The 143,023-nt window shown below is 45.0% G+C and overlaps 4 protein-coding genes across 10 annotated transcripts; all 4 read right to left on the reverse strand.

Annotated features, from left to right (window-relative positions):
* Positions 1–282: 282 nt before the first annotated feature.
* Positions 283–26,459, reverse strand: FBLIM1 (filamin binding LIM protein 1). 4 transcript variants are annotated; one of them, XM_033921204.1, is made up of 8 exons: positions 26,397–26,459; positions 22,904–23,156; positions 18,271–18,473; positions 17,028–17,151; positions 16,260–16,429; positions 11,670–11,848; positions 4,734–4,851; positions 283–2,798 (listed from the first exon to the last, which is right to left on the reverse strand). In XM_033921204.1, exons 2-8 carry the CDS (start codon positions 23,139–23,141, stop codon positions 2,685–2,687), a joined length of 1,146 nt encoding a protein of 381 aa, XP_033777095.1. In that variant the 5' UTR covers positions 23,142–23,156; positions 26,397–26,459; the 3' UTR covers positions 283–2,684. The 4 variants fall into 4 exon arrangements, with proteins under 4 accessions (XP_033777095.1, XP_033777096.1, XP_033777093.1 ...); XM_033921205.1 differs by lacking the exon at positions 26,397–26,459 and adding an exon at positions 23,618–23,740 and having other exon boundaries at positions 17,028–17,148; XM_033921202.1 differs by lacking the exon at positions 26,397–26,459 and adding an exon at positions 23,618–23,740.
* Positions 26,460–28,349: 1,890 nt separating this feature from the next.
* TMEM82 (transmembrane protein 82) lies at positions 28,350–35,666 on the reverse strand. Of its 3 annotated transcripts, none has more exons than XM_033921208.1 (7): positions 35,124–35,666; positions 34,942–35,014; positions 34,118–34,292; positions 32,667–33,075; positions 31,062–31,249; positions 30,636–30,759; positions 28,350–29,811 (listed from the first exon to the last, which is right to left on the reverse strand). In XM_033921208.1, exons 1-6 carry the CDS (start codon positions 35,206–35,208, stop codon positions 30,667–30,669), a joined length of 1,023 nt encoding a protein of 340 aa, XP_033777099.1. In that variant the 5' UTR covers positions 35,209–35,666; the 3' UTR covers positions 28,350–29,811; positions 30,636–30,666. The 3 variants fall into 3 exon arrangements, with proteins under 3 accessions (XP_033777099.1, XP_033777098.1, XP_033777097.1); XM_033921207.1 differs by having other exon boundaries at positions 30,636–30,762; XM_033921206.1 differs by lacking the exon at positions 30,636–30,759 and having other exon boundaries at positions 35,124–35,612.
* A 5,276-nt stretch (positions 35,667–40,942) lies between these two features.
* Positions 40,943–69,876, reverse strand: SLC25A34 (solute carrier family 25 member 34). Its single transcript, XM_033922734.1, has 5 exons — positions 69,440–69,876; positions 61,690–61,755; positions 53,973–54,125; positions 47,510–47,644; positions 40,943–43,735 (listed from the first exon to the last, which is right to left on the reverse strand). Exons 1-5 carry the CDS (start codon positions 69,830–69,832, stop codon positions 43,553–43,555), a joined length of 930 nt encoding a protein of 309 aa, XP_033778625.1. The 5' UTR covers positions 69,833–69,876; the 3' UTR covers positions 40,943–43,552.
* Positions 69,877–74,563: 4,687 nt separating this feature from the next.
* Positions 74,564–143,018, reverse strand: PLEKHM2 (pleckstrin homology and RUN domain containing M2). 2 transcript variants are annotated; one of them, XM_033921918.1, is made up of 20 exons: positions 142,871–143,018; positions 118,696–118,802; positions 113,318–113,427; positions 110,708–110,807; positions 110,333–110,420; positions 110,028–110,214; positions 106,716–106,775; positions 98,691–98,925; positions 96,527–97,258; positions 94,368–94,437; positions 91,929–92,019; positions 91,381–91,445; positions 90,402–90,490; positions 89,649–89,781; positions 88,528–88,715; positions 84,849–84,914; positions 80,658–80,817; positions 77,824–78,003; positions 76,959–77,075; positions 74,564–76,694 (listed from the first exon to the last, which is right to left on the reverse strand). In XM_033921918.1, exons 1-20 carry the CDS (start codon positions 142,928–142,930, stop codon positions 76,557–76,559), a joined length of 2,976 nt encoding a protein of 991 aa, XP_033777809.1. In that variant the 5' UTR covers positions 142,931–143,018; the 3' UTR covers positions 74,564–76,556. The 2 variants fall into 2 exon arrangements, with proteins under 2 accessions (XP_033777809.1, XP_033777810.1); XM_033921919.1 differs by lacking the exon at positions 106,716–106,775.
* Between the last annotated feature and the right edge of the window lie 5 nt (positions 143,019–143,023).

Here is a 143,023-nt window from a genome sequence, read left to right on the forward strand (position 1 = left end):
GTGGGTTTGAACCCACAACCTTATTATTAGGCAAATCACTTAACCCTCTAATGCCTCATGTACAACAAAGTTAGTTTGTGAGCCCACTACGGTCAGTGAAAGTTCCTGCATGTAATAAATGTAAACCACTTTGGTTGTACCATAGAAAGGTGGTATATCAGTTCCTTTATAAAGATATAGGAGAGATGCTGAACAGGACAAATAGGGATGCAGAGGGAAGGAAGATGGATGGTGAACATGGAGAAAGAAGAATTGTCGAAAAACAAAACAGAAAAGCAGAGACCAGAGTGAATCTGACTTTACTAATTGGGATATTTAAGCGTTTGGAAATGTACATCTTTGATAGTTTGCAGTTCAGTTTTTATGTCTAAATGTATTTATTGATTATCAAAGTGCAATAAAACATACCAAACCGTTTTCCTTTATAGAGGCACCATAGTATCCCATCCCCCTCAACACAATATATGGGCACACAAAGAAAATCAAATCATTTCACAAATTCAATAGTCGGCTTCGAGCATATGGAGTAAAGTCCATCCAAAAATGTTCCCAAAACGCCGTTCTGAGGGCGTAAACTGCCTGCGTTGCAAAGAAGCATCCACTATCATCCGTGATCTCCACTGACCATATGTTGGCTCATTGGACAGCCACTTGGTCAAAATGGTCTTCTTTCCCATCAACATCGCTCTGGCTACAAATGCAGACAAACCTTTTGGCTTAGGTTGTGTTATATTGTAAAATCCCAAATAGCGCTCTGGGAGTTGGAATCCATCGTCTACCCCACAGAGATGATGAGTCCAAAACTGAGTAACAAGAGGACAGGCCCAGAACATATGTCCCAATGATGCATTGGCTTGAGTCGGTTTCCAGACTATTTTGTTTGTCTTCATATATCTGCTACTGATTTGTGGTTCCTTATTTCATATTTGTTGAGGGTCTAGATCTCATAGCAGCCCTGTTTGTTCAGTTTTGGGTGTTTTAGGACCTGGTGTAATATTTCCATGTCATAGATAAGGTTGTTGCTCCTCGAGACCTTTTGTGGTATGGTAAGGTTCCGAATGTATTTTAGCATAAATTAATAAATAGAGTTTTGCAGTAGGAAAATTGTGTATTGACCTTACTGAGATTACATCAAAACATTAATTGGAGTTTGTTATCACATCAGGCAGGGTTTTACAACATTTTGCAGGATCTGATGTGTGTTGAGGTGTTTGGGTTTGTTTGTTTTTTAAGCAGACATGTCTGATCAGGTTCAAAGTATGAAACGCTGCCTCTTGAGGAGTCTTTAAATACAGATGAACTGCCGATCCCACCCTTTCCGCTGTGGACTTCCTGTTTCTGAAGGGTGAAACTGGCAAAGCCAATAGCAGTGAAACCTGAAGAGTAGCTGTTTCAGTGGTTGGCAGGAGGCTGAGGAAGTTGTGCCACTGGACCAGGGCTGCCATCCACAGACCCATTGGTGGTATGTATCTTTCTCTCATACGTATTCATTGGGGAGACACTGGAAGTCTGGCTTGCTTTGGGAAGTTCTCGTAGAGCGGCACTCGTCAAACTTTCTGTGGCTGTGACCCTATTATCATGGTCATTGGCCATAGAAAGAACTTGGCCCCCAGAGACACAAGCTGATGACAGGCCACAACCCTGAGGTTACTTTGGGAAGCCCTTTCTTACAGGCTGCCTCGGACATGTTTAGCAGAACCAGCAAGCAGCTTCGTTGTGGCAACCTTAATGTAATGGAAAATCCCCCATTTTTCTCTCACGAGAGAGTTAGTAAGAACCTTGAAAGTTGGAGCAGAAATTAAGCAATGTTTAACATCAGTGATTTATAAAGTGCTTTTAACCAAAGCACACTCATAGCAGTAAAGATAATACAAGATCATATGTACAAGGTACGAGTTATAAACTAGTGTACAAAGTCTTTACAGATAGGTGTAAACAGTATTTGAAGCAGACAAGTCACAAAGACCTTTTTATTCTAACCTGGTAGTTTCTAGCTGCTCCAGCACACGTGAAACCAGTGAGATTTGGTGCAATTGTCCAGGGAGTTCTTCCCCTAAGGCTATTTGTATCCTCCCTGCTGCAAAATACCTACTGTAGATTGGTCACTGCAGCGATGGCCTTGATCCAGGGGTTTTGAGCTAGAGTTCTTTCTAGAACTCAGGAATCACAGGATCGTAAAGAAGTCACTAGGTGTCACTCTTACACAATGGGCACAATTTCCCCTTATACCCCTCCTCTCCCCAGCTAGAACTCCTTCTAGAGCCTGGGACCTGAATGCAGTCACTAGGTGTCACTCTTAATCAATGAGCACAAATTTCTCTCCCTCCCCCACCCCTGTTCCCCCGGGAACTGTGAACCTCCACCGTCAAGCCAGGGAGCAGAAACCCAAGTGAGGGATTGAACGATGATCTACAACACTGAGCCACCAGGTCAGCTCTATCGATCTGTTCTTTTCAGATTAAAGATGGTTCTACTTCTTAGAGCGATTCATTTTTCCAGCAAGTGTGAGGCATGGTTGCTTTAAATTATGAAGTTTTTTTAAGCATCTTTAGCCGATTCATAATTTGTTGAGCTCCTGGAACTAAAAGATCACATGGATACATTTCAGTGAAGTCAGCTAGTGAGATGGAGCTGCAGTTTGGAGTAAAAGGGACGAGTGAGTGAACAGGCTTCCTCGGAGTCCCTTAGCAAGAAGAATCCACAGTCCATGCTAGGTGGCAGGACTTGCAGAGGATGTGGTTGTCCAGGGGGTAGCACCCCTTTTCTGTAGGCTCAATGGAGAGGGGGATCTTGCACTTCTGCAAAGGATACAGAATGAGGTCAATGGAACAAGTTCCTATGGTTCACTGAGTTTTGAATATGTGCAGATGGTGTTGACACTATCTGTTATCTCTCTCCTCTCTTCCTCCTTCCTCTGTTTTGTCAACTTCTATTAAGCCAAAAAAAGGCACCAGGGAGGGGAAAGCCTGCCATTTTGAACTGGCGGCCCTTGGGGCAGGAGGGACCAAGCTTCACTCCTGCTCCTGTCAAAGGTATGGGGGGAGGGTCGCATCTGGTGACAGGAGGGAGTAGGCATCCCTCCTGCCGATTTTCGCTGGCACAGAGAGGGGGTTGGTCTCCGGTGCCAGTTTGTTGAGAGGATGTCAGGGAAGGCTGTCATCGGCGGGGAGGGGGCTTTTTTCTTTATTTTTTTAAAATGAGACAGACATTGTGTGTGTGTAACATATGCATAACGTCTGTGTCCATAAAAAAAAAAGAAAAGAAAAAAAATCTGAGTGGTAGGAAGCTGCTTCGGGGCTTCCTTTGCCAGCTCTGCGCATGTGTGAGAGTCACTCTCACAGCGATTCATCAGCAGGATCAGACGGGGATTAGGACAAACCTCTGCTCAAATCATTTACATTCAAGTTTTTTTGTGCATCAATAGCTCTTTTGGAATCGGCCAAAAATTGGATCGGAGCGGACCCATGTGGTCTTACCAACCATGCTTAGTGCATCTAGCTCCGAGTCTATGTCGCTTCATCCAGTAATGCAATTTGAGCTCTGCAGGGCCTGTTTTTACTGAAGCCCGTCTGCCCCATTCATTTCATTGGCATCTTATATTTGTGGCAGTTTTCCTGAGGTCTTTAGGAAGACACAAAGGAAACAAATTCTTGATCTTCATTTTTTGTTTTACATTCTAGAACGGGGTGGTGGAACAAGGGCCGCAATCCAGCCTGGTTTTCAGGATTCCCCCAATTAATATGCATGAGAGCTATTTGCATGCACTGCCTGCATTGTATACAAATATGTCTCATGCATATTCATTTAAATTCAATACAAAAAAAGCTATACAAACCATTGCACCATATACCTTAAAAACATTCAATTACATAACATATTTCATAAACTCCAAAACAGTACACGTGAAGCCCTCCCAGACTACCCTAGTTATCACAAAATGTCATCAAAAGTTCATCCAATATATGAAATACTGTCCAATCAGCAGATCAAATAAAATGGCTTCATCACTGTGCCAACTCGCAGTTTCCTTGTCTTTCAATCCGTTGTTAACTCTTCACCATATTACACCGAGTCTGATCACAAATGAGCAGTTGGATGAACTTTTGATGACATTTTGAGATAACTAGGGTAGACTGGGAGGGCTTCACGTGTACCGTTTTGGTGTGAATGTTTAAAAACCGCAAATATGGATTTTAGTGGGGGAGACAGGAGAGAGCAGCCGGAGCGCCGGCGAGTGAAGGAAATCACTCGCGATATGCTCTGACCGCCTCTTCCTGCACTAAAGGTGGGCCTCACCAATCAGGAGCTGCATGTCAAAGCTCTCTCCTGCCTCTCCTGCCCGATCATTCGCAGTCGGAAAATACCGTGAATGACCGGGACCGCGAATGTCCGGGGGAGCACTGTATGGTACAATAAAAAATGATTAATAAATGCATATATTGATTATATTATTTAATGGTTTGTATAGCACTTTTTGTATTGACTTTTTGTAAATTAACCAGAGCTATTGAAAGTATTTTATAAGTCCCGATGGTTGTCGTGTATTGGTCATCATGAAAACCCAACTGGATTGCGGCCCTCTTTCCCCACCCCTGGTCTACAACTTCTCCTCCACCCCCAGCTCCCCAATCTTTGTATAACTGATACTGCTGTATTTCCATCAATCCCATGAGAGACAGTCAATAGCAATTCATTTCCTGATACTATAGAATATACTAGTAACATCCACCTACCTCACATCGATAACAGTTTTCATGGAAACTTTGCCCTAAGCATTCGATTTTGTAGAAGTTATTCCCATCCACAGGGATAATAGGATTGTGGCAGACACTACACACTGAGGCATATTTCCTGGAAGAAATGGGAACCAGAACATAACATAATAACCAGGAATTGCAATTTATTTACCTATCCTAGGATCATTGGCTGTAGATACAGGTCTTTTTTGGATAGGATGCTAGCATTTCAAGCAAGTAAACAACAGTCCTGGTTGGGCAATTATATTAACGGAACCAAAAGAACATAAAAGATGCCGCTGCCTGGCTGGCCCAGAACATCCTCTCCGACGTCAGAATTGACGTCGGAAAGAAGACTTCGTGTCGGCTTTAGCAGTAGCAGCAGGGCGGTAAGATAGCAGCCGACCCGGGGAAAGGAAGGAGGGAGGCTTTTTTTTGCGCGGCAGGGAGGGAAGGAGGTAAGCAGGCAAGCAGGCTGGCTTTGGCCAGGGAGGGAGGGAGAGAGGTAGGCAGGCTGACTTCAGGGGTGGGGGTGGGACAAAGTGTGGAAGGCAGTGAGAGGGACATGGGAAGGAGGCACCGGGGGCACTAAGGACATAGGAAGAAAGAGGGAGGGAATAGAAAGGGACAATTGTTGGGCCTGAGTGCAGAAAGAAAGAAATGAAAGAAAGGATACACAGACAGAAGGAAACGCAACCAGAGACTCATGAAATCACCAGACAGCAAAGGTAGGAAAAATGATTTTATTTTCAATTTAGTGATGAAAACGTGTCAGTTTTGAGAATTTATATCTGCTGTCTATATTTTGCACTATATTTGTCTATAGTTACTGAGGTGACTGAGCTCGCGGAGATGGAGCAGAAACGGGGTTTTTAAATTTTTGTCCTAGTAGTTTGCCAGTCCACAAAATAATTCTTTTATTTCTGCCGGTCCACGGGGGTAAAAAGGTTGAAAAACACTGCTTTAGATAACAAGTTGTACTTTTATTCTCAACACTTTATACTTTGCTGATTGTCCAGTTTCTCTTTTGTGTAAACCGCCTAGAAGTCGTTTGATTGTTGGTGGTATAGAAGAATAAAGTTATTATTATTATAATGCGACTTCCACCGGAGGGAAGCTACTGTGATGCCTGAACTAGGTGCGAGAGGTTAGGGAAGAGACTCAGCCTTTTGCAAATGACACGTATGCTGCCTTAGGAGGAATAGGAGGAAACACGGGGGCAAGAAAACATTGAAGCTTTCGTGGACTCGCGTGACCTCACTAACATTTGGTCATTTTACTATTGTTTGCTGTTAACAAAATTAAGTTTTATTTGAATCTCTTTATTCAATGCTACGAAAAGTAGAAATCTCAGTATAGCATGGATTGATTATAAGACAGCCTTTGACAACATCCCACATTTCTGGATAATAAATTGCCTTGAAATAGAAACTTGATGGCAGATAAAGGCCAAATGGCCCATCCGCAGCATCCACTATCTCCTCTCCCTATTGGCTAAGGCTCTTAACATTTGCATCTCCTCTTCCTATTGGCTAAGGGTCTTCACACCTGCATTGTGAGGTCATAGAGCTTTATGGTTATAGAAACATGATGGCCGATAAAGGCCAAATGGCCCATCCGCAGCATCCACTATCTCCTCCTCTTCCTATTGGCTAAGGCTCTTAACATTTGCATCTCCTCTTCCTATAGGCTAAGGCTCTTCACAGTTGCATTGTGAGGTCATAGAGCTTTATGGTTATAGAAACATGATGGTAGATAAAGGCCAAATGGCCCATCCAGTCTGTCCATCCACAGCATCCACTATCTTCTCCTCTCCCTATTGGCTAAGGCTCTTAACATTTGCATCTCCTCTTCCTATAGGCTAAGGCTCTTCACAGCTGCATTGTGAGGTCATAGAGCTTTATGGTTATAGAAACATGATGGTAGATAAAGGCCAAATGGCCCATCCAGTCTGCCCATCCGCAGTAATCTCATCCACTGGAAGCAGTTCCTGCAGGGTTTTTCTTTGGAATGTATGAACTTCTCACCACCTACCCTGCCAGGGTCCTTTAAGAAGACCAAGTACCACCCTCCTTTCTAGAATTCAGCACAGCTGCAGAAGAAGGCTCACTTTGACACATACATAGGCCTTAAGGGTCCGAAGCCAAGGGATCTACTGTTGCATGAGCATGGCGACCTCCAAATGCAGCTGCCAGTGCGAGAGCAAAGGCTGCGTTGAATTCATGAGGACTCAAGAGGACTTGCTGCATTCTGCCAGTTAACTGTATGTTTTGAAATTGGGACTGAGAGGCGGGTGAAACCCCACCCCCACCTCTGATCCATGCATATTAATAAAGTGTTTATTGCTTGTGATTTTTAGGTTGTAGTCTGACATAATTGAAGTCCTTCAGTGGGTGCTGAAAAGTTCTCAGCCCATCTAACCAACGTCATAAATTCAGAGTGTTATTTTGCCACTGTAGCTAAAAAGAGTGTCATCTTATTTCATTAAGTAACAAAATTATATGTTTTTTGACATTGTTTCAGATCATTGAATGAACCATATCCGCATCATTCTCTTCTTGGTTGGGGTGAGAGCTTTTCAGCACCCCCTTGTATTTATTTTTTTCATTAAAAAAAAAATACATTTTTTGCACCACTTAAAAGCTTGAACATTCTGGGGGCAAGATTTCAAGATGTGATTGTTGTTGTCACAAACACTCCTCAGAGCGGAGTTGGGAAGTGACAAAACTGCTCTGATCCATTAAGCTTGGCCAACAGATTGCCAAGTGCCAGGAAACTGGATCTAGGGAACACTAGAATGGTCAGATTACAGAGGTGTCAGTTCCAAGTGATTTCTCAGTGAATTGTATAGACCAGGGGTGTCAAACTCAAATCACATAGGGGGCTGAAATCTAAAACACAGGCTAAGTCACGGGCCAGATTTTTTAGTAAGATACTTACCCCCTCCTTTGCTGACACACAGCGTGGGCCCCAGCGCCAGCATCGGATCAATCGCCGCCAGCGCCAAAACCCACAATGCACGCCAGCAAAGGAGGGGGGTTAGTCTTAGTAGAAGTATAGGGATGCAATCTCTCCAACCCCACGCCGACTACAAAATAAATAAAAAAAGACTTTTCATCTCTTTTAGGACCGAGTTCACGCTTGCTGTCTAACACCAGCTCTGGCAGGATACATATATCAAATCTGACGTATTGTAATCACAAAACAAAAAATAAAATTATTTTTTCTACCTTTTGTTGTCTGGTCATTTTGCTTTTGGTCTAAGTTTCTCTTTCTGATTTTGTCCGTCTTCTCGTTCTCTTTCCATTGTCTGCTGTCCATTTTTTTCTCCTCTTCTCTCTTGCTCCAGTCCCTGTCTCCAACATATTGATTTTTTCCTTTCAACTTTTCTCCTTTTTTCTTTTCTGCCTCTGTCCACTCAAATCTTGCCCTTTCTCATCCTTCTTTTTAAATTTTCAGCTACCTATCAATTTTCCATCTTCTCTTATTCTGTAGCTCTCCCATTTCCCATCTCACTCCTTTCCTCCTATTTCCTTCTATCTCTCCTCCTCTCTCCTCTTGGTCTAACATTTTGCTCCGTCTCTTTTCTGTTGTTCTTTTTCCCTCCCCCCTTGATGCTGAACAATGAGATGGAAGGGGGAAAAAAAGAGATGTTGCATTTCTCTCTCCCTTCCACCCCCAGGCCTAACATTTCTCCCTTCCTTCCATCTCCAGATACAACTTCTCTCCCTTTCTCTTCCCAACTACCCCCTATCCCATCTCTCCCCCTGTCTGCCTGCCTGCATCCCTCCCTCCCCCCAGGTCCACCATTTCTCCCTTTCTCTTCCCAACGGTTCTCCCTTCAACTATCTTTTTCCCTCTTCCTCCACACTACTCCAGGTCCAATCTCTCTCCCTTCATCTCGCTCCCTCACAGCCCAGGTTGCCTTTTCCTCCAGCACTGGACCCTCTCTCTTCACAGCCCGGCATATCTTTCCCTCCAACGCTGGTCCAATGTCGCCGCCAAGGAATCTGCCGGCCTCAGCAACTCGGCAGTTTTGTATGTGGTTCCCCCTTCTCCTTTTCACCTGCCACGGTCTGTCTCCAATAATGCACAACTTGCTGTTTCCACCCAGATGGACCGCGGTAGATGGAAGGCAGGAGGGGGAGCCATGGACAACACTGCTGAATTGCTGCCCAATCTGGCAGACTTCCCAGTGTGATGGCGATGTCGGACCAGTGTGGGAGGGAGGACACGCTGGGCTATGAGAAGGGGAATTCAGGAGCATTGCCGCGGGCCACATAAAAAGGCCAGGTGGGCCTTGTGTTTGACACATGTGGTGTAGAGACAGACAAGATCTTTGCTATGTCTGACCATGTGTTTTGTCATACTGTGCTCCTCCCTAAGGAAGCCCCTGATTGGCTCAGATGCCTCAGGCCCCTCCCAAGGGAGGAGCCTGAAGTGCCTGAGCCAATCAGGGCCTTAAGCCCCTACCTGTGTATCAGATGATGCACCAGGGCATGGCCTAAGGCTGTCATTGCCACGCAGGAGGCCAGAGGAGCAGGAAGGACTGAGCACCTCTCCTGCTTCCAACTTTTCAAGGTACCGTGAGTGGAAGGGGGCGTCCGCTAGCAGGAGGGAGTAGGCATCCCTCCTTCTGTTTGTTTTGGGGGTGGGGGGTGGAGGAAGGCGCGTCGATGGCAGGAGGGAGTCGGCATCCCTCCTGCCTTGTTTTGGGGGTGGGGGGTGGAGGAAGGCGCGCCGATGGCAGGAGGGAGTCGGCATCCCTCCTGCCTTGTTTTGGGGGTGGGGGGTGAAGGAAGGCGCGCCGATGGCAGGAGGGAGTCGGCATCCCTCCTGCCTTGTTTTGGGGGTGGGGGTGGAGGAAGGCGCGCCGATGGCAGGAGGGAGTCGGCATCCCTCCTGCCTTGTTTTGGGGGTGGGGGGGGAGGAAGGCGCGCCGATGGCAGGAGGGAGTCTGCATTCTTCCTGCCGTTTTTTAAGCGGTGGGGGTAGGAATGGATCCCTGACAGCAGTGACAGCTTCTCCTGTCCCCGACTCTGCCCCGACTCAATGCAAACTTAATAATGAATCAATCGCTGTTGGAAAATCGGCCAACAGTGATTGAGTCGCTATTGTTAGTGAATCTAGGCCTTAGATACCACCTTTTTGTAATTTTACAACCACACTCAAAGCAGTTTATATACAGGTACTTCAAGCATTTTCCCCGTCTGTCCCATGGGGCTCACGATCTATCTAATGTACCAGGGGATTAAGTGACTTGCCCAGGGTCACAAAGAGCAGTGTGGGTTTGAACCCACAATCTCAGGGTGCTGAGGATGTAGCTCTAATCACTGTGTCATCCTTCCAGGGAAAATATCCTACTACTGAAAAAAGCATGAGCTAAATATTTTTTAAAATTCTATGCATTCACTGGGACACAATACGCTGGGGTTCAGGGACCTTGAACTGATCAGGAAGAGCAATTGCAATGCTCTTTTATGAGACCAAAATGGTTAACTTCCTAATCACAATCCTCATTCTGAATCAGAAAAGGTGACTCATCCCTTCTTGATGCTTTGCAAAGCTGGTCTAATGTGATTCTAGGGATGTTTGTCATAAGAGAATCCTCAGGGGATCACAACACTGCTGCAGAGCTATTTCGGTACTAGAGAAGCAGTGATGGAAGTAAAGAACTGTTTTAAAGAGAGCTAATAAGGCAATCAGGGCTCCCATGTCCATTTGAAACCCTCCGTGTTTTTGTCAAAAGCTGTGCTCTTGGGCTGGAATATACGTAAGGTTTACAACGTAGGTAAAAGATTGGATTCTGACCATTTTGATATTTTCTAGGCGGGGGCGTCATGTTGGTGGGAGCGCACCCCCTCTTCCCCCATACTGCCTCGAGCAACAACTTCAGCGTGTTCCTTGTGAACGAGTCAGCTCTCTCGCCGACGTCACTTCTGGGTGCTGCGCAAAGGAAGCGACATCGGAGGGAGAGCCGCCAGGGTTGCGAGGAGCATGCTGACGTTGTTTCTCATGGCACGGGAGGGGGCAGAGATGAGGGCGGGGAGGGGCACCTCCACTCCAGGTGCCTCTCGTCCTTGTTATGCCCCTCAACCCCGAGGCAGATTTTGAAACATGATCTCATTTCAGGAGGCGACTTTTATGGCGGTCGCAGCCAGTACGATACGTGAGCAATGAGTTGCTGATACATTTATGAAGAGGTTTTTTTTTAAAAATGCGCTTGGATCGATGAAGAACCTGCTGTCAGTTCTTTATTTTTATTTCTTTAGCGGGGTTAGCGTGTCGGACATTTCATCATGCGCTAATCCCCGCAGCCGGCTAAAAAACTAACGCCTGCTCAATCTAAGCATTTTACAGTTAAAAAAATTAAAAAGTTAAAATGAGGGGGTGGCGCCATGGGTCCAGATTGTACTATTGTATGTTTAAATATATTTATTGATTTTTAAATCATATAATCAAGAATTATCTTGTACAGAAAGCAAATTAGCAATTCCACATAGAGCAAGAAACATTCCAATAATATTTAAATCATGTATAAATCAAAATGCTCAAGTCCTCAAATTTGGATCCAAGATTTCTTAGCGAGAACAAAAGAAAAGAATTGAACAGAATGTACACTCTTTCATTTAAAGTTAGCTAGAGGGCTGATTGCTGGGATTAATCAATCATCTTAGAGCTTATGATTTTTCTGCCTCCAATCGGGAGAGCGCTAAAAAAGAAGTCAACTGATTAGGCTCAAAGAAAACATATTTAACTGATCGGTGATGCACTATACACTTACAAGGATGTCGTAAATAGAAAGTAGATTGTACTATTGTATAATCTGGTAACCCTACACATGGGGATCTCAAATGCCAACGGGCGGGAACAGTCTGAAAACAGGTCATTGCTATTATAAACCATTGTAAGGCAGCCAGAAGCACCTGGTACCTGTAATAGTCCTGTGTACAGTAGACCTCATTCTGGTCATCCACAGCAAATCTCTCGTCTGCTATCCTGCGGTGGCACACCACGCAGGTGAAGCAGCCCGGGTGATACCCGCTTCCCATGGCACGGACTATCTTCTCAAGGATAACCTCCTGACAGCTGGCACATTTCTCTAGCGTGGCCTAAGGAGAGGGAGCAAGAGATGGTAAATGTGAGTCACTCAGGTCCAACTTACCAAATAAAGGCCCCCCTTCATCAGGTGTTTAGTGCAGGCCAGCGCGGTAAATGCTCCAACGCTCATAGGAATTGAATGAGCGTCAAAGCATTTCCTGTGGCGGCAACAGGAACGCTGCTTGATAAAAGGGGGCCAAATGTATTTACTGCAGAGAGAAAATGACTGTGGGAAGCTCGGCCTGTTTCTGAGGACAGTGTCTCCAAATGGGTTAGTATTGGTTCTGTTTTGGGGGAGGAGGCAGGGGAAGTTAACCAAAAAAAACCCACTGTTTTTATTATATGGCAACTGAAAGGGGATGGGGGAGGGGGATTTGTGTGGCAAGCTCAGAAAATCAGGGCCAGAAAGAAAATACGCAGGAAACTGCAGAGCTCTTGATCACTCGATTACAGGACAACCAGGAAAGCCCTGATCAAATCCCAAATTACTGTTCCTTATGACCCTGAGCAAGTCACTTAATCCCTCTACAAAATTCCGAGTGGTGGAGAACGGGTACAAGTGGATGGATTTTTTTACTCCATCAAGATTTACAAAGACTAGGGGACACTCAATGAAGCCAATAGGAGGAAATATGTTTTCACTCTGGAATGTACTGCCAGAGGTTGTGGCGAGAGTGGTTAATGTAGCTGGTTTTGAAAAAGGTTTGGCCAAGATCCTGGAGGAAAAGTCCAAAGTCTGCTGTTGACACAGACATGGGGATTCCAGGTGGCCTGCTGCTACGTGTGACTTGGATTGGCCTCTGTGAAGACGGGCTACTGGACTAGATGGACCTTTGATCTGATCCAGTAAGGCTCTTCTTATGCTCTCCGTTGCCTCAGATTGTGAGCCCTCTGGGAACCCTACTGAGAAAGGTGTCATCTAAATAGAAATAACGACCTCGGAGAGAACCTTTAAAGGAGGCAGATGGAGATCAAGATTCTGTAGAAGGACACGGACGCCTCGGGATTGTTTTTAAACAGAAGCTTGAAAAGAAAGAGTAATTTATTGATTATTGACATTTGATCATTCACTTATTGTCCAAAAGGAGCCCCAAAATTAACAAAACAAATCAATCCCTCTACCCCACCCTATAGTACAGCAATTCTGACACTCATAAGCCTCCCCCAATTTTCCAAACCAACCACAGCTGCCCTACAGGGTCCTCAGCTAGGCTGTTTCCTTTGGCGTTGTTAGAGAGAGCCGGAAAGTAAGGAGAAAACTGTTTACATTTGCTGCATTTAATACTAAGGATAAAACTGTTTCTGAGTTTGACCAATAGAAGATGGAGCAGAGTCGTGTCCCAGACCTAACTAGATCCACAGAGCCAACACGGCTGTTTCTGAAGACCTGACATAATTAGGCCACTGGCCTAATAACCATGGCCCCGCCCACAGGCCTGCCCAGTTCTACCCAGCCCCGCCCCATTCCCTCAACCTGTTCTCATGCTCGGAATCGTGATGCCCTCCTGATGTGGTCCCGAGCTGGAAGCTTTTCAAAACCCAAAGTGCCAGGTTTTTGAAAAGCCATCCAGATGCCCGGACATGCCCTCTATAAAGAGAACATGTCCGAGTAAATCTGGACGTCTAGTAACCCTAGAAATAATACAGGAATAATATTACTTATGTGGTAAGGAAGGACTATTCATGTGGCACATTATGATTGTTGTATGGTAATCAAAAATATAACATCTGATAAGTGAACAGCAAGAATGGCAAGAGCAGTATAATCTAACTAAACTAAACTAAACCTTAGGTTTATATACCGCACCATCTCCACAGTCGTAGAGCTCGGCACGGTTTACAGGAATTGAGATGAAAAAGGAACTTCGAGGAAAGAAGAGGGTTTGGAGGACTAAGATATCAAAGGACTAGGTAAATGAGGTAAATGCCACACAATCATCAGAGAGAGCAGAAAGAGGACTCGCCTTCTGCATCCTCAGTGTTGATCAGGTCAGAATTTCCCCTCACTAAACTTCCTGGATAACTAGAGAAGAACAGTCAGAAAATGCAAATACAGGACTGTAGAATTATACTTAGTGATTGCAAGATACTATCAAATACACATTATACAGACATGGATGTTTTTATTTGTTAATTTTGAAATTCATGGTGGAGGGCGCCCTCTAGTGTTATTATTTGGTACTGCACCTGAACACGACAGCAGGCTGCGAGATGCTACAGAGAGTCTCTATCCAATGCTGCCGTTTCAGTCTTTTGCAATGGTCTGTTTGTTCTTATGGTTTTATGTTTTGATTATTTCACACATTTGTTGTTCCCTGCTTGGGGCTTTAGATTGTCAGGCTGTAAATTATTAACCCCCTCCTATACAAAGCCGCACTAGCTTTTTTAGCACCGGATGCCATGATAACAGGTCCCACGCTCATAGAATTCCGTGGCCAGCACTAAAAACGCTAGCGTGGCTTTATAAAGGAGAAGGAAAATAAGAAACAAAATATAGCAGTCTGTCTTAATAAAGAATGCAATATTCTGGATCTTATCGTGAGTGTGAGTGGGGCGAGATGGGGATGTGAAGAGATGTTTTCCTTTCTTCTTTTACTGATATACTTTGTTTGTATTTTTAATCCACCTTATTTATAGTTGGTTTTTACAAACCACCTCAATATGCTTCTGGCATGAGGCACAGGAAAACAAATTTTAATAAATAACCATCATCATCATAAAATACATTGTGCAAAGCCCTGAATATGGATCGATCTGAAGCAGCCTGGCTGAGAATGTCTAAGTCTAACCCAACCCCCCCTTTGGTTTTTACAAACCACCTCAATATGCTTCTGGCATGAGGCACAGGAAAACAAATTTTAATAAATAACCATCATCATCATAAAATACATTGTGCAAAGCCCTGAATATGGATCGATCTGAAGCAGCCTGGCTGAGAATGTCTAAGTCTAACCCAACCCCCCCTTTTATAAAACCATAGTGCACTTTTTAGCGCCGGCCGTGGCAGTAACAGCTCCGGCACTCATAGGAATTCTATGCATATTGCAGCTGTTACTGCCATAGCACTAGGGTTTTGTAAAAGGGAGGTAAGTGAACGGCTCCTAAGTGTACACTATGAGCAAATGAGAGCTTCACTATCTCAGTAGCAGGGTGCTTTTATGGAATAATTTGACTGGAGACCTCGCAGGCTGCTTTCAGACATTCAGAAATTTAAAAGGGTATTGAAAACAACTTGATTTATGGAGGCATTTTCCTGAATTTTATCTAATAAGAACAAGAATAAGAAAAGCCTTACTGGGTCAGACCAATGGTCCATCAAGCCCAGTAGCCCGTTCTCACGGTGGCCAATCTAGGCCACTAGTACCTGGCCAAAACCCAAGGTGTAGCAATATTCCATGCTACCGATACAGGGCAAGCAGCCTGGATGTTTTCAAAACCAAAAAGAAACTGTAGAGAAAAAGGTAAAATGTTCAAGGTATCTTAAACGTGTTTTGTAATTATGTCAAATTGTAACCTGTCAATTATATAATATGTATGTTTCACCTGTAAGACATTCTGAGCTCTTCAGGGACAACAGGATAGAAACCAAATTCAATAAATAAATAAGGAACTTTTATTTAAGTCAATAAAACATTTTTGAATCTTTAAGATTTTTTCCCACTCTCAGCTGTTGGACTGGCCATGGATTCTTGGGGAGGGGGGGGGATGGGAGGGGAACTGATTATATTGTTGAAAATGTTATTTCCTGAATGGTACTGCTGTTTGTATTTGCTTCTTACTGCTGGAATAATAAAAATCATTTAAACATAGGTCAATAAAAGGTTGGCTCTCATTTACATGAAGGCTGGACCCAACATGGTCTCCTTCTTCAGGGGTCTGAGATGTTGAGGGCTTCACTAGTGGAGAACCATGTGGAATAGAAGGGTTTTGTATAAAATCCCGGTCCATAAAGCCCTTCCAAAATACTTTCATAGTGGATGAGCCTCTGCTGCCGGGAGTCTAGTTCCCACCGGACTCCTTTCCTCTCGTGTTGGGTCTGGCCTTCATGCAAACGAGAGCCAACCTACAGGGATAACAGGGTACAGATAGAGGTTTACCTTACAGGACATTGAGCGAATAGGGTATGGATATTTTAGGTTAGGTAGGGAACACTTTCAGGTCATGGACCTGGGGGGCCGCCGCGGGAGCGGACTGCCGGGCACGATGGACCCCTGGTCTGACCCGGCAGAGGCAATGCTTATGTTCTTAACCTCTTTGGACAACAACATTTTATTGACCTGAACCTTGTACATTTTTCTCTGCAGTGTCATTTTGGTTTTGTTGCTCTACTTTCACTGCAGATCTGTTGGATTTTTGCCTTGTGTGCATGTTTCCCCCAGAGTGCCATGAGGTGTGCACACAGAAGACTTGCCTTGGCTTTACCTTGTAGCAGGGATCACAGACTGGCCGTCCATCCTTCTGGTAATAAAGTTGCCCCACTAGCTGGCGATTACAGGTCCTGCATGTGAAGCAGTCTGCGTGGTACTGTTTCCTCATCGCTTCGATGGTGCTGACAGGGAGCTTAATGGCCTTGTGGCAAAACGCGCAGATACCTGGAGATATAAAGCACCACCTGACTAGAAAGGCATCGTATCCAACTTTTCAATGGCAGAATAAGAACATAAGAATAACCTTACTGGGTCAGACCAGTGGTCCATCAAGCCCAGGAGCCAATCCAGGTCACTAGTACCTGGCCAAAACCCAAGGAGTAGCAACAGTCCATGCTACAGATCCAGGGCAAGAAGAGGCTTCCCCTATGTCTTAATAATAGACTATGGACTTTTCCTCCAGGAATTTGTCCAAACCTTTCTTAAAACCAGCTATGCTATCCGCTTTTACTACAACCTCTGTGAACATGATCCAGAGCTAAACTATTCTCTGCAGTTATAATTGATAACAAACTGACAAAGAACCTTCATGTGTCTGAAAAAAATGCACCCCTCTCCTTCGCTCCCCCCCCCCTCCCAGATATCCATTTGCTAATCTCAAGATAAAAAAAATACAGAGGTTTCCAGGTACAGTCTTCCATCCCTGACAACTGCATCATCAGTACTCATAAAGGCTGGAAGAACAGAAGACTCCAAAACCAGTCAGGGGAGCTCTAACCTTGTCCCCAAACAACTGCTATAGAGTTTGGGTCCTGCCCTGTACCTGCAGAATTCGCCACCTGCTCCTTCTGGGTCTTGTTTGGGGTTTGACTCTGCTCTGCTTGCTTGAAGCTGGTGGGGAGAGTCGTCTGTGGCTTTGATTCCACGGGGAAAGCAGAGGAGACCTGCTGCAACGATTAGAAAACAGTCTTAGCTGTCACAGGTAAAGAGTACAGAGAGGCTTTATCTGCCAACCAGAGCCCAGGTCAATTTATGATATACTGCCCAGGAATTTCAATGATATTTTGCACATATAGAAGCTCGGGTTGTCTGTGCCCCCCCCCCGCTCCTCCCCGTTCACCGCCGCGAGCAACAAAAACTTCAACGTGCTCCTCGCGACCACTTCAGTTCTCCCTATGATGTCACTTCCCATCCGTGGCACCCAGAAGTGACATCAGCGGGAGAGATGATGCGGTCGCAAGGAGTTGTGAACTAGAGGTATAGGAAAGGGGGGGGCACACGCGTGGCGAGGGGAGGAGGAGGAGGGATGCCAGAGCCCCCACCAAAGGAAGACTTTGCTGTCTCTCTCCTCCTATTCCCACATCCAGCATCACGCGCTTCTCAGATCTCAATCTACACCCTGGCAGTGGCGTAGTAAGTCCGCCCCGGGCGCCATGTTGGTGGGGGCTCCGACACCCCCCTCCTCTCCGCCCCACTGCACAGGGTGCCCAGGGTGGAATGCCCTCCCACCCCCACCCATTACAACGCCACTGCCAGGGTGTACATTGCTGAATGTGGGGATAAGAGCAGAGACAGCAAAGTCTTCCTTTTCTCGGGATTCCTGGAAATGTGTGCTAGGGTTTAGGAAGTTATGAAAAACCGATCTTTTTGTCCAGGCATTTCCCTGGGAGGGAGAGCCGGTGTTGGGGTTGGAGTTCCTGCTCGCACCAGTGAAGAGATGGGGGGGGAGGAAGGGGTGCTGGCCCCACCCCTCACCACGCCACTGAGACTCACTCTCTAATGCGCAGGTTTGATGCAATGATATCACACGCATGCTTGCATGCGGGTGACATCGCCTCGTTGCCTCCGCGGACGGCGCAGATGGCCTCCTGACGCAGTCCTGAGCTGGGAGCTTTTCAAAACCTGGAAAAGGTGTGGCTGAATTTAGATTTCTCTCCCCTACCCCAGCCTAGCTTTTTCAAGCGGTTAGGGCTACAGACAGCATCAGTAGCAGAGGTTGCAGGTTCAAGCCCAGAGCTGCTCCTTGCGACCCTGGTTCTATTTACTGGGATTCATAGGTTCAATACCTGGAGATTTGGCGACAAGGCTGGATTGAGCTTCCGTAGATCTGGGCCAAGTGGCTCTCCTGATATAGGGGGAGATGAATCTGCAAGGATTAGGCGAGGTGGGGGTTCTGGCATTGGAGGAGGTGGTGGCGGAAGGTCTGGGCTGAGAAAGTCTTCAACTGGGGAGAAGTCATCCAGCACTGGGTGAGGAAACGATAAGATTTCTGGGGGAAAAAACAACCAAACAAACATAAGAACATAAGCATAGTATTAGTGAGTCAGACCAATGTCGGTCCATCAAGCCCAGTAGCCCATTCTCACGGTGGCCAATCCAGGTCACTAGTACCTGGCCAAAACCCAAAGAGTTGCAACATTCCATGCTACCGATCCACGGCAAGCAGAGGCTTCCCCCATGTCTTAATAACAGACTATGGACTTTTCCTTCAGGAATTTGTCCAAACATGTTCCAGAGCTTAACTATTCTATGAGTGAAAAAATATTTCCTCCTATTGGTTTTAAAAGTATTTCCCTGTAATGTCATCGAGTGTCCCCTAGTCTTTGTAATTTTTGACAGAGTGAAAAATCGATCCACTTGTACCCGTTCTACTCCACTCAGGATTTTGTAGACTTCAATCCTATCTCCCCTCAGACGTCTCTTTTCCAAGCTTTAGAGCCCTAACCGTCTTAGTCTTTCCTCATACGAGAGGCATTTCTATGAAATATTCTACATGCTTCTCTCCTCTCCACTCCTCCCTACCCTCTTCTAAACCCTTCCTTTGTAATGTCGCCTAGAGCTTGTATAGGTATGTGCGTCCAACAAATGGAAGAAATAAATAAATAAAATAAGGCGTTCCATCCCCTTTACCATCTTGGTTGCTCTTCTTTCAACCTTTTCTAGTGCCACTATATCTTTCTTGAGATAAAGAGACCAGAATTGAACGCAATACTCCAGGTGAGGTCGTACCATGGAGCGTTACAGAGGCATTATAACATTCTTAGTCTTGTTAACCATCCCTCTTTAAACAATTTCTAGCATCTTGTTTGCTTTTATGGCCACGACCGCACATTAAGCAAACAAGATGCTAGGAATGATTAAGAAAGGGATGGTTTACAAGCGCTCACCGAAGACTAGAAGCTGTGATAACGAAAGGTTCTAGGTGCAGAAAAGGCTTCAAAATGTAGAATCTGTTCACCACGTCAGAATCCATCTCATTTTGGTATTTTATTCAGACATTCTTCTTGCGTTTGGGTGCGATTGTAAAGGCCACCTGTGTCACAGACATCGTGCAGAGGAACAATTCCTCGTATAACAAGGTGTAGAACTCGTGACTGGGGACATTAGTGCAGAGGCTAAAGATTGGCACGCCCTAAATGCTAAGGTAGCCCTAGAATATAATAGACGCCTTAGCACCTGCACTAAATCTTAATAAAAGGGAAGGGAAGGGAGGGGGGACTTGTATACCGCCTTTTTGTGGCTTTGGCATTTCAATGCGGTGGGCACTGCCCAGGGTCACAAGGAGCAGCACTGGGATTTGATCTCACAACCTCTAGGTGCAGAGGCAGCTACTGTACCAGTGAACCACACCTTCCCCCAGGACCCCGAAGTGAGCAGTGAATCGGAAATGAAGCATTATTTAACCCTTTAATTGGCAGATGGTGAAAATGGCTGCTGTACGTAACTTGATGTTGAACGCGATGCAGATCTCTCCTAAGAGCCATAGAAACACATGTTGCTTCTGAGCAACAAGGCCAAATAAAGGGTTAAAATGTGATCAGAGCATGACCAAAGGGGCCGGCCTGATGGTACATGGCATTGACGAGACGAAGGCACACAACGAGGAGTCGTGAGGACAAGATGTCAGAGTCTTTGAGCTATTGTTGGCTGAACTTCCGACATCTTGTCCTCACGATTCTTGTCATGCAGGAACCTCGAGCCTTCATAGACAGCAGAGGGGACAAACAGATGTGGAACAGGAGTTTGGAGACATGATATCGACTGAGATTAAAAGGATATTTTACAGGGGGTTGGGGGGAAGGATGGTAAGTAGTCAAAAAAATATTTTGAGGGGTAAAAAGTTCAAGAATATTCTCTCAGGTTAAAACCAAAAGTATGCTGCCCTTGAAAGATAAATGCATGAACACCAGAAATGGCATAGATATTTATCTCTAAATATACACCCAGCCACATCCTTCACACACCCCAAGGGGTGCACACTATAGCCCCTATCATTCCCCAAGTAAAGGGGAGGGGATTTGATATACCACCTTGCTGTGGTTACAGTCATAGAGCTTTATTTAAGCATTTATATACCACTTCTAGCCTCAGTGGTTTTACATTCAGATACTCAGGCATTTCCCCCTATCTCTCCCCCCTTGGGTTCACACTCTATCTCAGTGGTATTCAACCCAGTTCTCTGGGACCACCTGGCCAGTGAGACTTTCATGTTGTCTATAATAAATATGGATGACAGAGACCTTGAAAACCCGACTGGTCAGGTGGTCCCCGAGGACTGGGTTGAATACCACTGCTCTCTCTAATGTACCTGGGGAAATGAGGCTGTAGCTCTGCCCGCAGTACCACACACTCCCAAGTCAGAAGGAGTTGCATGGGGAACTGAACCCAGGCCTCCACTCAGACTATCCCCTCCCTGTTACTCTTGAGAGTACAAGTGTTATAGCCATTATTTTAAAACCATATCCACGTCTAATCAGCAGAATCCTGACACATATAAATAGATTTCACAAAGCTATTTACACATGCAGAATCACACCGTGGACAGATCTCTAGGTCCTATGGCTTGGGTGGGATGCATTTTCTCCGTTTGGGATAAAATTTCCACCCTGGGCTTTACAGCATTTAAAGGGCCGTGGGGGTTTGCTCATTTCGGTCAGGATTAAAAGAGTCACTGTCCTTAATCCTCTGTAGGTGAATGCCACCTTCCAATTAAAAGCAAGTGATCATTTTGACTCATTCTTTAATGAGCATCTGTAGGTTTGTAAGTAACAGGAGGCAGCTATCCAAGACTGATGCATGTTGGCGAATGTGCGGTGAGAGAGGAGATGAGCCACATTTTTCCTTTTAACAAACTGAAAGGAGACTAATTAGACAGTTTTTGAACCCAGCTAAGCTGGTGGTGGAGATAAGATCTCCTGGTGAGGCTCAGTCCCTTCCTAAGCAGGGAGATACTTTCACAGCCTTCCAAAGGAAACTTTTAAAGACCCAAAGATATGCAAGAAATTGTAGGTACATCTAATAATCTGGTGGGATTGGGGGGAGGAAGTGAATCGCAAGGCATAGATAGTATTTTGAACTGGCAGGAGGATGTTAGGGATCTTAATGGTTGTGCTGGGGAATAACTTGTCTAAAAAGATAGCTTGGATTTAGGCCAGCGTATCGTAAACTGTGTGCCGCGAGACACCAGAGAGGAGGAGAGGCGTCGTGCCAGCTGACTGCCTACAGGAGAGACACAGTCAGCCAAGGCCTTTCCTTCTCTTCCCTTCTGGCACCCCCCACTGGCGGCTCCGGGCCCATCCGGAGGGCCTTCGTGCATGCATGGACATCGGCGTGATGATGTCAGCTCACTTCCAGATGCCTCAAGCCATGGCGTTTAGTGTGCCGTGGCTCGACAAAGTTTGCGAGACACTGATGTAGGCAATACTGACGACAGCAATCCCTTGAAACAAACGCTCTTATAATGTTTTGTGTAATTGGTTCAAGTATGTGGTCATGACCCTGATTAAAAAAAAAAAAATCTGAAAGAACCTGTTAGGACAAAACAACGCCCCCCCTCCCCCCCCAGCAGAGTAGAAATCCTGTTAACTCTAGTTAGTAAAGTTGATTCCAGAAACTGTTTTGAGCCGACCGATACAAGCCACATTTCACTGCAGCTTAACCAGAGTCTTCCAAGGTGGCAGCAGCTCAGGACCTGAGGCTGAGCTCCTGCCGCTTAGAAGGCTAAGCCATAGGAGCTGGCTCTGGGAGTACAGGGGGTGCTGAGCATCCACATTTTGAGCAAGCTCCATCAGAGAGGGGTAACTGAGTTGGTTTTGGTGCCCTCTATCATTGTGAAAAGTTGATGCTTATAGGTTTGGGTGGATGCCAACTCCTGTGCCTGGCAGACTTCTGATCCTGGTTCAGTCCCCACACCTGGTAGCTTCTGGACAAGCCATAGTTCCAGTGGCTGTTGGAGTTTGGGAAAGCTCCAGGCACTGTGTCTGGCAGGTTTGGAGGATGCTACAGGCCCTGAGGCTATCAGGATGTAGGAATGCTCCATCTCTGTGCTGGTAGGATTGGAGAACACAACTGACCCCTTGGCTGTCAACATTTGGAGTCACTCCAGGCCCTGTGGCTGGAAGCATTAGGTGATGCTCCAGGCCTCATGGCTGATAGGATTTGAGGACACCACTGGCCCCTTGGGGATGCCACTGGACCTGTGAATGACAGGATTTGAGAATGTGGCTGGCAGGATTTAGGGATGCTACAAGGTGATCAGAAGAGATTGGAGATGCTACACCGGTAAGGCACTTTGTCTCCTGGTCATTTTTAGATGCTTTTCCAGACTAGGAAGGAGATTCTGAAGCTCCTTTCAAGCCCTTAGCTAGCCAACAGATCTAGTTCAGGCAGTGAGGCTGTATTGGTTTTGACTTCCCTTACCTTCACTGGAAGAGTCAGAGTTTTCTGGCTCAGACTCCGAAAATCTGTCCGACCCATGGCTTTCTGAGCTGTAGTTCTCATCGGATTCTTTTTCTGTTTCTTCAACCCTAGGACTCTGGCAGGGCTCATCGCCCCTGGCTTCTGCTTCCTTCAGTTTTCCCTCTTTTGTATCAGGTATACCTCTCCACGGGGGCACCAGGGTAATGTACACGGAGGAGACCATCCTTTTTTCAGACATCTTAAAAGCAGATGTCTACAAAAATAAATGCAAAAAAACCCTCAAAACAGAATATTCAAATGAAAAGCCTAGCGAGAACAGAATTGAGCAGATCTGAGGACTCCGGACTCAGCCAATTCACTAGACCTTCTCATGCGACCTCTGACTGTCTGGCTGTCACTGGCTGCTTCCAGAATCTAGGTGTGTGTTTTGGGAGTGGAAGTGGCAGGCGGGATCCCTGCAGCCATCCCCAGCTGTTACTGCACTTTGGCCTGGGCATGTTACATCCCTATAGACCACACCCTGCTTTCCAGATTTCTCACCCTACACAGCTACCTGCAGGGACATGACACAGTGAATCAGTTTTACCTGGCTTCTGAAAGAATACAGATTCCAGGTGTCTCCTGAAAATTCAGTCCTATCTTGTGCAAATACAGCTTTATCTGTGTCCTGCATCCTGTTACGGAGCGCTTGAGAGCCCCTGAACACCTTTTTACCTTTTCCCAGTAATTCTGGAAGGAGAAATCAATCCAGGGGGGGGTCTGGTAGAACCTTCATCTTTACTCCATCCTTGGGGGTCACCAGTGGCTCAGGGAGCAGAGGTAGGGTTACAATATGGCTCCAGAAAAAGGAGGACGGATTGAGACATCCGGGTTTTATTTCCATTGCTTTCAGTAGAAGTAAAACCCGGATGTTTCAATCCGTCCTCCTTTTTCTGGAGCCATATGGTAACCCTAGGAGGAGGAGACTAAGTGCAGTGGTCTGAAAACCTGGGAGACTCTTGATTCTCACTGAGGCTGCATGTGACTTTGGGCAAGTCACTTAACCCTCTGCTGCCCCCTAGGTATAATACTTAGATTGCAAGCCCAGTAGGGGCATGACATTACATTAAAATACATTTCTAGACCGCAATACCTTCCAAATCGATGCAGTTTACATCATCAAGAGGCTGTACATCACAGTGAAATACAAGAGAAATATCATCTTCCCTACTTTCCTAAGAATTTTACAAAAAGAGATGTCTTTAATAGTTTTATGAAATGCCATATGGTAACCCTAGAGGAGGGAGAGCCACTGGATTCCTTGAAAGTCAGACCTGCCAAACTAGCTTCTGGGTGTGGAGCCAGAGGTGGAGCTGGGGGTGGGGTCATGTGGTCTCTTTTTTTCAGGTCAAAAATATAGTAGCCCTGCATTTAAATACAATTTGCAGCCATCTACCAACATGTTCACTAGTTTGGCGCTGATCGCTTTTAATGCTGGCATTAGGTTTTTAAGTGTTTGCCCCTAAAGCAGGGATTTCTCAACCAAGTCCTATGGCTCCAGAAAAAGGAGGATGCATTGAGACATATGCAGAGTGCTCTGGTTTTCAGACTATCCACAATGAATATTCATCATATTTCTGAGGAAAACGCTAGCTAGTTGTAAATGAATATGCAGGAGAGAGATTTGCATACAACCAAGGCAGTCTATGTCTCATGCATATTTCTTATGGAAAGCCTGAAGCTAGACCTGAGACCCACCACTGCCACCCAAGACTGCCAGGGGGAACCAGGTGTCACTAGGAATACTTTTTGCTAGTTTAAAGTTTATTAGCATTATTGTTTTGTGGTTTCAGAAATCCCATCCTTTCATGTTGGTTGATAACCTTTTTGAACAAATATATTTTTGGGTTTCCTGAAGCAGTGAACGAAATGTGCCACGTCGGAACCATCAAATAGATAAGTACCTTTTTCACTTTCAAAATGTATTTAAGAGACAAAGAATTTTATGCCATTTCACATTGAAAATTTGCACAACTAAAAATTGTGGTGAGGTGGTTGGGAATTCCACCTCCTTTGGCCCCTCCAGGTCTCCGAGCACAATCCTACCATATATAAAGCCTGTTGATTTTGAAAAAGCTCTTTTTAACGTTATCTAGTGATCTTTTGCTTCCTTCTCTGGTATTTTTCCCTGTTTTTTGATTTTTGACTGAGGGGGAACCAGGTGGGCAGAAAAGGGCGAAGTGGGTTTGAAGCTTCTCTGGCAGAGCATACGTACACATATCAGGGCAGTGGTCTGCTTTCTAAAGGCTCAGTCTCCTAGAGATGCCAAGTTACCCATTGGGACAGCTCTGGATTTCTGACCACCCCATCCTGATGCATTATGGGACAATCAGACACTACATATCCCATACTGCTTTGGGATGTAAGTTCAAAGCCAGGTCTGTCTCAAAATCTCCCCTCTGGAACTGGGTGACCTGGCCTCTCTGCATTCATTACAGCAAAAGCAATCCCCAGAACCCACTCGTTCAGTGTGGGTGAAATGCATACTTTTCTTTCATGAAATATCTATCATATATCCTGCAGCAAACACTTAAAGTGATTCTTTAGGCCCACAAGAGGTGATGTTCTCAAAGCCGTGTCAGTGAGAACAAGGTATTCACCATATGTTTTCATCAGTCCAAAGTTTTCAGCATTTCTATGCATTCAATGTATTCTTAAATCTTCAAAATATGCTTATTAGCAGAGACAAATTCATCACTTATCTGCATTTGCAGGGTGGGGAGCAGGGGTTCAAATCTGTTTCAAGGCAATATCCCCCCTGTAGTAGGATCTCATTCCAAATTCATGCACTTTTCTTGCATGACACAATCTCAGATACAGCAAAGATTTGCAGATGTGACTGCAATGTAACCGATCGCTTGGGAGAATTCCCCCCCTTCCCCCTGTACAGATGACTGCCCGGCTCCTGGCCACTGCTTTATGATATGGCAGGTGTCATTCCGATCAGGTTAGCACATGCTTAGTGTAATCAGCCAGACCGGGCTTTGCACCCTTTTTCCTCTGCACATGTGGTTTTAGCAGCCTGGGTAAAGCACAGGGCTCAAAGTTCATGAGGGACACTGGGAGGAAGACCTCCAATTGCCCTGATACTTACCCTGGAGAGCCAGGGAAAATGGGAGCCAGACCAGCTCCCTCTGTAGAGCAAAGCTCTGATAACTGCATGCCACTCCCCCCTCCCCCCCAACATCCTTCTACATGAGAGACTCCTTGTGGAGTTACTGGCAGCCCTTCCCCCTGACTGCAGAGTGTGGGATGTGGAGACACAATAGGGGAGAATGGGGAGTGCTGACAGACCCTCTGATACCACCTTCCAGCCCCACACCCAGGGAGGGGGAGGGGAGAGGACTGCTCCTCCTGGGATCCAGTCTGCCCTAACCCTACCTTAGTCATACCATGCAGATCCAAGCCTCTAGCTAAGGAAACATGGGTCTGGCAGCTGGGCTCCAAACTTTACCTGGGCTCAGGCTCCTCTGATCCTCGGTTCTTTGTCTCTCTTTGCAGACTTGGAGTGATGTCACTGCCCCTCCCCCTGCATTCCTGGGCATTGACACAGCTGGAAGAGTGCCAGACCCCCCCCCCCCTCCCAGGCATCTGGGTCCTGGCAGCATGCTCTGCCTTTCCTGTCTTGCAGGAGATCCTAGGCCAGAAATAAACCCAGCAGCTTCTGCAGGAACAGCACAGGATGGGTACCCAACCTCAGCCAGGAACAATGTTTGCACTGGCAGGTTATCTCCTCTCCTGCTGGTGCTAGAGTGGCCAGATTGGGAGATTGTAGACCGCTCCTGGATTTCAGGTAGCCCTATCCTGACCTGCAGTGCTGATTTCAATGGCTAGACTCAAGGACTACAAATCCCACACTGCTCTGGGCTGTAGTACTGTTATTTATGATTTCTGTAACGCTACTGTACATTAAATATGCAAGAGACAGTCCCTGCTTGAAAGAGCTTACAATCTAATTATGACAGAAACACAGGACAAAAAGGGAACCGATACACACTGCTCAGGTAGGGAAGTGAGGAGGCGGACAGGGGAGAGGGCTGTAAAGGGAATGAGCACAGATGTGGGTTAGGACTTAAACGTAGCTTCAAAAAAAGTGGCCTTTCAGCCTGGATTCAAATACCTCCAGAGATGGAGGCTGACGTACGCACCGAGTCAAGCAGGTTGGTTCAGGTATACAGCGTAGCAAGGTGGACGGGACGGAGTCGTGAGAGGAGAAGAAAGACAGGGTTGTAAGTTTAAAACTAGGACCGAGCAAAGCGTCTCCCTCCTGGAACGGGTAACTTGGCCGCTTTCTGCTTCAGTCTAACACGCAGGGCCTCCAAACTAGGGCGGTTGATAAAACACCAGGAATATGTGTAAAAAGCCATCCTCGATTACTGCTCAGACAAGATCCTCCCCTTAAATGTCTTATTATTCGATATATTTGATGGATTTCTCCCCATAACCTTCCATCTCCAAATGTCATGTCCGTATAATTTTATATTATTATTTTGTAATTCCTCCTTTTTTAACTATTTTATATTCTGTTCACCGCTTAGAAGTACGATCAACGGTATAAAAAATTTTACTACACTAAACCACTTACATTGTAAGGAAAAAGGGAGCCGCCTTCTTGTGGTTACAATCAACGTGGCTTACATATTCTATACCTGGGACGATGGAGGGTTAAGTGATTCCTCAAGGTCACAAGGAGCTGCGGAATCGAACGCAGTTCCCCATTAGACGATGGCAGATTACTTGTATATGTACTGAAAGGAGATGTTCCAGGGAGGGGGCAAAAAGCAAGAGTGCGTGCATTAGCAACTCACCTGCCAACTGGATCCAGATTTGCAAGACAAGGTGAATCCAACCATGGTGTAGCGAGGGTGGGAGGCAGCACCCGGAAGTGACGTCAGCGGGAGACCCGACGGGGTCGCCAAGAGCAGTTGGAGGTGTGGGGGAATGCACGTGGAGGCAGGGTGCTGGTGCCCAGTGTGGACCATCCCCCTCACCCCCCCACTGGATCCACTGGATACTATTTTTCTTTTTTCTATTAAATGTCCATTTGAAGTGTCCAATACTTAAGTGAAAACTATGATCCTCAAAATAGGCAAAACTTAGTTATGAGAGTTTAGGAAGCCAACTTGCTACAGCAGGTACAGGTGGGTACTACGCGTTTCGCCGACAGGCTTCTTCAGAGAACCCCCATGCTGGATGGAACATCAAGTTCAACAACTTCCTGTTGGTCAACAGGAAATTCAATCGGTTTAGAAGTGAAGATTCAGGAAGTTGTTGAACTTGATGTTCCATCCAGCATGGGGGTTCTCTGAAGAAGCCTGTCGGCGAAACGCGTTAGAACCCACCTGTACCTGCTGTAGCAAGTTGGCTTCCTAAACTCTCACAGCTAAGTTTTGCCTATTTTGAGGATCATAGTTTTCACTTCAAATGGACATTTAATAGAAAAAAGAAAAATAGTATAAAAAGACACTCACCAAAATTTAAATACCTTTCTACCGCTTGAGGATGGTGCTATGATAGACTCTTTGAAAGTCCTTACAAGGGTTGTTGCCCTGGTTTGGTCACTTTCTTACCATATCTTGGTTCTGAGCATCTTCGTGGTTTAAAGGCATTTTCATTTTGGTTTTTGTTCCCTTTTTTGTTTTTGTTAGTTCATAGTCTTTTGGGAACTTTTTCTGTTTGAAGTTCACCCAGTTGTTATATTGGGTATTTATTATTAGGTTTTATATAGAAATTTGATAGATCACTAATCGCTACACATATCAAAATGAACAAAATAGACCATAACTGTTCTGTCTTCTCGGTCGCTTTGAATACTGTCAGGCCACGCAGCAAAAACACCGCACCTCAGAGAGGCGGCTGATACGTGAAAGCGAGACCTGTCCATTATTAGCAACTTAAGAGCAGAACAAAATTCCAAACAAACAGATTATGCGTCTCAAAACAGAGCTTTCATTTTCTCATTTCTGGACTGAGTGTCCCAGATATAAGGGGAGAATTTGTATTTCAGGCTGGTTAATGCCCACTTGTGGACACTAGCCTTGACCTTGCCCGAGATCTGCTCTGAGGTTCCCTGGGGTCACTGGACTGCAAATCTATGAGTTGCCTACTTATTGTCCTCCGACTCTTAGTGATGGGTCTAGTCAACTCGTGTCCAAAAAGGTATCTGGCCTTTATTATGAACACAGAAAACCTTGTATTTAAGATATGTATTCTTCACTTGTTTATGCTGTATCCAACTTTGGATGTCTGAATGTGGTACTGTTTCCACTGCAGCTCTGCCTTTTGAATGCCTCGAGATGCTCTTGTCTTCTCCCCTGCTGTCTCTTTACAGCTTGTGATGGCTTTAGAAGTGGTAGGATGAGGCCCGCACAGCTCTGATGATGACAATCAGAACAGCAGCACCCCCACCTTATTGAACTTCTTCACTCTTATGTCTGTTCTAACTAGTGACTGAATCCTTAGAACACAGAAACATGTTGGCAGATAAAGGCCAAATGGCCCATCCAGTCTGCCCATCCACAGTAACCAGTATCTCTTTCTCGCTCAGAGATCCCACATGCCTATCCCAGGCCCTCTTGAATTCAGACACAGTTCGTTTCCACCACCTCTTCTGGGAGACTGTTTCACACATCCATCACCTTTTCCTTGTCTGCATTCACTCTCTCCAGTTCATTTTTATTCTAATTGTCTTTGTGTCTGTCCCTGACCTACCCCACCTTATACAGTAGTTTAAAGGACTCGAGGGTGGGGGGTCTTAGTTTTGACCTCCGACCTTAGGAAGTTCCTGCTATGCTGGAGCTTGGTTTGGGGGTTCTGGCTGTTACATCATAGCTTCTGGGGATGGGTTTGGAGAATCTCTGTGAAAAGTCCTAAAAAGAGAGAGAGAGAGAGAAAATGTCTGTTAACACCAAACCAAAAAAAGCATTCCACTGGAATTAGAAAAGCTCCACCCCTCTGCCCCCCCCCCCTCCTAGGGTTGCTAGATTTTACATTTGTAAAATCTGGACCCTCTAGACCTGCCCCCCAGGCCTGCCCATCCCCACCCGTTTCGCCCCAAATCCTGCCCTAGCCTTGACCCCGCTGCATGCTCTGGTCGGGCAGGAGGGCGTCTGCGTGGATACGACACAATGATGTCACGTGGACTTGTACATGACGTCATCGGTGCGTGGATGCCCTCTTGCCCAACACAATTTCAGGGGAAGCTTCTCAAAAAAAAGTGCCGGGTTTTGAAAAGCCGTCCGGACCCCCAGACATGTCCTCCATTACCCTACCCCCCTCCAGACATTCTTCACTCCCCTTTTGTCATTTCGAATAATTAGCATTTTTCTAATCAGGACCTTATTACAGCCAACAGCCAATCGGTGCATTGTCCTACCAAAGCTAATTTTGACGGTTCCTTCTTTTTTGTCTCAGCTTTCCCAATACTGGAACCAGGCTCTAAACCACATAATAAACTTGTGTTCCATTGTAAAGTTGATTATCCAAGTGAACCCCCAATACTTTTTGCTTTCAAGGTATGTCTGACCTTCTTTTTCTGGAGCCATATGGTAACCTTAGCGAGGGAGGGGGAAGCATGTCACTATTCCCCCAACCCCCCTTAAACACACCCCGGGGAAGATCATGAGCACCCTAGGGAAGCCATATGGACATTTCAGGCAGGCAGAGGGAAATGATCTCTGACAATTCAATTTACCTGTCTCGTAAACCACTTGCAAAATTGTTTGTCATTCTAATGATGGTTTTGCTTCTCTCAGGTGCGTCATTCTTCCAGTCCCAAGAGCTACACTGACAACACTATGCCAGAAGATCTGGAGCACCTGCTGAAGAAAGACGACGGCAGGGACTGCACCAACTATAGAACAATCGCCCTGATCCCCCCCCCTTCTAAAGATCATCCAGAGGCATATGGGCAACATCCTTGATCGAGAACTTCCTGATGCCCAAGGGAACCGTCATCACATCTTAAACTTGAGGTGGATCATAGAAAAAGTAACGTATCATCCGCCAAGAGGCAAATCTTACTAGACAATCCTTCAGCAATCTTCTGCTGCCTTGCCTCAGTCACTCCAGAAAGTCCCTCTCATAGATCACACGCTTCATGTCTCTGTCTAGCACTCACCTGCTCTCGACAGATGTCTAGCATGATCCCTGACCGGATGAGGCACCAGAGCTCTCCAACCAATGAGATGAAAATGTGCAAGATGTCCATCCAGAGACCCACAGTCAGCATGAGGATAAGGAGTCCCCCCATCCTCACAAACACCGTCTGATACACCATCTGCTCGCTGGGTTTCTGCCGCTGCTCCTCTGTGAAAACAGAAAGGACCATGAGCACCAGCCCTGCTGTATCATCTGCACGACATGCAGAAGTCGAGAAAAGAAATGAGAGGATTCACAGGTTTATAGCTGAAACTAGGCACAGCAAAACCTTCAGTGGATTGATTTCTTGACTGCATCAAGATTTACAAAGACTAGTGGACACTCGATGAAGTTACAGAGTAATGCTTTTAAGACCATTAGGAGGCAGGCTATGTGGGGGCCCAAGCAAAGAACATCACTCCTGCTGCTGCCCAGACTCCACCCAGCAAGTACCGTGGGGTCAGGATGGATATTCGGCAGCAATGTCCAGTTAGCGCAGTTGAAAATCCAGCGACGGCCCTCTCACTGCGAATTCACTGGGCAGGATAACCACAGAAAGAGGAGGGAATCAAAGCAACGCTCACATGAACCTCACACACTTTTAACAGGGCACAGAGGGGTGTGACCTACCTGGAGCAGCAGGTGCAACTCTGGCCGCCTGCTTGGGCAGACTAGATGGACTTTACAGGCCTTCACCTGCCGTCATTTACTTTGCCAAGAGCCTGTCCTACTGGTTAAATTGTTTTGAATAACAGGCCCTGGAAATTTTGGGATTTATTTTCCAGAATCCGTATTTCCTGGGTATTACTCGGAACCTTTTCCAGTGGAATCAAATACATACATTGGGCAGCTGTGGAGTTCTTGGACTGGAGGGCCCAGAGCAGGCAAGGAGAAGGAAATAAGGACACGGATGTTCTCCGGTGTTTCGCCAATAAACATCTTTCTTTCCTAGTAGGGATCTTTTATCAGAAACCTTCCCATAATAAAACCAGCACAGGACATAGTCCACTTTGCAAGCCTTCCCCAGGAAGTGGTGCCCCTCCTCCCCCCCTGCCTCCTTCCCTTTCTAGCTTCTCTGGCGTCAGTGTCGCTTTGCCCTTTGACATCACTTCCTAGATGCGTGTCCCAGAAGTGATGTCAGAGAAAGCGCCGATGCAGGCAGCAACCTCACGCTGGAGAAGTAAAAAAGGTACAGGTGTGCACGCAGCAAGGAGACGAGCGGGGCGGGGGGGGGCAGAGAGGAGGAGGGGTGCCACGCCCTTAGAAAGACCGCACCCCTCTTAATACGCCAATCTTTCCAGGGCACCAGTGAGCACCTGCCCTGTGGTGACAACCAGGGCTGGCTCAAAGGACGGTGACCCCCCCATAATTTAGTAGCTTCCCCTTCACCTCAAGTCTCCCCCCCCTAATTCTGGTGATAAAGGGAGCCAAAATCCTGAATCTCAATTCGGCATCTCTGCCTCCCCGCCTGCAAAGAGTCTGGGATTTTGGCGCCCTTTATCCCGGTGCCCTAGTCCATAGGCTGAGCCAGCCCTGGGACTCCAGGTGCAGATATCACCCTAAGCCTTGAATCTCTTCGCCTCACCTTGCATGTAGATGACCAGAAGTGTATAGCAGATGGTGAGGGGAGTCCAGAAGCGGATGGCCTCCGAGGTGCTGAGAAAGTCTTTATTGATGAGAGCGATGGCCGTCAGGTCAGCCACCACGAAGGTGATCTTGAGGGCACAGCAAAGCAGGCTGGGAATTCCATGCCAGTTGGTCAACAAAGTGATGCAGACCCCACAGTATTGCTCACGACTGTGTAGCTCATACATGGTACAGATATGCTTGGACAGTCTGCGTGTGTACCACATGATCAGAACAGCCAATCCCACGGCCAGAATCAGGTTCCACGTGCGGTGGGGTGCCCCCTCATGGAGATAATGGAGGCTGCAGATGATGCCACACCCAAGAGAGTACTGACACATCAGAAACAATTGGCTGTTCTGGGACCCCTATAAACCAACCCAGCAACAGGAGGGTTATTTCAAGATACAGAGCAATCAGATATACATACTACAAACCAAAAAGAAGTTTGCTTTCTAATTTGTTTAAATATGCAGAGGTCTGTAACAAAAAGGCCACCCTTTATTTTCCTCTCCCCCCCTCAAAAAAAAGAAATTCTAAATAAAAGAGAAAAGGCCCAAGTGAGATTAGGTGAGAGGAGAGTTTGAAGAAGACCACCCTTATTTTGAAGGCTGCTGGTAGTGCTCTGGGACTGACAAGGATAATAACTAAATCAGAGCAGTGGCTGGAACCCAGAGAATTATTATTAATCCCCGAGATATATAGAGGTACCTGAGACCCGGAGAAGGATTACTAATCCCTGAGATGATAGAGTCACCCGAGTCCAAGAGGAGGGTTACTAGTCCCTGAGATGATGGAGTCACCCGAGTCCCAGAGGAGGATTACTAGTCCCCGAGATGATGGAGTCACCCGAGTCCCAGAGGAGGATTACTATCCCCGAGATGATGGAGACACCCGAGTCCCAGAGGAGGATTACTAGTCCCTGAGATGATGGAGTCACCCGAGTCCCAGAGGAGGATTACTAGTCCCAGAGATGATGGAGTCACCCGAGTCCCAGAGGAGGATTACTAGTCCCCGAGATGATGGAGACGCCTGAGTCCCAGAGGAGGATTACTTGTCCCCGAGATGATGGAGTCACCCGAGTCCCAGAGGAGGATTACTAGTCCCGAGATGATGGAGACACCCGAGTCCCAGAGGAGGATTACTAGGCCCCGAGATGATAGAGATGCTTGAGAAATAATATTAATCCCTGAGATTATCAAGGTGACTAAAACCCAGAGGAATATTATTAATCCCTGAGATTATGGAGGTGCCCGAGACTAGGAGGAGAATTATTAAATAATAGAGAATATGAAGGTGCCCAAGAGGTGCTTTAGATTCAAGAGGTAGATCATTAATCCTAGAGATGGATTATTAATTCCTAAATTCCGAGACAGGTGTTAATTCCTGAAGTAAGGAAAGTGCCTTTACCTTATTTAGTGAGAGCAGCATAGATACGGCTCTCAGAGAGAATTCCAGGACCACCAGGGCAGCCACACGAGATCCCACCACGGTGAAAATACTGGTGAGGAGACAGATGTGCAGATCCTCCAGGAGAGGCCTCTGGGCCCGGATCTTCTCCTTCTGTGTTCTCCTGTCTGGGTCACTGAAATGCAAATAAATCAAGGGATGGAAAAGGAAAGAGGCAGGACTAGTGGTCACACACTTTTTTAGCCAAGTCAGAGCAGTTAGGGACAGCCAGTGGAAAGAGGGAGGCTACCGAGGCCAGGCTTTGCTCAACCAGCATCGGTAACTAGAGAGGTTGAGGGGAGGGATAAAGACTGTGTTGTTTGGCCCTTCCGACCAAAAATGGTGTTCTGCTGTTCCTGTTAGGCAGGGAATCTTTGGGACTGGAACGGAAAAGGGGCTCAGGACTGAGGAAAAGAAAGGGGCTTCTGGCTGATTCCCAAACCTACCACCAGCCTAGTTTTCCGGATACGCATGAGAACGTTATATATCCTGACTCTTCAGTATATGCAAATATATTGCATACATATTCATCATCTATATCCCAAAAACCAGGCTTTCAGAGGGGTGCACAGGACAGATTTGCGAAGCCCCATGTGGGGCTAAAGCATGAATACAGCACGAACAGCTGAAAAGCAGATCTTCATTGGAATCCCATGCAGCTGTCACACTGATGATACAAGTGAAGCATGAATACAGCACAGACATCTGAAAAGCAGATTAGCAGGCAATAGGACTGGAGAGCAGGTGGATTTCACCATTCCCTGGTCCCAGCTCCCTGCACTTACTTCAAACACATGACGAACAGATGAACCTTCATCAGGCTGCAGAGGGTGGAGACAGCACAGGCTCCCACCAGACCTGGAGAGAGAAAGAGGAAGAGGGTGAGAGGAAGGCAGAGATCAACCAGCACAGGCTCCACCACGCCTGGAGAGAGGAAGGCAGAGATCAAACACACAGCACCGCACACCTTGCAGGAATGCATCCAGGGGGCTGCTGGAGCCCCAGAGGTCCCAGGGCAGCCGGGGAAGAAGGGAGGTGAGGAAGCCGAACATATCGGAGGCTGGAGCCCAGATTTTGCCTTAGTCTTCTCTCAGGCTCAGGCTCAAAGGTCAGCCCAAGGGGGCGGGGGAAAGGGGAGAGGAGCACAGCATTAACAACAATTAAAGTCACATGCCACCTGCAGCCTGCTCCCTTTTCTCCTTTCTTACTTCCAGGTCTCCTTTATTTGGGTGTTTTTTTTTCTCATCGCTTTGATGTTTTCAGGTGAAACTTGTCTCTAAGGCGTCCCAGACCTCCCTCCTCCCTTCCATCTCTACTGCAGTTAGTGGCTACTTTGCACAGGGTTTTAGCTAATTTGCATAGCTGGATTGGAAAATGGGCGATTGAGGGGAAAAACACACAGTGGGCCGTTTTGTGCATCAGGTCGCAGGTTTAGCTCCTAGTCCTTCCCCACAGTGCAGCAAGCCAGGTTTTCAGGCTACCCACAGTGTGCATGAGATTTGCAGAGAATGGAGGCGGAGCATGAAAATTTATCTCATGCATATTCATTTTGGGTGTGTCCTAGGTATGATTACGGGGCCAGTACACTTGGTCCACGTTTAGCCCTAGTTGAGAAAGAGACTCACTCCTGCAGGGTAGGGTTGGTCTAGACAGGATTAGGCAGTGGCCTAAGGCAGCAGCTTCTGGGGGTTGGTTGGAGAAGGAAACCAGCTACAGTCAAAGCAAAAAAGTAGGGTCAGGGGTTCCCAAACCTGTCCTGGAGTCATGTCAGCCACAATGAACATTCCTGAGATTGATTTGCATGCATTGCTTCGCATGTGGGTAGAGTTACCAGAGGTCCGGATTTCCCTGGACACGTCCTCCTTTATCCAGGTTTTGAAAAACATCCTCAAATCAGGTCGGGCAGGGAGGAAGTCCGACACGATTTGAAGACATGAGCAGGCAGGTAGAAGATTGGGAGGGGGGGGGGGATAGAAATGAAGGCAAAGAATAAGGGGAGGGAGGAGTGGGACAATAGATATATGAACGGAGGGAAGGCGACAGGGAGATAGAGGGGATGAGCAATCCACAAAAGAACTGTGCTCAATCCCAGTTTTCACTCAAACCCTGAAGATTATGACACTAGCATGGAACTCTTCAGCCGTCTGTGCTGTATTCATGGGGTGCTGAAAAACCAAGAAGAGAATGAGGTGGATACAGTTCAGCCAATGATTTGTCTCTGCAAATTGGCACTTAACCAAACAAGATTGCGCACTTTTCAGCTCCAGGGGCTCAGAATTTAGGGCTGAGAACTTTCCAGCACCCCGTAATACCTGTATCAGTATAACAGCCGTATAGGGCTCCAGTGGACATCGGCTTTTCATGTGTTCATGGGGCGCTGAAGAGCTGCACTTCAACTGTCTGTGCTGTATTCATTCTTTACCTGCAAGGGACTCTAATGAAGATCTGCTCTTCAGCTCTCTGTGCTGTGTTCATACTTGATCTGTATCAGTTTAATAACTGCATAGAGCTCTATTCTTCAGCTGTTTATGCTGTGTTCATGCCTTCATATATTATAGCAGGGGTAGGGAACTCCGGTCTTCGAGAGCCGTATTCCAGTCGGGTTTTCAGGATTTCCCCAATGAATATGCATGAGATCTACTTGCATGCATTGCTTCAATGCATATTCATTGGGGAAATCCTGAAAACCCGACTGGATTGCAGCCCTCAAGGAAGGACTTTGAGATCCCTATTAAAAAAAGCACCGAGGCAACTGGTGAACAAAATGAGTAACAGCAGCGGAGATGGGGGAGCAGAGGACAAGGGCAGGTGAAGGGCATTTTGTCAAGGAAGGTCTCTTATCTCCTCTGTCCTCTGATAACAAATACCAGGCTGCACAGATGTCAGCAGTTCATTCCCCCTTTTCAATCTGATTTTTATTGCTCTGTGTTTCTAAACAGCTCTTGGAAGCTCTTCCAGCTAAGCCTGAAGTAGCCCTTTCAGGACCAAGGGACATATTTGTCCCATAACTTTAAAATCCTATAAATTTTGATTGGGATAGTCTACAGTTCTAAATTTGATATGTACGGATTCCATATGATACTACCTTTATGTAAACAAACTAGTTCCGACATTCATTCATTAGCGTCGTTGCCAGATTGACGAGAAGATTCACTTGCCACACTGTCCATAAGCCAGAAGTTTGATTTTTTAAATAAAAATAATGATATTTCACAAAAAAAAATCAATTTTTTGGCATCTGCAAGCCCTTTTTACCATAAAAATGTCGTCAAAACCACAAAAATTGGCCTACGATCCTTATGGTCCTGAAAGGGTTAAAGCACAAAAGTGAAGGTTAACCAAGGACGGGTGATCGAACCGGTGCTTAGCTTTCAGGACCTTCTGGTTCCTGCCACAGGCCAGACCTTCGGTAATGCCTTGTTAGATATGTAGATGGCGATACCATGGGTTCTCCCTATTTGTGTCAGAGGCTCTCGGCCTAGTCTGATGTCTATTAAAAGGGGCACACACCTTTTCACCAAATGTCCATAATTAAAGATGGTGGTGGAGGTCCAAAGAGTTAAGGGAAAAGGAGCAGTTCCTGCACAGGACCCCATTCTCTCTATCCCCAGCCCTGCAATGACTTCAATGCTCCGCTTTTACTGCACCTACATGACTGGAATAAGCAGTTTTGCAGCACGGGGGTTTGGCCTATGACACAGGCAATAGTGCTCATTCCTAGTGGATGCTCTGTTGCCCGTTTGGTCAAGTTCCTGGAGGAAAAGTCCATAAACCATTAGTAGCCGTAGGAAATAGATCTATTTTAGGCGGATCTGCTGGATTCCTGGGGCTCAGACTGGTCACAGAGACTGGATGCTGAGCTTGCTGGTCCTTAAGCATTGCTCATCTTATGTTTGTCTGGTCAGTTATAGTGTCCACCTTCAGTTTACATCTTGAGATTCCTCCCTGCTGATTCTCCTCCTTCTTCCTTGTACCTTCCCCCAGCCCCCTATCCCTCATCTGTATTAGAAGAAAAGGTTGACACTTGCTTCCACCTTACCTTGCCCCATCCCACTGTATCACCCCCACTTCATATTCCCTCCTATGCTCACCATGTATTCTTATCCCCACCCCCCTTTTCCTAACCCACTTATCTGGCTTCCTTCCCAGCTCTTTTTAGGTTCTGTCTCTCGCTCTTGCCACCTGTATGTGGCTGTGCCTGGATTCCCTGCAAATTGCTGCATCCACTTTCCACCACTAGTCATTCGCTGCCACCGTGGCAGACCACCTACAGGCTCACTCATCAACCCTCTCTCATTGAGGAGAGGGGGCTCTTCTCCCAGCATCTTCCAGGCCTCCTCCCTATTTTGGGTCTTGGTGAAGTTCTGTTTGTTCAAATATCCCATGACCTCTTTTAAGGTCCTTCCACTTTTGCAAAGTAGCCCCCAAAGGAGCTGGATTAGCGCCAATCTGTACCCCTTCCACTCCTTCGGGTCCCTTTGTCTCACTCGCCAAGGAACAAAACGAGCAGAGTCAGAACTTCTAAGCGATGGAAGAGCAAGTCTGTCCTGCTGCTGTGTGCCTGACTCAGTCTTGTTGGTTGATCCGGGGTTCTCAACCCAGTCCTCAGGATCTCCATACAGAACACGCATTGCCTCCATTGCATGCAAATTCATTTCATGCCACCTCTTTGTGACTAATCTGAAAACCTGTCTGGCCAGGTGTGTCCTGAGGATTGGCTTAAGAACCCCCAACTTAGAGATCTGTAGCATCTGCCCTTTACCTACTGCAGTGATCCCCAAATAGGTCCTGGGAAACCCCCAGCAAGTCAGGTTTTCAGGCTATCCATAATGAATATGCATGAGATAGATTTGCATCTCAAGGAGGCAGTGCATGCAAATCCATCTCATACATATTCATTGTGGATATCTTGAAAACCTGATCTGGCTCTGGTTTTCAAATAAGCAGTTTCAGATAACATTTCTTTGGTTATGTTATAAAATGTTTATGTATATTCAGAAATGAATGTAAACAAAAAAATTATGATTTCTGGAACTTTTATTCCATGTTAAAAAGAAGGTCTTTGTCTAAATTTAAATACAGCCTCTTTTAGTTGATTGGCTAACGGCCAATGATGTCAAACTGGACTGTAGGTATATATTGGGGAGCTTCGAAGTATCGAGCTGAGATCATTATCAGAAGGCCAGCATTTTGGCAACTATAACGACCTCCCGCTAACGCAACTAGCCTTTTGAGTTCCATGATGGAAAAATAACAGCAATAAATAATTATTTTGGTAAACCTTGCGTTATGCGTCATTTCCATGTTTTTGTTATTTTGCACACCTTGAGTGAAAGCTAGCAGCTTAATTGGCAGCTGCAGCTTTATGAGTGCGCTGGTGTCTCATTATCCATGCTCAGTTGTACATCGGATTTCCTTTCCCTATGTGAAAGACTTTACATTTCTCTACATTGAAGCTCATTTGCCATTTATTAGCCCATTCGCTCATTTTGTTCAGGTCCCTTTGTAGTTCTTCACATCCCTCAACAGTTCTAACCCTACTGGAGAGTTTTGTCTCATCCACAAATTTTAGTGTGAAGAGTTGAGATTGTGATGTCATAATGTCTCATTCCACCAATAAGAACCAACCTCATCAGTGATGTCACAATAGCTTGCTTCTACAGGATAAAGGACTTGCTCTATTGCTCTTTCAGTGTGGTTACATGACATTGGTGTCTTCGATCCTGCCAATACCTTTCAGTTCTAGGCGGTTTACAAGAAGAATTGGCCTGGGCATTTTAGTTCACACATTTTAGACAGGTATTTATTTTGCACCTGAGGCAATGAAGAGTTACGTGAGCTGAAGTGTCAACATATGAGCCAATCACTGGTCACAAATGGACAGGAAGTGAGACATTTTTGCAATGCGCTGCGGATTATTGCTGCTGGTCAAGTAATTTGCATGCTCATTAACTGCTGCATCCTGGGCAAATTTTATTGGAAAAAAAGCTCATAGGAGAAGCCAGACAGGCAGCAGTTCTGAGCATAGCTTCCTGCTCTGACCTCCTTTACTGCTTTTCTTAAACTGGGAGTGTTGGGAGCTGCGCTTGAGGCTGTCAGGGAGATACGAGACACTTTAAGACTCCTTTTACTGAGGTGGCAGTGCAAGTAAACTGCTGACAGCACCACCACAGGGGGGAGCTCTTTAGAAAATCTGCCACGTGATGGCAGAAGTAGGACCACAGAAAGCAGCGGGCTGAGGGGTCAAGCACCGATCAGGATTGAAGGCAAACGAAGAAAGACACACAAAGGATAGGGTTACCAGATTTTACTTTAGTATAATACGGACCCTCTAGACCAGGGGTCTCAAAGTCCCTCCTTGAGGGCCGTAATCCAGTCGGGTTTTCAGGATTTCCCCAATGAATATGCATGAGATCTATGTGCATGCAGTGCTTTCAATGCATATTCATTAGGGAAATCCTGAAAACCCGACTGGATTGCGGCCCTCAAGGAGGGCCTTTGAGATCCCTGCCCTAGACCCTCCCCCAGGCTCGCCCAGTTCTACCCATCCCTGTCCCATTATGCCCCAGTCCCACCCTAGCCCCACTCCCCACCGCCTGCCCTCCTGCCCAACACAATTTCAAGGAAGCTTTTCAAAACCTGGACAAAGTGGCAGGTTTTGAAAAGCCATCCGAACCCCTGGGCATGTCCTCGAAAAGGAGGCCATGCCCAGAGAAATCCAGACATCTGGTAACCCTAACAAAGGGAAATTCAACCTACCAGAGAGAAAAGAACAAAACAGCACAATAACCAAAATAGAAACCTTTATTCCCATTAAGCACCTAAGTCCCAAACAAAGGAAACTCTGCTCAGCTCCGTCTACAATGGGCAGCGCTGCAAATCAGAGATCGCACAATTTATCCATCGGTTTTAAGACACGGGGATGGCTTGGCAAGGCTAAAATGTCCCAAGTCCTCCAGCACTGCGCTGAACATATATGTCTCAGATCATCCAGCCACTTTTCTTCTTTTCAATGGTTTTATTGGGGATCTTGTCTACTCCCAAGCCAGGCCCAAAGCCTCACCTGAGTACAAAGGACAAGGCTGTGATCTGCTCTGCTTGGTTATTAAAATTACCAGATGTCCAGGGAAACCCGGACATGTTCTCTTTTTAGAGGCCTGTCCGAATGCCCAGGGGAATTTCTAAAATCCGAGTATTAGAAGGGCCCGAGCTCAGGGAAGAAGAGACGAAGTTCGTGTGGAGGCGGAACAGGGCAGGGCCATGAAATTTGATAACCCTATTAAAATCCCATTCCTAGGATCTGATTCCCCACCCCGGACGGCTGATCCCGGGATGGGTGTCACATCCAGTGGCTGGACAGAGACTTGAGAGTCAGAGGTGGTGTTGTGGTGATTAGGCCACATCAGGAAGGGGACAACCCCAGGGTAGCTGCCAAAATGGGCTGATTGAGCCACGGCCCATAGAAGTCTGGTTTAACTGAGCCTCTTAACTGGCACCCTCAGGCCCTTCTCCTGTTTCACGAGATAACTTCCGTAACAGGGGACAAGAAGGCAATTCGGAGCTGAAAAGCCATTTCTGCACTAAAGAAATCAAAGATGAACAAGATTGACTGACCCATATATAGGACAAAACGAAAGACCTTTCTAGTTAAGGATGCCTTCGCTCCTTAAGAACTCTTTATTTCACCTTTTTCTTTTATTTGAATATTGTATTTATTCCACTTCCCCCCTTCTGTGTGTTTTTTTTCTTAACTTTAATTTGTTCTAGTGATTATATATCCTGATATGATTTTTTTTTTTTTATATCCCCCTGTTTGTAACAATTTTTATTCTTATGGAAACTGCCTAGATGTAATGATAGGCAGGATATAAAATACTTATTTATTCAAATTTTCTATACCATTCTCCTAGGGGAGTTCAGAACAGTTTACATGAATTTATTCAGGTACTGAACTTTTTTCCCTGTCTGTCACAATCTATCCAATGTACCTGGGGCAATGGGGGGATTAAGTGACTTGTCCAGGGTCACAAGGAGCAGCACGGGTTTGAACCCATAACCTCAGGGTACTGAGGCTGCAGCTTTAACCACTGTGCCACACTCTCCCCTTGGAAACGTAATAAAAAATATTTTTTTAAATCAAAGCAGGGCTCAAAAGTCTTTGTGTCCTTGAGAGGAACTGAGTGGAAGGGCTGATTTCTCTGGAGTAGAGGAGGAAGTGCTGACGTGTCACTTCCCTTGTCTGCCTCAGCACATTCGAGCTTCTCCCTTTAGCCAGTCAGCTCAGGAAATGCTGAGTAATAGTAATACAGTTCATGACTGAGTAAGACCCTCCCACCCCACCCGATGCTTTTGTTCAGGGTTGATAAGATGGGGGGAGAGGGGGCTGCTGGGTTTAAAATGGGAACTACATGTTCATAAAACCAGGAAGTTAAAAAAAAACAACAAAACCACACTTCAAATATAGAAGGAAATCATCTCAGTAGTCAAGTGTGTGTGGCTGGCTGAAGGGACAGCTCCTTCACAGGGTGGACCTGGCACAGTAAGAGACACCCCTGCAAGGTCTCTGCACCTCCTGAATAACACTTCAGATCCTACATTCTGATAACGTCTTCCACAGATCCAGCACCCCAGAGTCTCCAAATCAAAGCCGTCAACTCCCTCACCTGTTACTGGCACTGGGTGGGTCCTTGCTGGGAGGAAGCCGTTTGCACAAGCAGAGTTTAGCAAAATAGATTCTGAACTTCTTATTTGGGTCTCTTGTTTAAACAGTCGGGAGAGGGAGAAAGCTCTTTCTTAAAACACTTCCAGATAAATTTGATTAATCTTAACATTCTAATGAAAGTTTTTTGTAATATCACTGTCTGTGTACAGTCTCTTCCTCTGTAAACCGCTCTGAACTGCTTGTGGTATTGCGGTATACAAAAATAAAGTTATTATTATTATTATTACTTTTATTCTGTTCACATACTGACTCCTCAACCTTTCAAGCTACAGCCTAGGTTTAGTTAGACTAACCCATATGAATTGAGCCCGGCTTTGAAAGAAGTACTTGTATGAATGGCTCGGCAGTCTTACTTCTATCGAATTAGCTCTTTGGCTCACGAGCAAACAGTAGTCCCCCTCTGACCTCGGTTTTGGGCAGTTTTAATTTCCACAACGTCTGCGGCTGGTTTCTAAACAAACTCATGAGACCTTAAAATAACTTAGCCCATCCTTCCAACGGCAGAACCTTGGCCAAGGCAATGGCTCAGTTTTGCTACCTCTGTGTTTTACACACTTCGCCATCCCACAGTGGACCTTGTAGACATGTTCTGGTTCAGTCCCCTTCTTGAGGCTCTTGGTCCCTGCAAGTGAGGGTCTCTGGTAAGCTCCTGCATGGGCTGAATCTGCCGTGCGCTAGGTCCCATGATGCTGATAGTAATGGGCGAGTTTCCTCAGCTCATCCCAAAAGAGAAGACTAAGAATGGTGTGAGGGCCCAGGCGGATGTAGGCTGCTGTGATACCCTTGTAGAGTGCCAAGACGCCTTCCTTTTTGGAGATCTTCAGAAAGCAGTCCAAGAATCCTCGGTACAGCTGTCCCTGAAAAGAGAGACAGAGGAGGAACAGAAAGATCAGCTCCCTAACACTGCCAAACAGCCCCCCGCCTCACCCCAAATTCAGAACACCATCTCCGTCCGAAGCACACACATTCAGACAGGGACAGCAAAGGGATCTAATGTCCTCTGCAAGCCTTTAACCATGCACAATCTAGCATATCCCCTCTTCTACCCAATCCCAAAGTCCAGCATATCTCTCCCTGTCCCCTGCCAAAACGTTCCCTCTATCCTCAGGCCCTGAGCAGGAAACTCAACAGAGGCCTTTCAGCATCCACATACACTCCAGGCCTGCAGTGTGTTGCAGAGAGGAAGACTTGGAAGCAATGTTAGGAAATTATTTTTCACGGAGAGGGTGGTAGATGCCTGGAATGCCCTCCCGAGGGAAGTGGTGATGGAATTCAATAAAGCGTGGGATAAATACAGAGGATCTCTAATTAGAAAACAAAGGAGGTAAATTAAAGAACTAAGGCCGGTACTGCACAGACTTGAACGGTCTGTGTCCCATATCACTCGGAGAATAGTTAAGCTCTGGAATGCATTGCCAGAGGTTGTGGTAAGAGCGGATAGCGTAGCTGGTTTTAAGAAAGGTTTGGACAAGTTCCTGGAGGAAAAGTCCATAGTCTGTTATTGAGAAACACATGGAGGGAGCCACTGCTTGCCCTGGATTGGTAGCGTGGAATGTTGCTACTATTTGGAGTTCTAGAATCTTGTTGTTCTTTGGGATTCTGTATGGAATGCTGCTACTGCTTGGGTTTTGGTCAGGTACTAGAGACCTGGATTGGCCACCGTGAGAACGGGCTACTGGGCTTGATGGACCATTGGTCTGACCCAGTAAGGCTATTCTTATGTTCTTATGAAAACCTCTTTGGTTAGTATCCTACTGGAAAAAAAAGACACATGTAGAGGGGCCTAGAGGTAGATTCAGAAGCCAAGCATTTCTTCTCAGCTCCCCCCTCCCCGTGCAGGGGGGCTTCAGCCGCATAAGCTGGCACTTTCGCACATGCTAAGAACTGAACTCGGATCTGGGCATGGATGGAAGTGTCGTCATCTGTGACCAACATGCCCTGCTGGCTTCCTCACTGCTGAGGCAGCACGGGGGGGGGAGGGAGGAGTGACCTTCATCCAGCAAATCTTTGGCTGGCAGGGCTTGGGCAACCCCTGCCAGCCATTCATCTAATCTATAATTCTTGAGGGGGCCCATGCCCCCCAATGCCTCCCTCCCCCCACTGATGTGCTGCAATTTGAAAAAAAACAGTCAAATGGCTGAAAGATTGGTGTAAATGCATCCTGGTGGCGCTATCAAGGAAAGGTGATTTGATGAACTGAGCAAACTACCGGTGTTTGACAGGTTAAGGGGTTTCCAACAGCACCAGGCAGCGCTTACTAGAGAGGGGCAAACTACAAGTCCCAGAGGGCCCTGCACTTTAGAAGTTTACTGCTGAATCAGAGGGGCAGGAATCAAGACTGAGAGAAAGAAGAACGCCTGAGTTCCCTAGAGACAGGCTAAGGCAGAGCCATGGGAATCAGAAGGGTGCCTTTGAGTGAAGCAGTTTGGCCGAGGGAAGCCAACACCTTTTGTTCATGTGAAACTGTGTCATAGCTACTAATCTCTTCTGAAGTCAGGCCCGCCTGCTACATGGTGTTTACATATTCAAAGCGGAGGGCAATGGAGGCCTGAGTGACTTTCCCAGGGTCACAAGGAGAAGCGCTGGGATGTGATCCCGGAACCTCAGGGTGCTGAGGCAGGAGAGGGAGAAAGAGGAAGCATGATGTTTGCATACACCGTAGAGCAGGGATCTCAAAGTCCCTCCTCCAGTCGGGTTTTCAGGATTTCCCCAATGAATATGCATGAGATCTATTAGCATACAATGAAAGCATCGGGGAAATTCTGAAAACCCGACTGGATCGTGGCCCTCGAGGAGGGACTTTGACCCAAGTGTCTGTTGCCAGCAGCTCAAGACTTCTCTAGGCCTCCCACTGTACAAAGCTGGCAGTTTCTCCGGATCAGTATCGACACGAGAGCCAGAATTGTTTATAGAAGGATTTGGGTGTTACAACATTCCTTTTATTTCAACTGCTTTTTGTGATTTGATGCCCTTTGTTTTGTATAACTTGTTTCGTTTCCGTGCAGCGTTGGCTAAATAAAGATTAAGGAAAAAAAAGCCCATCGGTATATATGTGTATGTTTTGCACTGCTGGGAGGGGAATTTGAATCAGGTACCCCAGGATGTCCAGCCTAGACTTCCACACCCTTTTGCACTGAAAACGGTATAGCCCTGACTCCGAGGACCCCTCGGAGCAGGGCTCAACCGTTTTGCCCCTTAGACTAAGGCTAAAGAAACAGATCTCAGGCTGGATTGGACCCTCACATCAACAGGGACAGTAAAGGGGGAGGGTCTGCCCCGGGTGCCATGTTGGCTGTGCGCACGCCCTCCTTCCCTCTAGATGTTCAACTCCGTGAACAACAACATCAACGTGCTCCTCGGGACCACGCTGTTCTCCCACTGACATCACTTCCGGGTGCCACGCATAGAAGTGACATCAGAGGGAGAGCCGACGGGGGTCCCAAGGAGCACCTGAAGTTCTTGTTGCTTGCAGCAGTGAACAACTGGAGGTATGGGGGAAGGGAAGGGGTGCGCGGGGGGTGGGAGGCGGAGACTAGGGCAGGGGAGAGGTACCTCTCACCCTCACTACGCCACTGAACAGGGATAAGATGAAAAGGATGGTAATGGGCAATGAAGCCTTCGTAGGAGGCAAGATGTTGGCGTGTTTAGGCTGATTCGTAATCCTGGAAAGCGTAATAACCCCAGATTACGACCCGGCGCAAGGAGGAACGAAATAGTCATTAGCTCTGTCACATGCCTGACCCCGATAAGGAAGAGCAACAATAGTAACAGAATAACCAAACTCCAAATACTGGACCCACTTCTTTCACTTCATTTGCTTTCCATCCCGTCCTCCCCGAAGAGCTCAGCTCGAGGTACGGGGCGGGGAAGGAGCGGATGGGGGGGGGTGCCTCTCACCCTCACTATGCCAAGGCACAGGTTAGCAACCGAGATGGCTCATCGCAAGCACCCAGTGAGGCCGGGGAACCAGCAAGACTCATGGGAAATCTCTTAACCATCCCGTCTTAGAAAATCATAAACACAAGAGGAGCTGAGATTTTCTCTATAACAGCCCCACAAATTTGGAATCGTCTTCCGTCTTATTTTAAGAAAAGAAAAACCATTAAGACAAATTTAAAAGCATTCTTAAAAGTTTTCTATTTCATGATGTCTTTCTGAATTAATTTCTGAAAGGGTTGAACTCTTAAATTGATATGATTCATTAACAGTGATAGATAAGACTCTTCAAAATACCAGAAACTAGCCTTATAAAGCTAAAACCCCTCCCTCCCTTCGTCTTTGCTTTTAAAAACTGTAGTTCTCCCCCGTTTTCCTTGTGTCTCTTGTTAGTATTAACATCAGTATTGTCTATGGACTCCTTTTACGAAGGCGCGTTGGGGCCTAACGCGCGGAATAACTACCACCTCCTCTAGCTCACCTTCGTAAAAGGAGCCCTATATGTCCTCTTTTTTGCATCTTTTTTTTCATGTAAATCGCTTAGAAATTATATAAGTATTTTATCAAATTTTTAATAAAACTTGGATTCATAATTTCTAGTTTACTGTTTTCCCATTTCCTTAAGCGCTTGGCGTGATAATATTACCATTAAAATCAGTCCAACATAGAGAAGAAACATTTGCAAAAGCACTTACCCTCCCCATCTCATCGACTGGCTGGTTATAGAGTCTTGTGCTGACCACATCAAAAGGCGTCATAGCGATAGCCACAGCGACACTGCTAATCATCCCTCCTGCCAGGGCCACCAGCCAGCTGTCATCCTGAAACCACTGTGGGAAAGTGCAAAGAGTCAGCGTGCTGCGTTTCACTCCCCGATGCCCCTCCCCCTCACCATACTGAATTTCGACTGAGATGTGCTGGTCCCCTGGCTCAAGAAACAGCACAAAGGTTATCCTGGGTCCAGGGGCCCTGCAGCTGCTGGAAAGCCAAACTCTTGTAAGGATCTGATGCGGTTCAGCCTCCAGTGCAGAGTCGGCCTACAGGGCGCAACTCCCGGCTGTGCTGTTTTGGGACAGCGGCTCACTAGGACTGGCCAGTCCTCCAGAGTTGGCAATGATCAGTAAATTCAATGGCAAAAGTATAAATACATAACGTAAAACAAAGCCAGAACAGTCATTTAAGTAAAAAAAAAGAAAAGAAAAAACTCACATCAGGGAAAAATGTCTAGAGTGAAGGGGTTTGGTGCTTGGATTCATAAACATGTGCCAGAAAAGTCAAGCTATCAGCAAAGATCTGGAGGACTAATTCATTTTGTTATTGCAGCGCTGGATGGAGGTGGTCACTGGCTTGGGTCCTTCGTCTGCAAATTTGTGCCTGTCCCCGCAGGAACTCAATTTTCCTGTCCCCCGTGAGTTTTGTCACTGTCCCTGCCCTATTCCTTAACCGCACAAGATTTTAAAGTGTTTGAGGCTTGTGCAGATGAGGATGGAGCTTGCAGGAATGGGGCAGGGAGTTAGTTCCCGCGGGAACAGGGAAAAATTTGTCCCCGTGCCATTCTCTACTAAACAGCTGCTTGGGAAGTGTCTTGGTTCTACGAAGCCAGAAACCTGGTAACCAACCCTGCCCCCGAGACATCCTAATCTGGGAAAACCTCAAACTTGTCAGATGGCCGTGTGTTCATTATTCACTAGCAGAAGCTTTGATCCGATTCATCGGGAAAACAAAAGTGGCTTTAATGAGACCCTCCACGTAAGATCACCACCCCACACACCACAGATTTCCCCAAATCTGAGCAACAGCATCTCAGGGGCGGACTGACAGTGATCTGGGCCCTCAGTCATGGGTCCCTAACCACCTCTCAAAAGTGATTCAATTAGATGGAACCTAACTGCTGTTGTCCCAATGGTCAGGCCTACAACTTTCCTGGAAGCTCCTGCAAGATTTTGGACCAGTGTTTCTCAAACTGTGTGCCAAGGCACATTGGTGTGCCCCGAAGAGATTCCAGAATTTTACTTCCTTTAAAAAAATTCCCTTCATGTGTAGAATAGTTGACATGTATGTCACGTACGCAAGAGAATCAAGAGCCTCTGTGTGCGTAAGGATACAACATCATTCTTCGACATGATTGGTCCTTGAAAACTAATGGCAAGGCTTTGTTACCGTTTGGATCTTCTTATCTTTGCGAACTTGGATTTTCAGCTCTGACAGAAATTAAATTGAAAAAAAAAAAAGAGAACAACTGCAGATGGTGGATGATGAAATGCGCGTTTGCCCTCAAAAACAAGCTCATCCATGGCATTGATTAGCAATTCTATTCTATCTACTTTAGTTTCACTGTTCTTACAATTACCCAGACATAATAGCTTATATAACTTTTCGTAAATAACTCTCAAATTTAATGGTTGGTTGGTTTTGCAATTATATAATTTTAATTTTAATGTGCCACGAAAAACATTTGCTCTGTTTAGTGTGCCGGAGCTAAAAAAAGTTTGCAAGACACAGTTTTAAACTGGGGGGTTGGGTAGCTGACACTCAAATCAGAACAAAGGGCCCCTTTAATCCATTATTAAGATGGATGTGGGAAAATTATACCTGGGATAAGCAGCATAAAATCTGTTTTATTCTTTTGGTGCTTGTCACCTCAATTGGCCACTGCTGGTCTGTCCCAGTGTGGCAACTCTTATGTTCTCAAGTGAGCCAAGTCTAGGACAGTCAAGCCATTGTGACATCACTGATGAAGTTGGCGCTTAGGCCTTATGACATCACAATCTCAGCTCTGGAATGTTGCTACTCTTTGGGTCTCTGCCTGGTACTTGGGACCTGAGTTGGCCACTGTTGGAAACAGGATTCTGGGCTTGATGGACCTTCAGTCTGTCCCAGTAGGGCAGCTCTTATGTTCTCATCTGAGCCAAGTCTAGGACAATGAAGCCATTGTGACATCACTGCTGAGCTTGGCTCTGAGGCATTGGTGGAATGAGGCATTATGACATCACAATCTCAGCTCTGGAATGTTGCTACTCTTTGGGTTTCTGCCAGGTACTTGGGACCTGGGTTGGCCACTGTTGGAAACAGGATACTGGGCTTGATGGACCTTCAGTCTGTCCCAGTATGGCAGCTCTTATGTTCTCAAGTGAGCCAAGTCTAGGACAGTCAAGCCATTGTGACAAAACTGATGAAGTTGGCGCTTAGGCATTGCTAGAATGAGGCCTTATGACATCACAATCTAAGCTCTGGAATGTTGCTACTCTTTGGGCTTTTGCCAGGTACTTGGGACCTGGGTTGGCCACTGGTCCTTCGGTCTGTTCCACTATGGCAATTCATATGTTCTTAGTGAGTGAAATATCTCATGACTTAGCAAAGTTGACGTTGCTGGAAAACATCTTTGGACCTCCATTCTGGGAGTGATGAGATTACGTCAAGATCATATGTCATTCAAGAAGTTTCTAAAAATACAATTATTCATAGTTGCCTTTCTCTAAGTTCAATGGGGTTTTGATTGCTCCAGGTTTGAATGGTTTAATTTTAACGGAAGATTAAGAAAGACTGATTTGAACTTAGTTTTTGTATTTTATGATGTTTCGTTCACTATTCATTTTGTGTGTGTATTTTTTTGTTATGGCATTATTCTTGTTTTTATAAATTTGTGTTATGTATGATATATGTACACTGCTTAGATTTAAGCGGTTTATAAATTTTAAAAATAAATACATATAACAATCCAGTTTTACAAAGACTGAAAATTTGGAGCGCAAATGTAAATAGAGAGTCAAGAATGACTCCCAGATGTTGTTACATTATGGTTACCCTCAGTCACAATAAAGAAACCCTCTCTCCAAGGCTGCTGTCCTTCTAGACACAAGGAAAATGAAATGGCTGCGATCCACAATCATTGTCTCGGTCTCTTGATTACGATCCCACATCTTGAATAGCATCCAAGGAAACTGGAGCACTGCCAAAGTGATGGTGAATCCTAGACATGGGGGACGGGGGGGAGACTTCAATAGAAACACTCAAGCGAAGGCAGCGGAAGGCACTCAAGGAAAGGGAGGAGGGGTCACACCGACATTGGAGGAAGGGAGATCGAAGAAACTTGGCTTGATCTGACCTCTCTTCTAGTCTATCATGCTTTGATCGACTTCAAGACTTTACTTTTAGGGTATAATGTGGTATAGAACAAAATAGATAATATGTCTTTACTGAGAGGTCTTGGGGGAGGGGGGGAACCCAAGCCTCACTGAATTCAATGCAGGGAGGCCACGAGGTAGCGAAGTGCTCGACAGCTGCTGTTGTTACTATGGCTTCAGCTGTTGCAGAAGGGTTTGAGACTTGGGTGGAGGTGGAAAGGTCCCAGCCTCGTGGGCTATGTTTAGCTGACAGACTTGTTTTTCAGAGCTGCTGCAACTGCAGCTGTTTACCCTTGCCACAGCAAGGACAGAGCTGGCGCTGTGACGGAAAATTTCTGTTTACATTTCAGAAAGAATTAAAAAAAACAAAAATACCAAAACCCAGCCTCTGTAGATAACCCAGTCGGCAGTTACACCCCTCGTTTCTCCTCTAAACATCTTCAGAATTCGGTTCAAAGGTTATGAAGGCCTCCAAGCAAAACTGGTCAATCAGGCATCACACCGATACAGGCAAAATGTGAATACAGCACAGACAGCTGAAAAGAAGACCTTGAGAAGAGGTTTGGGCAGGCGTCGCACTGATGAACACAAAGCATGAACACAGCACAGACAGCTGAAAAGAAGACCTTGAGAAGAGGTTTGGGCAGGCATCGTACTGATGAACACAAAGCATGAACACAGCACAGACAGCTGAAAAGAAGACCTTGAGAAGAGGTTTGGGCAGGCGTCGTACTGATGAACACAAAGCATGAACACAGCATAGACAGCTGAAAAGAAGACCTTGAGAAGAGGTTTGGGCAGGCGTCGCACTGATGAACACAAAGCATGAACACAGCACAGACAGCTGAAAAGAAGACCTTGAGAAGAGGTTTGGGCAGGCGTCGTACTGATGAACACAAAGCATGAACACAGCATAGACAGCTGAAAAGAAGACCTTGAGAAGAGGTTTGGGCAGGCGTCGCACTGATGAACACAAAGCATGAACACAGCACAGACAGCTGAAGAGCAGATCTTGAGCAAAGACCTGTGCTGACATCACCGTGACTTGCAAGCAGGCTCAAGGAATAACCTTTTACAAGTGTAAATGTTGAGGGCGTAAGAGGACCCGACAATGCTGAATAGACCTCCAAATTTCTGCAGTGTAGACCGCTTGCAAATGTATTTGTCCATAGATTATGACACATTAACCCGTCGTGACTTCCTGTGGTGAATGGGAGCCATCGGACCTGAGGCTGAGTTGGTGGGTTCATCAGGACTGATTGGTTGTGGTTTGGCTCAGCTGCCCTTGCACCTAATTACGGCTCTTTAATCACTCTCTGCCCCGCAGCCTTTGAGCTGCTTCTACCACTGCCCCTCCCCAAAAGCCTTTGGACTTACAGGTTAATCAGAACTGACTTCTGTGTTGGGTCTTTGGGCAAATCTACCCAGTGCATTTTCCCTATTTCTATTTCACTGTTTTCAGGAAGACATTTAAGTTCTTTTAGAATATCAGAGCAGATTTGGAACAACCCATTTGCTAGGCAGTGGCGTATCAAAGGTGGTGGTGGGGGGGGGGGTGCGCCCCGGGTGCAGCCCATAAGGGGATGCTCCAATAACTCCCCCGAGGGCCAGCATCGGCATCACAAACTTCTTCCTGGCAGCAGCGGCATCAGGCCTTCCTCCTACCTACTTCCTGTTTCCGCAAAGGCAGGATCTGGCAGAGAAGGAGGTCCACGCCAGCAAGAGCAGCGAGTTGTGAATGATGCGCCGTCGACTGCAGGGTGATGAGGGGGTTAGCTGTCACTACTTGTGTGACCCACCGGCGCTGGCGGGCCAGTAATGCCGAAGGGACGACATTCGGCAGACAGCATCCAATCGCTTTGTCCACTGAGACGTCCAACACCTTTTTTAAAACCATTTTGGTTGATGGTCTCATTCAGCTGACAGACCAGTGCGGGCCTTGTAAGGATTAATCTAAAACTTGGAGCACAAAATCAGTTTTAAACTCTTTCTTCTCTGTTGATTATGTAAGTCCTATTTTCTGATTTTATTTATCTTTTAACTATTTTTACATACCAAATGTTGAATAAACTTGGAATGTATGTGAAATTTTCCATTAGAGAATGACATGGCGGGTAGCTGCGAATAACTCACCGAAATGGTGGGGGGGGGGGGAGGGAAGGCTGCGGGGACAGGGCAGTGAAGGGGACAGCGGGGACGTGGCGGTGAAGTAGATTTCTTAGTGGATAGTAACTAAAGAATACAGGAATGCCCGCGAATTATGAAAAACCACGAATACGGTTTTTCAGCTGATCGAAGGCAGGAAAGAGCAGCTGGGGCGCTGGTGGGTGCTTAAATTGTACTTATGAAACAGGGCACATTTTCCGACCGCCTCTTCCTGGTACTAAAGTCATGGTTACACCAATCAGGAGCTGCTCTGACACGCTATCTGGCATATCAAAGCAGCTGCTGATTGGTGTAACCATGACTTTAGCACTTGGAAGAGGCGGTAGGAAAATACCGTGAATTACTGAGTCCACGATTTGTGAACCACAAATTCGTGGGGGTTTACTGTATAGCCATTATATTAGCAATGAAGAGCGATGGATTCCCCAGGAGATGGTTTTACAGAGAAAGAATCGCAGTGAGAGGGGTGCAAGGGGTGTCCGCCCCGGGTGCAGTCTTCCTAAGGGTGCGGCACCCCTGCTCCTCTCCATGCCACGCGCACAAGCCCCTTGCCTTCCCCGTGCCTTTTTTACTTCTCCGGCGCAAGGTTGCTGCCCGCGTCGGCATCGGCGCTTTCTCCGATGCCACTTCCAGGACGTGCACCTAGGAAGTGACGTCAAAGGGCGAACCGACACCGACGTGGGCATGCTGCTCACGCCGCTGGAGATGTTAAAAAAGGTGTGGGAGAAGGGGGCACACGCGCAGCAGGGGAGGGGTGTCACCGCTCACCCTTACTATGCCACTGGATGCTGTGGCAGAGATCTGGCAAGGGAAGCACGAATCTGAGGTCCCCCTACGGAGGGATCGCTGCTCCCGCGTTCCCCCTTACCTTCTGTTTCTTCACCCATTCCTTGGCCGAAGCAAAAGTTGCCAGTTGGGCTGCAGAGCCCACCATCACCCGGGGGACTGCGCCATTCACCCCCCTCCACAGTCCCAGGAGCCCCTCCTTCCGGTAGATTGTCTCAAAGGCACCAGATACGCTCTGCGGAAAAGGACAAAATCCCAGGTTACTTTATGACCTCTGTCCACATGACACTGCCAACAGCAGTTCAGGCGACCAAGACCTGCAAAAGATACACTGTGTGAACAGGGAGGACGCAGAAAAGCATTTCCCAGCTCCCAAAATGCTTCATTTGGATTTGGTTTTCCCATTATACCTCAGAGCAGAATGTAATAACAAAATAAGCCACCAGAGTGCACTAAACCAGTCCATTCCCAGTTCTAGAAACTCAATAGCTGCAACCGGGCACTGGCATAGTAAGTGGGGGGGGGGGGGGGGGCAGACCGCCCCAGGCACCATGTTCATTGGGGGCACTGGTGGAATGAGGCATTATGACATCACAATCTGAGCTCTAGAATGTTGCTACTTAGGATTTGAAAGTGTTTGAGGGACGGAGCTTAGGCATTGGTGGAATGAGGCATTACTCCCCCCCCCACTCATGCCATCCCTTCCCACCCCCATACCTCTAAATCTTCTCCAGCGTGAGCAGCTTCTTTGCCCTCTTCTCGCACTGGCTTTCCCTCTGTCACTTCCTGCGTGAGCAACTGGCTAGAGTAGTTGCTCGTACTGGCAAAGATTTCAAAGAGGTTCAGGGGGGCGGGGAAAGGAGGGCGGAGAGGTGCCGGTGCCTCCACTGCTCCCCCTCTTACTACGCCACTGGACTCAGGGGTGATATGACAGAGGTCTATAAACTACTGAGTGGATTGGAAAAGGTAGATGTGAATCACTTGTTCACTCTTTCCATCAATACTAGGACTAGGGGACATGTGATGAAGCTACTGATAGCAGAAACATTAGGAGAGAGAGAAGGAAGAAAAAAGGAAGTAAGCACCCAGAGGGGAGGGAGAGAAAGAGAGAAGCAGGGTTGGAGGGAGGAAGGGAAGGAGAGAGAGAGAGAATACAGCTGTGGGGGAGGAAGGGAAGGAGAGAGAGAGAGAGAGAGAAGCAGGGTTGGAGGGAGGAAGGGAAGGAGAGAGAGAGAGAATACAGCTGTGGGGGAGGAAGGGAAGGAGAGAGAGAGAGAGAGAGAGAAGCACTAAAAGGGTACAGAGGATGGGAAGGGGGATCAGGGGGGCTGGGGGTGGAGTCATGTCTCCTCTTTTTTCTCTTCATAAATGTGGTAACCCTAACCACGGCTCCCGCTGTGCATGTGGAATCGGGACCTTTCTGTGATTACCGTAAGCAGCACCTAAACGGGCCAGTCAACCGTCCCAGATCTCCCAAATGATTGTAGAACAAAGCCACAGATGTACGATAGACCCAGAAGTCAGTGGGGGAAGGGGGAACTGAAAGGGAAGAGAAGAACTCCAGATGTATGGTCAAGACCCAGGAAGTTGCTGCCTCCAGGGGATTAAGACCTAAACAATACACTTGAAAGTCAAAAACAAGAGGAGCTTCCTTTAAGGAAACAAATTCCATCAACAGGTTCAGTGAGTTTTAAAGTCAAAGCCTGCCATTAGTGGAATGTTTGCTCACCTGGAACCTCACCAGGAAGGGACTGAAATAGATCCTAACTGGGGCCAAATGATGCCCCACTGGCATGACAGCAGCTGACGAGGTGCTCACTGCCCTGGGCTGGTACAGGGAGAACCAGGAACTGTCCCATGCAACATCTCCATCATCCCTTCCCGAAGACCCAGACCATAGCCCACATCACAGAGTGGAGGAGTGGCCTAATGATCAATGCAGGGGCCTGAGAAGCTGAGTTCAATTTCCACCACAGGTGCCTTGTGACTCTGAACTAAACCGCTTTGAGTGTAACCGCAGAGAGATGGTGGGTATCAAATCCCACCCTTTCCCCTTAATGCCAGTACCTTACAGGGGCTCCATGTTTCCGCCATTGGATGCCTCAGCGGTGGGGTTGTCTTGGTGGGAGCGCTGGTACCCGTGCTCCTCTCCGCAGGCCCCTTCCGCCGTACTTCTTTAAAGATCCTGGCGCAAGTAGCAACCCCAACCTGCTGCTTGCACCGGTGTCGGCTCTTCCTCCGACGTCACTTCCTGGACCCGCATCTAGGAAATGATGTCAGAGGAAGAGCCGACGCTGGTGTAAGCAGCAGGTTTATTTAAATATTTATATACCGCCTAAACTCTAAGCGGTTTCCAAATATCAAACATTCATAAAGTTAAAATAAAACCCAATAACTGTTTTCAACTACATTAAACCTATTGACTAGACACAACATACATTATATTCTGCAGCCTACATGGAAGGCAACAACAGACTAAACTAAACTAAACTAAACTAAACCTTAGGTTTATATACCGCACCATCTCCAAGGTTGTGGAGCTCGGCATGGTTTACAGGGATTATAACGAGAAAGGAGCTACAAGGGAAGGACTAGATGAGGATCGGGGAAGGGGGAGGTAGTGGGCTAGGATGTCGGATGAGGAGGGAAGTGTTAGATTTTTGTGAATAGCCAAGTTTTCAGTTTTTTGCGGAAGGGTTGGAGACTAAACTAAACTAAAGCTTAACTTTGTATACCGAATCATCATTCTAAGAAGGCTCGACTCTGTTTACAGCAATTAAATAAACAGAATGATTTACAAATGATAAATAGAAGATAATAGCAAAATTTCAAAAGCATTAATTTTCCAAAATGTTTGCCAAATAGAGTAGTTTTTAAAGATTTACGGAAAAATTGAAACGAACTGGAACTCCTTAAAAAAAAAAAAAAAAAGGGGGAGATCATTCCAGAGTTGAGAGAATGTAAAGACCAAAGATTGACTGAAGATCTTGACTCCTTTAATCCCTTTTTTAGAAGGAAGGGAGAGTTTAAATGGTTGGATACCTCTTGCAAAGGAGAATCGGTAAAAGTTCCAAAATAAAGGAATAAGAGGATGAAACATACCATGTAGAATTTTAAAAGAAATACAAGCGCATTTAAATTGAATTCTAAAATAAACCGGGAGCCAATGAAGACTCTGAAGCAAAGGGGTCACATGGTCAAATTTACGTTTTCCAAAGATCAACTTCACAGCCGGAATGTTAAAAGCTTCCTGTATTCTTCACTGCGTCCTCTACATATAGGCATCAACAAACAACTGAGCTTTTAATCAATTCTTAAATTTAAAGCATTCTGTACATAATCTTAAATGTCCCGCCAAAGCATTCCACAGGGACACACCAGCCACCCAAAAACATTCTGGATTTCGTGACCACATAACGCACTCCCATTTCCATATTCGTTATTAATTTCATGCCTCTCTCGTATGAGGAAAGACTAAAAATCGCAATCTTTAGTTTCTGATCCTCTATAGGGAAGAAAAATATAATATCAACCTCCAATCTCTGGAAAGTTTGTCCCAGATGTTACACGGGGTTGCTGCTCGTGCCGGGAACATTAAAGTGGTACAGGGTAATGGAAGGGGGGCAGGGAAGCAGCGGATGGGGGTTGAGAAGAGGGCGGGGGAGGGTCGCCACCGCCTCGCTATGCTACTGCGCAAGAATTCACCCTGCTTACAAAGCACCACTAACATGACAAACGCTCAAGCAATAAGAGCCAGCAATAGATCATGACATCATGCGAACATGAATACAAAATGACATCATAGATACACGGGGAGCTGTTTGCGGAATATACGACTGCAAGTAGATATGCGGAAAATCAAGTAAGATGATTTTATTGATTACGCTTATCTGATAAACAGAATTAATTCTGTCCTGATTCTTCGTTGCAGATAGCGAAACATGCATGTCGGTACTGGGGTTGGCAGCGAGTCGATTAACGGCACATTGAGCTAAGTGCTAGTACTGTAGAATAAGTTTTAAAGTATTATTAGAAAATTGGTTACAAAAGAATTCCTTGGATACAAAATACAAATGTTTCCAGATCTGGCAAGGGGGACACAGAAACGTCGACGTGAATTTCTGATCTTAAAGCCGGGTGTTATTGCTCTTGGGGCGACTTTTTTTTCCTTCGTCACCCATGTAAATGTGTGATACAGTATCAAACGCAAAACTATGTTTTCTTTGATCCTAGCCAACAGACAACGGAATATTTGAATTCTTCGATATCCGTCCTCGGATAATTGAATTCCCTGTTTCTTCATGTTGTTAATGTCCTTTTATAAATTTTCTTGCCGATTCTACTTCTTGGATCCTTTTTTGAGGACTTGAGCTGAAGTTAAGCTATAAATGTCAATGCACTTGGGTTTTCTACTTAACTTTACCTTTCTGTCTAAGTGGATACTTGATATGTTAATTGAAGAATGATAAATAAATAATAATTAAAAAAAAAAAGAAAAGAAAAAACATTTTTGTTACAATAAAGATGAAGCCAATGAGGAAGTTTGCGGCTTTATAATATCTCAACGGGCAAAACAGGTTAGAAAGATAAATAAAAATAAAAGTTCAAATGTGATATATAGATTAGAATTCTAAAATGATGTAATATGCATATCGTATGAGGAAAGATTTATATATAGAAAAAAAAAACCAACTAGGACCGGCGATTTTTGATTGAGGTTATGTATCTCTATGTCCACGTTTAAGGGATTTATCAGATTGCAAGTAATAAGATGCAGGATTCAAGGAGCCTGTGGGCACTGACCCTGAACACAGCTGTGCCAAAAGCCGGGCAGGTATCTTTCTGTGCCAGCCCCTGTTCTCTCAGGCCTGAAGTGCCTGCGAGTACAGTTCATAGTCAGTCGCGCACGAGACACCAGCGCGCCGACAATTTGGCGCGGGAAAACTTAGTTTTAAAGAGCTCCAAAGCGGGGTGTGAGTGGGGAACCCCTCACTTTACTGTATAGTGTTCGCGCTGCTGTTAGGGGGGGGGGTTGTAACCCTTCATTATAGAGAAAACTGAACTTTTTCTGATTTTTTCGGGAAAAGTTCCTTTTTTCTATAATGTGGGGGGTTGCATCCCCCACACCTCCCCAACAGCAGCGCGAACACTATGCAGTAAAGTGGGGGGGGGGGTTCCCCCCCACACCCTGTTGGAGCTCTTTAAAACTAAGTTTTCCCGCGGCACGCTTCTTTCTTGCGTCGAATTGTCAGCATGCTGGTGTCTAGCACCGCGAGTACAGGTGCTGAAATTTCAAGGATCTGAAACCATCTGTGCTACTGTCACCGGGGTCAGGCTGAAGCAACGCTTTCCTTCACCTGTGCAGTGAAGAAAAAGGGGGTGCCCCCCTCCCCCGCTATGAAGCAACGAGGTCCAAGGGACACCACTACCATGCACCTCTTAGGTCCAGGCTGCCAGTGGTAGTGGGAACTGGATGCCATCTGTAAAACTCACTCCATGCCAACAATACTGGGCTAGAGTTCAAAATCCCACCAAGTGGCTTTAATTTTAACCAGTTGCCTTTAGGAGGCATTTTCAGTCGAACCTACCACCGAGATTTTCAGTTGAAAATTCATCTGAATCTAGCCGAACAGAGGCAGGAGCTGGGACTCAAAATTGCAGAGGCCATGCTTAGAATGTACCGGCAGGTTTGACAAGGCGGGGGAAGGAGAAAAGGAAAAGAGAATGAGAAAAAGTTAGGGGGGCACTGAGTACGGGGAAAAGTGTGAGTGGGGGTGTGTGTGGAGGAGAGACAACACAGGCCTGGGGAGCCAAAGCAGGGATACGGACCATGACATGGTTGGATTATTTTGCACAGAATTCCTTAATCTTACATACAGAGAAATCATTACTGAACGATACATTCTGATGTTATTAAACAGTGATTATAATCAGATTATATGGACAAAGTCTGCAGAATTTTGCAGCACGTAGAGATCTCTCAGGACAAAATTATCAGGTTTGACTCTGCTCTGCTGTGTTGAAAGACTCTACTCTCGGTTCAGTCACTATCAGTCCTACTGGTAAATCATTACCCTCCAGTGTTTATGGACTTTTATCCGATTTCTCTTTGTTATGGGACATTATGTATTAGAGCTTTGTAATTAGATCTGTGGAAACCTGATGGGAGAGAAAAAAAGAGAAATCAATGGATGTCAGAGGCTGAAATCCAAATGAGGAAGTGGGTGATGACCAATGGTGTCAAAAGAGGTCAAGAAGGATGAAGATTTGAGTAAAAGCTCTTGGATCTGGCCAGGAACCAGGCACTGGAGTCTTTGGCAAGGAAAATTAGGGAAATCTCCTTACTTTAAAATGACTGAGCTTTGGAATAATTTTCCTGCCCAGCTGCGTATCTTGGGCTCTTTCCAATTTTTTTGAAAACATCTGAAAACTTGGCTATTCTCAAAAAATGTAAATGTCGCTGCTCTCTCTATAATTCCCTAATTCTTATTATATTTTCCTTTCTTTAAATTTCTTGTAAACCGTGCCGAGATCTTTCTTTATAGAGGAGACGCGGTATATAAGCTTAAAGTTTAATTTTCTTTCTGTAGAGCATAAAGAAAAGCCAGGCTGGAGCAGGTCAAGACAAAGGCCAGGATTCACTAACCTGCTACAGATCTATGTTCAAAATCAATTTACCCAGACAAACAGGATATCTAAAAACTGTCTATCTTCAAGCCTGGTTAAGGGTTCCACAATGAAGATAGGCCTAGATGAACAAAAGTCAGTCGGTATTACTGATTGGATCGCTGTTGGCTGATTCGCTGGCCAATTCCCCAACAGCAATCGCTACACTAATGAGTTTGCATGCAAAAGCGACCGATTCAGTGAGCGATTAACATATGTGCAAAGCCCTAACTGCAGCCTCCTATCACTGCTGTTAGGGCTTCTGGTTTTGTTTCTTTTTTAATGGCACAGATGTTGTGTGTATGTTGAACACAACCTGTCTCCTTTAAAAAAAAAACAAAAAAACAACAACCCGCGCCATGCCCTCCCACCCTGCACCGGCACCCCGAGCCACCATCCACCCCCACCCCTGACCCACGGCTAAATGGCAGGAGGGATGCCCACTCCCTCCTGCCACGAAGGAACTCCTGCCATTGAAAGAAAAATGAAAAACAACCCAGGAAGTCCAGTCAGTAACACAGGTCTAGAGCAATCGGGTTTTACGATCAGTAAAACTCGATGCCAAATAACCACGCCATCGCTTGGCTATTTTGCATGGGGGTTTTACTAATTTGCATGGATCAGATCGGAAAAAACCCTCGGACAGCAGTTTTGTGCTTTGGGTCGGGGAATGCGATCCGATCGATCGCTAGACGATCGTTAAGTTTGGTGCATCTCTCAGATAGTTGTGTTAGGGGCAATTAGGTGGGGGAACAGTGTGAGCAAAGTGTTATTCTCAATTTCGACATTTTTGAATGGAAAAAGTAACCCCAGAAAACCTGCACCTGGAGGCTCAGAGATACTTTTTCCCAGCTTTCAAAAGGAAGCTACTTATGGTGGGTGGAAAGACCTCGGATTACAGCATCACAATCTGCAAAGCCTCTTGTCCCATTACAGCAGTAATCACATTTCACGCTCAGAAATAGCAGCTTACCAGGTTCTTGTTGTTTTTGCCAAGTAGCGAGTGTGGATTCCCCTGGGTGTCGTGTTCTGCACTACAGATTATTTAGAAATGTTGTAACCGGGTGTGTGAAACCCTGGTCCCCATGTGTCAGGTGCTCTTAGGCCCAAGCAGGCAGCTTTCAGGGGCTCACCTGATGGTTGTGTTGATGTCCTACTGCGATGGCGGCCGAGGCCTGAGACTGGAGCTGAGTCTTTACCTGCAGGGTTAAAAGAGAGAGTCAAGTCACACTCAGCCCTTGAGGAAACCCTTGGACAATCATTGGAGGATCAGAGCATGAAGCTCTGGATAAATCACCAGCCTCCCCTTAACTCTGATTTTAAAATGTTACAAGAATGACAGAAGACATTAGCTAAGCTATGCAGTGCTATGGAGTGAATCTGGTCCCACCAAGTTAAGAAACATTTTAAACTCTTGTAGCAGCTCTTCGGAGCAGCCAGATTGGAAACGCAACCTACAGGCAGAGGATCTGGTTCAGTCAGGGCAAGTGATGTCATCACTAATGTGGACCAATCAGCTATCCACATGTTTGAGGTAATTTACACCTCTTTTCATCACAGCTCCTCTCAGAGACACTGCGAGATGACATGGTTCAAGAATTTCAGAAATCACAAGCTACAAAGACCTACCAGAGGATCAGCACTTGTCCTGTGAACTTGAGGAATGCTGTCCATTATGGGGGGTGCTAAAGGTCATCACTTGTCTGCCCTCAACTACAGGACCTTCTCCTACTAAGAAATGCAAGGTCATGCATTTGGGCTGCAAAATCCCGAGGGAATGGTGAAGAACGTATGTACACGACGGAAGAGCGGGACTTGGGTGGGATTGTATGTGATGATCTTAAGGTGGCCAAAGAGGTTGAAAAGGTGAGGTGAAAGCTAGAAGGATGCTAGGTTGCATAGGGAGAGGTATGGCCAGTAGGAAAAAGGTGGTATTGATGCCTCTGTATAAGACTCTGGCGAGACCTCATTTAGAATATTGTGTACAATTCTGGAGGCCACACCTTCAAAAAGATATAAACAGGATGGAGTCGGTCCAGAGGAAGGCTACTAAAATGGTGTGTGGTCTTCGTCATAAGGCATATGGGGACAGACTTTGGCAGAAAGGTGGGAGAGGGAAGACATGAAAGAAATGAGTCTCTCATTTGAGAGGAAGCTCTTAAATGAGAGGGCATAGGATGAAGTTAAGGGTGGTAGATGTGTGAAATAGTCTCTTGGTAGAGATGGTGGAGACAAAGACTGTGTCTGAACTCAAAAAAGCGTGGGACAGGCACATGGGATGTCTTAGAGAGAGGATGAGATAGTAGATGGGCCATTTAGCCTTTATCTGCCATCATATTTCAGGAGAATGAGATTTGGGCCAAATGGAATGGAATGGAAATACCTTATTATTAAAGAAGCAAATATATACATGAAGCGGTTAATAATAATAACTTTATTTTATATACCGCAGTACCACAAACAGTTCAGAGCGGTTTACAGTGTAAGAGACTGTACATTTACAGCGAAGATACAATGAGGACTGAACATATTCAGTAAAGGTGTTTATACAGCAAAGAACAATGTAGATTTACCATGCAGGAGACTGAACATATACAGCAGAGATATTTATATAGTGGAGACTTATAGAGCAAAATGCAATGCCAGGGACAGAATAATGCGGTGAAGCAGTTTACTATGCAATGATTGATTACATATCCCTAAGTCCTACAGTTCCTTTCATTACAATCAATAATAAAGCAGTGTACAAAACCCATGCAGGGTGGTGAATGTCAAGAAAAACAACCAGTATCAATTACAGGATGGAAGTATTTGATTACTTGGTGATGGGGGGGGGGGGGGGGTTCGAGAAATTTGTCATAGAGGAAAGATTTGAGAGATTTCCTGAAGGATGAGTAAGATGGGGCAGATGAGATGAGGGTGGTCAGGCAGTTTGTCCATCTGCCAGCTTGGTACGAGAGAGTTCTATTGAGGAATCTTTTGGAGGTGCATCCCTTTGGGGAAGGGTAGGTAAACAGATAGGCATTAAGAACATCTTTTGCACTGAACAGAGGTACCAGTGACATCCCCCCCTCCACTCCTCCAATGGGATGAATGCAGCCAACACACCCCAACCTCTCATTTCTGCATATTCTTTCCTTCAGGTGGAGGGAGGTTCTGTTGAGAAAAGGTGTTCTGAAAGTCTTTTTTTTTTTAATGAATTATGTTGGGTGTGATTTCTAGGTACACTACAAATAATTACAGGAATCTTTCAAGGGCATAATAAAACATTTATCCCAGAACTAAAGGAGCTAACCTCTTGCTTTTTATTTTATTTATTCCATTCTCCTAGGGGAGCTCAGAATGTACGTGAATTTATTCAGGTACTGAAGCTTTTTTTCCTGTCTGTCCTGATGGGCTCACAATATATCTAATGTACCTGCAGCAATGAGGGGATTAAGTAACTTGCCTACGGTCACAAGGAGCAACGGGGTTTGAACCCACAATCTCAGAGTGCTGAAGCTATAGGTTTAACCACTGCACCACTCTAGAAATCAAAATGTAGTGAAAGTGAGCCAAGTCTAGGGCAGTCAAGACATTGTGACATCACTGACGAGGTTGGCTCTTATTGGTGGAATGAGGCATTATGACATCACAATACCAGCTCTGCTTATCAGAGGCTGAAACTTTTCACACTATTTATTGATTCAATTTCCTATACTCTTCTCCCAGGGGAGCTCAGAACGGTTTACATGGATTTATTCAGGTACTGAAGCATTTTTCCTGTCTGTCCGGATGGGCTCACAATCTGTCTAATGTACCAGCGTGAGATTTAACCCACAACCTCAGGGTGCTGAGGCTGTAGCTTTAACCACTGTGCTTGTCCCCCAATAAATAAATCAATGTGTTGACTGGAAATGTAATGTGAAAAGAATACGAAACCCCAGAAATTATTAGGGACCCCCAGATCTCACTAGCTGCCTTATGTTTCTTGGAAAGAAACCAGAAAAAAAATGGGCAGCTATGAAGTAAAAGTTTATCTTAGCTGTTCTTTGTGGTTCTTCCTCCCCCCCCCCAAGACGTCACGCGCATGGCCCACTAACTTATCTGCTTTGTCAGCAGAGCAGAGAACAAACACGCTCACTGGTGACTCAGCCCCCAGCTTTCTCCAAGCAAAGTTCATCAGGCCAGAGACTGAACTGTAGTGCCTCATTACATCAGCATAGCTCGTAAGCCTTCCAAGCCAGTCCAACAGCTGCCCTCCCCTCCCCACCACACCATCAGAGGCTCTGAGCTGCTCCTCCCCTCCCTGTGGCTCAAATGCCACCTTCAAATCTGGAGCAAGTTTGAGCTTTTCGTGCAAAAGAATTATTTCCCCTAACTCCTTTAATAACCAGCTCAAGGTCACACTAGACCTAGCTGGATCATCTTCTAGGTACAATATTAAAGGTTAACATTTTATCATCAAGGAACAATGTGCAGATTTCATAGGCAAAGGATCTAGGTCAGACATGGGCAAACTACGGCCTGTGGGCCATATCCTGTCTCTTTAGTTTTTTAATCTGTCCCACCGACCATCCGAACCCCACCAACCGCCAGCCCTACATAGCTCCCTCCAGAGCAGCGTTGGGCCGGCAGTCTTCTCTCGTCGGGGAATTCCCTCTGCCACATCACTGATGATGTCATCAGTAATGCGACACACAGAAGGCTCCCGATGAGAGAAGGCCGTGAAGCAGCCTGTTTAGAGTGCTGCCGGCCCAACGCTGCCCTGGAGGGAGGTATGTAGGGTTCGCAGTTGGCGGGGTTCAGATGGGAGGGAAGGATGGAGGGTTAGCGGGGGTTCAGCTGCGCGGCAGGGGCGGGTGCTCAAGAGTTTTGCTGCACAAGGGATGGGAGGGAGGGAAGGATGGAAGCTGGGAAAGGTTCTGCTGTACTAGAGGATGGGAGGGATGGAGGGATAGAAAGATGCTCTTCGTCCGGCCCCTCTGTGAAATTTACGAACCCATTGTGGCCCATGAGTCAAAAAGTTGGCCCAGCCCTGATCTAGGTACAAGGTGAAGCTAACAGGTTATAGACACTGAATGAAATGGGCTCATCATCCCCAATCCCAACACTTATGTCTGACACTCGAAATAAGCTGAGCCAAGCTTTCAGCTTAAAAATTATGCTCATGCCATTCGTTTGCCCAGGTTTCTGAAACGCCTCTTTTTCTACCTAAATCCACCCCTGGTACCACCCACTTTTTATGAGCTACAACAGGGGGAACTGACCATTGGGGCATTTTGATAGGTGGCCAGGGGCCTTTGCCCCTTATTGCCTGGAGGCCCACATCGCTGTCAGCCCATCCTGTTCTATTCAGTGAAATCTTGAGAAACGCAGGCATTTTCCAAGATGGCAAGTTCATAAGTGGAAAGAAGCAGGAGTGGCTACATTTGACATAACATCATTCACATGAGGTACCTCCCAAATATGGAACAGCCTGTGAAGCCCTGGCAGGAAAAATAGCTCAGACTACGTCTGGAAGAACCCCAGAGAGCCCAGTTGGGAGAACAGCCTTCCTGACTACGCATGAGACAGCTGTGTGCAATTGTCTGGATTGTTTAGATTGTAAGCTCATTTGAGAAGGGACTGTCTCTTTTGTGACTCTGTACAGTGCTGTGTACATGTGGCAGTGCTCTAGAAATAATTAATAGCACTACTGCTACTACTACTAGACATACACAGCAGTGTACATCAAAACACAGAAGACACTGTCCCTGAGCCAAAGAGCTTACAATCTAATCAAGGCAGACAAACTGGACACGAAGGTTTGGGGGGGGGGGGTGAGGTGGGGAATTACAGGTGCTTAGAAGGTGGGTTGGAGTTTGGAATTGGAGCAGCTTCAAAGAAGTACAGTAGTAGCATTATTCCAAGATTCACTGCAGAAGTTCTGGAAATCAGATTGACTGGCTGAGGTGTGGACTAGAGAAAGACACAGGGACAAATTTTTTCCTGTCCCCATCCCATTCCTGCAAGCTCCGTCCTCATCCGCACAAGCCTCAAATGCTTTATCATCATAAGTAGTAACATTCTAGACTGTGGCGTACCTAGCATATGTGACACCCGGGGCCCCTCATTTTTTGACACCCCCCCATCTATATGAAAAATATGATTTTTAGTAACAATCCACATATCACACAACAAGAGTGTACCTAGGAAAAGGCAGCATCTTAAACACTGCAGTGAGCACTAGAACACCAACACATACATTGTAAAACTAAACAAGCCAGATCCTGCACAGTCAATTGATCCTGTAGTCGATGCTAACAGAAAGCCATGTCCTTTTCATACACACAGAACACAGATACACCCTCGCCCAATGTGGAATAATCACAAACTAAAAATAGAAATATGTAGACAAAAGTTAAACTGAACCGCCAAGAAACCAGACTCTGCATACAATGCAACACCACAACAACAGTGACACATGTCCCCTAATACTGTGCAAAATATAAAGATAGTAGATGTAAATTTGAAAAAAACGATACATACTAACACCACTTTACAAATTAACAAATAAAAATAAAACAAATAATGAGAAATAAGAAAATACCATTTTATTGGACTAATCCATTTTTCAATTAGCTTTCAGAGGCCAAATCTTTCTTCAGAACAGTACAGTATACTGCTGTTATCGTATCCTGTCCTGAGGAAAAGGGTTTAGTCCAAAAAATTGCCTTATTTCCATTTTCTATTTATAAAATTTTATCAATACTTGATTCTAAGTAAAGCAACAAAAAAAAATCTTTCTACCTTTTGTCATTTCTACTTTAATCAACTTCTCTTTGCTCTCTTCTTTCTATACAGCTTTTGTCTTCTCTCCCTTCCATGCAACATCTTCCCTCTCTTTGCCCCTTCCACCCAGCTTGTGCCCTCTCTCTCTCTCTCTCTACCCCTTCCATCTACTGTCCACCCTCTCTCTGCCCCTTGCATCCACTGTCCACCCTCTCTCTGTTCCATATGGCATCTTTCTTCTTTCTATGTCCTTTCAATAAACTGTATCCTTTTCAATATCCTGTGCATTTTCTCTTCTTTGTACTAGAGAGTTGCACGGGGACAGAAATCCCACCCATCCCCGTCAGGATCCTCTCCGTCCCCACCCATCCCCGCAAGGAATTACCTCCGTCCCCACCCGTCCCCATAAAAAGCAGCAATTATTTCTGACAGGATCATCAATTCCAGTTTCTTTTGTGTTTGCGCTCCTGTTTTCCTTGTGGAATCTCTTTGGTGGAACCCTTTTTTGTTTTCTGTTCAGGTAATTAACTTATAAACCCCCTCTTTTACTACAGCTGACGTGTCCATTATATTATATGGGCGAACCCTGCTTCCAAAGCCTTCCATCCCCGTGGAAGTCCTGTTGGCTAGAGGGGGGTCCCCGTGGGAGTCCCGTGGGTTAGGGGGGATTCCCGCGGGACCCCCATGGGATTCCCACAATCCCCGTTCCTGTGCAGACCTCTACTTTGTACATGATTCATTTTGGCTTCACCCCCTTCCCTATGCTCTGGCGTCTCTTTCTTCTCTTTTTCTTCCTTCCTTCCCACTCCACCCTATGGTCTGGCATCTCTATCTCCTTCCCTTCTCTCCCCCCATGCCCTGGCATCTCCCTCCTATCTCTCCCTCTGGCACCTCCTCTCCTTTCTTTCCCTCTGGTCTGGCATTTTGTCTCCTTTAGTTTTCCCTCCTTCCCCCCATGCCCTGGCATCTCTCTCCTCTCCTTCCATCTCCCCCTTCCACTCCATTATCTAGCATCTCTTCTCCTTCCTTTCTCTCCTTCCTTCCACCTGGTCTGGCATCTGCCTCCTCCCCCTCCCCCTTCTCCCTGACATCTCTCCCCCCTCCATAGTCTAGTAGCTCCTTTCCTTTCCTCCCATGGTCTTGGTATCTCTTTCCTCTCCGTTCCCTGGTGTTCCTTCTCCCCACTCCCTCTTTCCCATTTCCCTTCAGTGTCCTCAGCCCACTCTCTCTCCACTTTCCTTCAGCGCACGCACATAAAAACAAGCAAGTAATTTTATATCATTTTTATTCTATTCATTCATAGAAATTAGTCTAAATAATGCCAGTCACATAACAAAACATGATTTTACAAAAAAAAATTCCCTGCACAGTCAAGCCTGCAAGGATTACTAGATGTCTTTCAGCAGCTTCCCTCCCTCCCTCCCCCTTACCTTTGTGGCCAAGTCAAAATGATCTACCAACAATAAAATTTTAAAAACACAAAGCACGCTGTACACAGAGAAAATGTTAATTATCATTTATATTCCGCGGGTTTTCAAAGAGGTTAAGGCAGATGACTTTATGCAATGTCACCTCAGTAACAACTATACAAAAATAGACAAATATTCCCCCTCCCTTTTTACTAAACCGCGATAGCGGTTTTTAGCGCTGAATGCCCCACGCTGCTCTTGAAGCTCATAGGCTCCCTGCGCTAAAAAACGCTATTGCTAGTGCAAAATATAGACAGCATATATAAATTCTCAAAACGGACACATTTTGATCACTAAATTGAAAATAAAATCATTTTTCCTACCTTTGGTAATTTCATCGGTCTCTGGTTGCACTTTATTCTTCTGACTGTGCAGCCAATATTTCTTCCCTTTTTTCAGCCTCCTGTATGCTTTCTCTCCTCCAGACCTCATTCCCTCCCCAAACTTTTTCTTTCTTTCACCCTGCCCCCTTCTTTCTTTCTCTCTCCATGCCCCCTTTCTTTCTGCAGCTTCCAGATCATCCTCCGGGGGGGGGGGGGGAGAGGGGGCTCAGATTCTACTTGCACAACTGATACTTCTTGGGACCCAATCAGAAGCGTAGCTAGAGGGGAAGGTACAGCGCTGCGTACACCCCATGTAGAAAGCATCGGGGGCTACTCACCAGGTAGGCGGGGCTCGCCACGAAGGCTCCCAGGGCCCCGGCCAGCGCTCCGGCCGCCACCGTGCCCCCGGGCCGCTCGGTCAGCCCCGCGTCCTCGGCGTGCGAGTAGAGGAAAAAGCGCACCCCGTTCATGAGCCCCTGGTAGAGTAGGCCGGCCGGCAGCCCCTTCTGCAGCCCCCGCAGCCCGTCCGCCCGGCCCACCGCCAGCGCCGCCTGCAGCACCCCGCGGTAGTGCCGGGGGTAGGAGCCCGGGGCCCGGAGCTCGCCCTGCAGCTGCAGCCGCGTCTTTACCACCTCCAGCGGGTTGGTGAAGACACAGGCCAGGCAGCAGGCCGACGCCCCCAGCACCAGGTCCACGGGCGGGGCGATGGACATGGGCGGCGGCGCCGCCATGCGCGACCGAGGACTGAGCGATCGAGACGCTCGACTGCGCCCGGGACAGTAACTCCCGCGCTCCCAGCGCCGGCCCCGCCCGCGACACGCCCTCCCGCCAATCAGAGGCGCCCCTGCGCACCACACCTCCAGGGCCTTTGCATAAGAGGGAAGCTTCGGAGCTGGATGACCACGCCCTCCCACCAATCAGCGGCGCGTCATTTACATACGGGGGATGGTTCGGAGCTGGGCGGAGCTTGAGAGACAGGCAGTTCCCGCGCTGGCCCCGCCCTCCCGCCAATCGACTGCGCCGCCAAGCAACATTTACATAGGGGGGATGGTTCGGAGCTGGGCGGAGCTCGGGAGGGCGCGGGACGGCCACGCCCTCCAACCAATCAGCGGCGCCCGCGCGCTCCATGTCACATTTACCTACGTGGAAGTTTCGGAGCTGGGCGGAGCTCGGGAGACAGGCAGTTCCCGCGCTGGCCACGCCCCCCAGCCAAAGAAGCCCCGACCCCTGTCTTTCCCTCCCCCTCCCCACCGCAGCTCGTGTTTTGCAGTGTCAGAGCTGCGACTGGGCAGGTGGGATGCATTTGGGAACCAGAAATCCGAGAGACTGATATGCAGAGACCTTGCAGTGATAGGGCTAGGGTTTTCAGGATTTCCCCAATGAATATGCATGAGATCTAGTTGCATGCACATAGATCTCATGCATATTCATTGGGGAAATCCTGAAAACCTGACTGGATTGCGGCCCTCGAGGGTGGGACTTTGACACCCCTGGCATAGAGGATTGCCTGGTCAAAGCTGCTGCCGCCACCAGTGTTTTGGAGGTATGTCAGGCTCATGGTGGGAGGGTTGGTGGGGTTCTGCTACACAGAGGGATGGGAGGGATAGAAAGAGGGAAGGCCCATTCAGAGTGCTGCCGCTCTTTTTGGAGGCCTCACCGCTGCTGCGCAAGGGGATGGGTGAGAAGCAAGGAAAGATGCTGCACATGGGGGGTGGGGGAGAGATAGGAAAGAGGAAGAATTGGGGTGGAGGAGAGGAAGGGAGAGATGATTGTTGTATATGAAAAAAAAAAAAAAGACATTCCTCTAAAATAAGCCCTAGTGTCTTATTTTCAGGGAAACACAGGGTGAAGTTGCAATGTACATTTCTCTTTTAAACATACAGTAGTAGTCAAGGGATTAGGTGAAGTGGCGTTTTTGCTTTCCTAAAGTTCAGGAGCCCTTCGAGGGATCTGATCTGGGGGGGGTAGTTTGGTAAGTAATGGGAGTAGGAGTTTTGAGGCGTTCTTTAGTTGAAGGGCAAACTCATTGGGGTTTAGCACTCCCAGTCATTTAAAAAAGTTGGCTCCTATGACACTAAGACAGACCCAGAGCCACTGCTGGTAGGCGGAGAGGAGGGATACTTCTGCGTTGGGAGAAGAGTGAGTGGCTGGGTGGTGAGACTTGTGTCAAACTGTCACCAAAGGTAAGGGCGAGGGGACACAAATTTAGTGGAACCCACAGCAGGGGCAGACTGGAACTAAGGCTAATGGGTCAGGGTATCTAGCAGAGGAAGGAGTGGTCACAACTTGAAAATCTGTTAAAGGTGGGTTGTGTGTCCTGTCTCCTGACGTAACTTGGTCACAGCAGTGGCAGCCTGTATTAATCCCTGCCCACCAGAACCAAAGCACCACTGGCACTGCTGCCCAGACAACATCAACTGATGCCGTGCAAAAGTCTGCTTCCCCCGACATCAAAACTTGGCTACTATGCTTCTGATTTTGGGGGGTAGGGGGGATATACCTCAATATTTCCATACAGTTGTTAAGGACTCCTAAACCTTCTGCCACCGAGATCCGAGGATACAAATCTCTTCCGAGATCCATAATTGTGTCTTCTCTGTGGCATAGAATAAGCTGAGAATAGCGTGAAGCACTGTGTCACTTTAAAAATACATGAAAGCGGCCAAGCGTTTCTAACAGCGGACTTCTGCTATTTTGGTCCCACATTGTCAAATGATTCTGGTTGCTTCTTTTCCATTTAGGATTTGCTGAATGATGCAAAATAGGTTCAATTACATTATTACACTTGGGTTGTCACTTTGGAAATTGTTTTACAGAATTTATCATCCATTCTGAATTGAAATAAATAGAACTGGAGCCTTTCAACTTCATGGCGGGAAGAAGATTCTCAAAGAATTAAGATGCACATCAGTCCAATCCTCCTCCAAATCTCTCACTTTATTAGCTTAACATATTTACAGCTGTCTTGCATGTGTATATCTATATATTTACATATAGTTATATAGCATAAAGAGACCATGGCATAAGAATGATGCTATAAATACAGCCTATCTATGCCCTCAGTGCCAACATCCATCTGAAGCGTGCCTGGGGGGCTGTACCCACAAACGGCTGAGTCATGTCCACTTACTTCCCGCAAGAACCATCAAAGCATGTCTGCCAACTGAGCCCAAAACCAGTAAAAGCATGTGCACAATCCCAGAATCCTCAGCCCTACAACGAAACTAATGTTGGAACACAGAACAGATGGAAATGTGTTTGGCAGGGGCCACTATGAAGGAGGGCCTGGGATATTTGCAGATCCATGTGAGAGCATCCATGGCACCAGCCTCTGATGCACTGAATACTGGACAGGAAAAATGTCACTTCCCAACTTATCCACAGATCACACAACCCGTTCATTGAGTGCTACTTAGATTATGAGGTCTGAGGTCTTTTTTTCCTCTCAAACTTTTGGGTTGCAATCCCTGTTGAAGGTTTTGTTTTCTCCTTCACTTGTGTCATTTCTACATAGAAACACATTCAGAACTTTTTTTCTCAGATCTGACCGACAGGGAAACAGATTTCTCAGAATATTGGGCTGGATGCACTAAAGTCAGCGAGTGTCGCTTTTACCGTCCCGATTCACAAAATGACTCGCTGCGTGTTTTCCCCCTCAAGTTTGATTTTGTCTTGATGAATCGCTTATTTACTTTACTAAGCAATTTACAAATTTAAAAAAGGTATAAGGTATAGGAATTTAGTCATGAAATATAATGGGTTTAACTGACAGATACATAAGGCAAGAAGGGCAGAACTACAATTGTTATTTATTAGAATATAAGAGAAGACATGAATAGAAAGAACAATAGCGAGGGGGAAGAGTAAAAAATAAAAGAGGATCGCCCATTTTCCAATCCAGCCATGTAAATAAGCTAAAGTCCCACACAATTGATGCCATTAAAAAATAAAAAGAAGTTTTAGCGATCGGAAAAACTGACAGGTGACTTTTTTTCACTGGCACATGCAAAATATCTGTCCCGTAAAAAAAAAAAAAGTTCCCCACTGCCGATGACACCCCCCCCCCATGACCCTCTATATACACGGCATGACAGAAAATTGGCAGGAGGGATGCCCACTCCTTCTTGCCATGCAGAACATACCTGTGCCATGCCCCCCCCCCCCTGCACCAGGTACCCTCGAGCCACTGTCCCCCCTGAACCCCCACGTACCTTTTTTAAAAAGTTAGAAAAAAAGCCCGCTCTGAGGCTCCTGCTTCATGCCCGCCAGTCCTAAATGATGGGCCTTCTCCTCCCTGGTTCATCATGTGATGCATGAGGAGGGGTCAAAGGCCCTGATTGGTTCAGTTGCCTAAGGCCCCTCCCTTAGGCGTCTGAGTCAGTCAGGCCTTAGGCACCTCCCTCTGTATCCAGAATACTGATTGGTCAAGCCTCCACGCAAATCATTTATATGCAAACTTGATAGAGCATCAATCGCTCCTGTAGAATTGGCCAACAGCGATCCAGTCGGTATCTTTAGTGCATCATCCAGGCCATTGTCTGGACTTGAGAAAGTCAGAGCAGCACATTGGTGGCAAGCAGGTGCTGCTAACCTTACGAACATAGCTCGACACTGAAAGCCACACACTGGATTAGGTAGAAGTGAGCCAGGTCTGCCATGCTCTGTTCATAGACTCTGTGCTACATCCTACTTAACAGTGACACCCTTCTCCCCCCCTTCTCTCTTACGGCACCATTTGCCTGGAACAGACTGCCTGAGCCAGTACATCAAGCTGTCTCTGGCAGTGTTCAAATCTAGGCTAAAAGTCACTTTTTTGAGGCTGCTTTTAACCCCTAACTCCCACTCACTCGTTAAGTACCCATGACTGCTATATCATTTTCTCAGAGACGCCCTGCTTGTCTGTTTTGATTAGATTGTAAGCTCTACTGAGCAGGGATTGTCTCTTACATTACATCACTATGCTATAGAAATGATTAGTAGAAGTAGTGGTTAGTGTCAGGATCAATGACGGCTGCCAGCCAAGTACTCTTTTCTCAATGTGCCCACCTGATTTATGTTAGGTTGGCTCAGGGGAAGGAGGGGGAGGGGTGTATAAAACGCAGAATACCAATGGGATAAAAACTCACTGCTACTTGCAAATGAAGGGTCTGATTGGAGAGAGCAAGAGGAGTCATCTGAACAGATTCAAAACAAATACTAGGAAGTTCTTCTTTACCCAACGTGTGGTGGACACCTGGAATGCGCTTCCAGAGGACGTTATAAGGCAGAGTACGGTACTGGGGTTCAAGAAAGGATTGGACAAATTCCTACTGGAAATGGGGATAGAGGGGTATAGATAGAAGATTACTGCACAGGTCCTGGACCTGTTGGGCCGCCGCGTGAGCGGACTGCTGGGCACGATGGACCTCGGGTCTGACCCAGCAGAGGCATTTCTTATGTTCTTATGTTCTTAGATGCGAGATAGGAGGCACCAAGAGAGTTCCACAATTAGTTTTTGGTTTTTTTTTTTTTTTTTTTTGGGGGGGGGGCTCTTTACTTTCATTTCTCCCAGGGTCTGGTTGTGCAGGAACACGAGAAGGGGGAAGGAAGAGGTGTCAGAACGCACAGCGCCATTTCACCCGTTAGCAGCGATTCAACAAGCAGAGCTCAGTTCCACCAATGCGCTTAGGCCCGGATTCTGTCACCGCCGATCGCATGTCAATCACGTGGAAACAGACTCATGCCAGGGTTTTCCAGGCCTACATTTCAGGCGCCTACCTTTGATGTAAATCGCCACTTCTGCCATTAGGCACCTTAAAGCGCCCAACGGAGGCGCGATTCTGGCGATGATTTTTTAGGTGCCTTGACACTCAGTTAAAAACATTGTTTAAACAGTGTTTTGTGAGCTTGGTTGCCTCCTGGCGCTGGCTAGAGAATCTGGGCCTAAGTCACTAATGAGTTTTCCTCTCTCTTTGAAACGATTACAAATGTTTTAAAAAAAACTCCAGGGAAAACTGTTCATACCTTCTGCTCCCCTTGAAGCAACAACAGCTCTGATACTGCTGTTATTTTTATGGGATCTGTTTTGTGCGTCTCTTTCTTAAAATGTTTGAATGGTTCAGCTGTTTCCATTACAGGTTACAGATATAAACAGAGACAGAAAGAGATAATGGTTACTGCGGATTTGCAGACTAGATGGGCCATTTGGCCTTTATCTGCCGTCATGTAGAGCAGAGTTTGCCCAGGCCAGAGTCCCGGGAGCTCCTTGGAATCCAGTGGCCTGCACTAGGAAGGACTCTATTCAGTATTAAATACGGTGAGAGAAAACCAGAACACACCTGTAGCAAAACTCCCCTCACACAAATTGCTAATGGGCCTCAGCAACCGCCAGCCATGGAGACAGAAAGCCTACGAGAACAATCGAATCAGGTCTCAACTGAGCAAGATTAGTGGCCAGTTTAAAAGGGTTACAGACAAGTCTCAGAGGTCCCTTCATATCTACAGAAACGAATATATGGGAACATGAAACTCTTGTGCAGACAGGGAGAGGAATGGCCAGCAGAAAACGGGAGACCAGGATGGAGTCGGTCCAGAGGAAGGCAACTAAAATGGCCAGCGGTCTTCATCATAAAGAGTAAGGGGACAGACTTACAGACGTGCGGCCTTTATCCTATGTTTCTATACACAGAGTACATCTGGGAGAGAGGAAGGGATTAGTAGGTGTGGATGGCCAGACAGGAGAGGCCATTTGGTCTTTAGCTGTGTCACTTTCTCTGAGAGGAAGGAATTGTACAGATTAGTGGTTGTAGAATGCATTTTCTTGATCTGCCTTTGTTTTCTATGGTTCTAGGTTAAGAATGAAAAAATCTTTGCATACATGGAAACCAGGAGAGAATGTGCAATTCCTTACAGCTTCGTCTACAAGTACACTTGTATTGTTGTAACTTTACAACTGGTATTTAGGGTGCACAGAAGCCTCTAGATTTAGAGGACAAGGCATGATGGCTGTCCTTGCGTAAGCAAGCAGAGGGTCACAGTGGGGTCTGCCTCCTCTCTCAGCACGCGCCCCCTTCCCTCTCTCCAGAAAAAGCAGTTATGGCAGGGCTTGCCAGGGTGCAGCATGCAGGCTTTGAAATAAGAGCTTAGAAAAGCTGAATTATAACTACAGTATATACACATATACAAATTCACATATATATATATATATATATAGCTCAGTATAAAACCATGCCTTTCCTCTTCCAAAATGAATGGAAGCAAGTGGAACCAAAATGCAATTATTTGCAGTGTCCGCTCCCTATCGCAGTCAGGCTGCTCCACGGGCTCCTGGTACGAGGGGCAGAGAGCTGCGTTCTCCCATGCCTTGGAAGCACTGGAGTTAGCCTGCTCTCAGATGTGAAGGGCAGCAAAGAAGGAGGTCCCAGGGCTGCCCTGGGCTTTTCTCCCCAGTTGCAGACACTTTTGTAGGGTCTCTGTTTAGCACCAGGGATCCCGAGGGGAGCGGCCACGCTGCAGACTGTCACTTCGCTGCCAGGTACTATGGATCAGGTCCAGCGCATCCTCACATTTCTTCTTGACAGAGGATTCCTCAATAAGCTTGTGCAGAAGATCAACCTGGGATAGAGAGAGCACGAGTCAATGAAACGAGACACCAGCACTGTCTTACATGCCTTGCTGTGTGACAGAAATAAAAAATACCAGGCAGATATCTTTAACTCCTGCCGTGTGCCACACAGCAAAATGGATAGGGCTGTGAGGGATGATCAGCAGATGATACGACGAAACAGAAGGGACAAAGGTGCAGGTTTCAAGCAAGAGAGTAACCCGGATACATAATATAAGAACACACAGCTCAGTAGGTCTGTCTGGCACCTTTACCTGATACATCTTTTTCCAGACTGTGTTCAGTGCAGTCAGGAAGCGTTCCAGCTCCGTAATGCAGCTAAAATATAAGAACCAGGATGGTAGGAACTGCTTGCGATCCTGAGCGAACTCCTGCAAAGAACCAGAAAAGAATCTGAAATCAGAAGTAGCGTAAAACTAGCAGTTCTGAATCCTTCTATAAAATGTTTGCTTCATGTTTGAGCAGCCCGAGCAGATGCAAAGTACACAACACTTCACCATGTACACTTTGTAGCTTATAGTGCGGGCAACGGAGGGTTAAAACTGCATACAAATGCACAGAAAAACTCCCCCAATCGACACGCACCCAGAAACAAGACCCCTTCATGGTAAAGGGTCCAGATGCCCTTCATTTTTTTGTGATGCTCTTAACCTGGAGTATTTTCAGCAATTACAGAGCTAAACTCCCTTTACTGTGCACCTCTCTGCTATATAAAGCTGTGTGAACTCACCAGCATACATTACAGGGCTCCCACAACACAAAGTGTGAGTCACCGGAATACACTCTAGGGTTCCCTAAAACACAAAGTGTGAGTCACCGGAATACACTCTAGGGTTCCCTAAAACCTGAGTGTGAACTCACCAGGATACATTACAGGGCTCCCACAACACAAGAGTGAATCACGGGGACACATTACAGGGCTCCCTAAAACACAAAGTGAATCATAGGGACACACTATAGGGCTCCTTAAAATCTGAGCGTGAACTCACCAGGACACATTACAGAGCTCCCTAAAACACAAGAGTGAATCACAGGGACACATTACAGGCTCCCTAAAACACAAAGTGTGAGTCACCAGAATAGACTCTAGGGTTCCCTAAAACCTGAGTGTGAACTCACCAGGACACAGTACTCTTTGGCAGTCTCTGTAGAAATGGAAACGATGTCAGCTAGTTCAACACTGCCCAGCAAACGAAAGAAGCTGGTCTGACAGTCCTCATGGCATGTGAAGGCCTTGTCCTCTGTTATCACAAGGCAGCACGGAAGGCACGGAATGGGAGCCACACCCTGAGGGATTACCTAAAACCAGAAGGCAATGAATTAATCCCCACCTTTGCCTTCAGAAAAATATTCAGGATTCCTGTGGAGACCACAGCAGTCAAGGTATGAGAAATGACATAGTCTTCGACTTTAATCTGTGTGTGTCTGGGGGAGTAACAGAAGTAACGCAGAGCAGGAATAAGGTACTGGCAGAGCAGGAGTGAGGTGCATTAGCATTGTTTAGTTGAGGGTTTTGGTAATGGAGTGGGGTGCACCAGTAAAGCTTTGTTAGAGACATTTTTACATACATCACCCCTGTTTGTCACTTTCTAGAGGTGCTACTCCAGAGTCAATCAGAACCAGAGCTGGGCCTGGGCAGTGCCACTTTCATTCTCTTATTTTACTTCCCCTCCCAAGTTATCTAGTCTAGCTATTGCAGAGGCTGTACTTAGCCAGGGCCAGGCCCTGGGGCTCCTTCTCAAACTGTGTAATCATGGGTTCTAAACCCCAACTAGTAAGTGCAACCATTGGGGAAGACCCGAACTAGGAACTAAGGGCTAGATGCACTATAGTCATTGTGGAACAGCGATCGATGCACTACCAACTTTGCATGCGAATGATTTGCACGGAGGTACAAATCATCTGCATGAAAACCCGACAGATCAGTCGCTCAGTGAGAAATTAACACATGCGCAGAGACCTAACAGCAGTGATAGGGCTTCTTTTTTTAATGGCACAGATGTTGTGCGTATGTTACGCACAATCTGCCCCATTAAAATAAAAGAAAAGAGCCCCCTGCGCTGATGGCCCTCCCCAACAATCCTCCCATGGCAGTGAAAATGGCAGGAGGGATGCTTACTCCCTCCAGCCTGGCCAAATACCACTGCGCCATGCCCCCACCTGGTCCTGGACCCCCAAACTTCCTCTACCCTTCCCCCTCCCAAAAAAAAGGCAGGAGGGATGCCCACTCCCGAACCCCTCCGTACCTTTGCTAGATGTTAGGAGCTGTCCCTCCAGCTCCAAGCCCCACCCATGGAAAATAATGGGCCTTCCCCTCCCCGGTGCACCATGTGATGTATGGGGAGGAGCCTAAGGCTCTGATTGGCTCAGATGCCTAAGGTCCCTGGTTTGGTTTGGTTGTTTTTTTTTTTTTTTGCATAGCCAAGCGATGTTAGTGCATCAATCGCTTGGCTACTTTGCATGGCCAGATCAGAAAATGGGCGATCAAGGGGAAAATCACGGGGTGAGCTGTTTTGTGGGTAAAAGCAATCATCGCTAAAGCTGTGAAAACAGGTTTAGTGACAGTCGCTGACTTTAGTGCATCTAGCCCTAAAACCAGGGCCTTCCACCGAGCCAGTCTGAAACTTTTAAACTCTTTTTACTGATATTTTTAAAACAAAAAAAAAAAGAACAGGTACAAATAACCATTAAGAAGCTTCAAATATATGATTAAACATCCAAACACTCAAATCTTTGTTTTAAAATACAACTGTTAAGGAAATTCCCAGATGCTCCTTCCATTGAAAAACTAAATTCCACTCAACTACTCTGACATCCCTCACCCCAACCCCATAATCACTTTACAGAAACAGTTTCAGACTTCTCAGGTCCAATCGAATGTACCCGGTCTCTTATCAGAGGTTCCCAAGACTTTAAGTTTAAAAATCCAGTCATAAAGGCCAGATCCATAAGAACATAAGAATGGACCAGTGGTCCATCGTACCCAGCAGTCCGCTCACGCGATGGCCCTGAGACTAGCCTTACCTACGTACGTTCCGGTTCAGCAGGAACTTGTCTAACTTTGTCTTGAACCCCAGGAGGGTGTTTTCCCCTATGACAGACTCCGGAAGAGCGTTCCAGTTTTCTACCACTCTCTGGGTGAAGAACTTCCTTACGTTCGTACGGAATCTATCCCCTTTCAACTTTAGAGAGTGCCCTCTTGTTCTCCCTACCTTGGAGAGGGTGAACAACCTGCCCTTATTACATTACATTACATTTGTGATTTCTATTCCGCCTGTGCCTTGCGGTTCTAAGCGGATTACAGTTAAAAGAGATCAGGACATTACTGAGAGAATTCCATTACAATGATTTAAGTAAATTACATGTTGTGGTATAGAAATACAAGTATAAGATATCTGGATTTATCGATAGAATAACTTGACAGGGTTCAAGTAGTTACAAGGTTCAGTGGGGAAAACAATATAGGCAACTGAAGAAAGATACCTAACTTTGAAGGAATCAGTTGAGTGGATACCTAAGGGAGATGCTTATTTAGGAGTTTGGATATTTTTTCGTAAATGAGGTTCAAGGGGATATTTGCTGGGGAGAGTGCATGTGCGATTGGGGAGGGGAATATTAAGTAAGGACGTGTTTTTTGAAAAGAAATGTTTTGATTTCTTTCCGAAACACTTTGATGTCTTATCTACTAAGTACCTTGTTTCGATCATGTCCCCTCTCAATCTCCTCTTTTCAAGGGAGAAGAGGCCCAGTTTCTCTACTCTTTCGCTGTACAGCAACTCCTCCAGCCCCTTAGTCGCTCTTCTCTGGACCCTTTCCAGAAGGCTGCCTTAACACATTTCACCCTGCAAGGCCCAACTTTTAAATTCTTATTTGTCCACCCCGCTCTTGAGTACTCAGCATCCCCTTCTTTACGATCAGCATTGTGTCCCCAAAAGCTGCAGTGTAATTCTAACCCCTTTTGACACAGCTTGGCACAGGTATTGCATCCAGTCAGCCATCTCCTCCTCGTCTCCGGCACTGAGCTCCAGCGAGGGTCGATCTGTCAGGATGACCTGGAAGGAATGTGGACGCTCTGTTGTGTTCGATCTCCGACAGCCGCCACACTGCTCTCCTCTGTATATGGGCAGAAACAAAAGGCTGTCAAACTCATTACTCCTCACAAGATGATGTCAGCCTAGCTGTCGCTACCATTCAGCATTTTAGTTGGCATTACTTATGTCAGCAAAAGCCTATGGGAAATTATATCAATCTGACCCTGGCATGGGAATGCAGATAGACTCTGTAAGGCAGGGAGACTGTGTTAAGTTTCCCTGATTGAATCATGACTAGCTAAAAGGTGTTAATGTCTGATTAAGAGAGTGCTTAGGACAATGGTGCACAGATCAAGCCAGACTTAATCCCATCACCATGCTTGCAGATGTCACACTCTCCTTTGTCAATTAAATTGACCATTGTCTCAAACAGTTTGCAAGTTCTAAACAGAAAGATACTGGGAGATACAATATTTTCTCTATTCAGAATAAGATTCCAAGGTATAAAAGCCTGCTCTCTGTTCTATCAATATCTATCTCTTTTTCTATGGAGCTATCAGGAGAGGGGTCTTGACCCTCTCTCTCTCTCTCTTTCTACCTAGCTATCTCTTGGCTTGGCACTCTGGTTCTCTCTTGAGGTCTCTCTATCTATCCTTCTCTTTATCTATGGAACACGAAACATCACCCCATCCCCCTCTCTCTGCCTTTCCCTGAAACTTCACACTCAATTCCTTCTGGACTCTGTAAGGCAGGGGAACTGCTGGGCTCTCTATTTAAGTGTAATACTCTCTACTTAATTGTAATGATTATAAATATTGCTTTTCTTTAAGACTATTTCTATAATATATTCTTTATGCAAAAACCTCTGGCTGTGCCTCTGATTCTACTTCCTGGTGAGTCATCGGCGAGGGAACTGAACCTGGGACCTGGCGTTGGTCAGTGCGCATTTCACTTAACCCCTACCACCTAACATTGTGGGGGTGCGACCATCCTTACATTTTATTAAAACTGACAGATGAAAGGGTCTCTCTGCCATTTAAGAGATTCATAGAAAATGATACAGCCAAGGCTCATCACTGGAGATCAAGGAGCATTCACTGAAGAAACAATCATTCACAGGAGGATTTCCGCATGTTAAGACAGCATGTCATAGCTGTACAGACTAAGCACATGACAGAAAGTGCCCCCTCCCCCCAAAAAAAGAAGAGGCCTGTGTATACAGAAGACTGCCTGCACTGTGATCCAGTTCCAGGACACTGGTATAGTCCGAGACTGTTCTGCCCCTCTTGCTGCTGCCCGGAGGAGGAAGAGGGAGCAGATATATTGACCCAGTTTGGGGGTCAGGACTGAAGACTTGAGAAGCAGCTGTAACCATTATCATGAGACCTAACCCCAGTTCAGTTTATACGCTGAAACTACTCTTCACAAAGGCACTTAACTGGCTTCATGCAGACCCCATCAATCCCCACCTCAGTCTGCGCACTAAGAAGCATTTAACGATGGCGCAAAACCATCGTGAAATGCACGCATTTTACCGCCCGATTATTTAAACAGCTCAACGTGGTTTTTTCTGTGCTTTCTAGCAGCCTCCGATTGAGGTCATTAATATTAAAATGACCTTTCCGGGTGATTCTTATAAAAAAACGCCCCTCCATTTATGAGGAATTGGGGCTGATATTTAGCTGTTGTAGCCTTACTTTCCTGTTAGTGCCTGAGCGCTGATTGGCTCAGGCACTGAGAGGAAAATAAAGCAGCTCAGACCTGCCATGTCCCAAATCCCTTGTAACCCCAAAAAGCCTGATAGTCCCATGTGGAAGATCGACAGGAAGGATACCCACTCCTTCCTGCTGCAGGCTTTTTAATAACATTGGGTGCAGCTGTTGTGTGTGTACCCAAGCCTGGTATTCTAGTGGGCCAACCCCCCCCCAACTGCAAGCTTTCCCCCTTCCCGACAGTCTTCCGCAGCCTCCCACCACACAAGCCCCCTTGTACCTTTTTAGAAGACCGGCAGGAAGGGAGCTTACTCCTTCCCGCCAGCAGGCCCGCCTCTTCCCCTTCCCGGTGCACCCTGGAATGCATTAGGAAGTAGGGGCCTAAGACTGATTGGCCCAGGAACCTAAGGCCTCTCTCATAGGAGGGGTCTTACGCATCTGAGCCAATCCAGGCCTTAGGCCCCTCCCTGATACATAAAATGAGCACTTCTCCTGCTGGTCTTCTAAAAAGGGTAAGAGGAAGGTTCAGAGGTGGATTCTGGGGATGGCGGGATGGCTCACTAGACCACCAGGCTTGTGTGGTAGTGGGAGGGGGGGCTGTTGGGGGAGGAAGCTTGTTATCCAAGGGGGGGGAGATAGGTGCAGTTCTTGTATGTGTGCTGTGCACACACAACAGCATTGTCCATAAAAAAAGCAGCCCCTGTTCTCCCTGCTTGCCAGTTCAGGCAGGTAGAGCAGGGGCTGGGTTTTTTGACAGGCAGGAGGAGGAGCTGCGCTAGCGATTTTTCTTCTGCGCACAGCTCCTCCTCCCCCTTTACCGGCGATTTTCCGCACACATAGCATGCATATAATTTTCACGCTACTATGCAAAGAATCACCAGTAAAACAAAAATTGCTCTCACCAAGGTATTTTTTTTTTTTTTTTTTTATTGTAGTGTCAGAGCTTAGAGAATCTGGCCCTAAACCACTGCTTTTACCATTAGCATATGGTAATCCCTACTTTGGCTTTCGTAAAAGAGGTCGGTAGTTCTCCCAACATTTTTTGCAATGTGCTTGGTGCCCTCAGATGGAAATACTGATAGAATGACAGCTTCAAACTTGTTCTTTTGCATTAGACACAAATGACCTTTATCAGCTTTATCAATCTTGTTGTGGACAGGTGAGAGGCAGGGATTGATCTTAATACAAAGTTATCCAAACAAGGAGGCAGACATTTGACCTTAGCTGCTTATTTACTTGTCTTGGGTCCCTCCAGACCTTTCTTGACGAGTGGGTATATATGCACTCCTACCAACAGAGGGAGACTTACTGACTGATGTCACTGTATAAGGTCCTGTGCAGCCCTGAGATAGCCAATATTTCTGCTGTAAAGCGAATGGTAGAGAACAAGAACATGGACAAGAAGAACCCAAATTATCCCGAGGAAGGCAACAATCCAAATCTTCCATCAACGAACATGAAAGGAATTTCTGATTCTAAAACTGATCAGGTAAATGTTCAGCCCCAAAACCAAGCATGCTGTCCACAGACATGTCCCCCAGGTAAGTTTGGGAATGGTCTGGATAGATTCAAGAAAAGAAAATTAGCAGGTAAGAAGATCTAACTTCTTCCTCATCATCTCTCCAGACTATTCCCAATAGAGTGGGAAGTACTAAAGCAATACTCAACAAGGGTGGGTAACAGACAGGCCCTAAGCAACACAGAGGTATCTTTTTTTGCCTGTAATATTTCACAATCAAACGAAGAGACAACCAAGTTGCTTCTCTGCAAATATCCTGAAGAGAAATCAGAGAATGCTCAGCCTAGCGCAAAGCCTTTTTGAATGAGCCTTCAACACCTCCAGTTCTAGGCTACCATTGAGCAAGTACGCTGAGGTGATGGCCTTCTTGAGCCACCTGCCTACAAAAGCCATCTTCACCCTCCCTTGGACCCCTAAATAGCACAAAGAGACGTACATGGCCTATCGGATGCCACTGATGAAAACGTACAATAGCCCTTGGGACTAATGCAGGCAATCCCATTGTCAATGGCTCCTTTCTTCAACTGAAAAACCCTGGTATCTTTGCATTGACTGCTGTGGCCAGCAATGATGACGAGAGATCTTCAGTGAGAGACTCCAAGATTGAGCTTTCTGAGTTTTGCAGCCCAGGAGCATTCTCTTGAAATCTCAGGGCTGCACAGAACCTTATACAGTAACATAAGTCAGAAGTTCTATGTCTCCCTCTGGTGGCAGAAGTGCATATACCCACTTGTCAGGAATGGTCTGGATAGACGATAAGGAATGAAGATTACATGCAGAAGGTATTACCTTCTCCACAGAGAAGCATTCAAATCAAATTCCTTAGCACATGCTCCCAAACACCACACTGTACACTAGATTTAGGAGTGGAAATAGTCTTACCCCATGTTTATGGAAAGGAGGGGAGTGACATCCATGCGATCCGGGTACTGGTACAGAATTCCATTGCTGTCAGAAATAAACAAAGCTCTATAATTCCTGGAATTAATGTGCTCATCCTTCTATGTACTTCTTGCTGTTACCCTATGTGTCTCTTCCAAGCTGAGGGACAGTCAGTAATTGTCAGGTATCATCCAGCTTTCAGCACTGCCTCTGCAGCTTGTCTGTTCATATCATTCACCAGGACTAAAACAGTGATCACATTCTGCCCCTCTCCCCCCCCAACCAGGTTATAGGAGCCAGCTCTGTGGGTGTAGCGAGTGCTTCAGCACCCCAAACTCCTCCAGTATGCCCAGGAGGGGTAATTAAAGTTGCATTCAGCATGTCCCAATCATTCTAAACAAAACCCAAAATGAACTCCTTCTGTAGGGAGGAGAGATTTAAATGGCATAATCTATAGGCCACCAGTGCAAGCAAATGGAAACCTGCAGAAGTCAGATGCTGTTAACGGGAGAGTGGAGGATATACGTAGGAGCCTTTGCTCCTCCTAGCTTATGTTCATAAACCATTGCACTTATTATGGCAACTGTGTCGACTCAGTGCAGAGCCAATGGAAGATGTTAATTAAAGGGACTGGCCAGTCACTGGTACCTTTAGCTTCAGAACTGTGGTCCCTGAGGAGGGGCAGTGGTTACAGCTGAGGATGTGGATTCAAACCCCATGCTGCACCCTGGGACAGATAGGGAAAATGCTTGAAGAATCTGTATGTAAACCGCTTTGAATAATTACAAAAAGGTGGTATCCAAGTCCCAATCCCTTTCCCGTCATCTCTCTCATTAAGACCTTGTCTCTATCACGGGTTTGTGTCTTCTGATTTCTGCTGGAAGACTCTTTGTTTTCTTACGTTCCCTCCTGTTCATCCTTCTCGCTTTCTGGAAAACGCTTCCTTCTGGTTCTTTATTGAAACCCACTGGGTATTTCAATGACTGCATCCTATCAGCCCTTACTTTATTTTAGCATCCTTAGGCTGTTTTGAAGATATGATCACAGAGGGGGATGAGATATAGGGGCTTTATGATTACGGTTTCTGATTTATACAATTAGGGGTTAATATTCTGAAGCACTTAATCTGGATAATGGCACTTGCTACCTAGGTAAAAGCTGCTGAATGGGATATTCACGAGGCACTGTCCGGACACTAACTTTGAACATCCTTACAAACACCCCCCCCTCCCCCACCCGGGTACTATCCAGACAGACTCCCTCTGCACTAGGCGGAAAGGGCCAAGATGAAGTCATATGACGGCAGAAAAGGGCCTACGGCCAACAAGTCTGCCCACTCAAATAACCCTCCCCTCTAAGTTCCTCTTTGAAGTGAGCCCACGTGTTGATCCCATTTGATCTTAAAGTCAGTCACGTTACTGGCCTCAACTACCTGAGGTGGAAGATCATTCCAACGGTCAACCACCCTTTCGGTGAAGAAGTACTTCCTAGTGTCACCATGGAATCTCCCGCCCCTGATTTTTAGCGGATGCCCTCTTGTTGCCGTAGGGCCTGTAAGGAAGAAGATGTCTTCTTCCACCTCAATACGGCCAGTAGCGCATTAATCCATAACATAACATTATACTTATAGACCGCGTTACCAAAAAGTTCTACGCAGTTTACAAAAGATTATAAACCTTAAACCTAATCGTCTATTTGAATGAGTCAGCTAGTCAGGTATGTGGAGAAACAGCTGTGAGCAACAATGATCGAGATTCTTTTTCATGACAGTGGCAGCATCGAGTTGTCCTAATTACTGTCCAAACTTTATTTATAATTCAACACTAGCCTCTATCCTTAGTAAGGCAGAGAAGGGTGACAAATAATATACAGCAAGTCCAAAAGCTTTTGAAGCATAGTGGTCTGTCCGGAGATCAAAGGGCCTATGGGCAGAAGAGGGAGAAAGAGCACGGTTGTTAAAGCCAGAGGGATAACAGCTGCCTTCTCCGATGACACTATCATTGTCAAGCTGTGGGTGCAGGTGATTTTGAGTGGCTAACTGGAAAGCCAGAAGCCCTAATTTGCTGTTTTGACACCACTGAGGGTTTCCGTGTATTGTCACACTATTTCCAAAATCCTTTTCCTGAATATGGAACCCAACATCATGTACCTATAATCTGGATTCTTTTTCCCGGGGGTAGTTTCTCCAAATGTGCTTTACTCCTAAGCCAGAGCACACTTCATTACGGAGTTCAAAAGATGTAACTTTACCGCTGCTGGGTCCATCGTGCCCAACAGTCCGCTCACATGGCGGCCCCCAGGTCAAAGATCAGAGCTCTAAATGAGTCCAGCCTCACCTGCGTACATTCCAGTTTAGCAGGAACTTGTCCAACTTTCCTTTTAATTGGGCCTGTAGCTCTCAATACAACGGGAAATATATACTCATAAGTATCTTTCTAGAATATTTTCTTGGTCTCAGACTATTTCTTGCTATTTAGGAATCTTTCCCATCTCCGCCTGATTCTTAGAATAAACCGTTTGGAACCTGAAATTCTGGTGTTTTTCTCCTTTACCAATATGTCTGGTTACCTTTTCTTGAATCAAGTTTTTTATGGGTTTTCATTGGAATGTCCCAGTAATTGTAATCTTTTCATTCTCCTTAATTCTCTTAGACCCTGAGTCCAGTGCTTTTCTGTTGTAAGATTTGCAAAGTTTCTAAATGATGATGGTGTGAAGAACATGAGGAAGGACCTAGCAAATCTTGAAGAATGGTCTGAAATTTGGCAGCTATGATTTAATGCTTAAAAATGCAGGGTCATGCATTTGGGCTAGCAAAACCCAAAGGAACAGTACAGTTTAGGGGGTGAAGAGCTTTTGTGCATGAAAAAGGAGTGGGACTTGGGTGTGATTTTATGTGATGATCTAAAAATTATCAGGGGTAAAGGCCAGGGATTAAACACTCTCTTTAGAGAAAACCCAGATAGAGAATTGTATGAATTAAAGGCAAGGAGAGGAAAGCAGATATTTTTAGTTTTTCACAAATAAAGAGAGGGTAAGAGACCAAAATGACAAAAGGGAAGAATAGAAGTGACCCAGGGATCTTAGTGATGGAGTGAATGGTGATACTAAAGGTACTGATAGTAGGCCGGTCCTTTCGATTAACACTTTTGATTTTAGCCACGTCTGCACTATTCATGGCTTTGTCTCTGTTCCTCCCCTAAACCTACATAAAAGCTCCAAGTGGGAGTACAAAAGCACCTGTATGAGATGCATCTGATCTGGACTCTTGACGAAGGCTTGAGTTCTTCATGAGAATTGTTCATCAAAAAAGAGCTTTTACTGAACTCTCTCACTTGGTTGGACACCTTGTGGGCTTTTCGTGGGCAGTTTAGATCTTCTTTCCAAGTTGATTTGGCTCATCTTTTACTCGCCACAGATAAGCAAGCTATACCTTTATCACCCACTTGCTCTGAATATTTTTCTCTCTGTTTTTACTAAGTGTTCTTTAGAAGCTCAAAGCTCACAAAGACTTCCGCATCGCCCAACTATTAGATTGTTTTTTTTTTTTTTTGCTATCTCTGTATGTAAAATGTGATCTGATCTCTAAAAAGAAAATATTTCAAATATGTTGTTAAAACGCAAGTACACTGAGCCAATCCAGCTCAATTCCCTGTATCCCACTTCCAGAACTGCTACTGACCTCAGAACCACAAAGCAGGGCTTCCAGTACTCTTTGCCCAGGTAGGAAGTGCTGGCCTTGTAATGCAACACGCCTTCTTTGGTGATTGGTAGCTCCAAAGAAGTGGACGTGCAACCAAGTCCCATCGTCTGGTCCAGAGGGTCCTCCCAGTGCACAAGACCGAAGAAGTGTGTGACAACATCTGCAGACTGAGACAAAGTCCGTCCATATCACCAGAAACTCCAGACCCACTTGCAAAGTATAAAGCGAGCACATGGCAGTCCCCTCTGTTCCCCAATTCTATCCAGCATCTGCCCCTTCTTCCTCTCCTAACTTCCATCCACCACCTGCTCCCCTCTCTCCCTCTACCCCACTTCCATTCAGTATCTTGCCCCTTTTTATCTCTCTCTCCACTTCCATCCATCTTCCTGCCCCCTTCTCTTTCTTTCCTTTCACCCCACTTCCATCCATCTTCCTGCCGCCTTCTCTTTCTCTCCTCCACCCCACTTTCATCCATCTTTCTGCCCCTTCTCTTTTTCTCCCTCCATCCCACTGCCCCCTTCTCTTTCTCTCCCTCCACCCCACTTCCATCCATCTTCCTGCCCCCTTCTCCTCCCCACCAGCAGCAACAAACTGAAATCCAGCCATCGTGGGACCTTCCTGTACCTACCCATGACTGCCAGTTCTGCCCTGGAACAAGGAAGTGACGTTAGAGGGAGGGGGCAGACTGGCAGCCACAGGTGCAGGGAGGTCCCGCAATGGATGAATTTCAGTTTGCTGATGCTGCTGTTTCAGGAAAGCAGTAGCAGTGGTAGAAAAGGGCAGGAGGTGCCCAGTGATGCTATGTGGCCTCATACCAAAAAATGCGCAACCAAACGACTTAGAGGGCAGAATGCCAGGGAGGTCACTGAAGGAGCCTTTTTTTAAAAATAATAGGTGTTTATATTACTCACATAAAATAAAGACACAGGTGCTCTGTTATAAAATTACCCCTTGTATGAGTAAAAGGGTTAAAATGGCCTTTTCAGATGACAACATTCCTTGTTGGGCTCAGGTGAGGCCACTTCAGTTTCTTTTTAAAGAGCTGCTACTGGAAACAGCTCAGCTGAGCGAAAGACTTCCACAGCCGAGGCTATGCTTACCTCGCACTTTGATTCCTGGGCTACGAATTTGGCCAGCGCCAACTTCTCCATGGTCGCGTCACTGAGGATCCAGGGGTAGGGGGGCTCCCGGTAACCCTTAACCATGGCCGACTTCAACGCAGCTACAAAAAACCTGGAGGAGAAACATTAACCTGTCTTGTCACCATCTGCAGTTTGTCCATTCTACCCACTTTCCAAGTGATAAGCAACTGCAAACATAACCATTCCACCCTGGAGGTGGCTGCGTGCTTTCTTCTGAAAAGCACCTTGAGGTGGTCCTTGGATGCAAAAATGCACAAATAGATAAAAAAAATTAATCCCAACAAATAAATAAAGTCTCTACCAAGACCTCATTTGGAGTTGTGTACAATTCTAGAGATCACACCTTCAAACAGGGAGAAGCAGCAGGCAATGAAGCAGAGAGAGGACCAGGGTACTGAGACCTCATTTAGAATATTGTGTACAATTCTGGAGTTCGCACCTTCAAAAAGATACAAAAAGGATGGAGAATCTGTCCCAAAGCCAGTGTGCTCAGAAACCAGGGCCAGCTGCAACACGAAGGCTTTGGGAGAATGGAGGGGAGGAAAGAGCCAACTTCCCCACCTCACACTTCTCTCCGGCAAGAGGGAGGCACTTCAGCTTAGGGTACTAATACGATGAAACAAAGAAGCAAGGAAGGCAAGGAGATATGAGCTTGACCAGGAAGGGGCTCGGGCAGAGGAGGCAACGGCTGCATCCCAGGCTCTTACTTACTCCGTTAAGGCCACATCAGCTGAGTCCAGCAGAAACTGGCGCCTGCGATTCATACAAACTAGAGTGACCGTCTGCTGATCCAGCCCAATCTGGGGAAAGACAAAACACACATAGTACTGCAAAGAAGTGGTATAGTGAGGTGGGGAGGGGCAGTCCACCCCAGTTGCGGTCTTCCTAAGGGCATGGCACCCCTCCTCCCCTTGCCTTCCCCCGTACCTTTTCTTACTTCCGAAGTGCGAGGTTGCTGCCTGTGTTGGCATTGGCGCTCTCTCTGATGTCACTTCCGGGACCCGCGTCTATGAAGTGACATCAAAGGGCGAGCTGACGCTGACATGGGTATGCTGGTCACGCCGGAGAAGTTAAAAAGTTATGGAGGAAGGGAAGGCAGGGGAGGGGCGCCACTGCTGCAAAGCCACAAACAAAATGTGCAAGGCCAGGAAAGAAGCAGCCGTGGGGGGGAGGGGGGCTCTTACACCCAGCGTGAGTCATCTACAGTCTGTCAGTTTCAACGTATGAAATGTTGAGTTATTTGGACTACAGGATTGTGGAGCTGGCAATGGGATGGGGATAATTTGGCTGCTTGCTCCCTCCCTCTGATTAGCACCAATTGGGAGAGAGGAAGCAGAGGGGGTAGATTACTGAAACTGGCCTAGATAGGAAAATGGTGAAATTTAACACGACAGGAAGACAGAGCCACATTTTGGGGAGGAGGAAGTGATAAGAAGAATATACCGCAATAGCACAAAAAGTGAAGAGAGACTGCGTACAGACAGCGATATCACAAAAGGCAATTCAGAGATACGCTTTATTTATTATTCTTTTAAATGTCTATACCGTCTAAAGCCTAAAAGGTTTGGTAAGAAAATGCATTTCAGAGAAACTCACTTAGGCTCCAAACTGGGCCCCCTGATGACAAGATGATTTCAAGCTTTACCGGAGGGAATGGTGGGAATCTTAGTATTTAGACTGGGTTGCTTACCGAGATATAATCCAGCTCGCTGTAAGAAATGGCTTCTTCCACCATGTAGGGTTTGTCTGTCGCTCCTGATGGAAAGAAAAGACAGAGATGAAAGTGGAGTCTGACCGTAAAGCCAGAAAGCGCCTGGAATCCTGTCAGGGCCTTCTCAGAAATCCTATGGACTCAACTTGGCTTCCTCCCATCACAAAATCTCCAGATCACTTCCACTATCCAAAACTCAACATCAGAGCGGGGTCGGGGGGGGGGGGGGGGATGTCAGCACCTCTCCGTTCTCCCACACCACACTTGTGCCCTCCCTTCCCTGCCCCCGTCCCCACCTCTTAAATCGCCAGCGTGAGCAACTTTTCCTGCCTGGCTCCCCTCGGAAATAACTTTCGGGTCACGAGGGAAAGCCAATGCCTGCTGGTGAAGATTCAAAGAGGTGTGACGTGGGGAGTGCAGAAGTAGGAGGGGCAGAGCGGATGGCATGGGGCCCCTCCTACCATTGCTACGCCACTGAGTGGAAGGATGGATGACAGACTGCCAGGAAATCACATGCACCTTGTTACCTTTTCGGAGCAGGTAGATGTAACAATCTGTCAAGAGCACAAACAGCAGCTGTAGATTCCCCTCCATGTGACCCGTGCTCATTCGAAGCATCTGTGCAGAAAAGAGAAGAAGAAACTCAGGGCCTGAACTAAGAAGACAGTCAATGGCCAGCTGAAACAGTGAGATACAGGTCAAGGGCCAGGGTTTTGATAAACGCTTACAACCAAAGCAGTTTACAGAGAAATATTTTTTTACTCGGAGAATAGTTAGCTCTGGAACACGTTGCCAGAGGTTGTGGCAACAGCAGTTAGCGTAGCTGGGTTTAAAAAAGATTTGAACAAGTTCCTGGAGGAAAAGTCCAGAGTCTGCTATTGAGACAGACAGGGAGGAAGCCACTGCTTGCCCTGGATTGCTAGCATGGAATGTTGCTACTCTCTGGGGATTGCGAGCATGGAATGTTGCTACTCTCTGGGGATTCCGCATGGAATGTTGCTACTCTCTGGGGATTGCGAGCATGGAATGTTGCTACTCTCTGGGGATTGCGAGCATGGAATGTTGCTACTCTCTGGGGATTGCGAGCATGGAATGTTGCTACTCTCTGGGGATTGCGAGCATGGAATGTTGCTACTCTCTGGGGATTGCGAGCATGGAATGTTGCTACTCTCTGGGGATTGCGAGCATGGAATGTTGCTACTCTCTGGGGATTCCGCATGGAATGTTGCTACTCTCTGGGGATTCCGCATGGAATGTTGCTACTCTCTGGGGATTGCTAGCATGGAATGTTGCTATTTGGGGATTCCACATGGAATGTTGCTACTATTTGTTTTTTTTGCCAGGTAATTCTAACCTGAATTGGCCACTGTGGAAACAGGATGCTGGACTAGATGGACCACTGCTCTGACCCAGTATGGCTCGTCTTATGGGAAGGTCATCTGAGTCCTCATAGCTACACAGTATTAGGAATCCCTGTCAGGGCTGCAACATCCATAGTTCTGTCTGAGCTCAACACAAAATTAGGCACGTTCTCTGCCAGTCATTTTTAACAGAGCAATCAACATGTCGTTAATGCTGCTGGTTAATTGCAACACGGTGGGTGTTTTGGATGTGAGCCAGACCAATGACGTTACTGTGTACAGAAAACCCCCCCACAAAGGAGATTCCGAAGAGTTTTCTGGCTTCAGGCGGTGGAAACTCCTTTCACTCCTCGGAGGGTCCAGTTCAGTGGTGTGTCCTAAAGAGATGCCAGAATTTTATGAGAGCTTATGTTGCTCAAGTCCAGGCTTTACATTTTGGTTGTGTCGAGACAAGAATAGGCCTAAAATGGATAATACATTGGGTTATGTCCCAAAATTCAGAAATTTGTGTTTTTCTTGGATTGTGGTTCCTTCCCCCAGATGGTATTATTTCTTCAATGGGACAGAATTTTTAAGAAAGGGGTTAGGGAATTATTTCGTAAATCTTTTATTATAGGTCAAAAATGCAAAAATCCAGCCTCGTTTTGGCATTTCACGCTCTTAGAATTATGGAATCCAGGGCGCCCTCCCTCCCCATCTTATAAAAAACAGAGTCAATTTTGGATGACCTGGTGAAGCACTATTTATTAGTAATATTTGGAAATGGGATAGGTGGAGGGGAGAAGGGGGATGGGAAGGGGGGGTGTTGGGAGGGACTTTATCGTGTTTGTATTGTGATAATTGATTTCTTTGAATTTATATATCTACAATGTATTAACTGAGTCGAGATGATATTCTTTGTAAGATTTTTGTTATGTATATTTTATTTTTAAAACTCAATATAAATTATTGAACATTAAAAACTGCCTTCATAAGTATGTACTAAAATAGATGACATGTACGTCGCGTACGCAAGAGTCTGTCAATATTAAAAGCATCTTTGTGCGTAAGGATACAACCGCCCAGACAAGCATCATTCTTTGACGTGATTGGTCCTTTTAGTTTTATTATTAATGCGGTAGTTTATCCTAACTGGAGCAACAAAGCAATCAAGGCTTTGTTACCGTTTGGATCTTCTTATCTTTGCGAACTTGGATTTTCAGCTCTGACAGAAATTAAATTGAAAAAAAAAAAGAGAACAACTGCAGATGGTGGATGATGAAATGCGCGTTTGCCCTCAAAAACAAGCTCATCCATCGCATTGATTAGCAAATCTATTCTATCTACTTAAAGAACTTGAAATAAATAACTCTCTAATTGAATATTTTGTTGGTTTTGCAATTTTATAATTTGCTCCGTTGATAACCTTGGCATTCTTCCCAGCCCTATCTTTCTACGAAATGATCATCTGACTCTCCCTCTTGACTAGTCTGTACTTTTCGGAACAACGATCTTGAAAAATCAAAGCTTTCCCTGTAATGTCACCTGTAAAGAAGATCCCTATTCCTTACAAATACCTGACGTCTGAAACGCTGGGAAACGGAAGTACGATGAATACGCGCTTACCTTGAAGAGCTGCTCCTCGTTTTCCCGAAAGACATGAATCATCAGCAGTAACAAGTGATTGTTGTCGACCCTGAAAGAAAGGAAATACATTACAAAAGATGCCTGTGCCGACCAGCACAGAGCGCTTGGGGCATTTTAGAAAACCACACGCAGCCACTTCTGCGGGGGCTGCTTTTGGGCAGTTTGTGGAGACCCATCATTACTGCTACCCAATTACAGACATAAACATGGATATAAGAATAAGTTTACTTCTCTTTCCAGCCATGTGTTCTCATGTCAGGACCCTGATTGGTTTAGACTTCTTCCCATTATATACTGGGATATAGAGGGAGGAGCCTAATGCCCTGATTGGCTCATATGCCTAAGACCCTTCCCAAGAGGTGGGACCTTAGGTGTCTGAGCCAATGAGGGCCTTAGGCCCCTCCCCGTGCATCACATCATGTACAAGGGAGGGAAAGCCTCGCCATTCGGAAACGGCGAGCCTACAAGCAGGACAGACAGATTCCGTCCTGCTCCAACACCTCTGAGAAGGAACCAGGGGGCTGGCAGGAAAGAATGGGCATCCCTCCTGCCTTTTTTGGAGGGGAGGGTAGAGGATGTTTGGGGGAGCACCTGGTGCGAGAGTGGGCATCCCTGCTGCCATGGGGGGAGTCGCATTAGCAGGAGAGAGTGGGCATCTCTCATGCCGCATCGCTACTGCAGGGGGGGAGGAGTCGCAATGGCAAGAGGGAGTAGGCAAGAACTATTTTCGCTGCCGTGGGGGGGTGGGGGGATCACAGTGCCCTAACAGCAGTGATATGAGGCTGTTTCCCCTGTCAAATGACAAGATGGTTTGGACAGGCTAGAGTGAGCTTCGATGGCAACTCCAGTAGTTGGAACCTAAGGACAGTAACAGGCAGGGCAAAAGAAAAAAAAGATCATTTAATCATGAATTTATAATGCGTGTGTCTACTGGACTGTTCAAGTCTTTCTCTGTTGTTATTCACAAAACTAGTGCGGTTTTTAGCGCCAGCTGTGGCAGTAAGAACTCCAACACTCACAGGAATTCTATGAGGATTGGAGCTGTTACCGCTACGGCCAGCACTAAAAACCGTGCTACGGTTCTGTAAAAAAGGGGGTGGGGGGTATGTTACACTTCTCCCTCTGAATCTGCAGGTTTAGTACTCACGAATTTGGTTATTTGTCATTTTTTGCCTCCTATTTTTTTAAAGGCTGGATCTGATCCATCACTGCATCCCGGACTTCCCCCGACCTTGCCTGGTGGTCTAGCGGTGACATGGGGCAGAAGCGATCTTCCTACGCTCCTGCCCCGTGCAGAGCCGTCATCAAAAAATGGCTGCTGTGAGTTCCCATGGTCTCGCGAGACTACAACAGGAACTCAAGGCAGTCAGTTTTGAAGATGGCTCTGCACGGGGCAGGAGCGTAGGAAGATCGCTCCTGCCCTGCATCACTGCTAGGCCACCAGGCAAGGTCTGGGGAGGTCCAGGATGCAGGAGAGAGGCGGGGGTGGATCAGAGTCGGCCCTAAAAGTTATCTGCGATTTTCCATATTCACGGGACGGCTTTGCCCCTAACTCTTGCGGATTCGGAGGGAGAAGTGTAGTTACTGGGAAGGTGCAGGAATTTTCTGCCAGTAGTATTTCTACTTATTTAGGGTTTCCTAAAGCTTTGAAAACTTGGCTTTTTAAAAAAAGGTTACGGATGGTTGTGGCTTTCATTTTGACTGTGGATATGGCCTAGCACGACTGAGCATTGTCTCTGCTCCAACTAGGCCACTAGACCACCAGGGTTTATAAGGTAGGCCCGGGGGGAGGGGAGGAAATTTTGTTCAGTAGGGACGAAAGGCAGTGTGGGCCCACTTTTATTTGGAGGGGGAGGGAGATACCATTTTTAGTGTCCGTTTCAGTCGAAACTGTGTGATTTCTGGCTGCAGATTTAATAAACTGTAAAAGAGTTCCGGTTGCCCTCTACGTGTTGCAACGTGCTGAAAAATGTGATGAATCCATTTTAAAGTCAAATAGTTCCTGGCAGGTGAAGGTAACGTTTCACTGTATATATAGAAAGATACAATTGCAGTCAAGTTTAACGATGTCTATTTGTACATTTGTTAATGATTATCATATGCACTCTTCTGGTTTAAGTACGGTAAGTGAAATGTACCTGAAGGCGCAGGGATGCATCGCTTCTGATGGACTGCCTTGTCCCTCCTCAACGCCCGAGTCCTCAGCACTGCTGACACTAGAGCTGGCCTGATCTTTCTGGAGCGCGTGTGAAGCCTCCTGAAGGCTCGTTGCCACTTGCTCCCTTGTGCCTTCTACTCGGTCCTCTACAGGCCTTGCTGTTTCGTCTTCTCCGCTCCCTCCTTCTTCTTCTGCTTGGCTAGCAGTCTCAGGGCAACTGAAAACATGTGGCGGTTGGCCATCGCTTGAAGTGTCATGGTAGCCACTACCTGCTGAAGGAGTGTTTGGACTCTCAAGGGTAAAGCGGTAGAAGTCCATGGGGGCTGAAATCCCCTGGCTAAAGTCCCCATAGGGTTGTCCATCTGGGGTCTCCCCCAGGGAGCAAGTCCGAAAGGGCTGATCGGGAGGGTCGCTGTGAGAATTCCAGTGTTTGGGGTCAATTTGCCCATTCAGTCTGTTGATGACTTTGCTCAGGGGCTGCCCAACACTCTCCATGGACAGATCTTTCATTTCTGGGAGGCGGAGTCTCACAGCGTCTCCGCCGGCTGCTCTGTGCTGCTCATCGCAGGGGTCCTGGGAGCTCCTAGGCCCTCCACTCTCGTTAAGGTCCCTGCTCTGTACCTCTGGCTCCTTGCCACTCGGCGAGGCGTGATTTGCTTCCTCTTCAGACCTGCGCTTTTTCTTCTTCACAGTTTTCTTCTTTTTCCCCATCCTGCAAGAAAACAAAGAAAACTAATCTGCTCTGTTCAAACCAGTGTTTCACCCCCTCAGGCCTAGCCTGACACAGCTGTACCAAAAGGCAAAATACTCATGGTCCAACATTTAGCTGGTGGAAAATCAGCGTTTTGCTGACCACCACGGCTATTATACCCGGAAATTCTGAGTATAAGGAGCTCATGAAAACATAGCTGGTTAAGTGTCATTTTGCCAACCAGCTAAGTGCCGACTCTGCCCCAGAACACCCCAAAATATCTGGTTTCAGCTCAGGCAGTAAGCAGGCATTTTCATGCGTACTATCTGATTAAATGCTGCTGGAAATGATCATTTAAAAAGTTTTGAATATCGGGCTCAGTTTCTGCCAGTTTTACTTCTAACAAGCCTCTAATGTGAGAGGCACACAAGAAGCCATTTGGAAAGCCACAGAGATTAAAGCATAAGCAAAGTAGGCAAGTGACTAGGGCCTAAAGATTTAAGGGGGGGGGGGGTCCTATCAGATATGCTCAGAATTAAGAAGGCTAGGGCTTCCAACGGTCTAGATTGGGGAAGGAGCCACCGCCCCGGACGCCTCTCACTATGCCACTGAGGAGACTTGTTGAGAAGGGATAGGAATGAAACAGGAATTGGGGGGGGGAGGGGAGCGTCAACAGTATACTGCTGCAGGCTGAGAAAAACTGGCAGCAAATGGGCTGAGTGAGTGATGGGGGGGGGGGGAGTACTGGCTAAATGAGCACATGAACAGCTGCAACTAACTTGCCCAAGGTCACAACGACTATCACCCTTATCACTGAAATCTGAAGGGACATCTCCAATCAGCATCAACATTTGTGCTAAAGACACCCCTCCCTCTGCCATATCTTCTCATGGAAAGGTGGTCAATTGATTTCGGTTATGCATCTATAACTTTCTCCACAGGGTAGAGTAGATGTTGGCCATCATGTCATAGGCCTCACCTTTCTTTTACACAAAGGCCTAACTAACCACTGCTTGTTTTAAGCATGTTGACGTCTCTAAGAAACATTCACTATATGGGTGAGAAAAAGGATATCCCAAACCCCAGAATCTTCCCAGAAAGGTGAAGGTGTCAAAGTTGCAAAAGTTCTGCCTAATTCAAGCCCAGGCTCCTCAATTTTCTGAGCAACAACTAGTCTGACCTTAGTGTTGGTGTTATCTAACCCTTCTATTACACCTATTTGTGAACTATCCTCCCCCAAAACATCTTTACGTATTCTCTCATAAAAACAACAGTCTCGATAGTGAAGAGTGTCTCGATGTTTGCTACAGAAATCCCAAAGTGAACAGCAAGTTACAGCATTCAACTCAGTAGTATTTATTAACAGGTAATGTACAAACTCCAAGTAAGGAGACTCTACTGGCCATGTTCATGTGTGCATGTATTTTTGGGAATGCTGGCTCCTTGCACTGACCTGATCACTTCCAGTTCCAAGCAGCTCTCAGCCTGGTCCATGCTCTCCACCATGACCTCTGCTCTCTCCTGAGGCATGCTGTGCACAGGTGTGGTTTCCACAGAGGACACCGCTTCGGCCTTCTCTTCGTTGAAGGGGTTGTAACGTTGGGTTGGACTCTTCATAGCTGTCCTGGTACAGCTTAGGTCAGGAGCCACAGAACGGGGGTAGCCAGTGGTATCGGGGAGATCTCCATCTGATGAAGAGGGTAGGAGTTAGGGGGGGTGAAATAAAGGCTTCAAATAATTGATGATCCAGGACCCGTGTATAAAGCAGCCCATTAGATACCCACGACTCAAGGAAAAGGTTAGGATTGTTTTAAGCAGAAGATAGACCAGCTTTATGACAAAAGTAATGTAATGTAATTTATTTCTTATATACCGCTACATCCGTTAGGTTCTAAGCGGTTTACAGAAAATATACATTAAGATTAGAAATAAGAAAGGTACTTGAAAAATTCCCTTACTGTCCCGAAGGCTCACAATCTAACTAAAGTACCTGGAGGGTAATAGAGAAGTGAAAAGTAGAGTTAGAGGAAAAATAAAAATAAAATAAACATTTTAACAAGACTGCATTGATCTAAATACTTTGGAAGGTAGAAGAGAGGAGAGAAAGGAATAGAAGCAGAAGGGGGAGTCATTGAACAGTAGAATTCTGGAGAAATTTAAATGATAGAAATAGAACAAAACAAAGACAAAAGGCAAAACAATAGATAAGATTAAAGATAAATCATAAGCTGGAAAGAAAAATAAAATAAAACTTTGTCTTCAATCCACGGTTTCAGCGTCAGTGATGAAGTGGAGCAAGTAAGTTTAGGAGGAGCGATTGACGTTTCCAGAAAGTACACTGAACAACTTTATCTAAGGAGGTCAGGTAGAAACCATTCACTTACTACTAAATCCAGATGTTTAAACTCGCTTTGCTGATTTTATTTCAGGACAAACACAACTGGCATGTACTCGTCTCTTCTATGCAATAGTTTTCAGAGCCACATTTGAATACAAAGGTAGTTTTACCCCTCCCTTCCTTGCTCCCTTCATCACAAACACAATAAATTGAAAAAGCAATTATGCTCCTTGTTATTCTAATACATTTAAAGTATGAAAACTGAGGGATGAATGAAAAGTAATGCTTTCGCCTCCATAATTCATCAATAGAGAGCAGCACTGATGCGTTCATTTGTTCTTTGAAATCTCTTCCTTTACCTTGGTTGGTGAGAAGTGTCTGTGTGAAAAGACTGTTTTGCTCTTGCAATGTATAATTAAACTCTGGAATTCTTTGCCGGAGAATGTGGTGAAATCAGTTAGCTTAGCAGGGTTTAAAAAAGGTTTGGATAATTTCCTAAAAGAGAGGTCCATAGGCCATTATTGAGATGGTTTCGGGAAATCCACTGCTTATTCCTAGGATAAGCAGCACAGAATCTGTTTTGCTACTTCGGATTTAGCTAGGTATGTGGAACTGGGTTGGCCACTGTTGAAAACAGGATTCTGGGCTTGATGGACCTTCGATGTGTCAATTCTTATGTTCTTAAGTGGTTGAGGAGACAAGAAGTACAGTTCTTTTGCGATGGCTTTCAAAAAAACTCGTTCATTGTTGGCAGAAAAGAAAATACATGCAATGAAAGAACAGGTTTCACATAAAATCACATTTTTATCCTACAAAACCTTGCGGTTAACAAACTAAAGACACTGAACAATCTCAGTGATGTACAAAATCAATTCTCCAAAAATTTCACAAAGTGTTATTTCAACAATTTCCTAAAATGCATATAAGATGTGGAAAGAAATAATAATCTGTGAAGATCGACATCCCAGACAGCAGCTTGATAAGACAGTTGTCGTAAAAATCTCTTATATACACAACCACAGACAAAGGGAAAAACGAGGAAAGCTGTAGCATGCAGTGGACAATCAGGATTAAAAAATTGTAAATTGTTCCACTAAGTAATTGGGTGCCTAACCATGCAAAACCTTGTAACATATAATTCCAAACTTAAACCCAATCAAGTTCTCTATAATAGGGTGTAATATGACCTTTTTCTTTACATGTCAAGCATTATTCTTGGGTTTTATTCATTACAAAGTTAGGTGGTCTACTGTTGTTCCAAGCAGCAAAACTAGATAAAGATGTTGTCAGAATCTTAGGTGCCCTATTGGATATTCAGGAAAGAAATCAAAACAATGTTATTTAGGAAATATATTTTGCAATGCTAATCCAGTGTCTGTCTAATAGCTTTGAAATGTAATTTCAGACACAAGTGAAAGGTTAAGGCGGAATAGACATCAATAAATGTCAAATCAATGTCCATTATTTTCCTCTAAATAAAAATGATGAAGATGGAGGCATTACTTTGTTGGTAATGTGTCATCAGACCATGGGGGTTTTGTGGCAGCAAGATCCAAAGCTCCCTGACTTCCTACGGTTCTCAAACCACTGCCACTGGATCACCCTGGGTGGATTAGGTTTCTTCCAATTGATACTCTCATTCCCCCAGTTCTAACCGGAAGGTCACAAAATCTCCAAAAAGCAGAGTAGGTCCATGGCTAACGGCTTTTCAAATAATCAAACTGTATATTGAGCACCCCAAAATAAATGTTCCAATGTAGCATGCAGTGCCCCCCAGCTTGTGAGCCCCGACAGCCCTACTTTGTGATGTATTTGCCCTTAATAAAAGTCAATATCGTATTATCCGTAACAATATTTACCCCATGTATCACATCTATCATCAATCCTGGGTGTTACTACAAAACTCTGTTCTCTGCTCATTGTTCAGCCACTTCTCAAAAAACACATTCTGGTATCACTTCTGCCAGGGAAAGATTAAAAATGGCCTTATGGAAGTTTGCTTTCCCTTTCCAGTTCTAGAGTGGCAAATGATGCTTGCTGAGATTACCAGATTTCATGGCGCCAAAAAACAGACGTGGCCCCACTCCCAGTTCCGCCCTGTTCTGCCCAGCCCCCACACAAATCTCTTCTTCTTGAGCTCGGGGCCGCGCCTGGAGGGTCTCCGAGCTTGCACAAATGTGGTGTGATGACATGACACATCTGCGCAAGCTTGGAGGCCCTGCAGACGCAGCCCTGAGATTGACGCTCTTCAAAAAAACCAGAACAGCTGTTTTTTAAAAAAATCCATTCGGTCATCCGGACAGTCCTCCAAAAAGAGGACATGTTCAGGTTTCTCCATATGTCTGGTAACCCTAACACTTGCCCTCAGTTTAATTTCTATGAAGAAGCAAATTGAATACAAACACTGGAAAGATTTTACTGTACCATTTTCTTCCTAAGGTTCAAATCCTCTGCTTTCGTTTCCCCTCATTGTCAGTGGCCCCCTATTATCTAAGATTCCTGCAAGCCCACTTTGCATTCCGCACTGGGGAGAAGGCATGATGAAGACCATCTGGCCTCGGTAGTCTGCCACCTATATCATCTACTATCTCTTCCTCTCCCTTAGAGATCCAACATACTTATGCCAAGCTTTCTTGAATTCAGATACCCTTTTCGTCTCCACCATTCCACCGGGATTCCATTCCAAGCATTCACCTCCATTTCCATGAAAAAGTATTTTCTGAGGTTCCTTCTGAATCTATCCCCTTTCACCTTCATGTTTTATGCGCATTTATGCCATGTAGGTATTTAAACATCTCTATTGGAAATCCCCTCTCCCGCCTTAACTCCAAAATATACTATTCTCCCTGTAGAGAATGCAGGATCTCCCTACTTCTAGACGACCCCGCAACAGGGATACCCCAATCAACCTCTGGCATATTATAATCTATTTGTACAGCTATATCTACTTCTGACTGTGAAGGAGACCCGATACATTTTCCATTCTCTCTTTCCAGATCGATCCACAGTGCCTCTTCCTTACCCTGCAATGCATTCGTTAACTAGGTGTCATTGTTTCCAAATCTGCTGCTCCACTTCTGAGGCTGAATACTAGTGACAGGCCTTCACGAGCATGTCTTCTACCATACGTCATGCTACATGTCCTTTAGTCCAGGAGTCCCATTCCCCTTTTTTTGCTGGCATTTAAGAACATAACAGTTGCTGTACTAGGACAGACTGTAGGTCCATCAAGCTCAGTTTCCAACAGTGGCCACCTCAGGTCCCAAGTACCCGGCAAAAACCCAAAGAACAGCAACATTACAGAGCTGAGATTGTGATGTCATAATGCCTCATTCCACCAATGCCTCAGAGCCAAAATCATCAGTGATGTCACAATGGCTTGATTGCCCTAGACTTGGCTCACATAAGAGCCTAAGAGATGCTATACTGGGACTGACCAAAGGTCCATGAAGCCCAGTATCCTGTTTCTAACAGTGGCCAACCCAGGTCCCAAGTACCTGGCAGAAACCTAAAGAGCAGCAACATTACAGAGCTGAGATTGTGATGTCATAATGCCTCATTCCACCAATGCCTCAGAGCCAAACTCATCAGTGATGTCACAATGGCTTGATTGTCCTAGACTTGGCTCACATAAGAGCCTAAGAGTTGCTATACTGGGACTGACCAAAGGTCCATCAAGCCCAGTATCTTGTTTCCAACAGTGGCCAACCCAGGTCACAAGTACCTGGCAAGATCTCAAAGAGTAAAACAGATTTTATGCTGCTTATCTTCAGTGGATTTCCCCACGTTCATCTTAATAATGGCTTATAAACTAAACTAAACTAAACCTTAAGCTTATATACCGCATCTTCTCTATAAGGATAGAACTTGACATGGTTTACAAGAGTTTAAGAAAGGAAAATATAATAAGAATTAGTGGTTATATAGAGAGCAGCGGAAATTACATTTTTGAAAATAGCCACGTTTTCAGATGTTTTCTAAATAATTGGAAAGAGCCCAAATTGCACAGCTGGACAGGAAAGTTATTCCAAAGCTCGGTATATTTAAAGTAGAGAGATTTCCCTAATTTCCCGATATTGATAACGCCTTTTAACGATAATTTAAGCTTTTGGATAGATCTGGTAATATCAGGTCTCACAGAGTTCCAGGATAGAGGAATTAAAGGGGGAAGAGTGCCATGCAAGATCTTAAATGTTAGGCAGGCACATTTCAAGTAAACCCTAGAGATTACTGGGAGCCCGTGAAGTTTTAACAAAAGTGGGGAAACATGATCAAATTTGCTTTTTGCAAAGATCAACCTAGCTGCAGTATTCTGGATCTGTTGAAGTCTTTGAAGACTTTTCTTGGTTAGACTTTGATAGACCGAATTACAATAATCCAACCTCAAAAGAATGATTGATTGTACGAGGGCAGCAAAATGTTGTTGGTGGAAACAGGATCTCACTTTCCTCAGCATATGGAGACTAAAGAAGCATTTTTTTTAACCAGAGAATTAAGATGGTCATTGAATGAAAGTGTTGAGTCTATAATGAGAATTCAATCTGCAGTGAAGATCCAGATGGCAATGAAATGGACGAAGGTAATTGATCTAGTTTAGGGCCAAGCCACAGTTTTTGGACTCATTCAGCTTCATTTGCACAAGGGCCCAAGATTGAAGTTTCATTATGCATGCTATGGACTTTTCTTTTAGAAAGACTTCTGAACAGAATCCTTTCTTAGCACAAAATTCTTCCCACTGTCTCTGCTGGATGGACCCTTTCCTTGGAATTTAGACTCAGCAGTAACGTTTGCAAGATGCTGAGAGCCACTCGACACCACAATCAAGGAAAAAAGAACAATTCATCATTCCATCAGCTTTTCAGTAACTCTTATATCTCTTGGATTAGGGAAGACAGGTTTAAGGTGCAGGGATCTGCCACTTCTGGTGACGTTTTAATACCTAAATATTTTTTAATGTTGATAGTTGCCCAGCTCAAAAGATTATCAGATTCCCCCCCTCCCCCCCACCATCTCTATGTTGGATTTGTCTCTGATTTAGACAAGTTCAGTCTAAGGCCCAACACTATTCTGCAATATCTTCACAGTAGTGATTCAAATCTTCACCCACAAATGCCAGGTACTTTATCACCTCCTCTCCTATTGCGACTCTTCCAATTTCCTTGCAAGTCCTAAATTTCACCAACACATATAGGGAGTAAAGCAAAGGGGATAAAGGCTTCCCCCTGCCTTATTCTCTATGCTAGTCCAAACAGTTCAGAACTTCTACATTAGCCCACACTGGGTTTTTATTCCCTTGATTTCTGCTCTTTTGGGTTTCTAGTTCATTATTAGCTTCTACTGGGCCACAGCAGGCTGAACCTTCAGTCACAACCCCCCAGAGCTTCCCTCCAATTTTGGACCTCTCCAGCTTCCTAAATATCTGATCTCGACAACAGGAGTCATCGGAACCCTGACATCCAGGCTAGAAGAACTTGGTTTTATTGTAGAACTTCTGAATTTTGGCATTGCAATAGAAATCATATATTATCAAATAATAATAATAAAGAAGTCCGATATCCAGACAGCGGAAGTCTGATTACATTTCTGCCCTTGTGCAATGAATCCTCCAGGTTCTGGGAATGAAGTGGGTTTTATGTTTCAACAGTTTTTATTGCTGATTTCCAGCAAACGAGTCATCAAGGATTCCCTAACCTACCACAAGGAAGAAGGGTATGTCAAACATCTAACCCACTAGCCCCAAGCCTTATTAAGTCACTGCTGAAGAGGGTTTTAACTGGTCTGGAGGACTAAAGTCACAAGCTGGCCTCCAAAGCCGACATTTTTTCTTTCTAGATGGAGGTTTACTCAAGCTTTAACAAAGGTTGTATCAGGAAATCTCCACTGGGGTTGAATGGCGGAGCCTTCCCTCCCCCTCCCATTCAACAGGCCAAGGAGCCGTCCTTAGCCCATCAAGCAAAATCCCATACTTAACCAACATACCTTTGGAGCAGTCTGGTGCGGTGCCAATCTCTGCTAGTAGGCAAGTAACCCCTAATGGCTTTAAGGTGGGTGCTGACAATTGGTTACATGAATGCTGTGCCTCACCTTTGGCACAGAGGTGAAAAGGAGTGTTTTAAATGAAATGCTACAGGTCTACATGTATATATTATATAAACCATTGGCTTCAAAACAAACAGCACAGAATCAAAATCATGACCACCACCACCACCAGAGGGGATTATGGGAGATACAGAACCAGCAAGGCCCAAACCAAAACAACAGGTTATACAAGAAGTTTTCATGCACTTCAGCAGCAGGGACTATAGGGAAAGGTTTCTCGTTATCCCCAATGAATATGCATGACAAATTTGCATACAATGGAGATTTCTTTCAGGTGTATTCATTAGAGATATCCTGAAAATCTGAAAAGCTTGTAGGAGTCACTGTGGGGAGCTCACAACTCTTGCAGTCCCAGTAGGAGGTGCTATTCAGTTTAATGCTGGCATATAGGCTGTGGGAGCAATCTCAGCCAGCAAGAGACACTGTAGGGAATCCAATGAGTGCTTGGTGAGGGGAGGCTGCTGTTCCTGGTCTTAGTGGATCATGATTTGTTCAGAGCATTTCAAGTTTCGTTTCTGTTAGTAAGCAGAGTGATCTGTAAACAGAGTTCAGGTAGAGGAGGAACAGGGTGGATGGCAGAAAACAAACACTCTTAATGGAATTCTGTAAGTCTAAAATTACTTTGGGAGGAGCAACTCTCTTAATAGTACAAACGGTCCCGATGGTGAGGAATTTTCAACACAGCAAAGGGCTTTCAAATCAATTTGCCCTTCAATCTGGTATGACAATGAAGGAAACGAAGCACTGGGAATCTCTACTAATGTCATCGCTACAGGAGACATTTTGAGTCCTCAGAAGCAATGCAGTCCCTATCACCATGCTATCAAGATTTCGGCCTAATACCTGCCCTCTTGTCCACTGAATGACATCAACATGCCAAGAAGAGCCTGCGGGACTGGGATGCTAAGAGAGGGCAGCCCCAAAGAAAGCCTTCCCATCAGACCTGGGACCCCTTACAGAATTCCATCAAGGTCAGGCCTGGGTCATTCCAAAACATGCAGTAAGCCAGCAAATAGAGAGAAAGAGAGGGCTATGTCCCACCTTCCCAGTCTGCACTGGGCATGGACGGCAGCGCTGGGTACACGTCTCCAAAATCATAATCTACAAAAAGGGAGGATAAAACTCAGGATTAGAAACTGAGGAAGGAGGGAAGGGGACAGAACGGGGGAAATATTTACAGCTAAGGTCCATTTGCTGCACCTTTCCCGACTACATGCACAATTTTTCCTAAAGTTAGTTACTTGTATTTTCTACGTAATTCCTGTTACTCTGTCTTACCTGTCTCTAGGCTCCATCTCTGCTTATACTCAATGCTATTAAGCTGTTTGCATCAGTGAATACTAGTTGCCAGTAGGAGTCACTGTGGGGAGCTCAGAACTCTTGCAGTCCCAGTAGGAGGCGCTATACAGTTTAAGCCATTCTATGGCCAATGAGTTGATTACACTTGCTGGACACTGCTCCGAGTGAATTTCCTCAGAAAGGCAGTAAATAGCTCCTAATTTATAAATAACCCCCTTTTACAAAACCACAGAAGTGATTTTTAGCGCTGGTCCCGATGTTCATAGAACAGCGCAGAGCATTCAGTGTGTCGGCCTGCGCTAAAAAATGCGTCAGTGGTTTTGTAAAAGGGGGGAGGGTAAATTTGCTAAGGTCTCTCAAGAGGCAACCTCCCGTGGGCTCCACAATACATCCGCCGTGTTCAAGGTTCCCAATAGTAGCTGAGAGAATGGTCCTGATGTTACACATGAAGGGACAATGAAACTCCAATAGTGCCTCGATATGGAAGGAAAGTGCTGGGAAAAGGTGACTAAAGTGTCCAGAAACAACAAAACAAATGGTAACTTTTTCAGGGTTTATGGAGAAAAAAAACTCTCCACATTTTGGAACCGCTCACCTTTTCCCAGAGACGATCACATGGTTTTCGGTGTCGAGGAATCAACTTCAGATGCAGCAACACTACGGAATTCACCACCATTCTACTTAAGGCCTGAAAAATCTCTTCAAGTCGCAATTAAAAGCCTCCTATTTCCTCATAGGATTAGTTTTACTTCGGTACATGTAGATATTTTTTTTAATTCAATTTTCTCTTAACCTTTACCATTTGTTGCTCCCTCTGTATTAGACAGATTTTAAGGTTTCTCTTCAAGGTCTTTCATTTCATTGAACCCTCCCTTTCGTTCATCCCTTAAATGTCTCCTGTCCTATTAAACTGGAGTTCCTAATTTTTAGTGAGATTCCTGACATGTATGTTTTTTGTGTTGGGCTGATTGAAAGATCACCTATAAAGTATGGATGTTTGTACACCTTCAACCACTGTTTTATACTGACTAATTTAATAATAAAAAATCCTAATCCTCAAAATCCCCTCCCACCTCTCCAGCCCCTCTAATTCTCTTCAGGAGCACTTGTTCTGACTCCCCTTTTGTACTCAGTGATTGTCATAATTAGACTGTAAGCTCTTCAGAGCAGGGACCGTCTCTTGCGTCTGGTAGCACTATAGAAACAATACATTTTTGTGGTTGTTACTTTTAATAAATTTGATTACGCTTACTGGCTGCTCTACTGCTGCTGGTTTTTTGTTTTTAATTTCTTTCTTTCTTGCAGCTTGTGAAAGGAGCCAGGGAGCTCAGGATGGTCACAGCAAGGACCTTTTTCAGAATGTTTTATTATTCTTTTTTTTTTTTTTTAGAAGTGTATAAAAACAGGGGGAATAAAAAAGCTCAAGGCACCAGATATCAGCCTCTTTGTGACTCCACATTTAGCTGTCAATTTTTTTTAATGGGAAGACGGTGTATTTGGAAACCAGTCCAGTGACAGCTAAATGTGCATTAACACATGAAATTCTCATTGGGTCTCCTGAATGAGAGCGTGCGTTGGGACCCTTCAAATCCCTTTGAGATAAGTCTTTTTTATTAAATTTTCAAAGATAGAAATACAGGGCAAAACAAACCAACAGCCACTAACAAAAGGAAATGCAGAAACAATCGGATCTTTCATGTCAGTCCTTCACGAAGACCCACAGAGACCAACCCCCCCCCCAGCAGAACCCTCCCCTCAACCCCCCCCCCCTTGCACTCCAGTGTCAAAAGTTCAATAAAGAACTGTGAGCTCTAGGGGACAATCCCTCCCAAATGGGAGCCCAATTTCTCCTAAATTTCCTCCAAGGCCCAGGACCTCTCCTCCGAACATCCAGGTATTCAAATTTCAACAGAGTAAACAGTTCATTCCTCCACATAGTAAGAGTCGGCACTTCAGCTTGGTGTCACAACAAAAGTATACACTTGCAGGCCAACAGAAAGGCCTTTTGTAATAACATATTGCCCCCTCTGGACAAACCCAAATGAACCCTCTGAGAAAAGAGCAGAACATCCGCTCTCAAAGGAATCTGCTTACGCAAAGCAGACTGCAGGTACAGAGCTACAAAGGACCCGAATGTTTGAATGCGGTCACAATGGGTGGTCCATTTGTCAAAAATCCAGGGACAAGGATGTCAGGCAGCATGTTTACAGGATTATAACATTTTGATGATGTCTCCATTTGTAAAATTGCTGTTCATTTTGGACATACTCGTCCATTTGACGAAGACAATTCTGTAGCTGGCACCGTGCGTGACTGACACGCAATGGGTGGCCACTTTTGAGGTGCTGATTAGAGAATCTGGGCCTCTGAGTATTTTTTACTTCTGACTGACAGGTATTTGATTTCATTATGTGATCAAGATTTAATGTATTACAAATATTCAACTTTTATATCATCTGTACCAACTACAGGTATCATGTTTCTATTCTTTAAGACAATTTTGTTCAATTAGTTCATTTCTTGATAAGGAAGCACGAAAGGTAATTGTTTACTCCTTGATTCTTTCAAAACTGGACTAATCATGTAACACCGCTTCTGAAAAACACTCCCGGTTGCCCATTTCCTATAAAATAGCCATATTATATCATTCAAAATTCAACAAACACACTGTCCTACTTTCTTAGACAGACAAGAACCTTACGTTCAAGAAAGCAAAATCTACTTTCAGGGCCCTCATTAAAAATCATTAACACCAGACATAACAAAATCTTCTCAATCACTGCTCCCCAATTATGGAACTCGCTTCCAGCCCACCTTAGAGAAGAAACCTCTTTAGACAGATTCAAGTGTTCCTTGAAAACTTTCTTATTTAAGGATGCTTTAAGGAAGGACGGTATATTACATAAAATAAACTATAAACCACTAAAAACAAGGCATTCAGATCGCCAAGCTAGAGAGATTAAAATAAAAATAGTCGTTCTGACCCTTTATAATTCTAAGCATTTTTGATCCCTTCTTCACTATGCCTCTTAATCTGCTGTGGATGCTACTTACCCTCACTGGAAGGCGCAATTGCACTGTCATCCCACTCCAGATTGGTTGAGGTGATGGAGTTGAAAGAGTTGAGCGACAGGTTGTCTGAGCCATGGACTGAGTTGGGAAGACGGTCTTCAAAGTCCAGCAGATATTGTGGTTTGTAATATTCTGGCATGTAGGGAGCTACATCCAGGTATGGGCCATCCTAGAGGACAGAGAGATCCAAAATTAGCCCTGGATCCTTTCAGGTGTCAGTAGAATATGATAGACCTAAGCAGTAGGGGGACATAAACTTTCACAGAGAGGAATAAAAATATTCTGACCAGATCTAGTTCAAAACGAATGAATTCCAACCCAGAGACTAATGTCAGGAATAGAGTCAGATGATCGTGGCTACAGACCAGCGAATTCCTGAAACAAGAGAAAAAAAATAAATCAAACATAAGAAGAACAGCAATGAAAGGACCTGGCAACAGGACATATTTGTCAACATAGAAACTGGGCAGTGTGGAGCCTGGCAATGGGAAACAGTTTTGTTTACAAAAAATCCTCAGACATATGTCGTGGAGAAAAAGGTAAGATGACAAAAAAAGGTCAGGCGACACATGTCATTTTGTCAGGCCAAAGCCTCCCGTGCTCACTCTATGCGCTCTGTCAGGGGGTTGGCACTCCACAGATCACGCTGTATCTATACTCACTTGTAGTAGAATTTATGGAGAAGGCTCTGATTCTCCTGGAAGAGTCGTAGGTAACTTTCCAAGGAGTTCTCATTGAGGGCCAGATACAGCCAGGCTCGACCTGAAAGAAAGATCCAGAGCCCTTGAGATTCCTTCCGATTCTCCTGTCTCGACACCAACTAAAGACGATGGCAGATGGGATCTTGTGCTTCCATTTGATTTAAGAGTTTGGTGTGATAATACATAATAAACTTTATTTTTGTATACCGCTGCACCAATAAATTCTAGGTGGTTCACATCAAGAAGAACTGAACAATCAGTGAATCATATAGATACATATAAATCATATAAATCTCATATACATATCAAATACATGTCATAAAAGCAGCACTGCGTTTTACCCTTGTCAGCTTGGTTATAAGAATGCCCTTCCCACTGCCGTAGGTTCCTCATGGAAGCACAACTTCTGTACCTGTTAGAAGCCACCTGGGCTGGCTTGTTTGAAAACATAGAAACATGATGGCAGCTAAAGGCCATGTGGCCCATCCAGTCTGCCAGTAACCATTATCTCTTCTCTCTAAGAGACCCCATGCTTTCTTGAATTCAGAATGGTTTTGGGGCATATGACTATAGTAAAAGTCCTTCAGATCTTGGCTAGCACATATTGTGGGTGGAAGTATTTTTAAGGCGGAGAAAGAAGTGGCAGAAAGACTTAACATGTTCTTTTCATCTGTATTTACAAATGAAGACACAACCAACATACTGGAACCTGAGCAAATCTTCAATGGAGATCAAGCAGAAAAATTAACATCCATGGAAGAGAGTCTTGAAGACGTACGCAGGCAGATAGAAAAATTAAAAACTGACAAATCCCCGGGTCCGGATGGAATCCATCCAAGGGTTTTGAAGGAACTAAAGGAGGAAATAGTGGAATTACTGCAGCAAATTTACAATCTATCCCTGAAAACAGGCGTGATCCCGGAGGATTGGAAGATAGCCAACGTTACGCTCATCTTTAAAAAGAGATCAAGAGGTGACCCGGGAAACTACAGACCGGTGAGTCTGACCTCTGTTCCAGGGAAAAATGGCGGAAACACTGATAAAAGAAAACATCGATGAACATCTTGAAAGAAACGAACTTCTGATAACCAGCCATCATGGTTTCTGCAAGAGGAGATCGTGCCTAACGAACTTATTGCACTTCTTCGAAGGAATTAACAAACGGATGGACAGAGGAGACCCCATAGACATCATATATCTAGATTTCCAAAAAGCCTTTGACAAGGTACCCCATGAACGCCTACTTCGGAAACTGAAGAACCATGGGGTGGAAGGAGACGTACATAGATGGATCGGAAACTGGTTGACGGTCAGGAAACAGAGGGTAGGAGTAAAGGGCCACTACTCGGACTGGAAGAGGGTCACGAGTGGTGTCCTGCAGGGCTTGGTGCTTGGGCCGCTGCTATTTAATATATAAGTGTGAGATAATAAAATTTGCGGACACCAAACTATTTAGTGGAGCTCGGACTAAAGAGGACTGTGAAGAATTGAAAAGGGACTTGAACAAACTAGGGGAATGGGCGATGAGATGGCAGATGAAGTTCAACGTTGAGAAGTGTAAAGTATTCCATGTGGGAAACAGAAACCTGAGGTACAACTCTACGATGGGAGGGATGTGATTAAATGAAAGTACCCAAGAAAGGGACTTGGGGGTAATGGTGGACATGACAATGAAGCCGACGGCACATTGCGCAGTGGCCGCTAAGAGAGCGAATAGAATGCTAGGTATAATCAAGAAGGGTATTACTACCAGAACTGTATCAGGCGATGGTGTGTCCGCATCTGGAGTACTGCATCCAATATTGGTCGCCGTACCTTAAGAAGGACATGGCGTTACTCAAGAGGATTAAGAGGAGAGCGACACGTCTGATAAAAGGGATGGAAAACCTTTCATACACAGAGTTTGGAGAAACTGGGTCTCTTTTCCCTGGAGAAGAGGAGACTTAGAGGGGATATGATAGAGACTTACAAGATCATGAAGGGCATAGAGAGAGTAGAGAGGGACAGATTCTTCAAACTTTCAAAAAATAAAAGAACAAGAGGGCATTCGGAAAAGTTGAAAGGGGACAGATTCAAAACGAATGCTAGGAAGTTCTTCTTTACCAAACGTGTGGTGGACACCTGGAATGCGCTTCCAGAGGGTGTAATAGGGCAGAGTACGGTATTGGGGTTAAAGAAAGGATTGGACAATTTCCTGCTGGAAAAGGGGATAGAGGGGTATAGATAGAGGATTACTGCACAGGTCCTGGACCTGTTGGGCTGCCGCGTGAGAGGACTGCTGGGCACGATGGACCTCAGGTCTGACCCAGCGGAGGCATTGCTTATGTTCTTATGTTAAATTCACATAGCGCTTCCCCGCTTGCTTGATTTTCTTTTCAAGTTTTGCTTGCTCTGAGCCCATGTGCAAGAATCGACTTAAAGAATGTCTGAACAGTAAATGAAACACGGCAGCATGCAAAGATTTGAATCAAGGATGAACAATTATATGTTATATTCACATCTAACTACCACACAAAGCAGACAGGATGTAATCTCTCACTAACCTCTCCACCCTTTCCCTCACATACTTACTGCGTCCCAAATGGGTGGCTACATTCTGGAGCAACTCTATTTGATGGATGGCCTCTCGGCGAGTGAAATGTACCACCAGCACCCAGTATCCAGAGGAAATATCTTGCAGCCTGATAGAACACAAAACAGCCAGAGATTAGAGCACAGGAAGTCAGGTCACAAAGCTATTATCAGTAATGCTCATCCAGACGAATGAGACTGATAATTTAGGAGCTGTAGATTAGGGGGGGGTTGTCTCAAGCTGCAAACTGTGCCAACATATCACAGGGCCCCACAGCCACTCACATGGGTAAAACATTCAGCATAAAGGGATCCAACAAATGCTCATCTTCAAATTCTACATCTGAATGATCAAACTTTTTTAATATCTGCTTCAATAAAAATTTTGGGTGTCATATTGGACTGCCATTTAACTCTGGAGGATCACACAAATTTTCTAGTAAAAATATGTTATACAACCTTGTGGAAACTTCGGACACTAAAAACATTTTTTCATAGTGCATCATTTAGATTACAGGTGCAATCATCCGTTCTGTCCATACTGGATTATTGTAATATAACATATCTGGGATCTCATAAAAAGCTTCAAAAGAGATTGAGACTTATAGAGAACACGGCAGTCTGACTGATTTTTGGGTTGAAAAAGTATGAGCACATCACTCTATCTTACAGACAGTTACATTGGTTGTCTTTTGAGGCTAGAATATGCTTAAGTTTGGTTGTACCTGTTTGGTTTGGCTCCTATTTACTTGTCTCTATGCTTTGAACAATACAAACCTAATAGAATTACTCGAGGGCAATATTTATTTGATTTTCCGACCAAACATTGTCATTACAAGAGATTTTTCGATAAATTGCTTGGTTTTCAGGCAGGTAAAATGGACCAATGGCTAAGTACTATTATTATTTCCCAGGCCCACTCATACGTGTCCTTTAGGAAATTACCAAAAACTGATTTATTTGATAAATTTGTAAACTGATGTTCCAGAATATTGACTGGCAAATTGATCTTACTGAGAATTTTTATTGTATTTTAGTAAATCGTATTTTATAGCCCTAATGAATATGCATGGAGCAGATTTGCATGCCTGGTACCTCCATTATATGCAGATCGCTCTCATGCATATACATTAGGGCTATCCTGAAAACCCGATTGGCCTGGTACGGTCCCCCAGGACAGGGTTGGGAACCACTGATTTAGAGCATTGTATTTTTATTCATCGATTGTATAATTTCAGTAATGTATGTGAACCGCCTAGAACTATGTGGTAGGGCGGTATATAAAAATAAAATTATTATTATATTATTCAGTGCAAAAAATGTGAAGAAGGATTCTGTTAGAGAGAGAGAGGCCAAATGCTTAAGAGAAGGCTCAATGTACATCAACACCACATTAGGCTCTACAATGCTAACCAGGGTGACATCTCTGTAGGACAACATTTTGCCAGACCAAAGCATTACACTAATGACTTTATGGTGAAAATACTAAAACAAGTCAATATAAAACAGAAGACAAATCCATCGCAAGACAAAAAGGCACAAAGGAGTCTTGTGGCGTTTCCCAGGTCTCTTTGCTCTTCTGTGAGTTGGCACTTTTAGACGCTATTGCTGGGAATTACTGAAGGGCCAACACTCTTGATGGCTGAAACGTGTTGAGTCATCACTTTTTTTTTTCTTTCTTTATAATTATTAACATAATATACAAGTAAAACAACTTGTGTAGGCAAATCGAAAGAAAACAATAAATATCACTTAATATTAACATATTAGGAATCCAAAAATTCTCCTTAGACCTCAAACAATTACTGGGGGGGGGGGGAACTCTTTAATAATGGGGACCAAATTTAACTAAAGACACAAAGAGAAAAATAAATGAAAAGGCATTAACGGCTTAAAAGCCCCTCAATATCCAATTACTTCCCATTACCCCCTGGAGATTTTCTTCAAGTCTAGGAAGGCTCACAAGTGTTCAGGAACAAAGAAAGTATATTTAGTCCCGGCATATTTAATAAGGCATTTGCATGGGTACTAAAATTGGAAGACTGCACCAATTTCTTTAGCTTCTTGTCTCATAGCTAGAAATGATTTCCTTCTTCATCACTTTTAATCATATGGAATCCAATAAATCTAAAGATCAACCTACAAAGTAGAGCTGGAAAAATATCAATAATGCCACACATATAGGCTGAATCAGTATCCAAAACCATAAAATTCTTGGCCGTGAAGCATGTAATGAGGGAAAAAGACTTCAGCCACCTTCTAATGTTGTTTCAAAGCAGCCAAAGTTGATCAATTGAATGAGATTTCATGTAATCATAGGTCATAACAATCACTTTATTTAGTTATTGATAAATTTTCAAGAGGGTTTTTTATGACCTATAATTACATGAAATCTCGTTCAATTGATCAGCTTTGGCTGTTTTGAAATAACATTAGGTGTCTGAGGTCTTTTTCCTTCATTACATGCTTCACGGCCAAGAATTTTATGGTTTTGGATACTGATTCAGCCTATATGTGTGGCATTATTGATATTTTTCAAGCTCTACTTTGTAGGTTAATCTTGTGATTATTTTGTTTGTAGAGTATTTTTTTGGTCAGATCCAATAAATCTCACCATTGGAATGGTACAAGACTTCTTCGTGCTTTTGTCTCCTCCACTGTGTTTTGCTTGAAAACCATCCAGGAACATAAAGCCTTTGATATTACAATGATGAAATATTTTGGCACCCACCAGGCAGGACTTAACAAAGATCTGGGTTTCCTATCACATCATAAACCATAAAATTATACTGCTTTGTCACCCTCTGATCACCCATCCAATCCATACACAATTCCTACCTTCCTCATGAGACTGTCTTTAGAATGCTTTTATATTTCACATATATATTCCGATATAGGTCATCTGAATTTCTGATCTGAAGAAGGTGGTGTTACCCTCGAAAGCTAATCAAAAAATGTATTACATTAGTCCAATAAAAAAAGGTATCATCTGCTTTTCTTTTCTTCTTCTAGCTTAGACAAAGTTATTTTCTCTTGGGAAGCTTCTGTTTCTATGTTGGTTGTATCCCAGAGCCCAGCTCTGATTAGCCAGCTGGAGATATGCCATAAGCTGTGGTTTCCTCTACTGCAACTGATCCAGGTTCACGCTACCTGGACCTCTTTGATATGGCAAGTTATGATGGTGCGAAGGCCAGAAGGGGACGTGTGGAGAATAAGTTAGTCACACCAAACACCTTCAGACTGTCTTTGGTGCAAGAGGAAGACCATGCCTTAGACTGCTGGATGCCTTTTCTGGCTGAAACATTGCCCGAGCAAGGGAGTTCCTACTTAGGTACTCGCACAGTAATTTTAGAATTAAGGTCAGCGCCAACATTCTTTTCATATTAGTTGGAATTTCCATTCTGGATTAACAGAGACGAGCTTAAATTGTCTGATTTTTCATGTATTGTTATTTTTAATTACCGTATGTCTGAATTGTAGTGAACTACTGAGATCGTGTGGATTATAAATTTTAGAAATAAGTGAATGAAAAGCTCATTAATTCGTGTATTTATTTCAATTTCTCTTTTGTCACAGCTGTACGTCACACTCCATCATCTAGATCCCATCAGGGGCTCATTATTCATTGCTTTCAAGAGGAGTCAGCGTGGCACAACTGAGGAGGAAGAAATGTGGGCACTTTTCTTTCTACTTCTGTTTTGCTCTTCTTAAATTTATTAAGTCTTTTTTTACTTAATAAACTTACCTCCGTGGGGCTAAAGAATATTTAGGATTGACACAGTTAATGCATTAATCACCACAATCTGTAAAGGTGATGCAAGAGACGTTTTCGCTGCCAAAAATTTCCAGCCCTGTGACCTGGATTGTTCTGTCATAGCTTTTCACCAAGCGAGTGGCCGCTACTTTCTTGCTTTTTCTAGCAGCCTTAATCTTCCAATTGCATTTCTTGCCCCCTCTAGCTCTCAACAACTGCGTAAGTGGTCAGAGGCCTCTTCTGCATAATATACAAGCAGCATAAGACAGCCACACTGCATGTGTCCGATCTGCTGTAGAAAAGCCCAGGAGAAACCACAAGACTTCCTGGGCATTTACGGATGCCCCCCCTCCTGGGGGCTGAACCTCCTCTTCTTGGAATCAATAACGGTCTCTTTTTTTTTTGCCTTTGTGTTGAAGTGGTGCAAGCAGAGCCTCTGTGTGCTCTGTCAGTTGCAAGACCCTGACTCATTTTCTTTTACTGTATTCTGCTTGGGTTTCTTTTCCCATGTGATCCATCTACACTTTTTTAAAAAAAATTTTTAAATCAACTTTATTAGCAAAACTCAAGCAATTACAGAACAAGCAAAAAAACAAACAAACAAACCCCAGCAAAACAATGATAACCCTGTCCCCAATCCATCTACACTTTTGACTTATTATTAAGTAACACATTAAGGGGAGAATTCATCAAGCAGTGTTAGGACTTAGTGTGCATTAAAGGAATTAGCAAACACTAAATTCTAAAGTCCAATTTATACCTATGGGCTTTTAGGGGCTGATTCTTCAAACGGGCGTCCCAATTATAGGTGGGATGTATGTTTTTTTTAAATATGCAGGCGGGGAAGGATGCCAACATAGGCATATGTTGCACACCGTTGAAGAAACGTAGCGACACTTACCGATGCCCAAGGCGTGGCATGGGTGTGATCTCCTTCAGAATTGGCCTTGGGCATCCATAAGTGTCTCTACGCGTCTTCATAGGCATGAGACAGACACCTTAAATGCTGGCCTGGTAGCAAAATTAGACACAGTTCTCTATGGGATGCCGATGCATGATTGACACATAATAGGCATCCTTTAGAGAATCAGGCCTTAGTGGTGTGCTAAACCCTAAAGATGCCTGATGAATTCCACTCTTACTGTCCTGCAAGTGGACCACAGTTTTTGCATTTTTGCCTGCACTGGTGAATGCACGGGATGTTCTCCTAATGAAGGTTTCTGAAGCAAAAACTGTCCAAACTTAAGATGCCTGGGACAAGCACAGAATATCCTCTGTGATGAGGAAGAGAAAAGGAAAAGAAGATGAAGGACAGTCTCTGATATCGTAACAGCAGGAAAAACAAGTGGACAAGGCTGACCAAGATGTTTTCACCTGCAGTCCAGGATTTTTTAGTTTACATCTCCTAGGAGTTCCAAGTAAAGATCGACAAACAATGGCTAATTTCATTTGGCGTTTGTGTTCTGTCTTTCCAAGGTAACGCCCAGCCCAGACTTAAAGTCAAGCCAATAAAATACAAGCGACAAAAACATTAGAATCATCATCATGATAGATAGATCATGCAGGAGACCACTTGACAACTCATTCAGATGAGCAGATTATCAAAGAAACGCGACATCCTTACCCGTAGAGCAGAGCATGGTCCAAGTGTTCACAGAGTCTCTGCAGGACTTTGTCATGGTTTCTGATGGCTGGAGTCTCGTCTTCACAAGCAGCGAAGTAACTCTGTAACTGTAAACACCAGAGCATTAACAGGACTGATGTAATCCTTAACCCTCCTGACACAGGTCCAGCTGCCTGTGCAAAGCCTTACTGTGACCTTTCATTGCAAAACAAACAGGACAGATTCATTTGCTCATTTCGATTTGTGTTTTGATCAATTCTTTTCCCTCTACTCCCTAAACCAATCTGAAACTTAAATGCTTAGTTATCACCAAGAGGAATTTTGATCAGACAGGGACGTGAAATGTTACTCCGAAAACCACAAAATGCGGCTGTGCAACCGAGAGCTGGACCAAAGCCTTGCACCAGCTGGCAGTGTGACCTCCCTACCCCCTCTCCAGAACTCACTGACCACTGACCCAGTAGTACAGACACCCCTGCTGAGAAAGGAACTGAATCTGGACCCAGGCAGAATCTTGCCATTTGCCACAGTTCAAAAATATCCCAAGCAAATGCTTTTCCAGAGCAGTCAACTGACTGGGAGAATTTTTTTTTTGACATCAAAATCTAAGAAAACCAGTTCACTGCCATTAGACTATTTAATGAAATAAGCAGAAAAAGATCAACCTAACAGAACATCTGACCATACACAGACATAGAAACATGACGGCTGATAAAGGACAAACGGCCCATCCTCAACATCCATTATTTCCTCTCCCTAAGAGATCCCAGGTGTCTGTCCCACACTTTCTTGAATTCAGACAGTCTTTGTCTCCACCACCTCTACTGGGAAACTATTCCATGCATCTACCACCCTTTTTGTATTTCCTTAGATTACTCCTGAACTTATTACCTCTTAACCTTATTCTATGCCCTCTCACCCTGGAATAACCTTTCAGGCATTATGTCACATAGGTATTTAAACATCTCTATCATATCTCCCCTCTCCCACCTATCCTCCAAAGTATACAGATTGAGATCTTTAAGTCTGTCCCCATACACCTTATGATGAAGACCACACACCATTTTAGTAGCCTTCCTCTGGACTGACTCCATCCTGTTTATATCTTTTTGAAGGTGCGACTCCAGAATTGTACACAATATTCTAAATGAGGTCTCACCAAAGTCTTATATAGGGGCATCAATACCTCCTTTTTCCTACTGGCCGTACCTCTCCCTATGCAACCTAGCATCCTTCTAGCTTTCACCATCACCTTTTCAACCTGTTTGGCCACCTTAAGATCATCACATACAATCCCACCCAAGTCCCACTTTTCTGTCGTGCACATAATTCTTCAACAGACCACCACTTTAAAAGCTCATCTCCTGTAAAAAAAAGAGTTTAAGACCTTGACCCCAGTCTAATGCTCATAAATAGAAGCAATAGATTTATTATTCATTGTATTTATTAAACTTAAAAGTTGTAAACCGCAGTCTGTAATAATATGCATTTATCACAGTCACAATATTAAAAAAAACTATTATAAATCAGTAAAGTCCATACAAATTCTCGCAAATTATTTTTATTTATTAGAATTGTTTAAACTGTCTTTCTGAAGTGATTCACCCAATACTGTGTTGATAATAATAACAGTTTATATACCGCAGGACTGTGAAGTTCTATGCCGTTTACAATGATTAAAAGGTATTACAGATCGAGTGGAATAAATAAAGTTCAGTTAGTGAATAACAGTTCTAAAGATAATTTGTTGAGGGCTAAGATTGTATAGGTCAGTTACCTAAGTACTTCAGGAACAGATGTGTTTTTAGGCGTTTCCTGAATTTCCTATTGAAGGATCCCTAGCTAGCTGACATAGCTGGGTCACGGTGTAGATGAAGAAACTCCATTTTAGATCAGTGGGTCATAATTAGTACAAAGAACAACCTGTGACTCCATTTTATTGCTCTGAGAAATCACATATACATACAGGCCTGTTCTATGTATCTGTCTTAGTGCCAGGCACGGCCAGGAGGATGTTAATGTTAGCTAGCCTTGATGTATAGATTGTAGGATGGATTTATGGTTTTGTTTTTCTCTCTGCTCCTACCTTTTGGTCAGAGCTGATTAGACTGGTTAGGACCATATATAACCTTTGTGTCCGAAATTCTCGGGGTCTTCTGTTTATGCAGCCAGTTCTGCCCAGAAGTCCAGCATATATGCTTGTTTAATAAAAGCCTTTTTAAATCTCTTCAGTCTCTGGCTCAAGTCTCTGCACTACTGACGGAGGGCCTTATCCTAAAAGGTACCTTCACCTATAAGTAGTAGGCACGAACAGTCGTTCCAGGTCTTTACCCCATAATGCTGCTTGATGTGAGAAAAGATGTTGGTGATGACTTTTAAATTTATAACCTCTAACCGGTGGAGAAACAAAGCTCTCCTGAATCTGTTGGTTGTGAAGGAGAAAAGGTCTGTTATATATTTAGGGGCTAAGCTTGACAAAACTTACACTGAAGAGTTTTGGGTGAATTTCTTCGAAAAGGCAGTAGAAATCAATAAATAAAATGATTATCAGCTATAACGACAAGGTAAACTTGGAAAGTATCATAAGTGCCGTCATGTTCTTTACGATCTCAGTCTCAGCAGTTGGTTGAATTTCCTTCGTCGCAGCCGATGCACAAGGTTTCAACTCGCCAAAGGGATTTTGCGTGGCGGGTCCTCAACCGTAGAATGTCCTTCCTCATTCAATTAGTTTCTTTTTTCGCAAATGTTTGAAGACATATTATTTTCAGGAAGCCTTTTCTTAACTGTGTTATAATGTAGTTATGGTGAATTGCGAATATTTATATGGAACCTGCTCAGGTTTTGGGATGAGCATGATATAAAATTTTTAAATAAATAACCTCCCTTTTATTAAGCCGTGGTAGAAGTTTCTACCATAGCCCAGAGCACTAAATGCTCCACACTGCATTCCTATGAGTGTCGGAGCATTTCGCACCCCGGGCTGCGGTACAAACCTCTACCCCAGTTTAGTGAAAGGCAGCTTAAGACAAATTAAATTCTAATAATAGTAATAATATAATAGGCCGTCAGAAATAAGCACATTAAAACATCAATGATACATTCATATCACAGATATGACACTCGTGATATCAACACAATACAAATGAAACATCTTAGTGGCAGCAGAGGACAAGTGCAGTTGATACAAGATGGCTCAAGTGGCGGCAGATGGTCTGTGGACCTGGTCTTACTTACAAGGGATGCTGGAAGCTAGTCCAGGTGTGGAGAGACAGATAGTCGGTTGCAAAAGCCATTAAAGGCTCAGGAGAAGAGCCAGGCTTTTGCCTACTTCCTGAAGTAGAGGAGTGTCCAGTTAGATGTGGCCTCTATTCGCTCATTGGTGGGTCTCTCTACCCCTGTGAGGCCTCTAACTTATTCTTTAGATACTCTGGCTTGCTTTAAGGACCTTGAACATAAGAACTTGAACATAACTTTGAAGTCTGGCCCTGTGAGCTGCTGGTAGTCAGTGGAGGTTTTGCAGGAAGGGTGCAGGTTAATTGCAGCTGCTGGTCTGACCAATATCCAGAGTATTATGAGCCCTACTAAACAAATATGCTTTTAACTGCCTCGGAAATACCACAGAATGTCAGGTCATGAAGTCCACAACACAGAAAAGTGGAACTTCTGCAGCCCAGGGCTGTCACTTGCCCTGCTCACTCAATCTCAATCTTGAGAGCAAAGATGCCACTCTTTTACAACCAATTCTAAATACAGAAGCATCTGAACGGCAAACTAAAATCAGTTCTCTCAAAGCAGGAGAAGGTGATGCCGTGTTGTGAACTAACCACAGCAGTTTCACTAGAGTTACCGGCAATCCTTAAAACAGAGCCAGATAAGCAAAACAGGCTTGTGTGTGAAGTCACTGGAGCACCATCACAAGCATCTCCAAAAGAAAATGTTCTGCTGTTTCAGCTCAGAACTGAGTGCTTCCATATCCCGAAGGAGTATCTGTAATGAAGCCCAGAATGATCTCATCTCTCGGTGACCCAAAAAAACCTCTCCCTTCATGTAACAGACTCATTAGTGTTCACAAATCCCATCTCAGAGAGAGAAAACATCTGCTAAAACTTGAACTAAGCCTCCTTTACCAGAGGTGAAGCACACCTGACACTCTTCCTCTGTGAGTGGAGAAGCTTTTTCGGCCTCTTGTCTGCTAAAACCTCCAGCTGAATTCTGGAACCTTCATTTACCAGAAAGATAGGAACCAACACCAAGCAGTTCTCTCTGGTCTTTAAACTCTGTCCCATATTCCTCTCCCGTTCTGATCCCTGGGCGTAATCTGTGCCACCTCTTGATGCAATGAAGGAACAAATTCCCCTGAGCTGCATTTGAGTTTGCCAGATCAGCTGCTGTTTCAATTCCCCTAGTGAACCAAGGTGAAAATGCTGGTGTTCCCAACCTATCAAAATGCAAGAGAGGGGAGTACTTACCTTATATATACCGTATATGAAGGAGGTTTTCAATGCATCTCTGCTTGTAGAATGTGTGTGAGTTATTTTATGGATATTTACTGCAGAGGACATAATCACTGTGTGGCATTTCAAGTTGATTTAAAATTTGATAAAAATCGCCTTTTTCAGAAATTTCAAAGCGATGACCATTAAAAATGGGGAAAAGAAACAATTTACTGGGGGGACATGCTGATACACTTCAAACAAGAGAAAAGTAGGAGGAACTACAATTGGTATAGGAAAGAGAACGGAGGAGGAAAATGCCGAGAGTGTCAATGTCGGGTTTGCTCTAGGAAGAATTAACCAAAAGCGTCCTTGAATAGGTCACTTTGTAATTTCTCTTTAAACTTTTCAAGTGTTTTTTCTTCCCTTACCATGACCGGTAGCAAATTCCAAATTTGAGAGGCAGTGACTGAGAAAAGTGTGTTACGCCTGGTGTAGCCCAAAAGTGGATTTCCCCTTCCGCATCTTTCAGGCTGCCAGTGGAGGGATTAATTTTAAAAGAAGTGTGGTTTTGCCAGTTCCAATTCAGTTCTAGGGTGTAGGCTCTATAGTTAAATCACAGTTATTCAAGTGGTAACAAAGCACATTTGGCAAGAGATCGCAGAAATCCCAATCCCTCCTTTTCCGGATGTACATCTCAGTTCTCATCATGTATTTTTCTACATAAAATCCTGAATAGTCAACAAGCTGGCCTGCTTCATGGGAGATCCTGCTTGGCTCAGTAGGGCTGGAGATGCTTCATGGGAGATCCCCTTGGCTCAGTAGGGCTGGAGATGCTCTGGAGGCTCCGAGGAGGAGACTTTCCCAGTTGTTTCACATCATTGATCCCTAATGCCAGGTTCAGGAAAGTGTCTATGCCAAGGTACAATCCACATCTTTTGGACAGATACTCTGACTGCGCTCCTGGCAAAGGACAGGCAGGTGTGACTGGTTTTCAGTACTGCAGAGCAAATGGAATAAGGAAGCTCAGAGGAGCAGAAGAAAAAGGGGTTGGGGGGGGAGAGAGTTATTCTAAGTTATGGTTTAGTGCATGTTCTCCTAAGTGTAGTTTTGACCTGCCAGTTTCCTCCTGCCCCCTTTCGGGCTTCACCTCAAATCAGAGCTTCCATTTCATATTCTTCATTTATCATTTCTTTGTTGGCACGCAAGTCAACGCGTTTACATAATGTAAAGAAAAGAAATCCACTCCAATAATAGGAAATATAAGACCCCATTCATCCCAAAATAAAAGCGAAACCAAAACACATAAGCACTTGCAAGTAAGACCACCATTAGACCGAGACCCTCAGACTGTGGTCCCCAAAATAGCATGCAATTTTATTTATAAGGTAATTTAGCACTTGGGCCAGAAAGATCAAAAACACTTTGTCTGGTGGACAGTCATATCATACACCAGAGCTCTCCTGAAATTATAGGCCTCAAATCCAGTCATTAGGTGTCACCAGCATGATCAATTTGTCTCTCTTCACTTCAGGGACCACAAACGCTGCAGTCATAGTACCAGCTCGTCCAGGGAGCAGAGACCTGAGCCAGAACTGGACTGACTCTTAGTATCTCAACTGTAATCTTTTCTGAAACTAGGCTTTCATTCTCTGTGTTTTTGAACTTAGAAAACAAAAAAGGTGGAAATTGGCAAATGGAGGATAAAGAAAGGGAACAGAGGATCAGTCACAAGTATTTTTAGCCACATGGGGGGAGCGGGAGGGAGTCTTATGAATCCTTTCCAAGACTCCTCCTAGCTTGCGAGACCATTAAAAGCTAAAAATGTTTTTTTTGGGGGTGGAGAGGATCGAAGGAAAGGCCGGATGATACAGTCGAAAGAGCTACAGAGCTGGCAAGGCCCAAACAGGCAGCAGCACAACCTCACTCCCTTATTCTAGGCATGTGCCAGGCTATCGGTATTCCCACCACGGTTGTAGCCCGAACTCACTGCACAGCAGACAGAGCTGCCGCCTGGGCCTTTGATAAAATGCCTCCACAGAGCGGTCTGAGCAAATTCTTTGTTTCCTCCCACTTCAGCTCAAATAGTAACCAGGATCTGGCTCCAAAGCCTTCCTTCACATCTATCCAGGGGAGGCCACAGGCCATGAATCTGACCACTGGGTGTCTCCCTCCTCCCCAGAACTTCCTGGGGGGGCTATGAATGCTGCCCTTGCAAGTTCCAGCCATCCTAGGGAGTGAACCCAGTCTGGGACTGGTAGCAGAGGGAAAGGGGGAGGGGGTAGGAGCTGGTGGGAGATATAACAGAGACGTTTAAATACCTACGTGGCGTAAATGCTGCTTCATTATGGTGTTAATAAAGATGACAACTTCTAATAAGAAAACTATTTTCCATCCATGTACAAGCATCATTATTTACACTACCATATCTTGATACACCACTTAACATCAAACGGAAAGAATTAACCCCCCACACAAACACATACTTTAATGGCAACCAATACAGTCTACAGAAGAAATCATTTATATGAACAAAGACTCAACGCGGGTTGTGTTTCGGCGAGTGAGCTTGCATCAGGAGTCCAGGATGGAGTTAGTCAGTGCCCACAAAGCAATGCCAAATCACAAATTATATAATAGGTGCTTCTTAAAGCAAAAACACTCTATTGGTTGCCATTAAAGTGTGGTTCGTTTGAAAACCAGGCCCTTTGGGCAACATGCCTTGAGCCTGTACTTGGGAAAGATGACATTTGGGGATGGCAATTGCTCTTCACTTAAAAATTAATCCCATTACTGTACGTGCCATCCTTTGGATTGTAACATAAAAAAACAAGGGTTCATGGAGCTTCGTCATCTGAATGTTTCCTCCCATTATGCCAGTGTCTCGCAATCTTTGGGGGCCGTGGATAAGAGGGCATCCGGAAGTGCGTGGATGTCGACGCGATGATGTCACGCACATGCGCAGAGGCCCTGAGATGCCAGAGGTGAGACGTCAGGGAGGAGGAGGTGTGCCGCGAGAGGCACGTCCTATAGGCAGTCAGCCAGCGCTAGAGTCTCTCCTCCTCTACGGCGTCTGGCGACATACCTGAAATCTCGCGAGGCACACGGTTTGCGAGACACCGCATTATGCAAAATGTGCTCTTGCACACCCATGGGCTGACGCTCGGCGACTAACGCTGGACTAGCGCCGGTGTTGAATCTGTGCCGAATGTTCAGAGGGCAGGAAACAGTGGTCAGACAAAAGATTAGCGCAAATTGTATCCAAATATAGTCAAATGGATGCAAATCAGGTCATTTGTTATTCCTGCCGATGCTAAGAGAACAGCGCACAAGCCCCGCCCTTACTTGACAGCTCGGAGCTGGTGTTGACGTTTGAAGGGAGGATTTCTCCTTTTGTTTTCAGTTTAAAATCTGCTGGATTTTGATTTATTTCAGAAGCAGAAGCCAGGACAAGATGGGAATGAAAACCAAACGCAAACGCTCATCCAAAAGTGAAAACACACATTCGGCCTGTTTTCTTCTGTTTCAGCCTTTCAAGTGCAGCTTCCTGGTTTGCCTGGGCATGCATTGCATACAAGACCTGGGCTTACCATAAAACTCTTCTCTTCTCCTTCCCTCATCTTTGGTCTCATAGCATGCATACCATTTGCATATCATTAGCAGGGAGCACGGATCCGGCTCTATTCCATAGAGTGTGGGAGTTCTGAGCCTGGGTCTCATAGCATGCATACCATTTGCATATCATTAACACTTGGAACTCAGGTTACCTAATCCAGAAGCCAGGAAACGGCCATTACTGCTGACTGCCTACTGAGCAAGAATTTGGCTGCAGAGCTGGCAGGTTGACATGCAACAGGGATGATTTCTGATTTCTGGTGACCCATCTTCCTCCAGTCAGCCATACTTGAACTTCTTCAGGATCTGACAGATTTTCTGCTGTTGTCTGGACTATTAGAGACTTACGATCGAATGTGGTGAAAATTAACTCTGAGGACAGAGGTCACCTTCCAGCATTTGGCGACATGCCCCGACATCTTCTCCTGGTCAATGCCCTAGAGCAGCGGTTCCCCAACCCTGTTCTGGAGGACCACCAGGCCAGTCAGGTTTTGGGGATAGCCCTAATGAATATGCCTGGGGCAGATATGCAAATCTCTCACATGCATATTCATTAGGGCTATCCCCAAAACCCGACTGGCCTGGTGGTCCTCCAGGACAGGGTTGGGAACCACTGTCCTAGAATGCTTCATCCAATATTAAAACATTAAGCCTGAAACAAACTCCCCTTAATGAGATGAGGGATTCCTACCCTGGGAATCTCTCATAATGTGAGTAGTCAGACACAGTTTTCCCTCCACCCACCGGGCTTTTCGCTCCTCTAGTCAGTGTCTAGCACACAGGGAGCGTCTCTGTTCATGGTTGAGTCGCAACTCAGAATGCAGAGGTCGATGTAGAAAAGCTTTAATTAGAGCCCTTCGCTGATGACCAGCACTTGACTTCCAATGTGAATATAATGCCAAAGTTTTATTCGCCTACACAGTAAGCTAATCCTTTGCAAATCTGATGCGTGCAGAACTTCTGCATTAAGGGCAGCTACCGTGTTCCCCCGAAAAAAAAAGTCCTAGCATGATTTTTAAAGATGCTCCTCCTGGTGAGCAAACTCATGGGGGAAGGGTCACTGGAGTGGGCAGACTTGATGGGCTTTGGCCCTTTTCTGCCGTCATTTTTCTATGTTCTATGTTTCTACCTCTGAAGCATTCAAAATCAGTTGCAGCAGCGCTCTGAACAGGCCGCTTTGCTGCCTTCCCTCTGCTGTGTCACTGATGACATCAGCCCGTTCAGAGCACTCCCGCCGCCACTGTTTTTGGATGCTTCGGAGGTATGTCAGTCTCACAGAGGGTCGGTGGGGTTCTGCTGAACAGGGAGATGGGAGGGAAGGATAGAAAAATGCTGCACAAGAGGATGGGTAAGGGGGGAGGAAAGATGCTGCAAATGGGGGAGGGGAGAGAAAGGAAAGAAGAAGAATTGGGGTGGAGAGGAAGGGAGAGACGATTGTTGTATATGGAAAAAAATGACATCCCCTGAAAATAAGACAAGATCTTATATTAATTTTAGCTCCCAAAAAATGCATTAGGGCTTATTTTGGGGGAAACACGGTAGTACTGTGTGCATGTCTGAGAAATTAAAAAACCTATCAGTCCGCATCTGCTGGAAAGTTATACTGTGGTTGAGTAGCTGCATCAAAGGCGGTTCTTGAGCATCAAAGTTTTGCAATATTGATATTTAAGCCCTAGAGAACATTCCAGCACACATAGAGATAATTCTTGCCTACTCGAACTTGTGTACAGAACCATCTCCTCCCATCTGTCTTAAAAGACAGCAGCAAATCCTCACAGACCCTTCTGCCGAAGAACGAGCTACGCCCTCGAGGTCAAGTTCTTGCGTTGCGCTCTGCGCACTGAGGTTAACTTCTACACAAAACCCTTTTCTGCATTGTGTGCAGATGTTTCATTCCTGGCTAGCTTTCTGCATCACATCTCCTCCTTCCCTCCTCTCTCCAGGGATTACATACTTAGGACCTCTAATCTCTCCTCATTTGTCTTCCGACAGAGACCTCTCAGATGAGGTTGGGGGCCATTTCCTCGAGTAGGTCATTGAGACAGAAGGGCGGAATCTAGTTCTTAGGAGCCTTAGCTGCAGAGCCTCCCTGGACCCACCACCTTTCAGCACACAAATCCTGGTCTGTTCCTTGGCCATAAGGCCCTCGTCCTTCTTTTCTTCAGGACTGAGCAAAGCTTGTGCCTGCATGGAACATCCCACTGCAAGAATTGAATCTAGCAACAGTCTTCTCGTATGACTTGTCTTTGCTTTTTTGGCCAAGTCATGTGCATCATGTGATAGCTACAAGTCCCATGAGTGTCGAGGAAGTTGAGGAACTTAAAGCCTGCACACATACAGTGCTATTCTTCTGTCAGCAGTCTTGCTCACAAACTGGTGATCAAGCTGCTTGATTTCATTCCTGCTCCCATCACCTTACCGGACTAGCACAAAAGTGATTTTCAAGTTGTTAGGACGTGAACACGAGTCGATGGCACCTAACACCCATCGCCTTTACAGGGTGCTCTACTCTACACCCATAAAGCTGAAATTATACTTGTGGTCTGGACAATAAAATGTAGGTCTCATCTAACAAATCTGAGCTACTGACTCACTGAACGTGTCTTTCACTTAGGTAAACATTGTTTATTGGAAGCTTCTATACTAAACCTGTATATCCTGAAAGAAAGGCAGAATGGGGAGAGGAGAGGCACAACTTAAAACTTCCAAGAAAGAGGCAAGTGTCTTTCAACAGTGGATCAAGGGGCCTTAGAATGAGAGCAAAAAGAGGCAGAAAGGTACAACCTACAGAAAGAGTGATGGAACGCATGGAATGGCCTGTCCGTGGAGGTAGTGAAGGCAAAGACACTATTTGAACACAGAAATCTCCGAGTGCAAGAACTGAGCGGATGATGTGGATAGGTAGACCGGATATGCCATTCAGGGATTCAGGATCTCTTTTATTACGCATCGGCTAAGTCATAACAAGATCCGAGGGAACAATTTAAGGGCCCATTGAAGAGTTGGAACTGAAATTTTCGCAGTCTGAAGTTTCAGTTTCACTCTCTTCAATCAACTAGTTGCTTTGTTACAAAGGACAGCCTTACTATTCACTAGAACAGTGTTCTTCAACTGCTGGTCTGTTGACCGGTGCCGGTCCACAGGGCCAGCACGTGCATTGGGCCCCAGACAGTGCTCTTCAGCCGCTGGTCCACAGTGCGATCGATGTGATGTTGTCTTCGGGTTGGCTCCCTCTTCCTCAGTGCTGCAGTGCACAAAGCCATGGGCAGAAGCTCCTACGTACGTCCTGCGCCTGAACCGGAAGCCTTCTGTCTGACATTGCAACGTCAGAGGGAATGCTTCCAGATGAGGCGCAGGACACGTGAGGAGCCGCTGCCCATGGCTTTGTGCACTGCAGCACTGAGGAAGAGGGAGCTGGCCCAAAGATAACACTGGGGGGGGCAGGCCAAAAGGCAGGGCACAGCATGGAGGAAGGGAGACAACAACGGTAGAGGGAATGATTTTATTTTTTAATTTAGTGATTGATTTACATCTGCTGTCTGTTCAAGAAATGCATTTGTTTCTTTTCAGAGTCTTGCACCTTAGGGTTTGTTTGTATATATTAGTATTTTTAGATTTTGGTTCCGTGTTCTGGTAGGAATGAATACTGAGAAGCATAAAGTGTGCTTTGTATAGTTTAATTTTGTGGTTAACCATTATGTGTTGTTAATACGATTATATTGTGTGTGTGTTTATATGAAAAATGAATGGAAAAAATGGTGTTACAATTGGTACTATTATGGGGGCAGGATCTGGGGCGGAGATTAGGTGTTGATGGGCAGGGTCTGGCCCACAACTTAGCCCAGTGTTCTTCAACTGCCGGTCCACAAAATAATTCTTTTATTTCCGCCAGTCCATAGGTATCCTAGAAGCCATGGAGATTAGGAATCTAAGGCTCCTCAGTTTTCCTTTTACAGGATTACTACTTTGAAGTCATTCATCAGACATCAGCAATGCCATCATTTTCTCAGGAATTAGAGCAGTCACCATTTTACAATTCATTATTTACAGGCCACTAAAAGCAGAGTTGAGGACTTTGCCAGACTTCAATGATCAGCTCCACCTGTTTATCTAGCAATACTTCCTTAATTCTTCTCCATCCTTCAGCCTGACACCTCCCTCGTTACTGAATAAACTGTTCTGGGTTGTTGGGTTTTTTACATATATGCCTACTGACCACACAAGTTGCTCGTATCTCCTTCTCTGTTCTGTTGGAGTACTTTCCCCATCTTAAGGTGGTATGCCTGAAGTCCAGTCTCCTCAAACCTTTGTGTGACCCAAGTCTGTCAGTGTTCTGATGATGGACCGCATCACTAAGTGATTACTGGATCCCAGGCCGTCACCCAATGTGCTACCTGTTACACTTTCTTTTGTCAGTATCAGGACCAACATTGCCTTCTCATATGGCTTAACTGCTGCCTCAAGAGCAGCCAATAAGGGAGTCCAGGATCTCTGAAGTCCAGCTGCAACCAAGATGGCCGACTCCACTTGCATCTCAATTGCAGTCTTTTGTAAAATCTCTGGCCCATTTCCCTTGCTGTAATAAGGAGTTTTACTTGTTACAGACAAAACTGAACTATGGTAGGTTGCTATAATTATCATGCTAATATAAGAATAGCTAAAAGATGCTTCCATTTGTGTATGAGCTCTACCACAGATTCATACTGGTGTCACAATCCCACCAAACTATAAACATTTCCTCATTAATTGACTGCTTATTGGGAAGGGCTTCTTTCCTTTGTTCTTGCTTTTCAGCTTGAAGGGCAAAGCGCTTCTCAACATCACTTGTTTCCAAGGTAGGGCATGATTTCACGAATAACCTTCAAAACTTCATGCATCATTCACTGTATACTTTACGGAAACTCCACGGCTCCTCTCATCCAGCTCTTCTCCAAGGCATGGTCTACTTCCCGCAGAATCCTTAATAGAATACTTCTAAATCTCCCTTCCACAAAATGTCTGCAATACATAGAAACATAGAAATAGACGGCAGATAAGGGCCCATGGCCCATCTAGTCTGCCCACCTTAATGTCCCTCCCCTACCCTTTGCCCTGTGAATAGATCCCATGTGCCGATCCCATTTGGCCTTAAAATCAGGCACGCTGCTGGCCTCAATCACCTGTAGTGGAAGACTATTCCAGCGATCAACCACTCTTTCAGTGAAAAAGAATTTCCTGGTGTCACCTCGTAGTTTCCCGCCCCTGATTTTCAACGGATGCCCTCTTGTTGTCGTGGGACCCTTGAAAAAGAAGATATCTTCCTCCGCCTCGATGCGGCCCGTAAGATACTTGAACGTCTCGATCATGTCCCCCCTCTCTCTGCGCTCCTCGAGCGAGTATAGCTGTAATTTGTCAAGCCGTTTTTCGTATGGTAGATCCTTGAGTCCCGAGACCATCCGGGTGGCCATTCTTTGCACCGACTCCAGTCTCAGCACATCCTTGCGATAATGCGGCCTCCAGAATTGCACACAGTATTCCAGGTGGGGCCTCACCATGGATCTATACAATGGCATAATGACTTCCGCCTTACGACTGACGAAACCCCTTCGTATGCAGCCCATGATTTGTCTTGCCTTGGACGAAGCCTGCTCCACTTGATTGGCAGACTTCATGTCCTCACTGACGATTACCCCCAAGTCTCGTTCTGCTACCGTTTTTGCAAACGTGTTTTCCATTCATTGTTCACTTTTCTAGGTGTAAAAACTTGGAATGACTTTACTGATATGACCAGGACGGAACCTAACCACACCATATTCCGGAAGAAACTGAAAACTCATCTATTTGACACTTAATTATCTGTATCCTCTCCTGTATCTTCCTACCCTCCATACCCTCTTCCTCTGTAAAGTCGCCTAGAGCTTGTATAGGTATGTGCGACGCACAAATGGAAGAAATAAATAAATAAATTTCATAGAAGTCATCTGCTGTTCAACTTGTGAAATCTTCTTCATTTTCTTGAGATACTGAGATAAGCTTTCCTTGTCCACCATGGGATAGAGGAATTAAAACTCCAACCTCTGACAATGATCCCCCCCCAGCAGAGTTTGTGCACGAGAATCACTGTCGGTGCAAGATGACTGACTTTGGTATGAACACTGGTGTTTAGTGCAGAAATCTCACCATTTAATGCAAAGGCATTTTCAATCGTCTCTCTCTAAACTCTTGAAATATTGGAGAGGGAGGTCACCCAACTTTTGCATGCATAGAGAAGTGCAGGAATCATGAGAATCCATTCTGAGCCTGGATCTTAGTGGCTGCATCTCTCTTTGGGAACTCCACACAAGAGGAGCTTAATTCCGATAAAACAAAGTTGTTTGTAGCGTCGCCTAGTAAAATCTCTCATGAACTTTCCATCAATATACATTCAACATCTTACGTTATCCATCCAACAATTAAAATACAAGGAATTGTCCTAGATCAACATCTCACTCTGAAAACCCAGATTGATGCAGTCGTATGTAAAAGCTATTTCACCTTAAGGAGATTACGGACAATTAGACCTTATTTCAAACTCTCCGCTTTTAAATTACTGGTTTGAGCCTTCTTGATTATTGTAATATCGTTTATCTGTCAACTACTAAGAAGGAACTGTCAAAATTACTACCGATACAGAACACAGCAGTTAGACTGATTGAAGAAATAAGATCACGTTACGTTATTTTACCGTGAACTGCATTGGTTGCCTGTGGAGGCCCAGGTTTTGTTTAAGCTGGACTGTTTCTATTACAAGTTTTTATATGGCGCAGCCCCTACCTACCTGGTCAATAGTTTCTCCATAGTTACGCAGAAAAACTCCTGCTTTGTTTAATTTTCCCTCTGCAAAGACATTTCTTAATCACTCTTTAGCATCTCAGGCAGCTTTTCATGAAAAAGAATTTCAATCACTGTTGCTTACGGCTGATTCCTATAAACACTTTAGAAAACAGTCGAAAACCTATCTTTTCCCTAAATATGTGACTGCTTAACTCACTCTATTCCATGGATCATGTTTACTGTTATAACTCTCTAAAGTTGAAAGGGGACAGATTCCGTACAAACGTAAGGAAGTTCTTCACCCAGAAAGTGGTAGAAAACTGGAACGCTCTTCCGGAGGCTGTTGTAGGGGGAAACACCCTCCAGGGATTCAAGACAAAGTTGGACAAGTTCCTGCTAAACAGGTGAGGCTGGACTCATTTAGAGCACTGGTCTTTGACCATGAGCAGACTGCTGGGCACGATGGACCACTGGTCTGACCCAGCAGCGGCAATTCGAAACCGCGTAGAACTTTTTGGTAAAGCGGTTAATAAGAACCATGTTATGTTATGTTTCTTATCTGTGCCCTTTACCTGCGGACTTCGTTCCTTCCACCTTCCCACACTATAAGCTCTGTTTCTGGTCCTATTGGAATCCATACTAAAAGCCCACTTCATAAAAGCCACTTTTTACTCTTAACCCATTATTAGCCTGTTTTAATATACTCCCTTAATAAATTAAAATCCCTAAAGTTTTATTTGTCCCATTTGTCTGTTTTGACTAGATTGTAAGCTCTGTTGAACAGGGACGGCCTCTCGTATGTCTATCCACACCTCTCTCCTAGACTACTGCAGCTTGCTTCTCAAAGATCGTCCACTAAACCAGGCGTGTCAAAGTCCCTTCTCAAGGGCTGCAATCCAGTTGGGTTTTCAGGATTTCCCCCAATGAATATGCATGACATCTATTAGCATACAATGAAAGCAGTGCATGCAACTAGATCTCATGCATATTCATTGGGGAAATCCTGAAAACCCGACTGGATTGCGGACCTCGAGGAGGGACTTTGACACCCCTGCACTAAACAATCTCTCCCCCCCCTCAATCTGTTCAAAATTCTTCTGCACGCCTTATGCTCACATCACCCCTCTCCTCAAGTCACTCCATTGGCTCCCTACTGCTTCCGCAAAGTCTTATTAAGAACATAAGAAATGCCCTCACCGAATCAGAGCTTTGGTCCATCCAGTCCGGTGACCCCACACGCGGAGGCCAGTCTAGGTGTTCCTTGATGGAGACCTAGGTGTTCCCTTATGATGACCATATTTAGCCGTATCCCTCAATGTGATTTGCACTTGAATCCCATAATGGAGGTTTCCATCAAAACCTACAAATAAATTCAATCTGCAACTCATCAGTATCTCTCATCTCTCCCTATACTCCTACCCAAGAACTCCATTCATCAGGTAATAATAATAATTTATTTTTATATACCACCAAACCATCAGTTTGTGGCGGTTTACACAATGGATTTACACTAGGGAATAGAAATGCAAAGTCATAAAACAATTTTTAAAACAGAAGAAAACACAATTCCGAATAAAAGCACTAGGCCAAAAATACAACCTTGTAAAACTTGTAGAAGATAGTGATTACACAGTACAATTAATTACAATATAGTAAATCAAAATTACACAATACAGTTGATTGTACGAATAATCTTAATACCTTAATAAAATCAATTTTGCATTTCATATTTTGTGAATAGATAAGTTTTAAGATCTTTCCGGAATTGATAATGAATTCATTACTCCGGCCTGGAATGCCAAGAATTTTTTATAACGGCATGCTTTAACTGTTTCTCTGAACTTCTATTGCCAGCTCCAGACTCCGTCCCTTATATCTTGCTGCGCCGTTTGCCTGGAACAGACTGCCTGAGTTGGCAGAGTTCAAATCCTGGCTAAAATCCCACTTTTTTGAGGCTGCTTTTAACCTCCACCTCTGACCCACCTGTAAAGTACCCCTATGTATTTGTCACTCCCTCTGTAATTCGCTACCCCAATTGTCCTGTTTGTCTTTCTGATTAGATTGTAAGCTCTATCAAGCAGGGACCGTCCCTTACATGGTCTGGCACTATAGAAATGATAAGTGGTAGTAATAATGACGTAATGCTAACATTGTTCATCACAGGAATAGTAATTGCCCATCACTTTGAACACAAGTTATTTTGCTGTCTACAAATTTCCTTCAGCAGTTAGGAAGCTCTTAACCAATGGATTTTGTTTTTTTTTTAATTGTTTATTTAACCTGGTAAAAAATCCACCACATGTTCTACAATTACTGAGGTCTCCAACTCAACTCACAAAGGCACAAAGCAAAGCATTAGTCTAAACCTGGGTACTACATGCAAGACATTATGGTCTTCAAAACAATCCAGGAATGTAATGACTGCAATTAGGAAATCTTTTGATCTGAGTTTCCTACGACATAAGCCATAAAAATGACAACTGCTTTGTCACCGTTCTGATCACCATCCTCTCTCATGCCGACCTTTCCCTCCAGACTGTCACAAGTTTCAAGTTTATTAAATTTTTACTATACCGACCATCAACGAGTAAGTTATAAATAGTACAATAAATAATATAATTAAAAAGGAAAAAAGAAAAGGGGATTGTAATGCTTTCATGTTTCCCTTAACTATACACCCCAAAAATGTTTGTGCCTATTAATTTTGATATATTGCCTAACGAGTAGATGTACAACACTATAATTAAGACAGAAAGGGACCCCAATGTAATCGGATGACAGGCCAGAAGGAGACGCTGGGAACGGGAAAGAAGCCCTGGTCCTTCTAGCGGCCGGCCGGCCCTGCAAGCAAGCCATCAGCTTGTTGGAAAACCACGGCTATGAACTTTAGACGCAAAGGCTCAACTGCAGTGATATGGGGAGGCCATTCCAGGTAGACTCCAAACACGAGGAAGGCTTATTAACTAATTAAATAAGCACGCTATCGCTTTTTTTTTTTCCTTCCCTTTGTTTTATTTCTACTGTATTTATTACCTTTAAAATCCACATGACTTGAAGGTCTCCAATGCAACCTATTATCAAAGTACTTGTGGCCCTACCTTCTCTGCATTCTCCTATGCCAATATTTTCATCACATCTCTTCTCATCATATCAAAGAAAAGCTTCCTCCAGCATGAAATCTATGAGGATTCCTTCCACATCTCGGTGACAGTATACCTTGCTGCACGAACATATAGGTCTGCTGTCGATGTCGACCCCCTTGCCAGTAACCCAACAAGCACATCCTTTTGGAGAGGACACCGTTGAGTTCCATTTTGACTGCTTCCGGAAATGCCGGCACTGTTCTCTATAAATGATTCCTGAGTAAACTACCACCCAGTAAACACTAGAGTGATGCAAACATGAACCAATGTAAACCTCAGAAAGTGGTGGAAATATGCACATTGCATTTAAATCTCAACTGCTTAAAGGAGGAAAAAGCCTCAGCGGTCCCAGTGCTGCAGGAGAAACTAAGATAAGTGTCTGCAGATTTATTAACACATGGCAAATGAGTTTTAACGTAGAGAAATGCAAGGTCATGCATGTAGGGAAAAAGAACCCGATGTTCAACTACAAAATGGGGGGAACACTGCTAGGGGTGAGTAACCTGGAAAGGGACTTGGGGGTGATGGTCGACTCATCACTGAAACCATCGGCGCAATGTGCGACAGCCTCAAAGAAAGCAAACAGAATGCTGGGCATCATCAAAAAGGGTATCACGACCCGGACGAAGGAAGTCATCATGCCGCTGTATCGCGCAATGGTGCGCCCGCACCTGGAGTACTGTGTTCAATACTGGTCGCCGTACCTCAAGAAGGACATGGCGGTACTCGAGGGAGTGCAGAGGAGGGCGACTAAGCTGATAAAAGGTATGGAAAATTTTCCATACGCTGACAGGTTAAAAATGCTGGGGATGTTCTCCCTGGAGAAGAGGAGACTTAGAGGGGACATGATAGAAACCTTCAAAATCCTTAGGGGCATAGAGAGAGTAAATAAGGACAGATTCTTCAAACTGAGAGGAGCCACAAGCACTAGGGGTCACTCGGAGAAATTGAAAGGGGACAGGTTTAGAACAAATGCTAGAAAATTCTTTTTTACACAGAGGGTGGTAGACACATGGAACGCGCTTCCGGAGGAAGTGATAGGCCAGAACTCTGTACAAGGATTCAAGAAGGGTTTGGATAGGTTCCTGGAGGATAAGGGGATAGAGGGGTACAGATAGAACTTGAGGTAGGTTATAGAAGTGGTCAGAAACCACTTCACAGGTCGCAGACCTGATGGGCCGCCGCGGGAGCGGACCGCTGGGCGAGATGGACCTCGGTCTGACCCAGTGGAGGCAACTTCTTATGTTCTTATGTTCTTATGAATGCCAGCCAGCTATGCAAATGTTTAGTCAAATGACTTTGAATAAGTAAAAGGAGTTAAGGTTTTTTTGCCAATGAATAAACAACATTAGTCCTGCAACAGTGTGAAACTCAGTCACCGAGACTTTACACACTGGGACCTCCGAGGCTTTTCCCTCCTTACGGAGTTGAGATTTCAGCGCAATGTGCATATTTCCACCACTGTCTGAGGTTTAGATTGTTCTCTCTGTTTATTGTGGTAAGATTTCTCCTTCTATTTATTTATATATGCAAACATGAACCAAACATAGTACTGGGGATGCATTCTGTCCTACTTGAACCCAAAAATATCAAGTGAGCCCAGCCAAGCTCTGTGTTCTAGCAGTTTCCACTGAAATCATTATTGCTTTAAGTCGATCTCCCGTGGGATCATTCTACATTTCTCAAGGGGCGTCAGCACTCAATGCATCCATGCCACTTTCTAATTTTCAACTAATATATGCTTAAAGGCCATGAAAACTTTATTAACAAGGAAAGACCAGGCAAGAATGTTCATCAGCTAAGCTTTAAGCTCTATAAAGCACCTATCTTCAGAGCTGATTAAAACTGGAAAGGCTTGATCTTGATTTGACCGTAGATGTCTGCCCAACACTTGCCTTCTCCTCCAGCTACTGAAGCTATCATCAAAGCATCCAAATCTGGCCTGCCATAATCAGGGCACAGCCCATAGAAGTCTGTCCGGCAAGATTTTCCAGGAAGAAATCCACCTACTTTTGTGATCCTGTCTAGTACTTAACATGACTTGTTCCTTCCCAATCTCCATCTACCACACTCTCTACCCCTTTCAAATCTAAAATGTATCTAATTACCCAACAGGTATCACATCAAGTTCCCATAAATTCTTATGTAATTCCTATGCAATTCTTGTAACCTCCTGAGAAATCTTATGCAATCCGCCTTGAACCGCAAGGTAAAGGCGGAATAGAAATCACTAATGTAATGTAATGTACTTATAACCACATTGGCCACTACTGGAAAGCACGGCTGTGGAATCAGAATCAATTTCACTAAAAATGTTATCGACGCCAATGTCAAAATAAAAACAAGATTACAATATTTTATACTTAAATATATTTTGTTCAGGTTCTTTGCTCAAACTTCAAATATTTTTTTGCGGTCCATTAGTCCCAATATCATATGTTTCTGTAATTAATCAAATTTCTCTTAGATCTAGCACACAGACTCCACGGCCTGGCTGGAAACTGGACTTAATAGGCCCTTGGCGTATCTTATGTGATCAGAGAAAACAGAAAGCCCTAGAAGAGAAGATCCAGAAGGATAGTATGATACAAATATTTCAATTGGGCCTAATTTATAAAAGTGGGAACTGCACAGAGAGCACGGCTCATAGTGTGCGAAATGCAATCGGTCTTTTGACTGGTTTCCCCCACATTCCATTAAATTCTTGGAAAATTTCTGCCCCTTTTGCTTAACTCTTTGTGCTATTCTGTCCAGCTCCAAACCATAAGCACTAAAAGAACGCAAACCATTGGACAAGGCAGTACCTTTTCATCAGTCACAGCTTGATAATCTGGGATGTAGCTTATCCAGTCCTATAAGAACAAAGAACTGCCGCTGCTGGGTCACACCAGTGGTCCATCGTGCCCAGCAGTCCGCTCCCGCGGTGGCCCCCAGGCCAAAGACCAGCCCTACCGGCGTACGTTCTAGTTCCACAGGAACTTGTCTAACTTTGTCTTGAATCCCTGGAGGGTGTTTTCCCCTATAACAGCCTCCAGAAGAGCGTTCCAGTTTTTCACCACTCTCTGGGTGAAGAAGAACTTCCTTAGGTTTGTACGGAATCTATCCCCTTTTAACTTTAGAGAGTGCCCTCTCGTTCTCTCTACCTTGGAGAGGGTGAACAACCTGTCTTTATCTACTAAGTCTATTCCCTTCATTTGTCCACTTTCAGATTTCAAGTTGTTTCTAAACACTTTCTTCCGTGAACAATGCAATAGCAACTCTTTTCCCAGATATGCAACCATGGCCTTTCTTCAGGATTTTCTTCTGTGAACACCGAAGTATTTGTTTAGTACATTTGCTCTATCCTTACATTACATTACATTAGGGATTTCTATTCCGCCTGTGCCTTGCGGTTCTAGGCGGATTACAATATAGAAGATGTCTGGGCAATTCCAGTAGAATTACATTACAGGATAAGAGTAGATTACAGGAACGGTAAAGAATTATGATACAACAATTTAACAGAATGGTACATAACACAGAGGATAATACATGTCACAGAAGATAATACATATCACAGGAGATAATATATATCGATTGAATCAAGTTAAATCAGGTGTAGTGTTAGAGTACTCTTTCTCCCTTCCCCATTATCTCTGAAAAAAGGTCTTGTCACCTCGGTTTACATCTTTAGCCATTTTTCTTCCATATGCAGCAGCTTTCAGCCTGCTAGGCCCACCCACAGAATTAGCTCCTTCTTCAGGTACTTCATCATCTTACCAAAATGAGCAGTTTTGTGTGTCCATAGTCCGCTTTAGCTCTTATATCAAACATATCATGTGATCACTATTGCCTAGGTGAGCACTTGTGAGCACCTGATCCAGCATCACCCTTCCCTTGTGGGTTCCATTCTATTTGTCTCAGCAAAGTACCTGTTTCTTTCCAGTTCTGCTGATGGGTTGTTCCAAACCACTTCAGACAAATTGAAATATCCTATAACACCTCTGCTTTCATTCCAAACTTATAGAAATCTTTGATCAGATCTTTGTCCAGCTTCTCCATTTGTGCTGGAGTTCTATATATAGCATCGGTGTAGATACAGGTTTCATCTCTCTCCAGGACGCTCCATAACTACCTGTATTGCTTTTCACCAGGTTCCTTACATTTCAGCTGCTTTGATATTGGTTTTCACATATAGTGCTACTCTGCCACCTCTTTGGCCTTCTCTATCTTTCCTAAAAACATTAGAGCCCAGTACGGTTGCATCCCATTCTTGGAAATCATCGAGTCATTTCTCTGTAATAGCAAAACTTCCAATTTTGGGGGCTCTGCAGTTCCTCCTTTCTCAATCGAAACCACATCTGGCACAATAACCAACCCATTTTTCCTAGCAGGACATGAAGCCGAGAGCCAAGTACCAGCAGTAAGAACATAAAAATAGTTATACTGGGGCAGCCTGATGGTCCACCTAGCCTACAGGCTATGTCATTTTCTTCCAGTTGCCACATTCCCTACTAATGAGTTCCTGTGCCCAACTAGGATATTTTTTTTCAAAGTATTACCATGTAACCGCAACGATTGTCTCCTAGTCTTTGTGTGTTTCAAAAGAACAAACAATTTAAGACTTACCCATTCTACATTACACAGGATTTTGTAGACCTCTATCATAAGAGCCTTTCCTCATATGAGAAGAGTTCAATCCCCTTAATCATTTTGGTTGACCTTCTTTTAAACTTTTCTAATTCTGCTATATTTGTTTTGAGATACAGCGACCAGAACTGTGTACAATACTCAAGGTGGGGTTGCACCATGGATCAACACATGGGCATTATAATATCCTTTGTCTTATTTTCTATCCTTCCTAATAATTTATGACACCTAAATCTTTTTTCTTGGGTGCCGACTACTAAGATGGAACCTAACATCAGGTAACTAGTTTTTTATTTATTTATTTATTTAATTAACAGACTTATTGCCTACTTATACCAAAGTGGGTTCCAAAAATGCATACATAAAACAAGCAGAAAGCATGAAGATGGCTGCCTCTGATTTTCATCTAAGTTTAATCTTTCTAGTTTCCTGCACTTCTCCATTTGAGGCAGTTCTTGATAGATCTCTTTGACTTTTATGATTTGGATTATTTTTTCCCCCTCAAGTGCATCAGTTTGCATTTGTCCACATTAAATTTCATTTGCCATTCGGATACCCAATCTTCCAATTTCTTAAGGGTTAGCATTACTCCAGCTGCATCATGGGAGGCCCCTACAGACTAAACCTGCATTGAACACATCAGCAGGCTGGGAAACCTGCCCATCGGGATTCCAAACACATCACTGAACCTCCCCTGATCACACTCAGAGAAGCTGACTCCCAAAGCCTGAAATCCACATGATCAACTTAAATGCGGACTCAGAAATTTTTTGACAGACGCTGAATCAGGATAGAACTATAACATCTTTAGAGCAGGAAAACATAACTAGGTAAATTTTTGTACACCATGACATGTGCAACCATCATTAAGTAAAATAAAAAAAACCTCATGGCTTGCCTGGTGGCTCGGTGGTAGAGGTGGGCAATGCCATGGAGAGCAACCTGGCTTTAATCATTCTGCTCCACAGATTTTTTATTTATTTAAAAATTTATAATCTACATATCCTACAACTCTAGGTGGGTAACAGCATAACATAGTTTGCAAGCTTAGTTAAAATGAGGATTAAACGCCTATCAGATTCTAAGCATTTTTGAATCATAAAAATTTAAGGGAAGAGACAAATTTATAAACCAAACCATATAGCAGGACAGATAATAGCAAATACATTAAACACTAGGAAAGGGAGGGGGGGGAGAGAACTACAATGGATTATAAGAAAGAGAAGGTCTAAGGAAAACTAATAGGGCCGAAGAAGAAAAGAGTTGGATAGAGAGATTTCCATTTTCTAAAGTGTCTTTAAAGAAGCAGCTTTTTAAGCCTGTTGCCCCCAATTGGTCTAGATTTTGTCCTACTGCCATTTCCAATTGTGGGGGCAGTAGTTGTCCGGGGGGGGGACCCAGAGCAGGAAAATCTTGGGGATCTGTTTAGCCCTGGGCTAGGAGCAACTTTGCTGAGAGCCCGATCTTAGGCCTGGACTAAACCTACGTTGCAGAGCGATGGGAAGCTGCAAAGCGGGGCAGCCCCGGATCCCCCCGCCAGGCCCGGATCTCCCCCCCCCTCACCTTCTTGACGGAGAGCGAGAGGTTCTCCAGGATCCGGTCCTTCACCTCCCCGGGCTCCATCGACTCCAGCCCCGCCGGCCGCCGCCGAACTCGTGATCTGGAGGGGCCGAGCCAGGAGCTGAGCTCAGCGGAAGGGGGAGGGGCGACCGGCAC

The sequence above is a fragment of the Geotrypetes seraphini genome, chromosome 15, assembly GCF_902459505.1.
Source record: "Geotrypetes seraphini chromosome 15, aGeoSer1.1, whole genome shotgun sequence".
NCBI classification, from domain to species: domain Eukaryota; kingdom Metazoa; phylum Chordata; class Amphibia; order Gymnophiona; family Dermophiidae; genus Geotrypetes; species Geotrypetes seraphini.

What these genes read in the sequence shown, in the direction of transcription:
- FBLIM1 (XM_033921204.1), bottom strand. Translation starts at nt 23,141, where the DNA reads ATGTCTGAAAAAAGGATGGTCTCCTCCGTGTACATTACCCTGGTGCCC. An exon ending in GCAGGTGGCGAATTCTGCAG is followed by an intron (nt 16,430 to 17,027) that starts GTACAGGGCAGG and finishes TTATATCTCCAG; the next exon opens with GTATCTGCGCGTTTTGCCAC. An exon ending in TCTGTGATCCCTGCTACAAG is followed by an intron (nt 11,849 to 16,259) that starts GTAAAGCCAAGG and finishes CCCTCTCCTTAG; the next exon opens with GCCACGCTAGAGAAATGTGC.
- PLEKHM2 (XM_033921918.1), bottom strand. Translation starts at nt 142,930, where the DNA reads ATGGAGCCCGGGGAGGTGAAGGACCGGATCCTGGAGAACCTCTCGCTC. An exon ending in CTCCATAAATTCTACTACAA is followed by an intron (nt 110,421 to 110,707) that starts GTGAGTATAGAT and finishes CTCTTGTTTCAG; the next exon opens with GAATTCGCTGGTCTGTAGCC. An exon ending in CCCTGCTTTGTGGTTCTGAG is followed by an intron (nt 84,915 to 88,527) that starts GTCAGTAGCAGT and finishes TATTTCTGACAG; the next exon opens with CAATGGAATTCTGTACCAGT.
- TMEM82 (XM_033921207.1), bottom strand. Translation starts at nt 35,208, where the DNA reads ATGTTCGGCTTCCTCACCTCCCTTCTTCCCCGGCTGCCCTGGGACCTC. An exon ending in CTGTTCGTCATGTGTTTGAA is followed by an intron (nt 34,293 to 34,941) that starts GTAAGTGCAGGG and finishes TTTGCATTTCAG; the next exon opens with TGACCCAGACAGGAGAACAC. An exon ending in TAGACATCTGTCGAGAGCAG is followed by an intron (nt 30,763 to 31,061) that starts GTGAGTGCTAGA and finishes GTCTTTCTTCAG; the next exon opens with CAGGTGCTCCAGATCTTCTG.
- SLC25A34 (XM_033922734.1), bottom strand. Translation starts at nt 69,832, where the DNA reads ATGGCGGCGCCGCCGCCCATGTCCATCGCCCCGCCCGTGGACCTGGTG. An exon ending in AATGGGTGAAGAAACAGAAG is followed by an intron (nt 47,645 to 53,972) that starts GTAAGGGGGAAC and finishes ACTTTCCCACAG; the next exon opens with TGGTTTCAGGATGACAGCTG. An exon ending in CAGTCGATGAGATGGGGAGG is followed by an intron (nt 43,736 to 47,509) that starts GTAAGTGCTTTT and finishes CTCTCTTTTCAG; the next exon opens with GGACAGCTGTACCGAGGATT.